Source organism: Ambystoma mexicanum, chromosome 1p, assembly GCF_040938575.1.
Source record: "Ambystoma mexicanum isolate Mex_15411 chromosome 1p, UKY_AmexF1_1, whole genome shotgun sequence".
NCBI lineage: Eukaryota > Metazoa > Chordata > Amphibia > Caudata > Ambystomatidae > Ambystoma > Ambystoma mexicanum.
This window is the reverse complement of record NC_090921.1, coordinates 6,113,399-6,255,560: the sequence shown is the minus strand read 5'-3', so window position 1 is coordinate 6,255,560 and position 142,162 is coordinate 6,113,399. Positions and strand designations below refer to the sequence as shown.

At 49.9% G+C, this 142,162-nt stretch overlaps 19 non-coding genes across 19 annotated transcripts; all 19 read right to left on the bottom strand.

Annotated features, from left to right (window-relative positions):
- Positions 1 to 4,032: 4,032 nt before the first annotated feature.
- TRNAC-GCA (transfer RNA cysteine (anticodon GCA)) lies at positions 4,033 to 4,104 on the bottom strand. Its single transcript has one exon. It is a non-coding gene; the product is annotated as a tRNA-Cys (tRNA).
- A 6,818-nt stretch (positions 4,105 to 10,922) lies between these two features.
- Positions 10,923 to 10,994, bottom strand: TRNAC-GCA (transfer RNA cysteine (anticodon GCA)). The gene has a single exon. It is a non-coding gene; the product is annotated as a tRNA-Cys (tRNA).
- A 13,706-nt stretch (positions 10,995 to 24,700) lies between these two features.
- On the bottom strand, positions 24,701 to 24,772 carry TRNAC-GCA (transfer RNA cysteine (anticodon GCA)). Its single transcript has one exon. It is a non-coding gene; the product is annotated as a tRNA-Cys (tRNA).
- A 6,821-nt stretch (positions 24,773 to 31,593) lies between these two features.
- On the bottom strand, positions 31,594 to 31,664 carry TRNAC-GCA (transfer RNA cysteine (anticodon GCA)). The gene has a single exon. It is a non-coding gene; the product is annotated as a tRNA-Cys (tRNA).
- Positions 31,665 to 38,480: 6,816 nt separating this feature from the next.
- TRNAC-GCA (transfer RNA cysteine (anticodon GCA)) lies at positions 38,481 to 38,552 on the bottom strand. Its single transcript has one exon. It is a non-coding gene; the product is annotated as a tRNA-Cys (tRNA).
- Positions 38,553 to 45,372: 6,820 nt separating this feature from the next.
- TRNAC-GCA (transfer RNA cysteine (anticodon GCA)) lies at positions 45,373 to 45,444 on the bottom strand. The gene has a single exon. It is a non-coding gene; the product is annotated as a tRNA-Cys (tRNA).
- Positions 45,445 to 59,151: 13,707 nt separating this feature from the next.
- Positions 59,152 to 59,223, bottom strand: TRNAC-GCA (transfer RNA cysteine (anticodon GCA)). Its single transcript has one exon. It is a non-coding gene; the product is annotated as a tRNA-Cys (tRNA).
- A 6,807-nt stretch (positions 59,224 to 66,030) lies between these two features.
- Positions 66,031 to 66,102, bottom strand: TRNAC-GCA (transfer RNA cysteine (anticodon GCA)). Its single transcript has one exon. It is a non-coding gene; the product is annotated as a tRNA-Cys (tRNA).
- A 6,820-nt stretch (positions 66,103 to 72,922) lies between these two features.
- TRNAC-GCA (transfer RNA cysteine (anticodon GCA)) lies at positions 72,923 to 72,994 on the bottom strand. The gene has a single exon. It is a non-coding gene; the product is annotated as a tRNA-Cys (tRNA).
- Positions 72,995 to 79,815: 6,821 nt separating this feature from the next.
- Positions 79,816 to 79,886, bottom strand: TRNAC-GCA (transfer RNA cysteine (anticodon GCA)). The gene has a single exon. It is a non-coding gene; the product is annotated as a tRNA-Cys (tRNA).
- Positions 79,887 to 86,707: 6,821 nt separating this feature from the next.
- TRNAC-GCA (transfer RNA cysteine (anticodon GCA)) lies at positions 86,708 to 86,779 on the bottom strand. Its single transcript has one exon. It is a non-coding gene; the product is annotated as a tRNA-Cys (tRNA).
- A 6,820-nt stretch (positions 86,780 to 93,599) lies between these two features.
- On the bottom strand, positions 93,600 to 93,671 carry TRNAC-GCA (transfer RNA cysteine (anticodon GCA)). The gene has a single exon. It is a non-coding gene; the product is annotated as a tRNA-Cys (tRNA).
- Positions 93,672 to 100,492: 6,821 nt separating this feature from the next.
- TRNAC-GCA (transfer RNA cysteine (anticodon GCA)) lies at positions 100,493 to 100,564 on the bottom strand. The gene has a single exon. It is a non-coding gene; the product is annotated as a tRNA-Cys (tRNA).
- Positions 100,565 to 107,384: 6,820 nt separating this feature from the next.
- TRNAC-GCA (transfer RNA cysteine (anticodon GCA)) lies at positions 107,385 to 107,456 on the bottom strand. Its single transcript has one exon. It is a non-coding gene; the product is annotated as a tRNA-Cys (tRNA).
- A 6,821-nt stretch (positions 107,457 to 114,277) lies between these two features.
- Positions 114,278 to 114,349, bottom strand: TRNAC-GCA (transfer RNA cysteine (anticodon GCA)). Its single transcript has one exon. It is a non-coding gene; the product is annotated as a tRNA-Cys (tRNA).
- Positions 114,350 to 121,171: 6,822 nt separating this feature from the next.
- TRNAC-GCA (transfer RNA cysteine (anticodon GCA)) lies at positions 121,172 to 121,243 on the bottom strand. Its single transcript has one exon. It is a non-coding gene; the product is annotated as a tRNA-Cys (tRNA).
- Positions 121,244 to 128,072: 6,829 nt separating this feature from the next.
- TRNAC-GCA (transfer RNA cysteine (anticodon GCA)) lies at positions 128,073 to 128,144 on the bottom strand. The gene has a single exon. It is a non-coding gene; the product is annotated as a tRNA-Cys (tRNA).
- A 6,821-nt stretch (positions 128,145 to 134,965) lies between these two features.
- TRNAC-GCA (transfer RNA cysteine (anticodon GCA)) lies at positions 134,966 to 135,036 on the bottom strand. The gene has a single exon. It is a non-coding gene; the product is annotated as a tRNA-Cys (tRNA).
- A 6,823-nt stretch (positions 135,037 to 141,859) lies between these two features.
- On the bottom strand, positions 141,860 to 141,931 carry TRNAC-GCA (transfer RNA cysteine (anticodon GCA)). The gene has a single exon. It is a non-coding gene; the product is annotated as a tRNA-Cys (tRNA).
- Positions 141,932 to 142,162: the final 231 nt, after the last annotated feature.

Sequence of the window (142,162 nt, the reverse complement as noted above, 5' to 3'; positions counted from 1 at the left end):
ACGGGCCATTTTAGTATAAGAATCAACGATGACCCAGATGGTATCATACCCCTGTCTGCGGGGTAAGTCTGTGATAAGGTCCATAGAGACCGTGTGCCATGGTTTGGGGGGAATGGGTAGAGGTTGGAGCAAACCCAAAGGACGTCCCCTGCGTGATTTACATTGGGCACAGATCGCACAGGTGTTTACATAGTTCGCTACATCCCTTCCCATTGACGGCCACCAACACCAACATCGTAATAACTCCAAGGTACGTTGTTGCCCTGGATGTCCGTTGATGGCAGCATCATGAGACCAGGCAAGTGCCTGATTGCATACATCGCTAGTGGGGAGGAATAATTTCCCTTGAATGAATGGCAGTCCCTCCTGAAGTGTAATGTCCCATTCAGTGAGTATGTGCCGGTGTTGGCAGGTCCAATCTTTAATCGTGGTAAGCATGGTTGGGGTCGGTGTACATAGGCAGATGACATGGCCCTTTCCCAATAATGTGTCCGGAAATGTGGAAAGCAATACTCCCCCAGGAGAACGTGAAAGTGCATCCGCTTTACCATGAGCGAATGCTGGCCTATGCTTTACCACAAAATCGAATGCGGCGAAGAATAAATGCCAATGCACCTGCCTACTGTTCACACATTTCAGAGAGGCAAGATCCTGCAGGTTTTTATGATCTGTGTACACCACCGTTTGATGCTTTGCCCCCATTAGATGGTGACGCCAGGTTTGAAGTGCATCCTTAATGGCTAACAGTTCCTTTTCTGTTACGGTATAATGGGACTCGGCTGTCGAGAATTTCCGTGAATGATAAGCTATAGGATGCAAAAGCCCAGTAGTAGAACAAGGTTGAGAAAGTATGGCACCTAACTCGAAAGAGGAGGCATCCGCCTCTACAACAAACGGAATCTCCGGGTAAGGGTGTTGTAGCAAAGGGGCAGAAACAAACCTGGACTTGAGTGCCTCTAAGGCCCCTTGGTGGTCAGGTGTCCAGATGAAGGGGACATGAGGGCTGGTGAGGACGGTCAGGGGAGAAACGATGGCAGAAAAGCCGGCGATGAATCGCCTGTAAAAGTTGGCAAAGCCGAGAAACGATTGGAGTTGTTTGAGTTTGACGGGGGTAGGCCACTCCGTGATTGCACGCACTTTTGTCTGATTCATGGTCAACCCACCGGGTGTAATGTGAAAACCCAGGAACTCTACTTCTTGAGAATGAAACAAACACTTTTCGGGTTTGGCGAACAAGGCGTTTCTTTTGAGGCGAGAGAGGACTTCTCTTACATGCCCGATATGGTCATCCAGAGAGGATGAGAAGATCAAGATATCATCTAAATAGACCACCACGAATACATCAAGAATGTCAGATAATACATCATTGATGAAGCGTTGGAATGTGGCAGGAGCGTTACAGAGCCCAAAGGGCATCACGGTGTACTCAAACAACCCCTGTCGAGAACAAAAGGCCGTTTTCCACTCGTCCCCACGCCGCATGCGGATCAGATTGTACGCCCCTCTCAAGTCCAAACTTGGTAAAGATAGAGGCGGCCGTTAACTTATCTAACAGCGTAGAAATGAGTGGAATAGGATACCTGTTTTTGATGGTGATGGCATTCAACCGTCTATAGTCCACGCACGGGCGTAGATCACCTTCCTTCTTTGGCACAAAGAAAATGGGGCTAGCAGCTGGGGAACAGGAGGGACAGATATGACCTAGACGCAGAGCCTGCTGTATGTAATCCTTCAGGGCTTGTTCCTCGGAAGGTGACAACGAGTAGATCCTCCCCTTTGGTATGGGGGCATCTGGAATGAGATCAATAGGACAATTGTAGGCCCTATGCGGGGGCAAACCCTCCGTGGATGCCTTATCGAAAACCATGTGGAAATCTTGGTATTCAACAGGGATGCTAACCGAGATGGCCCCTACGGTATGTAATGTGGTAGCCTCTGCTGTGTCATCAGTGAGTCAGGAGGAGGCCATGGCGCCAAGAATTGTGGCAGGAGAAACAAGGGAGTCTGGTTCTATCAGGCAAAATGTTGACATAACTCTGACTCAAACGATACATGTCCTGTTCCCCAATTGATCAAAGGGTTATGTTGCCTCAACCAGGGGATACCTACAACGATACCGAACTGCGGTGTAGTGATGAGATCGAATGACAGGGTCTCTTTATGTGTGCCTTGTATTACCACCTCAAGAGGGGCCGTTTGATGTCTGATCGGGCCAGAAGTCAGGGACGTGCCATTGACTGCTTGTACGGGCTCAGGATGCTCCTTTTTGATTAAGTTAAGACTATGGGCTAAAGCGATGTCCATGAAGCAGCCAGTGGCCCCTGAATCGATCACAGGATAGACAGTGTGTGTGATCTCCCTGGTTGTTTTTAATAAGGCCTGCACTACTATGGGTCTGATTGGACCAAAGGTGGGTTCAGTGGGGGTCAATGAAGGGCTCGCTGGTGCCCCCTCTCTCATGGGCGAGCCTTCTGAAAAAACGGAGTCTTGTTTCTGGGACGTCGAGGGCATTCTTTCACATAGTGCCCGTTGAGTCCGCAATAAAAGCAGGTGTTATCTGTCCTCCGACGTTCCCTTTCAGTCGGTGTTATTGGACTGCGGATCCCGCCTATTTGCATGGGTTCGGGACTGGTAGATGGAGGTGCCGGGGAAGAGTGATTAGCAAATGTCGCTTCTGCCTTCTGCTCGGATCTGCGGGCGTCTAACTGCAGTGTGAGATCAACTAGATCCGAAAAAACAGAAGTCAGAGCAGGAACCACCGACAGAGCATCTTTCATGGCATTGGACAAGCCCCGGTAGAAAACGATCGCCTTTTTTTCCTCTGGCCAGGAAGTTTCTGCGGCCAATTGGTTAAAACGGGTGATATATTCTATCAATGTTTGCCTACCCTGTGTGAGATCAAGTAATTCCAGGTCCCGTGCCTGGGCCTTGTAACGGGTATTGAATACCTTTGCCATTTCTGCGACCAGCAGATCGAAATCGTATAAGGCAGGGTGATCGTTTTCCAACAATGGATTTGCCCAAGTGGCAGCTACCCCGGACAAATGAGACAGAAGGAAAGCGGCCTTAGTGACAGAGTCGGGAAAAGCTTGAGGTTTGCATAAGAAATGTAATTTACACTGATTTATGAAGGTGCGATATTTCCGGGGTTCACCCTGGAAGCGTTCTGGAGCAGCAAGAGTGGGAGTCAACGGGAGCAACACTGGAGTGGGAACGGGGGCTGAAGTCGGGGCAGGCTGGGCTGGAGAGGCAGGACCGGGTTCGTCATCATCACCGGGCAAGGGTAAACGTGTACTCTGCAGGGCATCAAGGCTGTGGTGAATGGCAGTCGTGGCAGTGGCCATGTCGGTCCTAAGGGCCTCTAGGGCCTGCATTAACGCGGTCACAGGGTCCCCGGCGGTGGGATTCATAGTCTGAACGAACCGGGAAGGCTTCACAGTCTGTTACAAAGTTGCCGGTCGTGCAGATATGAATATCTCCGTCCCCTAGTACCACACAGGCGATTATATGTGCTACAAGTGTCGCCTCCCCCCTACCGCCGCGTCCTACCAGTGAGTTGGGAAAGTAGGAACACCTGTGCTTTCAGTTTCCAAATGTATAGCTTAAACGAGACTGTGGGCACTGACGCTACTCTTTTAAGGCATGCATATGAATGGCACTGCTGGTAGTGCAGTGCTCACGATCAGAGAACCACATCTGAGACTGGATTCTTTGTAATTTGAGTGATGAGTCCTAAAGAAGAAATCTGCATAGGTAGCACAGCAGGTTAAGTGACTTTTGCAGCGATGTTATGTGTTAAGAGCTCCGTGTAAATACTGACTTCAGAGCTAAAAACAAAAACATGGATGTGATGTGTTCTTCTTTCGAGTTTTCAACCGTAGAGATATTTCAATTTAGAAAATCTAAGAAAGTATTTTAAAGTTCCACATTTCAGAGCAGCGACTGTTCACGGATGTCAGCTTTGCACAGAAAAGAAAGGCAATTCTTAATGAACTGAGAAAGTAAGTTTTAGAATAATAAATGATAAAATGAAGGGGACACCCGGATTTGAATCGGGGACCTCTTGATCTGCAGTCAAATGCTCTACCACTGAGCTATATCCCCAGATGACAGAGGTGCGCCTCTGCTTCTTCTTAACCATTGTTTGTGCATGAAGTCAGCACAGGAGATTGTGCAAGAAAGGGCAGCAGCACGAGTATGAGAGTGACCAGAGAGATGCTTTCCCTCCTGATGGTTTTGCACTCTACTGACCAGGGAGAGGGGGCTTTGGTTGTTTGTTTATTCAATTTGTAGAGCGCACCTGACCCGAAGGTAGCAGGGCGCAGCAAGGAAATGCAAAGCTTACAAAGTTACAGAATGGTAAACAGTATACATTGACAAATGAGATACACAAGTTAGAGCTCAGAATGTGTCGTTACAACATTTTAGCCAAATTATTTACATTGGGTTGTCGATAGTAAAGGGTAGAGAAGGGGAAAGAGGCAAGAGGTGCTATATAGGTCTATTAGGAAATGTGAGCGTAAGGAGACACGCGCTATGGGGCACTCAATATAAGGTGGGGAACAGCAGCTGTATTACTTTCTTTTCCTTCCACCATGTCCCGCTTCCTTTCCCAGTCCCTTCTCCCCCTACCCACTGGTTTGGTTTGTCCCTCTGTGATGTCACTTCTCCCCAGGGGCCCCTGTCCCATAAAGGCGCAACAGAAGGCAAATGTGTTATGTTGGTTGGCGGTATAGTGCCATTACCTCCACGTCCCGCTTCCTTGTCTCAGTACTTACCTTTGAGAGGATCTCCCTCTGCCCAGAGCCCTTTCTAAGCTCTTCTTTGTTGGCTCTGCCCCTTCTCTGGAGGTATAACCGGCCCTTATGCAGGAGGCCTCAGTTTTTCTTCGTACCACCTGGAACATGATGAGCTTCCTGGCCATGCACAGCACAAAGGGTTAAGGTTGGTAGCCCTTTGTTACAAAGTTGCCGGTCGTGCAGATATGAATACCTCCGCCCCCAAGTACCACACAGGCGATTATATGAACACTGCCTGTGCAATCCTTGAGGCCACAGGTGTGGTAGTTCGTCGAGTCTGGAGTCAGGAACTGCCGGAAGGACCCTTTGAGCGCTGTAAGGCAAGGAGGGATTAGTACAAGGCGAAATGCAATTTTACAGAGTATCTAGGAATAGAAACTAAACGTTCTTACCTATGTGTACTGTATGTGTACTGTAGGACCACCCGGAAAGGAAGGAGAGTGATTGGACCTGAGCTCGGGTTCGGATAGGTTTCCACAACCTCTGGTATGATGATGGTAAGCACTGGAGTTTGAAGTGCTTGATCAGGCGAACGCCTAGTGAGAGGTCATAGGCCCAGGTTCCAAAAATCGTGGTTCGTGGAGAAAATCCGTTAATCAGGCCGTGGTCGAGTAAACCAAGAGTTCCAGAGCTAATCAAGGCAAGTTCAGGGTTCAGAGAAAGCAATCCTTTAGGCAGACCGCTGTCGAGTGACCAAAAGTTCCTGGTAAATTCGAAGCGTAGCAATGTCCAAGAGAAAGACCAGCTGTGAAGCAACGTTTCGGTGTTTCTGAATGCATTTAAACCATTGGAGAAAATCACGTGATGCTCAACAAGGAAACGTTGAGGCGTGGGGGTCGTCACGTGATACCGATTGCGTTTGGTCTCCTCACGTGACGATCAGGTCCACACGAGCAACGGTGATTGCGGCCAAATGGGAACCTCCAATTACATTGCCAACGGAGAGAAGGGCGATAGACACCAAGCCTGCCATGGACCCCCCTGACATGACGAGTGCAATGGTGCCGCCTTGTCTGCGCACCCAGAGGTAAGCATCGGGGGCTACGTAATGTGGGTGTGTCGAAACGTGAGTCTGTGGGAAACATAGGAGTTCGTAAGGTAGAGGACGTGGAAGATGTAACAGAGTCCCCCCTCAAAGGCCCACGACCTTGTGGGCAGGAGGGATGGTCCTTATGGAAGCGCGCAACAAGAAGCGGGGCCTGGACGCCCCGAGATGGAACCCAAGAGCGCTCCTCCGGACCGTAGCCCAACCAGTCCACGAGGTATTGGAGCCGACCTCTGTGCAGACGGGAACCCAAAATGGCACTGACCTCAAAGACATCGGGTGTGGAGACTGAAACAGGAGCAGGTGGAGTATGGACCCGGGTAGGGGCAAGGTATGGTTTAAGGAGGGAAGTATGAAAAACCGGGTGTATACGCCAAGCAGATGGAATAGCAAGGCGCAAGGCTACAGGGTTCAGGACTTTAGCAATTCTGTAGGGGCCGACAAAGCGGGGCAGAAGTTTGCGACAGCCAGGGATGTGTACATGGCGAGTTGACAACCAAACACGGTCCCCTACATGATACACAGGTGCTACTGCTCGTTTCCTGTCTGCCTTCTTCTTCATAGCTGTCTGTGCCTCACGGAGATGGATCATGGTTTGGGCATGAACCTCAGTTAGATCGCGGGCACAAGCAGTAGCAGCAGGGGTGGCAGAAGGAAAGTCCGGAAGTAGAAGGGTGCGTGGGTGTTGGCCATACATGGAATTGAAAGGAGAAAAGCCGGTGGCCGAGTGCCATGCATTATTGTAGGCAAATTCAGCGAGATGGAGCAGATCGAACCAGGAGTCTTGATACTGAAGGGTCAGGCAGCGCAAAAACTGTTCTAGAGCCTGATTCACCCTTTCCGTCTGTCCATTACTTTCCGGGTGATAGGCCGAGGAGAAGCGGGCATCAATACCCAGGAGCTTGGTCAGAGAACGCCAAAAACAGGACGTGAATTGTGCTCCACGGTCTGATATGATGACTTGTGGGAGGCCGAAAAGACAAAAGACAGACCTAAAAAACAAACGGGCCAAGGTCGGGGCTGATGGCACGCCAGTGCAGGGAATGAAACGGGCCATTTTAGTATAAGAATCAACGATGACCCAGATGGTATCATACCCCTGTCTGCGGGGTAAGTCTGTGATAAGGTCCATAGAGACCGTGTGCCATGGTTTGGGGGGAATGGGTAGAGGTTGGAGCAAACCCAAAGGACGTCCCCTGCGTGATTTACATTGGGCACAGATCGCACAGGTGTTTACATAGTTCGCTACATCCCTTCCCATTGACGGCCACCAACACCAACGTCGTAATAACTCCAAGGTACGTTGTTGCCCTGGATGTCCGTTGATGGCAGCATCATGAGACCAGGCAAGTGCCTGATTGCATACATCGCTAGTGGGGAGGAATAATTTCCCTTGAATGAATGGCAGTCCCTCCTGAAGTGTAATGTCCCATTCAGTGAGTATGTGCCGGTGTTGGCAGGTCCAATCTTTAATCGTGGTAAGCATGGTTGGGGTCGGTGTACATAGGCAGATGACATGGCCCTTTCCCAATAATGTGTCCGGAAATGTGGAAAGCAATACTCCCCCAGGAGAACGTGAAAGTGCATCCGCTTTACCATGAGCGAATGCTGGCCTATGCTTTACCACAAAATCGAATGCGGCGAAGAATAAATGCCAACGCACCTGCCTACTGTTCACACATTTCAGAGAGGCAAGATCCTGCAGGTTTTTATGATCTGTGTACACCACCGTTTGATGCTTTGCCCCCATTAGATGGTGACGCCAGGTTTGAAGTGCATCCTTAATGGCTAACAGTTCCTTTTCTGTTACGGTATAATGGGACTCGGCTGTCGAGAATTTCCGTGAATGATAAGCTATAGGATGCAAAAGCCCAGTAGCAGAACAAGGTTGAGAAAGTATGGCACCTAACGCGAAAGAGGAGGCATCCGCCTCTACAACAAACGGAATCTCCGGGTAAGGGTGTTGTAGCACAGGGGCAGAAACAAACCTGGACTTGAGTGCCTCTAAGGCCCCTTGGTGGTCAGGTGTCCAGATGAAGGGGACATGAGGGCTGGTGAGGGCAGTCAGGGGAGAAACGATGGCAGAAAAGCCGGCGATGAATCGCCTGTAAAAGTTGGCAAAGCCGAGAAACGATTGGAGTTGTTTGAGTTTGACGGGGGTAGGCCACTCCGTGATTGCACGCACTTTTGTCTGATTCATGGTCAACCCACCGGGTGTAATGTGAAAACCCAGGAACTCTACTTCTTGAGAATGAAACAAACACTTTTCGGGTTTGGCGAACAAGGCGTTTCTTTTGAGGCGAGAGAGGACTTCTCTTACATGCCCGATATGGTCATCCAGAGAGGATGAGAAGATCAAGATATCATCTAAATAGACCACCACGAATACATCAAGAATGTCAGATAATACATCATTGATGAAGCGTTGGAATGTGGCAGGAGCGTTACAGAGCCCAAAGGGCATCACGGTGTACTCAAACAACCCCTGTCGAGAACAAAAGGCCGTTTTCCACTCGTCCCCACGCCGCATGCGGATCAGATTGTACGCCCCTCTCAAGTCCAAACTTGGTAAAGATAGAGGCGGCCGTTAACTTATCTAACAGCGTAGAAATGAGTGGAATAGGATACCTGTTTTTGATGGAGATGGCATTCAACCGTCTATAGTCCACGCACGGGCTATCACCTTCCTTCTTTGGCACAAAGAAAATGGGGCTAGCAGCTGGGGAACAGGAGGGACAGATATGACCTAGACGCAGAGCCTGCTGTATGTAATCCTTCAGGGCTTGTTCCTCGGAAGGTGACAACGAGTAGATCCTCCCCTTTGGTATGGGGGCATCTGGAATGAGATCAATAGGACAATTGTAGGCCCTATGCGGGGGCAAACCCTCCGTGGATGCCTTATCGAAAACCATGTGGAAATCTTGGTATTCAACAGGGATGCTAACCGAGATGGCCCCTACGGTATGTAATGTGGTAGCCTCTGCTGTGTCATCAGTGAGTCGGGAGGAGGCCATGGCGCCAAGAATTGTGGCAGGAGAAACAAGGGAGTCTGGTTCTATCAGGCAAAAATGTTGACATAACTCTGACTCAAACGATACATGTCCTGTTCCCCAATTGATCAAAGGGTTATGTTGCCTCAACCAGGGGATACCTACAACGATACCGAACTGCGGTGTAGTGATGAGATCGAATGACAGGGTCTCTTTATGTGTGCCTTGTATTACCACCTCAAGAGGGGCCGTTTGATGTCTGATCAGGCCAGAAGTCAGGGACGTGCCATTGACTGCTTGTACGGGCTCAGGATGCTCCTTTTTGATTAAGTTAAGACTATGGGCTAAAGCGATGTCCATGAAGCAGCCAGTGGCCCCTGAATCGATCACAGGATAGACAGTGTGTGTGATCTCCCTGGTTGGTTTTAATAAGGCCTGCACTACTATGGGTCTGATTGGACCAAAGGCGGGTTCAGTGGGGGTCAATGAAGGGCTCGCTGGTGCCCCCTCTCTCATGGGCGAGCCTTCTGAAAAAACGGAGTCTTGTTTCTGGGACGTCGAGGGCATTCTTTCACATAGTGCCCGTTGAGTCCGCAATAAAAGCAGGTGTTATCTGTCCTCCGATGTTCCCTTTCAGTCGGTGTTATTGGACTGCGGATCCCGCCTATTTGCATGGGTTCGGGACTGGTAGATGGAGGTGCCGGGGAAGAGTGACTAGCAAATGTCGCTTCTGCCTTCTGCTCGGATCTGCGGGCGTCTAACTGCAGTGTGAGATCAACTAGATCCGAAAAAACAGAAGTCAGAGCAGGAACCACCGACAGAGCATCTTTCATGGCATTGGACAAGCCCCGGTAGAAAACGATCGCCTTTTTTTCCTCTGGCCAGGAAGTTTCTGTGGCCAATTGGTTAAAACGGGTGATATATTCTATCAATGTTTGCCTACCCTGTGTGAGATCAAGTAATTCCAGGTCCCGTGCCTGGGCCTTGTAACGGGTATTGAATACCTTTGCCATTTCTGCGACCAGCAGATCGAAATCGTATAAGGCAGGGTGATCGTTTTCCAACAATGGATTTGCCCAAGTGGCAGCTACCCCGGACAAATGAGACAGAAGGAAAGCGGCCTTAGTGACAGAGTCGGGAAAAGCTTGAGGTTTGCATAAGAAATGTAATTTACACTGATTTATGAAGGTGCGATATTTCCGGGGTTCACCCTGGAAGCGTTCTGGAGCAGCAAGAGGGGGAGTCAACGGGAGCAACACTGGAGTGGGAACGGGGGCTGAAGTCGGGGCAGGCTGGGCTGGAGAGGCAGGACCGGGTTCGTCATCATCACCGGGCAAGGGAAAACGTGTACTCTGGAGGGCATCAAGGCGGTGGTGAATGGCAGTCGTGGCAGTGGCCATGTCGGTCCTAAGGGCCTCTAGGGCCTGCATTAACGCGGTCACAGGGTCCCCGGCGGAGGGATTCATAGTCTGAACGAACCGGGAAGGCTTCACAGTCTGTTACAAAGTTGCCGGTCGTGCAGATATGAATATCTCCGTCCCCTAGTACCACACAGGCGATTATATGTGCTACAAGTGTCGCCTCCCCCCTACCGCCGCGTCCTACCAGTGAGTTGGGAAAGTAGGAACACCTGTGCTTTCAGTTTCCAAATGTATAGCTTAAACGAGACTGTGGGCACTGACGCTACTCTTTTAAGGCATGCATATGAATGGCACTGCTGGTAGTGCAGTGCTCACGATCAGAGAACCACATCTGAGACTGGATTCTTTGTAATTTGAGTGATGAGTCCTAAAGAAGAAATCTGCATAGGTAGCACAGCAGGTTAAGTGACTTTTGCAGCGATGTTATGTGTTAAGAGCTCCGTGTAAATACTGACTTCAGAGCTAAAAACAAACACATGGATGTGATGTGTTCTTCTTTCGAGTTTTCAACCGTAGAGATATTTCAATTTAGAAAATTTAAGAAATTATTTTAAAGTTCCACATTTCAGAGCAGCGACTGTTCACGGATGTCAGCTTTGCACAGAAAAGAAAGGCAATTCTTAATGAACTGAGAAAGTAAGTTTTAGAATAATAAATGATAAAAAGAAGGGGACACCCGGATTTGAACCGGGGACCTCTTGATCTGCAGTCAAATGCTCTACCACTGAGCTATATCCCCAGACGACAGAGGTGCGCCTCTGCTTCTTCCTAACCATTGTTTGTGCATGAAGTCAGCACAGGAGATTGTGCAAGAAAGGGCAGCAGCACGAGTATGAGAGTGACCAGAGAGATGCTTTCCCTCCTGATGGTTTTGCACTCTACTGACCAGGGAGAGGGGGCTTTGGTTGTTTGTTTATTCAATTTGTAGAGCGCACCTGACCCGAAGGTAGCAGGGCGCAGCAAGGAAATGCAAAGCTTACAAAGTTACAGAATGGTAAACAGTATACATTGACAAATGAGATACACAAGTTAGAGCTCAGAATGTGTCGTTACAACATTTTAGCCAAATTATTTACATTGGGTTGTCGATAGTAAAGGGTAGAGAAGGGGAAAGAGGCAAGAGGTGCTATATAGGTCTATTAGGAAATGTGAGCGTAAGGAGACACGCGCTATGGGGCACTCAATATAAGGTGGGGAACAGCAGCTGTATTACTTTCTTTTCCTTCCACCATGTCCCGCTTCCTTTCCCAGTCCCTTCTCCCCCTACCCACTGGTTTGGTTTGTCCCTCTGTGATGTCACTTCCCCCCAGGGGCCCCTGTCCCATAAAGGCGCAACAGAAGGCAAATGTGTTATGTTGGTTGGCGGTATAGTGCCATTACCTCCACGTCCCGCTTCCTTGTCTCAGTACTTACCTTTGAGAGGATCTCTCTCTGCCCAGAGCCCTTTCTAAGCTCTTCTTTGTTGGCTCTGCCCCTTCTCTGGAGGTATAACCGGCCCTTATGCAGGAGGCCTCAGTTTTTCTTCGTACCACCTGGAACATGATGAGCTTCCTGGCCATGCACAGCACAAAGGGTTAAGGTTGGTAGCCCTTTGTTACAAAGTTGCCGGTCGTGCAGATATGAATACCTCCGTCCCCAAGTACCACACAGGCGATTATATGAACACTGCCTGTGCAATCCTTGAGGCCACAGGTGTGGTAGTTCGTCGAGTCTGGAGTCAGGAACTGCCGGAAGGACCCTTTGAGCGCTGTAAGGCAAGGAGGGATTAGTACAAGGCGAAATGCAATTTTACAGAGTATCTAGGAATAGAAACTAAACGTTCTTACCTATGTGTACTGTATGTGTACTGTAGGACCACCCGGAAAGGAAGGAGAGTGATTGGACCTGAGCTCGGGTTCGGATAGGTTTCCACAACCTCTGGTATGATGATGGTAAGCACTGGAGTTTGAAGTGCTTGATCAGGCGAACGCCTAGTGAGAGGTCATAGGCCCAGGTTCCAAAAATCGTGGTTCGTGGAGAAAATCCATTAATCAGGCCGTGGTCGAGTAAACCAAGAGTTCCAGAGCTAATCAAGGCAAGTTCAGGGTTCAGAGAAAGCAATCCTTTAGGCAGACCGCTGTCGAGTGACCAAAAGTTCCTGGTAAATTCGAAGCGTAGCAATGTCCAAGAGAAAGACCAGCTGTGAAGCAACGTTTCGGTGTTTCTGAATGCATTTAAACCATTGGAGAAAATCACGTGATGCTCAACAAGGAAACGTTGAGGCGTGGGGGTCGTCACGTGATACCGATTGCGTTTGGTCTCCTCACGTGACGATCAGGTCCACACGAGCAACGGTGATTGCGGCCAAATGGGAACCTCCAATTACATTGCCAACGGAGAGAAGGGCGATAGACACCAAGCCTGCCATGGACCCCCCTGACATGACGAGTGCAATGGTGCCGCCTTGTCTGCGCACCCAGAGGTAAGCATCGGGGGCTACGTAATGTGGGTGTGTCGAAACGTGAGTCTGTGGGAAACATAGGAGTTCGTAAGGTAGAGGACGTGGAAGATGTAACAGAGTCCCCCCTCAAAGGCCCACGACCTTGTGGGCAGGAGGGATGGTCCTTATGGAAGCGCGCAACAAGAAGCGGGGCCTGGACGCCCCGAGATGGAACCCAAGAGCGCTCCTCCGGACCGTAGCCCAACCAGTCCACGAGGTATTGGAGCCGACCTCTGTGCAGACGGGAACCCAAAATGGCACTGACCTCAAAGACATCGGGTGTGGAGACTGAAACAGGAGCAGGTGGAGTATGGACCCGGGTAGGGGCAAGGTATGGTTTAAGGAGGGAAGTATGAAAAACCGGGTGTATACGCCAAGCAGATGGAATAGCAAGGCGCAAGGCTACAGGGTTCAGGACTTTAGCAATTCTGTAGGGGCCGACAAAGCGGGGCAGAAGTTTGCGACAGCCAGGGATGTGTACATGGCGAGTTGACAACCAAACACGGTCCCCTACATGATACACAGGTGCTACTGCTCGTTTCCTGTCTGCCTTCTTCTTCATAGCTGTCTGTGCCTCACGGAGATGGATCATGGTTTGGGCATGAACCTCAGTTAGATCGCGGGCACAAGCAGTAGCAGCAGGGGTGGCAGAAGGAAAGTCCGGAAGTAGAAGGGTGCGTGGGTGTTGGCCATACATGGAATAGAAAGGAGAAAAGCCGGTGGCCGAGTGCCATGCATTATTGTAGGCAAATTCAGCGAGATGGAGCAGATCGAACCAGGAGTCTTGATACTGAAGGGTCAGGCAGCGCAAAAACTGTTCTAGAGCCTGATTCACCCTTTCCGTCTGTCCATTACTTTCCGGGTGATAGGCCGAGGAGAAGCGGGCATCAATACCCAGGAGCTTGGTCAGAGAACGCCAAAAACAGGACGTGAATTGTGCTCCACGGTCTGATATGATGACTTGTGGGAGGCCGAAAAGACAAAAGACAGACCTAAAAAACAAACGGGCCAAGGTCGGGCTGATGGCACGCCAGTGCAGGGAATGAAACGGGCCATTTTAGTATAAGAATCAACGATGACCCAGATGGTATCATACCCCTGTCTGCGGGGTAAGTCTGTGATAAGGTCCATAGAGACCGTGTGCCATGGTTTGGGGGGAATGGGTAGAGGTTGGAGCAAACCCAAAGGACGTCCCCTGCGTGATTTACATTGGGCACAGATCGCACAGGTGTTTACATAGTTCGCTACATCCCTTCCCATTGACGGCCACCAACACCAACGTCGTAATAACTCCAAGGTACGTTGTTGCCCTGGATGTCCGTTGATGGCAGCATCATGAGACCAGGCAAGTGCCTGATTGCATACATCGCTAGTGGGGAGGAATAATTTCCCTTGAATGAATGGCAGTCCCTCCTGAAGTGTAATGTCCCATTCAGTGAGTATGTGCCGGTGTTGGCAGGTCCAATCTTTAATCGTGGTAAGCATGGTTGGGGTCGGTGTACATAGGCAGATGACATGGCCCTTTCCCAATAATGTGTCCGGAAATGTGGAAAGCAATACTCCCCCAGGAGAACGTGAAAGTGCATCCGCTTTACCATGAGCGAATGCTGGCCTATGCTTTACCACAAAATCGAATGCGGCGAAGAATAAATGCCAACGCACCTGCCTACTGTTCACACATTTCAGAGAGGCAAGATCCTGCAGGTTTTTATGATCTGTGTACACCACCGTTTGATGCTTTGCCCCCATTAGATGGTGACGCCAGGTTTGAAGTGCATCCTTAATGGCTAACAGTTCCTTTTCTGTTACGGTATAATGGGACTCGGCTGTCGAGAATTTCCGTGAATGATAAGCTATAGGATGCAAAAGCCCAGTAGCAGAACAAGGTTGAGAAAGTATGGCACCTAACGCGAAAGAGGAGGCATCCGCCTCTACAACAAACGGAATCTCCGGGTAAGGGTGTTGTAGCACAGGGGCAGAAACAAACCTGGAATTGAGTGCCTCTAAGGCCCCTTGGTGGTCAGGTGTCCAGATGAAGGGGACATGAGGGCTGGTGAGGGCGGTCAGGGGAGAAACGATGGCAGAAAAGCCGGCGATGAATCGCCTGTAAAAGTTGGCAAAGCCGAGAAACGATTGGAGTTGTTTGAGTTTGACGGGGGTAGGCCACTCCGTGATTGCACGCACTTTTGTCTGATTCATGGTCAACCCACCGGGTGTAATGTGAAAACCCAGGAACTCTACTTCTTGAGAATGAAACAAACACTTTTCGGGTTTGGCGAACAAGGCGTTTCTTTTGAGGCGAGAGAGGACTTCTCTTACATGCCCGATATGGTCATCCAGAGAGGATGAGAAGATCAAGATATCATCTAAATAGACCACCACGAATACATCAAGAATGTCAGATAATACATCATTGATGAAGCGTTGGAATGTGGCAGGAGCGTTACAGAGCCCAAAGGGCATCACGGTGTACTCAAACAACCCCTGTCGAGAACAAAAGGCCGTTTTCCACTCGTCCCCACGCCGCATGCGGATCAGATTGTACGCCCCTCTCAAGTCCAAACTTGGTAAAGATAGAGGCGGCCGTTAACTTATCTAACAGCGTAGAAATGAGTGGAATAGGATACCTGTTTTTGATGGTGATGGCATTCAACCGTCTATAGTCCACGCACGGGCGTAGATCACCTTCCTTCTTTGGCACAAAGAAAATGGGGCTAGCAGCTGGGGAACAGGAGGGACAGATATGACCTAGACGCAGAGCCTGCTGTATGTAATCCTTCAGGGCTTGTTCCTCGGAAGGTGACAACGAGTAGATCCTCCCCTTTGGTATGGGGCATCTGGAATGAGATCAATAGGACAATTGTAGGCCCTATGCGGGGGCAAACCCTCCGTGGATGCCTTATCGAAAACCATGTGGAAATCTTGGTATTCAACAGGGATGCTAACCGAGATGGCCCCTACGGTATGTAATGTGGTAGCCTCTGCTGTGTCATCAGTGAGTCGGGAGGAGGCCATGGCGCCAAGAATTGTGGCAGGAGAAACAAGGGAGTCTGGTTCTATCAGGCAAAAATGTTGACATAACTCTGACTCAAACGATACATGTCCTGTTCCCCAATTGATCAAAGGGTTATGTTGCCTCAACCAGGGGATACCTACAACGATACCGAACTGCGGTGTAGTGATGAGATCGAATGACAGGGTCTCTTTATGTGTGCCTTGTATTACCACCTCAAGAGGGGCCGTTTGATGTCTGATCGGGCCAGAAGTCAGGGACGTGCCATTGACTGCTTGTACGGGCTCAGGATGCTCCTTTTTGATTAAGTTAAGACTATGGGCTAAAGCGATGTCCATGAAGCAGCCAGTGGCCCCTGAATCGATCACAGGATAGACAGTGTGTGTGATCTCCCTGGTTGGTTTTAATAAGGCCTGCACTACTATGGGTCTGATTGGACCAAAGGCGGGTTCAGTGGGGGTCAATGAAGGGCTCGCTGGTGCCCCCTCTCTCATGGGCGAGCCTTCTGAAAAAACGGAGTCTTGTTTCTGGGACGTCGAGGGCATTCTTTCACATAGTGCCCGTTGAGTCCGCAATAAAAGCAGGTGTTATCTGTCCTCCGACGTTCCCTTTCAGTCGGTATTATTGGACTGCGGATCCCGCCTATTTGCATGGGTTCGGGACTGGTAGATGGAGGTGCCGGGGAAGAGTGACTAGCAAATGTCGCTTCTGCCTTCTGCTCGGATCTGCGGGCGTCTAACTGCAGTGTGAGATCAACTAGATCCGAAAAAACAGAAGTCAGAGCAGGAACCACCGACAGAGCATCTTTCATGGCATTGGACAAGCCCCGGTAGAAAACGATCGCCTTTTTTTCCTCTGGCCAGGAAGTTTCTGCGGCCAATTGGTTAAAACGGGTGATATATTCTATCAATGTTTGCCTACCCTGTGTGAGATCAAGTAATTCCAGGTCCCGTGCCTGGGCCTTGTAACGGCTATTGAATACCTTTGCCATTTCTGCGACCAGCAGATCGAAATCGTATAAGGCAGGGTGATCGTTTTCCAACAATGGATTTGCCCAAGTGGCAGCTACCCCGGACAAATGAGACAGAAGGAAAGCGGCCTTAGTGACAGAGTCGGGAAAAGCTTGAGGTTTGCATAAGAAATGTAATTTACACTGATTTATGAAGGTGCGATATTTCCGGGGTTCACCCTGGAAGCGTTCTGGAGCAGCAAGAGGGGAAGTCAACGGGAGCAACACTGGAGTGGGAACGGGGGCTGAAGTCGGGGCAGGCTGGGCTGGAGAGGCAGGACCGGGTTCGTCATCATCACCGGGCAAGGGAAAACGTGTACTCTGGAGGGCATCAAGGCGGTGGTGAATGGCAGTCGTGGCAGTGGCCATGTCGGTCCTAAGGGCCTCTAGGGCCTGCATTAACGCGGTCACAGGGTCCCCGGCGGAGGGATTCATAGTATGAACGAACCGGGAAGGCTTCACAGTCTGTTACAAAGTTGCCGGTCGTGCAGATATGAATATCTACGTCCCCTAGTACCACACAGGCGATTATATGTGCTACAAGTGTCGCCTCCCCCCTACCGCCGCGTCCTACCAGTGAGTTGGGAAAGTCGGAACACCTGTGCTTTCAGTTTCCAAATGTATAGCTTAAACGAGACTGTGGGCACTGACGCTACTCTTTTAAGGCATGCATATGAATGGCACTGCTGGTAGTGCAGTGCTCACGATCAGAGAACCACATCTGAGACTGGATTCTTTGTAATTTGAGTGATGAGTCCTAAAGAAGAAATCTGCATAGGTAGCACAGCAGGTTAAGTGACCTTTGCAGCGATGTTATGTGTTAAGAGCTCCGTGTAAATACTGACTTCAGAGCTAAAAACAAAAACATGGATGTGATGTGTTCTTCTTTCAAGTTTTCAACCATAGAGATATTTCAATTTAGAAAATTTAAGAAAGTATTTTAAAGTTCCACATTTCAGAGCAGCGACTGTTCACGGATGTCAGCTTTGCACAGAAAAGAAAGGCAATTCTTAATGAACTGAGAAAGTAAGTTTTAGAATAATAAATGATAAAAAGAAGGGGACACCCGGATTTGAACCCGGGACTTCTTGATCTGCAGTCAAATGCTCTACCACTGAGCTATATCCCCAGATGACAGAGGTGGGCCTCTGCTTTTTCTTAACCATTGTTTGTGCATGAAGTCAGCACAGGAGATTGTGCAAGAAAGGGCAGCAGCACGAGTATGAGAGTGACCAGAGAGATGCTTTCCCTCCTGATGGTTTTGCACTCTACTGACCAGGGAGAGGGGGCTTTGGTTGTTTGTTTATTCAATTTGTAGAGCGCACCTGACCCGAAGGTAGCAGGGCGCAGCAAGGAAATGCAAAGCTTACAAAGTTACAGAATGGTAAACAGTATACATTGACAAATGAGATACACAAAGTTAGAGCTCAGAATGTGTCGTTACAACATTTTAGCCAAATTATTTACATTGGGTTGTCGATAGTAAAGGGTAGAGAAGGGGAAAGAGGCAAGAGGTGCTATATAGGTCTATTAGGAAATGTGAGCGTAAGGAGACACGCGCTATGGGGCACTCAATATAAGGTGGGGAACAGCAGCTGTATTACTTTCTTTTCCTTCCACCATGTCCCGCTTCCTTTCCCAGTCCCTTCTCCCCCTACCCACTGGTTTGGTTTGTCCCTCTGTGATGTCACTTCCCCCCAGGGGCCCCTGTCCCATAAAGGCGCAACAGAAGTCAAATGTGTTATGTTGATTGGCGGTATAGTGCCATTACCTCCACGTCCCGCTTCCTTGTCTCAGTACTTACCTTTGAGAGGATCTCCCTCTGCCCAGAGCCCTTTCTAAGCTCTTCTTTGTTGGCTCTGCCCCTTCTCTGGAGGTATAACTGGCCCTTATGCAGGAGGCCTCAGTTTTTCTTCGTACCACCTGGAACATGATGAGCTTCCTGGCCATGCACAGCACAAAGGGTTAAGGTTGGTAGCCCTTTGTTACAAAGTTGCCGGTCGTGCAGATATGAATACCTCCGCCCCCAAGTACCACACAGGCGATTATATGAACACTGCCTGTGCAATCCTTGAGGCCACAGGTGTGGTAGTTCGTCGAGTCTGGAACTGCCGGAAGGACCCTTTGAGCGCTGTAAGGCAAGGAGGGATTAGTACAAGGCGAAATGCAATTTTACAGAGTATCTAGGAATAGAAACTAAACGTTCTTACCTATGTGTACTGTATGTGTACTGTAGGACCACCCGGAAAGGAAGGAGAGTGATTGGACCTGAGCTCGGGTTCGGATAGGTTTCCACAACCTCTGGTATGATGATGGTAAGCACTGGAGTTTGAAGTGCTTGATCAGGCGAACGCCTAGTGAGAGGTCATAGGCCCAGGTTCCAAAAATCGTGGTTCGTGGAGAAAATCCGTTAATCAGGCCGTGGTCGAGTAATCCAAGAGTTCCAGAGCTAATCAAGGCAAGTTCAGGGTTCAGAGAAAGCAATCCTTTAGGCAGACCGCTGTCGAGTGACCAAAAGTTCCTGGTAAATTCGAAGCGTAGCAATGTCCAAGAGAAAGACCAGCTGTGAAGCAACGTTTCGGTGTTTCTGAATGCATTTAAACCATTGGAGAAAATCACGTGATGCTCAACAAGGAAACGTTGAGGCGTGGGGGTCGTCACGTGATACCGATTGCGTTTGGTCTCCTCACGTGACGATCAGGTCCACACGAGCAACGGTGATTGCGGCCAAATGGGAACCTCCAATTACATTGCCAACGGAGAGAAGGGCGATAGACACCAAGCCTGCCATGGACCCCCCTGACATGACGAGTGCAATGGTGCCGCCTTGTCTGCGCACCCAGAGGTAAGCATCGGGGGCTACGTAATGTGGGTGTGTCGAAACGTGAGTCTGTGGGAAACATAGGAGTTCGTAAGGTAGAGGACGTGGAAGATGTAACAGAGTCCCCCCTCAAAGGCCCACGACCTTGTGGGCAGGAGGGATGGTCCTTATGGAAGCGCGCAACAAGAAGCGGGGCCTGGACGCCCCGAGATGGAACCCAAGAGCGCTCCTCCGGACCGTAGCCCAACCAGTCCACGAGGTATTGGAGCCGACCTCTGTGCAGACGGGAACCCAAAATGGCACTGACCTCAAAGACATCGGGTGTGGAGACTGAAACAGGAGCAGGTGGAGTATGGACCCGGGTAGGGGCAAGGTATGGTTTAAGGAGGGAAGTATGAAAAACCGGGTGTATACGCCAAGCAGATGGAATAGCAAGGCGCAAGGCTACAGGGTTCAGGACTTTAGCAATTCTGTAGGGGCCGACAAAGCGGGGCAGAAGTTTGCGACAGCCAGGGATGTGTACATGGCGAGTTGACAACCAAACACGGTCCCCTACATGATACACAGGTGCTACTGCTCGTTTCCTGTCTGCCTTCTTCTTCATAGCTGTCTGTGCCTCACGGAGATGGATCATGGTTTGGGCATGAACCTCAGTTAGATCGCGGGCACAAGCAGTAGCAGCAGGGGTGGCAGAAGGAAAGTCCGGAAGTAGAAGGGTGCGTGGGTGTTGGCCATACATGGAATAGAAAGGAGAAAAGCCGGTGGCCGAGTGCCATGCATTATTGTAGGCAAATTCAGCGAGATGGAGCAGATCGAACCAGGAGTCTTGATACTGAAGGGTCAGGCAGCGCAAAAACTGTTCTAGAGCCTGATTCACCCTTTCCGTCTGTCCATTACTTTCCGGGTGATAGGCTGAGGAGAAGCGGGCATCAATACCCAGGAGCTTGGTCAGAGAACGCCAAAAACAGGACGTGAATTGTGCTCCACGGTCTGATATGATGACTTGTGGGAGGCCGAAAAGACAAAAGACAGACCTAAAAAACAAACAGGCCAAGGTCGGGGCTGATGGCACGCCAGTGCAGGGAATGAAACGGGCCATTTTAGTATAAGAATCAACGATGACCCAGATGGTATCATACCCCTGTCTGCGGGGTAAGTCTGTGATAAGGTCCATAGAGACCGTGTGCCATGGTTTGGGGGGAATGGGTAGAGGTTGGAGCAAACCCAAAGGACGTCCCCTGCGTGATTTACATTGGGCACAGATCGCACAGGTGTTTACATAGTTCGCTACATCCCTTCCCATTGACGGCCACCAACACCAACGTCGTAATAACTCCAAGGTACGTTGTTGCCCTGGATGTCCGTTGATGGCAGCATCATGAGACCAGGCAAGTGCCTGATTGCATACATCGCTAGTGGGGAGGAATAATTTCCCTTGAATGAATGGCAGTCCCTCCTGAAGTGTAATGTCCCATTCAGTGAGTATGTGCCGGTGTTGGCAGGTCCAATCTTTAATCGTGGTAAGCATGGTTGGGGTCGGTGTACATAGGCAGATGACATGGCCCTTTCCCAATAATGTGTCCGGAAATGTGGAAAGCAATACTCCCCCAGGAGAACGTGAAAGTGCATCCGCTTTACCATGAGCGAATGCTGGCCTATGCTTTACCACAAAATCGAATGCGGCGAAGAATAAATGCCAACGCACCTGCCTACTGTTCACACATTTCAGAGAGGCAAGATCCTGCAGGTTTTTATGATCTGTGTACACCACCGTTTGATGCTTTGCCCCCATTAGATGGTGACGCCAGGTTTGAAGTGCATCCTTAATGGCTAACAGTTCCTTTTCTGTTACGGTATAATGGGACTCGGCTGGCGAGAATTTCCGTGAATGATAAGCTATAGGATGCAAAAGCCCAGTAGCAGAACAAGGTTGAGAAAGTATGGCACCTAACGCGAAAGAGGAGGCATCCGCCTCTACAACAAACGGAATCTCCGGGTAAGGGTGTTGTAGCACAGGGGCAGAAACAAACCTGGACTTGAGTGCCTCTAAGGCCCCTTGGTGGTCAGGTGTCCAGATGAAGGGGACATGAGGGCTGGTGAGGGCGGTCAGGGGAGAAACGATGGCAGAAAAGCCGGCGATGAATCGCCTGTAAAAGTTGGCAAAGCCGAGAAACGATTGGAGTTGTTTGAGTTTGACGGGGGTAGGCCACTCCGTGATTGCACGCACTTTTGTCTGATTCATGGTCAACCCACCGGGTGTAATGTGAAAACCCAGGAACTCTACTTCTTGAGAATGAAACAAACACTTTTCGGGTTTGGCGAACAAGGCGTTTCTTTTGAGGCGAGAGAGGACTTCTCTTACATGCCCGATATGGTCATCCAGAGAGGATGAGAAGATCAAGATATCATCTAAATAGACCACCACGAATACATCAAGAATGTCAGATAATACATCATTGATGAAGCGTTGGAATGTGGCAGGAGCGTTACAGAGCCCAAAGGGCATCACGGTGTACTCAAACAACCCCTGTCGAGAACAAAAGGCCGTTTTCCACTCGTCCCCACGCCGCATGCGGATCAGATTGTACGCCCCTCTCAAGTCCAAACTTGGTAAAGATAGAGGCGGCCGTTAACTTATCTAACAGCGTAGAAATGAGTGGAATAGGATACCTGTTTTTGATGGTGATGGCATTCAACCGTCTATAGTCCACGCACAGGCGTAGATCACCTTCCTTCTTTGGCACAAAGAAAATGGGGCTAGCAGCTGGGGAACAGGAGGGACAGATATGACCTAGACGCAGAGCCTGCTGTATGTAATCCTTCAGGGCTTGTTCCTCGGAAGGTGACAACGAGTAGATCCTCCCCTTTGGTATGGGGGCATCTGGAATGAGATCAATAGGACAATTGTAGGCCCTATGCGGGGGCAAACCCTCCGTGGATGCCTTATCGAAAACCATGTGGAAATCTTGGTATTCAACAGGGATGCTAACCGAGATGGCCCCTACGGTATGTAATGTGGTAGCCTCTGCTGTGTCATCAGTGAGTCGGGAGGAGGCCATGGCGCCAAGAATTGTGGCAGGAGAAACAAGGGAGTCTGGTTCTATCAGGCAAAAATGTTGACATAACTCTGACTCAAACGATACATGTCCTGTTCCCCAATTGATCAAAGGGTTATGTTGCCTCAACCAGGGGATACCTACAACGATACCGAACTGCGGTGTAGTGATGAGATCGAATGACAGGGTCTCTTTATGTGTGCCTTGTATTACCACCTCAAGAGGGGCCGTTTGATGTCTGATCGGGCCAGAAGTCAGGGACGTGCCATTGACTGCTTGTACGGGCTCAGGATGCTCCTTTTTGATTAAGTTAAGACTATGGGCTAAAGCGATGTCCATGAAGCAGCCAGTGGCCCCTGAATCGATCACAGGATAGACAGTGTGTGTGATCTCCCTGGTTGGTTTTAATAAGGCCTGCACTACTATGGGTCTGATTGGACCAAAGGCGGGTTCAGTGGGGGTCAATGAAGGGCTCGCTGGTGCCCCCTCTCTCATGGGCGAGCCTTCTGAAAAAACGGAGTCTTGTTTCTGGGACGTCGAGGGCATTCTTTCACATAGTGCCCGTTGAGTCCGCAATAAAAGCAGGTGTTATCTGTCCTCCGACGTTCCCTTTCAGTCGGTGTTATTGGACTGCGGATCCCGCCTATTTGCATGGGTTTGGGACTGGTAGATGGAGGTGCCGGGGAAGAGTGACTAGCAAATGTCGCTTCTGCCTTCTGCTCGGATCTGCGGGCGTCTAACTGCAGTGTGAGATCAACTAGATCCGAAAAAACAGAAGTCAGAGCAGGAACCACCGACAGAGCATCTTTCATGGCATTGGACAAGCCCCGGTAGAAAACGATCGCCTTTTTTTCCTCTGGCCAGGAAGTTTCTGCGGCCAATTGGTTAAAACGGGTGATATATTCTATCAATGTTTGCTTACCCTGTGTGAGATCAAGTAATTCCAGGTCCCGTGCCTGGGCCTTGTAACGGCTATTGAATACCTTTGCCATTTCTGCGACCAGCAGATCGAAATCGTATAAGGCAGGGTGATCGTTTTCCAACAATGGATTTGCCCAAGTGGCAGCTACCCCGGACAAATGAGACAGAAGGAAAGCGGCCTTAGTGACAGAGTCGGGAAAAGCCTGAGGTTTGCATAAGAAATGTAATTTACACTGATTTATGAAGGTGCGATATTTCCGGGGTTCACCCTGGAAGCGTTCTGGAGCAGCAAGAGGGGGAGTCAACGGGAGCAACACTGGAGTGGGAACGGGGGCTGAAGTCGGGGCAGGCTGGGCTGGAGAGGCAGGACCGGGTTCGTCATCATCACCGGGCAAGGGAAAACGTGTACTCTGGAGGGCATCAAGGCGGTGGTGAATGGCAGTCGTGGCAGTGGCCATGTCGGTCCTAAGGGCCTCTAGGGCCTGCATTAACGCGGTCACAGGGTCCCCGGCGGAGGGATTCATAGTCTGAACGAACCGGGAAGGCTTCACAGTCTGTCACAAAGTTGCCGGTCGTGCAGATATGAATATCTCCGTCCCCTAGTACCACACAGGCGATTATATGTGCTACAAGTGTCGCCTCCCCCCTACCGCCGCGTCCTACCAGTGAGTTGGGAAAGTAGGAACACCTGTGCTTTCAGTTTCCAAATGTATAGCTTAAACGAGACTGTGGGCACTGACGCTACTCTTTTAAGGCATGCATATGAATGGCACTGCTGGTAGTGCAGTGCTCACGATCAGAGAACCACATCTGAGACTGGATTCTTTGTAATTTGAGTGATGAGTCCTAAAGAAGAAATCTGCATAGGTAGCTCAGCAGGTTAAGTGACCTTTGCAGCGATGTTATGTGTTAAGTGCTCCGTGTAAATACTGACTTCAGAGCTAAAAACAAAAACATGGATGTGATGTGTTCTTCTTTCGAGTTTTCAACCGTAGAGATATTTCAATTTAGAAAATTTAAGAAAGTATTTTAAAGTTCCACATTTCAGAGCAGCGACTGTTCACGGATGTCAGCTTTGCGCAGAAAAGAAAGGCAATTCTTAATGAACTGAGAAAGTAAGTTTTAGAATAATAAATGATAAAAAGAAGGGGACACCCGGTTTTGAACCGGGGACCTCTTGATCTGCAGTCAAATGCTCTACCACTGAGCTATATCCCCAGATGACAGAGGTGGGCCTCTGCTTTTTCTTAACCATTGTTTGTGCATGAAGTCAGCACAGGAGATTGTGCAAGAAAGGGCAGCAGCACGAGTATGAGAGTGACCAGAGAGATGCTTTCCCTCCTGATGGTTTTGCACTCTACTGACCAGGGAGAAGGGGCTTTGGTTGTTTGTTTATTCAATTTGTAGAGCGCACCTGACCCGAAGGTAGCAGGGCGCAGCAAGGAAATGCAAAGCTTACAAAGTTACAGAATGGTAAACAGTATACATTGACAAATGAGATACACAAAGTTAGAGCTCAGAATGTGTCGTTACAACATTTTAGCCAAATTATTTACATTGGGTTGTCGATAGTAAAGGGTAGAGAAGGGGAAAGAGGCAAGAGGTGCTATATAGGTCTATTAGGAAATGTGAGCGTAAGGAGACACGCGCTATGGGGCACTCAATATAAGGTGGGGAACAGCAGCTGTATTACTTTCTTTTCCTTCCACCATGTCCCGCTTCCTTTCCCAGTCCCTTCTCCCCCTACCCACTGGTTTGGTTTGTCCCTCTGTGATGTCACTTCCCCCCAGGGGCCCCTGTCCCATAAAGGCGCAACAGAAGGCAAATGTGTTATGTTGGTTGGCGGTATAGTGCCATTACCTCTACGTCCCGCTTCCTTGTCTCAGTACTTACCTTTGAGAAGATCTCCCTCTGCCCAGAGCCCTTTCTAAGCTCTTCTTTGTTGGCTCTGCCCCTTCGCTGGAGGTATAACCGGCCCTTATGCAGGAGGCCTCAGTTTTTCTTCGTACCACCTGGAACATGATGAGCTTCCTGGCCAGGCACAGCACAAAGGGTTAAGGTTGGTAGCCCTTTGTTACAAAGTTGCCGGTCGTGCAGATATGAATACCTCCGCCCCCAAGTACCACACAGGCGATTATATGAACACTGCCTGTGCAATCCTTGAGGCCACAGGTGTGGTAGTTCGTCGAGTCTGGAGTCAGGAACTGCCGGAAGGACCCTTTGAGCGCTGTAAGGCAAGGAGGGATTAGTACAAGGCGAAATGCAATTTTACAGAGTATCTAGGAATAGAAACTAAACGTTCTTACCTATGTGTACTGTATGTGTACTGTAGGACCACCCGGAAAGGAAGGAGAGTGATTGGACCTGAGCTTGGGTTCGGATAGGTTTCCACAACCTCTGGTATGATGATGGTAAGCACTGGAGTTTGAAGTGCTTGATCAGGCGAACGCCTAGTGAGAGGTCATAGGCCCAGGTTCCAAAAATCGTGGTTCGTGGAGAAAATCCGTTAATCAGGCCGTGGTCGAGTAAACCAAGAGTTCCAGAGCTAATCAAGGCAAGTTCAGGGTTCAGAGAAAGCAATCCTTTAGGCAGACCGCTGTCGAGTGACCAAAAGTTCCTGGTAAATTCGAAGCGTAGCAATGTCCAAGAGAAAGACCAGCTGTGAAGCAACGTTTCGGTGTTTCTGAATGCATTTAAACCATTGGAGAAAATCACGTGATGCTCAACAAGGAAACGTTGAGGCGTGGGGGTCGTCACGTGATACCGATTGCGTTTGGTCTCCTCACGTGACGATCAGGTCCACACGAGCAACGGTGATTGCGGCCAAATGGGAACCTCCAATTACATTGCCAACGGAGAGAAGGGCGATAGACACCAAGCCTGCCATGGACCCCCCTGACATGACGAGTGCAATGGTGCCGCCTTGTCTGCGCACCCAGAGGTAAGCATCGGGGGCTACGTAATGTGGGTGTGTCGAAACGTGAGTCTGTGGGAAACATAGGAGTTCGTAAGGTAGAGGACGTGGAAGATGTAACAGAGTCCCCCCTCAAAGGCCCACGACCTTGTGGGCAGGAGGGATGGTCCTTATGGAAGCGCGCAACAAGAAGCGGGGCCTGGACGCCCCGAGATGGAACCCAAGAGCGCTCCTCCGGACCGTAGCCCAACCAGTCCACGAGGTATTGGAGCCGACCTCTGTGCAGACGGGAACCCAAAATGGCACTGACCTCAAAGACATCGGGTGTGGAGACTGAAACAGGAGCAGGTGGAGTATGGACCCGGGTAGGGGCAAGGTATGGTTTAAGGAGGGAAGTATGAAAAACCGGGTGTATACGCCAAGCAGATGGAATAGCAAGGCGCAAGGCTACAGGGTTCAGGACTTTAGCAATTCTGTAGGGGCCGACAAAGCGGGTCAGAAGTTTGCGACAGCCAGGGATGTGTACATGGCGAGTTGACAACCAAACACGGTCCCCTACATGATACACAGGTGCTACTGCTCGTTTCCTGTCTGCCTTCTTCTTCATAGCTGTCTGTGCCTCACGGAGATGGATCATGGTTTGGGCATGAACCTCAGTTAGATCGCGGGCACAAGCAGTAGCAGCAGGGGTGGCAGAAGGAAAGTCCGGAAGTAGAAGGGTGCGTGGGTGTTGGCCATACATGGAATAGAAAGGAGAAAAGCCGGTGGCCGAGTGCCATGCATTATTGTAGGCAAATTCAGCGAGATGGAGCAGATCGAACCAGGAGTCTTGATACTGAAGGGTCAGGCAGCGCAAAAACTGTTCTAGAGCCTGATTCACCCTTTCCGTCTGTCCATTACTTTCCGGGTGATAGGCCGAGGAGAAGCAGGCATCAATACCCAGGAGCTTGGTCAGAGAACGCCAAAAACAGGACGTGAATTGTGCTCCACGGTCTGATATGATGACTTGTGGGAGGCCGAAAAGACAAAAGACAGACCTAAAAAACAAACGGGCCAAGGTCGGGGCTGATGGCACGCCAGTGCAGGGAATGAAACGGGCCATTTTAGTATAAGAATCAATGATGACCCAGATGGTATCATACCCCTGTCTGCGGGGTAAGTCTGTGATAAGGTCCATAGAGACCGTGTGCCATGGTTTGGGGGGAATGGGTAGAGGTTGGAGCAAACCCAAAGGACGTCCCCTGCGTGATTTACATTGGGCACAGATCGCACAGGTGTTTACATAGTTCGCTACATCCCTTCCCATTGACGGCCACCAACACCAATGTCGTAATAACTCCAAGGTACGTTGTTGCCCTGGATGTCCGTTGATGGCAGCATCATGAGACCAGGCAAGTGCCTGATTGCATACATCGCTAGTGGGGAGGAATAATTTCCCTTGAATGAATGGCAGTCCCTCCTGAAGTGTAATGTCCCATTCAGTGAGTATGTGCCGGTGTTGGCAGGTCCAATCTTTAATCGTGGTAAGCATGGTTGGGGTCGGTGTACATAGGCAGATGACATGGCCCTTTCCCAATAATGTGTCCGGAAATGTGGAAAGCAATACTCCCCCAGGAGAACGTGAAAGTGCATCCGCTTTACCATGAGCGAATGCTGGCCTATGCTTTACCACAAAATCGAATGCGGCGAAGAATAAATGCCAACGCACCTGCCTACTGTTCACACATTTCAGAGAGGCAAGATCCTGCAGGTTTTTATGATCTGTGTACACCACCGTTTGATGCTTTGCCCCCATTAGATGGTGACGCCAGGTTTGAAGTGCATCCTTAATGGCTAACAGTTCCTTTTCTGTTACGGTATAATGGGACTCGGCTGTCGAGAATTTCCGTGAATGATAAGCTATAGGATGCAAAAGCCCAGTAGCAGAACAAGGTTGAGAAAGTATGGCACCTAACGCGAAAGAGGAGGCATCCGCCTCTACAACAAACGGAATCTCCGGGTAAGGGTGTTGTAGCACAGGGGCAGAAACAAACCTGGACTTGAGTGCCTCTAAGGCCCCTTGGTGGTCAGGTGTCCAGATGAAGGGGACATGAGGGCTGGTGAGGGCGGTCAGGGGAGAAACGATGGCAGAAAAGCCGGCGATGAATCGCCTGTAAAAGTTGGCAAAGCCGAGAAACGATTGGAGTTGTTTGAGTTTGACGGGGGTAGGCCACTCCGTGATTGCACGCACTTTTGTCTGATTCATGGTCAACCCACCGGGTGTAATGTGAAAACCCAGGAACTCTACTTCTTGAGAATGAAACAAACACTTTTCGGGTTTGGCGAACAAGGCGTTTCTTTTGAGGCGAGAGAGGACTTCTCTTACATGCCCGATATGGTCATCCAGAGAGGATGAGAAGATCAAGATATCATCTAAATAGACCACCACGAATACATCAAGAATGTCAGATAATACATCATTGATGAAGCGTTGGAATGTGGCAGGAGCGTTACAGAGCCCAAAGGGCATCACGGTGTACTCAAACAACCCCTGTCGAGAACAAAAGGCCGTTTTCCACTCGTCCCCACGCCGCATGCGGATCAGATTGTACGCCCCTCTCAAGTCCAAACTTGGTAAAGATAGAGGCGGCCGTTAACTTATCTAACAGCGTAGAAATGAGTGGAATAGGATACCTGTTTTTGATGGTGATGGCATTCAACCGTCTATAGTCCACGCACGGGCGTAGATCACCTTCCTTCTTTGGCACAAAGAAAATGGGGCTAGCAGCTGGGGAACAGGAGGGACAGATATGACCTAGACGCAGAGCCTGCTGTATGTAATCCTTCAGGGCTTGTTCCTCGGAAGGTGACAACGAGTAGATCCTCCCCTTTGGTATGGGGGCATCTGGAATGAGATCAATAGGACAATTGTAGGCCCTGTGCGGGGGCAAACCCTCCGTGGATGCCTTATCGAAAACCATGTGGAAATCTTGGTATTCAACAGGGATGCTAACCGAGATGGCCCCTACGGTATGTAATGTGGTAGCCTCTGCTGTGTCATCAGTGAGTCGGGAGGAGGCCATGGCGCCAAGAATTGTGGCAGGAGAAACAAGGGAGTCTGGTTCTAGCAGGCAAAAATGTTGACATAACTCTGACTCAAACGATACATGTCCTGTTCCCCAATTGATCAAAGGGTATGTTGCATCAACCAGGGGATACCTACAACGATACCGAACTGCGGTGTAGTGATGAGATCGAATGACAGGGTCTCTTTATGTGTGCCTTGTATTACCACCTCAAGAGGGGCCGTTTGATGTCTGATCGGGCCAGAAGTTAGGGACGTGCCATTGACTGCTTGTACGGGCTCAGGATGCTCCTTTTTGATTAAGTTAAGACTATGGGCTAAAGCGATGTCCATGAAGCAGCCAGTGGCCCCTGAATCGATCACAGGATAGACAGTGTGTGTGATCTCCCTGGTTGGTTTTAATAAGGCCTGCACTACTATGGGTCTGATTGGACCAAAGGCGGGTTCAGTGGGGGTCAATGAAGGGCTCGCTGGTGCCCCCTCTCTCATGGGCGAGCCTTCTGAAAAAACGGAGTCTTGTTTCTGGGACGTCGAGGGCATTCTTTCACATAGTGCCCGTTGAGTCCGCAATAAAAGCAGGTGTTATCTGTCCTCCGACGTTCCCTTTCAGTCGGTGTTATTGGACTGCGGATCCCGCCTATTTGCATGGGTTCGGGACTGGTAGATGGAGGTGCCGGGGAAGAGTGACTAGCAAATGTCGCTTCTGCCTTCTGCTCGGATCTGCGGGCGTCTAACTGCAGTGTGAGATAAACTAGATCCGAAAAAACATAAGTCAGAGCAGGAACCACCGATAGAGCATCTTTCATGGCATTGGACAAGCCCCGGTAGAAAACGATCGCCTTTTTTTCCTCTGGCCAGGAAGTTTCTGCGGCCAATTGGTTAAAACGGGTGATATATTCTATCAATGTTTGCCTACCCTGTGTGAGATCAAGTAATTCCAGGTCCCGTGCCTGGGCCTTGTAACGGGTATTGAATACCTTTGCCATTTCTGCGACCAGCAGATCGAAATCGTATAAGGCAGGGTGATCGTTTTCCAACAATGGATTTGCCCAAGTGGCAGCTACCCCGGACAAATGAGACAGAAGGAAAGCGGCCTTAGTGACAGAGTCGGGAAAAGCTTGAGGTTTGCATAAGAAATGTAATTTACACTGATTTATGAAGGTGCGATATTTCCGGGGTTCACCCTGGAAGCGTTCTGGAGCAGCAAGAGGGGGAGTCAACGGGAGCAACACTGGAGTGGGAACGGGGGCTGAAGTCGGGGCAGGCTGGGCTGGAGAGGCAGGACCGGGTTCGTCATCATCACCGGGCAAGGGAAAACGTGTACTCTGGAGGGCATCAAGGCGGTGGTGAATGGCAGTCGTGGCAGTGGCCATGTCGGTCCTAAGGGCCTCTAGGGCCTGCATTAACGCGGTCACAGGGTCCCCGGCGGAGGGATTCATAGTCTGAACGAACCGGGAAGGCTTCACAGTCTGTTACAAAGTTGCCGGTCGTGCAGATATGAATATCTCCGTCCCCTAGTACCACACAGGCGATTATATGTGCTACAAGTGTCGCCTCCCCCCTACCGCCGCGTCCTACCAGTGAGTTGGGAAAGTCGGAACACCTGTGCTTTCAGTTTCCAAATGTATAGCTTAAACGAGACTGTGGGCACTGACGCTACTCTTTTAAGGCATGCATATGAATGGCACTGCTGGTAGTGCAGTGCTCACGATCAGAGAACCACATCTGAGACTGGATTCTTTGTAATTTGAGTGATGAGTCCTAAAGAAGAAATCTGCATAGGTAGCACAGCAGGTTAAGTGACCTTTGCAGCGATGTTATGTGTTAAGAGCGCCGTGTAAATACTGACTTCAGAGTTAAAAACGAAAACATGGATGTGATGTGTTCTTCTTTCGAGTTTTCAACCGTAGAGATATTTCAATTTAGAAAATTTAAGAAAGTATTTTAAAGTTCCACATTTCAGAGCAGCGACTGTTCACGGATGTCAGCTTTGCACAGAAAAGAAAGGCAATTCTTAATGAACTGAGAAAGTAAGTTTTAGAATAATAAATGATAAAAAGAAGGGGACACCCGGATTTGAACCGGGACCTCTTGATCTGCAGTCAAATGCTCTACCACTGAGCTATATCCCCAGATGACAGCGGTGGGCCTCTGCTTTTTCTTAACCATTGTTTGTGCATGAAGTCAGCACAGGAGATTGTGCAAGAAAGGGCAGCAGCACGAGTATGAGAGTGACCAGAGAGATGCTTTCCCTCCTGATGGTTTTGCACTCTACTGACCAGGGAGAGGGGGCTTTGGTTGTTTGTTTATTCAATTTGTAGAGCGCACCTGACCCGAAGGTAGCAGGGCGCAGCAAGGAAATGCAAAGCTTACAAAGTTACAGAATGGTAAACAGTATACATTGACAAATGAGATACACAAAGTTAGAGCTCAGAATGTGTCGTTACAACATTTTAGCCAAATTATTTACATTGGGTTGTCGATAGTAAAGGGTAGAGAAGGGGAAAGAGGCAAGAGGTGCTATATAGGTCTATTAGGAAATGTGAGCGTAAGGAGACACGCGCTATGGGGCACTCAATATAAGGTGGGGAACAGCAGCTGTATTACTTTCTTTTCCTTCCACCATGTCCCGCTTCCTTTCCCAGTCCCTTCTCCCCCTACCCACTGGTTTGGTTTGTCCCTCTGTGATGTCACTTCCCCCCGGGGCCCCTGTCCCATAAAGGCGCAACAGAAGGCAAATGTGTTATGTTGGTTGGCGGTATAGTGCCATTACCTCCACGTCCCGCTTCCTTGTCTCAGTACTTACCTTTGAGAGGATCTCCCTCTGCCCAGAGCCCTTTCTAAGCTCTTCTTTGTTGGCTCTGCCCCTTCTCTGGAGGTATAACCGGCCCTTATGCAGGAGGCCTCAGTTTTTCTTCGTACCACCTGGAACATGATGAGCTTCCTGGCCATGCACAGCACAAAGGGTTAAGGTTGGTAGCCCTTTGTTACAAAGTTGCCGGTCGTGCAGATATGAATACCTCCGCCCCCAAGTACCACACAGGCGATTATATGAACACTGCCTGTGCAATCCTTGAGGCCACAGGTGTGGTAGTTCGTCGAGTCTGGAGTCAGGAACTGCCGGAAGGACCCTTTGAGCGCTGTAAGGCAAGGAGGGATTAGTACAAGGCGAAATGCAATTTTACAGAGTATCTAGGAATAGAAACTAAACGTTCTTACCTATGTGTACTGTATGTGTACTGTAGGACCACCCGGAAAGGAAGGAGAGTGATTGGACCTGAGCTCGGGTTCGGATAGGTTTCCACAACCTCTGGTATGATGATGGTAAGCACTGGAGTTTGAAGTGCTTGATCAGGCGAACGCCTAGTGAGAGGTCATAGGCCCAGGTTCCAAAAATCGTGGTTCGTGGAGAAAATCCGTTAATCAGGCCGTGGTCGAGTAAACCAAGAGTTCCAGAGCTAATCAAGGCAAGTTCAGGGTTCAGAGAAAGCAATCCTTTAGGCAGACCGCTGTCGAGTGACCAAAAGTTCCTGGTAAATTCGAAGCGTAGCAATGTCCAAGAGAAAGACCAGCTGTGAAGCAACGTTTCGGTGTTTCTGAATGCATTTAAACCATTGGAGAAAATCACGTGATGCTCAACAAGGAAACGTTGAGGCGTGGGGGTCGTCACGTGATACCGATTGCGTTTGGTCTCCTCACGTGACGATCAGGTCCACACGAGCAACGGTGATTGCGGCCAAATGGGAACCTCCAATTACATTGCCAACGGAGAGAAGGGCGATAGACACCAAGCCTGCCATGGACCCCCCTGACATGACGAGTGCAATGGTGCCGCCTTGTCTGCGCACCCAGAGGTAAGCATTGGGGGCTACGTAATGTGGGTGTGTCGAAACGTGAGTCTGTGGGAAACATAGGAGTTCGTAAGGTAGAGGACGTGGAAGATGTAACAGAGTCCCCCCTCAAAGGCCCACGACCTTGTGGGCGGGAGGGATGGTCCTTATGGAAGCGCGCAACAAGAAGCGGGGCCTGGACGCCCCGAGATGGAACCCAAGAGCGCTCCTCCGGACCGTAGCCCAACCAGTCCACGAGGTTTTGGAGCCGACCTCTGTGCAGACGGGAACCCAAAATGGCACTGACCTCAAAGACATCGGGTGTGGAGACTGAAACAGGAGCAGGTGGAGTATGGACCCGGGTAGGGGCAAGGTATGGTTTAAGGAGGGAAGTATGAAAAACCGGGTGTATACGCCAAGCAGATGGAATAGCAAGGTGCAAGGCTACAGGGTTCAGGACTTTAGCAATTCTGTAGGGGCCGACAAAGCGGGGCAGAAGTTTGCGACAGCCAGGGATGTGTACATGGCGAGTTGACAACCAAACACGGTCCCCTACATGATACACAGGTGCTACTGCTCGTTTCCTGTCTGCCTTCTTCTTCATAGCTGTCTGTGCCTCACGGAGATGGATCATGGTTTGGGCATGAACCTCAGTTAGATCGCGGGCACAAGCAGTAGCAGCAGGGGTGGCAGAAGGAAAGTCCGGAAGTAGAAGGGTGCGTGGATGTTGGCCATACATGGAATAGAAAGGAGAAAAGCCGGTGGCCGAGTGCCATGCATTATTGTAGGCAAATTCAGCGAGATGGAGCAGATCGAACCAGGAGTCTTGATACTGAAGGGTCAGGCAGCGTAAAAACTGTTCTAGAGCCTGATTCACCCTTTCCGTCTGTCCATTACTTTCCGGGTGATAGGCCGAGGAGAAGCGGGCATCAATACCCAGGAGCTTGGTCAGAGAACGCCAAAAACAGGACGTGAATTGTGCTCCACGGTCTGATATGATGACTTGTGGGAGGCCGAAAAGACAAAAGACAGACCTAAAAAACAAACGGGCCAAGGTCGGGGCTGATGGCACGCCAGTGCAGGGAATGAAACGGGCCATTTTAGTATAAGAATCAACGATGACCCAGATGGTATCATACCCCTGTCTGCGGGGTAAGTCTGTGATAAGGTCCATAGAGACCGTGTGCCATGGTTTGGGGGGAATGGGTAGAGGTTGGAGCAAACCCAAAGGACATCCCCTGCGTGATTTACATTGGGCACAGATCGCACAGGTGTTTACATAGTTCGCTACATCCCTTCCCATTGACGGCCACCAACACCAACGTCGTAATAACTCCAAGGTACGTTGTTGCCCTGGATGTCAGTTGATGGCAGCATCATGAGACCAGGCAAGTGCCTGATTGCATACATCGCTAGTGGGGAGGAATAATTTCCCTTGAATGAATGGCAGTCCCTCCTGAAGTGTAATGTCCCATTCAGTGAGTATGTGCCGGTGTTGGCAGGTCCAATCTTTAATCGTGGTAAGCATGGTTGGGGTCGGTGTACATAGGCAGATGACATGGCCCTTTCCCAATAATGTGTCCGGAAATGTGGAAAGCAATACTCCCCCAGGAGAACGTGAAAGTGCATCCGCTTTACCATGAGCGAATGCTGGCCTATGCTTTACCACAAAAACGAATGCGGCGAAGAATAAATGCCAACGCACCTGCCTACTGTTCACACATTTCAGAGAGGCAAGATCCTGCAGGTTTTTATGATCTGTGTACACCACCGTTTGATGCTTTGCCCCCATTAGATGGTGACGCCAGGTTTGAAGTGCATCCTTAATGGCTAACAGTTCCTTTTCTGTTACGGTATAATGGGACTCGGCTGTCGAGAATTTCCGTGAATGATAAGCTATAGGATGCAAAAGCCCAGTAGCAGAACAAGGTTGAGAAAGTATGGCACCTAACGCGAAAGAGGAGGCATCCGCCTCTACAACAAACGGAATCTCCGGGTAAGGGTGTTGTAGCACAGGGGCAGAAACAAACCTGGACTTGAGTGCCTCTAAGGCCCCTTGGTGGTCAGGTGTCCAGATGAAGGGGACATGAGGGCTGGTGAGGGCGGTCAGGGGAGAAACGATGGCAGAAAAGCCGGCGATGAATCGCCTGTAAAAGTTGGCAAAGCCGAGAAACGATTGGAGTTGTTTGAGTTTGACGGGGGTAGGCCACTCCGTGATTGCACGCACTTTTGTCTGATTCATGGTCAACCCACCGGGTGTAATGTGAAAACCCAGGAACTCTACTTCTTGAGAATGAAACAAACACTTTTCGGGTTTGGCGAACAAGGCGTTTCTTTTGAGGCGAGAGAGGACTTCTCTTACATGCCCGATATGGTCATCCAGAGAGGATGAGAAGATCAAGATATCATCTAAATAGACCACCACGAATACATCAAGAATGTCAGATAATACATCATTGATGAAGCGTTGGAATGTGGCAGGAGCGTTACAGAGCCCAAAGGGCATCACGGTGTACTCAAACAACCCCTGTCGAGAACAAAAGGCCGTTTTCCACTCGTCCCCACGCCGCATGCGGATCAGATTGTACTTGGTAAAGATAGAACTTGGTAAAGATAGAAGCGGCCGTTAACTTATCTAACAGCGTAGAAATTAGTGGAATAGGATACCTGTTTTTGATGGTGATGGCATTCAACCGTCTATAGTCCACGCACGGGCGTAGATCACCTTCCTTCTTTGGCACAAAGAAAATGGGGCTAGCAGCTGGGGAACAGGAGGGACAGATATGACCTAGACGCAGAGCCTGCTGTATGTAATCCTTCAGGGCTTGTTCCTCGGAAGGTGACAACGAGTAGATCCTCCCCTTTGGTATGGGGGCATCTGGAATGAGATCAATAGGACAATTGTAGGCCCTATGCGGGGGCAAACCCTCCGTGGATGCCTTATCGAAAACCATGTGGAAATCTTGATATTCAACAGGGATGCTAACCGAGATGGCCCCTACGGTATGTAATGTGGTAGCCTCTGCTGTGTCATCAGTGAGTCGGGAGGAGGCCATGGCGCCAAGAATTGTGGCAGGAGAAACAAGGGAGTCTGGTTCTATCAGGCAAAAATGTTGACATAACTCTGACTCAAACGATACATGTCCTGTTCCCCAATTGATCAAAGGGTTATGTCGCCTCAACCAGGGGATACCTACAACGATACCGAACTGCGGTGTAGTGATGAGATCGAATGACAGGGTCTCTTTATGTGTGCCTTGTATTACCACCTCAAGAGGGGCCGTTTGATGTCTGATCGGGCCAGAAGTCAGGGACGTGCCATTGACTGCTTGTACGGGCTCAGGATGCTCCTTTTTGATTAAGTTAAGACTATGGGCTAAAGCGATGTCCATGAAGCAGCCAGTGGCCCCTGAATCGATCACAGGATAGACAGTGTGTGTGATCTCCCTGGTTGGTTTTAATAAGGCCTGCACTACTATGGGTCTGATTGGACCAAAGGCGGGTTCAGTGGGGGTCAATGAAGGGCTCGCTGGTGCCCCCTCTCTTTGGCGAGCCTTCTGAAAAAACGGAGTCTTGTTTCTGGGACGTCGAGGGCATTCTTTCACATAGTGCCCGTTGAGTCCGCAATAAAAGCAGGTGTTATCTGTCCTCCGACGTTCCCTTTCAGTCGGTGTTATTGGACTGCGGATCCCGCCTATTTGCATGGGTTCGGGACTGGTAGATGGAGGTGCCGGGGAAGAGTAACTAGCAAATGTCGCTTCTGCCTTCTGCTCGGATCTGCGGGCGTCTAACTGCAGTGTGAGATCAACTAGATCCGAAAAAACAGAAGTCAGAGCAGGAACCACCGACAGAGCATCTTTCATGGCATTGGACAAGCCCCGGTAGAAAACGATCGCCTTTTTTTCCTCTGGCCAGGAAGTTTCTGCGGCCAATTGGTTAAAACGGGTGATATATTCTATCAATGTTTGCCTACCCTGTGTGAGATCAAGTAATTCCAGGTCCCGTGCCTGGGCCTTGTAACGGGTATTGAATACCTTTGCCATTTCTGCGACCAGCAGATCGAAATCGTATAAGGCAGGGTGATCGTTTTCCAACAATGGATTTGCCCAAGTGGCAGCTACCCCGGACAAATGAGACAGAAGGAAAGCGGCCTTAGTGACAGAGTCGGGAAAAGCTTGAGGTTTGCATAAGAAATGTAATTTACACTGATTTATGAAGGTGCGATATTTCCGGGGTTCACCCTGGAAGCGTTCTGGAGCAGCAAGAGGGGGAGTCAACGGGAGCAACACTGGAGTGGGAACGGGGGCTGAAGTCGGGGCAGGCTGGGCTGGAGAGGCAGGACCGGGTTCGTCATCATCACCGGGCAAGGGAAAACGTGTACTCTGGAGGGCATCAAGGCGGTGGTGAATGGCAGTCGTGGCAGTGGCCATGTCGGTCCTAAGGGCCTCTAGGGCCTGCATTAACGCGGTCACAGGGTCCCCGGCGGAGGGATTCATAGTCTGAACGAACCGGGAAGGCTTCACAGTCTGTTACAAAGTTGCCGGTCGTGCAGATATGAATATCTCCGTCCCCTAGTACCACACAGGCGATTATATGTGCTACAAGTGTCGCCTCCCCCCTACCGCCGCGTCCTACCAGTGAGTTGGGAAAGTAGGAACACCTGTGCTTTCAGTTTCCAAATGTATAGCTTAAACGAGACTGTGGGCACTGACGCTACTCTTTTAAGGCATGCATATGAATGGCACTGCTGGTAGTGCAGTGCTCACGATCAGAGAACCACATCTGAGACTGGATTCTTTGTAATTTGAGTGATGAGTCCTAAAGAAGAAATCTGCATAGGTAGCACAGCAGGTTAAGTGACCTTTGCAGCGATGTTATGTGTTAAGAGCTCCGTGTAAATACTGACTTCAGAGCTAAAAACAAAAACATGGATGTGATGTGTTCTTCTTTCGAGTTTTCAACCGTAGAGATATTTCAATTTAGAAAATTTAAGAAAGTATTTTAAAGTTCCACATTTCAGAGCAGCGACTGTTCACGGATGTCAGCTTTGCACAGAAAAGAAAGGCAATTCTTAATGAACTGAGAAAGTAAGTTTTAGAATAATAAATGATAAAAAGAAGGGGACACCCGGAATTGAACCGGGGACCTCTTGATCTGCAGTCAAATGCTCTACCACTGAGCTATATCCCCAGATGACAGAGGTGGGCCTCTGCTTTTTCTTAACCATTGTTTGTGCATGAAGTCAGCACAGGAGATTGTGCAAGAAAGGGCAGCAGCACGAGTATGAGAGTGACCAGAGAGATGCTTTCCCTCCTGATGGTTTTGCACTCTACTGACCAGGGAGAGGGGGCTTTGGTTGTTTGTTTATTCAATTTGTAGAGCGCACCTGACCCGAAGGTAGCAGGGCGCAGCAAGGAAATGCAAAGCTTACAAAGTTACAGAATGGTAAACAGTATACATTGACAAATGAGATACACAAAGTTAGAGCTCAGAATGTGTCGTTACAACATTTTAGCCAAATTATTTACATTGGGTTGTCGATAGTAAAGGGTAGAGAAGGGGAAAGAGGCAAGAGGTGCTATATAGGTCTATTAGGAAATGTGAGCGTAAGGAGACACGCGCTATGGGGCACTCAATATAAGGTGGGGAACAGCAGATGTATTACTTTCTTTTCCTTCCACCATGTCCCGCTTCCTTTCCCAGTCCCTTCTCCCCCTACCCACTCGTTTGGTTTGTCCCTCTGTGATGTCACTTCCCCCCAGGGGCCCCTGTCCCATAAAGGCGCAACAGAAGGCAAATGTGTTATGTTGGTTGGCGGTATAGTGCCATTACCTCCACATCCCGCTTCCTTGTCTCAGTACTTACCTTTGAGAGGATCTCCCTCTGCCCAGAGCCCTTTCTAAGCTCTTCTTTGTTGGCTCTGCCCCTTCTCTGGAGGTATAACCGGCCCTTATGCAGGAGGCCTCAGTTTTTCTTCGTACCACCTGGAACATGATGAGCTTCCTGGCCATGCACAGCACAAAGGGTTAAGGTTGGTAGCCCTTTGTTACAAAGTTGCCGGTCGTGCAGATATGAATACCTCCGCCCCCAAGTACCACACAGGCGATTATATGAACACTGCCTGTGCAATCCTTGAGGCCACAGGTGTGGTAGTTCGTCGAGTCTGGAGTCAGGAACTGCCGGAAGGACCCTTTGAGCGCTGTAAGGCAAGGAGGGATTAGTACAAGGCGAAATGCAATTTTACAGAGTATCTAGGAATAGAAACTAAACGTTCTTACCTATGTGTACTGTATGTGTACTGTAGGACCACCCGGAAAGGAAGGAGAGTGATTGGACCTGAGCTCGGGTTCGGATAGGTTTCCACAACCTCTGGTATGATGATGGTAAGCACTGGAGTTTGAAGTGCTTGATCAGGCGAACGCCTAGTGAGAGGTCATAGGCCCAGGTTCCAAAAATCGTGGTTCGTGGAGAAAATCCGTTAATCAGGCCGTGGTCGAGTAAACCAAGAGTTCCAGAGCTAATCAAGGCAAGTTCAGGGTTCAGAGAAAGCAATCCTTTAGGCAGACCGCTGTCGAGTGACCAAAAGTTCCTGGTAAATTCGAAGCGTAGCAATGTCCAAGAGAAAGACCGGCTGTGAAGCAACGTTTCGGTGTTTCTGAATGCATTTAAACCATTGGAGAAAATCACGTGATGCTCAACAAGGAAACGTTGAGGCGTGGGGGTCGTCACGTGATACCGATTGCGTTTGGTCTCCTCACGTGACGATCAGGTCCACACGAGCAACGGTGATTGCGGCCAAATGGGAACCTCCAATTACATTGCCAACGGAGAGAAGGGCGATAGACACCAAGCCTGCCATGGACCCCCCTGACATGACGAGTGCAATGGTGCCGCCTTGTCTGCGCACCCAGAGGTAAGCATCGGGGGCTACGTAATGTGGGTGTGTCGAAACGTGAGTCTGTGGGAAACATAGGAGTTCGTAAGGTAGAGGACGTGGAAGATGTAACAGAGTCCCCCCTCAAAGGCCCACGACCTTGTGGGCAGGAGGGATGGTCCTTATGGAAGCGCGCAACAAGAAGCGGGGCCTGGACGCCCCGAGATGGAACCCAAGAGCGCTCCTCCGGACCGTAGCCCAACCAGTCCACGAGGTATTGGAGCCGACCTCTGTGCAGACGGGAACCCAAAATGGCACTGACCTCAAAGACATCGGGTGTGGAGACTGAAACAGGAGCAGGTGGAGTATGGACCCGGGTAGGGGCAAGGTATGGTTTAAGGAGGGAAGTATGAAAAACCGGGTGTATACGCCAAGCAGATGGAATAGCAAGGCGCAAGGCTACAGGGTTCAGGACTTTAGCAATTCTGTAGGGGCCGACAAAGCGGGGCAGAAGTTTGCGACAGCCAGGGATGTGTACATGGCGAGTTGACAACCAAACACGGTCCCCTACATGATACACAGGTGCTACTGCTCGTTTCCTGTCTGCCTTCTTCTTCATAGCTGTCTGTGCCTCACGGAGATGGATCATGGTTTGGGCATGAACCTCAGTTAGATCGCGGGCACAAGCAGTAGCAGCAGGGGTGGCAGAAGGAAAGTCCGGAAGTAGAAGGGTGCGTGGATGTTGGCCATACATGGAATAGAAAGGAGAAAAGCCGGTGGCCGAGTGCCATGCATTATTGTAGGCAAATTCAGCGAGATGGAGCAGATCGAACCAGGAGTCTTGATACTGAAGGGTCAGGCAGCGTAAAAACTGTTCTAGAGCCTGATTCACCCTTTCCGTCTGTCCATTACTTTCCCGGTGATAGGCCGAGGAGAAGCGGGCATCAATACCCAGGAGCTTGGTCAGAGAACGCCAAAAACAGGACGTGAATTGTGCTCCACGGTCTGATATGATGACTTGTGGGAGGCCGAAAAGACAAAAGACAGACCTAAAAAACAAACGGGCCAAGGTCGGGGCTGATGGCACGCCAGTGCAGGGAATGAAACGGGCCATTTTAGTATAAGAATCAACGATGACCCAGATAGTATCATACCCCTGTCTGCGGGGTAAGTCTGTGATAAGGTCCATAGAGACCGTGTGCCATGGTTTGGGGGGAATGGGTAGAGGTTGGAGCAAACCCAAAGGACGTCCCCTGCGTGATTTACATTGGGCACAGATCGCACAGGTGTTTACATAGTTCGCTACATCCCTTCCCATTGACGGCCACCAACACCAACGTCGTAATAACTCCAAGGTACGTTGTTGCCCTGGATGTCCGTTGATGGCAGCATCATGAGACCAGGCAAGTGCCTGATTGCATACATCGCTAGTGGGGAGGAATAATTTCCCTTGAATGAATGGCAGTCCCTCCTGAAGTGTAATGTCCCATTCAGTGAGTATGTGCCGGTGTTGGCAGGTCCAATCTTTAATCGTGGTAAGCATGGTTGGGGTCGGTGTACATAGGCAGATGACATGGCCCTTTCCCAATAATGTGTCCGGAAATGTGGAAAGCAATACTCCCCCAGGAGAACGTGAAAGTGCATCCGCTTTACCATGAGCGAATGCTGGCCTATGCTTTACCACAAAATCGAATGCGGCGAAGAATAAATGCCAACGCACCTGCCTACTGTTCACACATTTCAGAGAGGCAAGATCCTGCAGGTTTTTATGATCTGTGTACACCACCGTTTGATGCTTTGCCCCCATTAGATGGTGACGCCAGGTTTGAAGTGCATCCTTAATGGCTAACAGTTCCTTTTCTGTTACGGTATAATGGGACTCGGCTGTCGAGAATTTCCGTGAATGATAAGCTATAGGATGCAAAAGCCCAGTAGCAGAACAAGGTTGAGAAAGTATGGCACCTAACGCGAAAGGGGAGGCATCCGCCTCTACAACAAACGGAATCTCCGGGTAAGGGTGTTGTAGCACAGGGGCAGAAACAAACCTGGACTTGAGTGCCTCTAAGGCCCCTTGGTGGTCAGGTGTCCAGATGAAGGGGACATGAGGGCTGGTGAGGGCGGTCAGGGGAGAAACGATGGCAGAAAAGCCGGCGATGAATCGCCTGTAAAAGTTGGCAAAGCCGAGAAACGATTGGAGTTGTTTGAGTTTGACGGGGGTAGGCCACTCCGTGATTGCACGCACTTTTGTCTGATTCATGGTCAACCCACCGGGTGTAATGTGAAAACCCAGGAACTCTACTTCTTGAGAATGAAACAAACACTTTTCGGGTTTGGCGAACAAGGCGTTTCTTTTGAGGCGAGAGAGGACTTCTCTTACATGCCCGATATGGTCATCCAGAGAGGATGAGAAGATCAAGATATCATCTAAATAGACCACCACGAATACATCAAGAATGTCAGATAATACATCATTGATGAAGCGTTGGAATGTGGCAGGAGCGTTACAGAGCCCAAAGGGCATCACGGTGTACTCAAACAACCCCTGTCGCGAACAAAAGGCCGTTTTCCACTCGTCCCCACGCCGCATGCGGATCAGATTGTACGCCCCTCTCAAGTCCAAACTTGGTAAAGATAGAAGCGGCCGTTAACTTATCTAACAGCGTAGAAATGAGTGGAATAGGATACCTGTTTTTGATGGTGATGGCATTCAACCGTCTATAGTCCACGCACGGGCGTAGATCACCTTCCTTCTTTGGCACAAAGAAAATGGGGCTAGCAGCTGGGGAACAGGAGGGACAGATATGACCTAGACGCAGAGCCTGCTGTATGTAATCCTTCAGGGCTTGTTCCTCGGAAGGTGACAACGAGTAGATCCTCCCCTTTGGTATGGGGACATCTGGAATGAGATCAATAGGACAATTGTAGGCCCTATGCGGGGGCAAACCCTCCGTGGATGCCTTATCGAAAACCATGTGGAAATCTTGGTATTCAACAGGGATGCTAACCGAGATGGCCCCTACGGTATGTAATGTGGTAGCCTCTGCTGTGTCATCAGTGAGTCGGGAGGAGGCCATGGCGCCAAGAATTGTGGCAGGAGAAACAAGGGAGTCTGGTTCTATCAGGCAAAAATGTTGACATAACTCTGACTCAAACGATACATGTCCTGTTCCCCAATTGATCAAAGGGTTATGTCGCCTCAACCAGGGGATACCTACAACGATACCGAACTGCGGTGTAGTGATGAGATCGAATGACAGGGTCTCTTTATGTGTGCCTTGTATTACCACCTCAAGAGGGGCCGTTTGATGTCTGATCGGGCCAGAAGTCAGGGACGTGCCATTGACTGCTTGTACGGGCTCAGGATGCTCCTTTTTGATTAAGTTAAGACTATGGGCTAAAGCGATGTCCATGAAGCAGCCAGTGGCCCCTGAATCGATCACAGGATAGACAGTGTGTGTGATCTCCCTGGTTGGTTTTAATAAGGCCTGCACTACTATGGGTCTGATTGGACCAAAGGCGGGTTCAGTGGGGGTCAATGAAGGGCTCGCTGGTGCCCCCTCTCTTTGGCGAGCCTTCTGAAAAAACGGAGTCTTGTTTCTGGGACGTCGAGGGCATTCTTTCACATAGTGCCCGTTGAGTCCGCAATAAAAGCAGGTGTTATCTGTCCTCCGACGTTCCCTTTCAGTCGGTGTTATTGGACTGCGGATCCCGCCTATTTGCATGGGTTCGGGACTGGTAGATGGAGGTGCCGGGGAAGAGTAACTAGCAAATGTCGCTTCTGCCTTCTGCTCGGATCTGCGGGCGTCTAACTGCAGTGTGAGATCAACTAGATCCGAAAAAACAGAAGTCAGAGCAGGAACCACCGACAGAGCATCTTTCATGGCATTGGACAAGCCCCGGTAGAAAACGATCGCCTTTTTTTCCTCTGGCCAGGAAGTTTCTGCGGCCAATTGGTTAAAACGGGTGATATATTCTATCAATGTTTGCCTACCCTGTGTGAGATCAAGTAATTCCAGGTCCCGTGCCTGGGCCTTGTAACGGGTATTGAATACCTTTGCCATTTCTGCGACCAGCAGATCGAAATCGTATAAGGCAGGGTGATCGTTTTCCAACAATGGATTTGCCCAAGTGGCAGCTACCCCGGACAAATGAGACAGAAGGAAAGCGGCCTTAGTGACAGAGTCGGGAAAAGCTTGAGGTTTGCATAAGAAATGTAATTTACACTGATTTATGAAGGTGCGATATTTCCGGGGTTCACCCTGGAAGCGTTCTGGAGCAGCAAGAGGGGGAGTCAACGGGAGCAACACTGGAGTGGGAACGGGGGCTGAAGTCGGGGCAGGCTGGGCTGGAGAGGCAGGACCGGGTTCGTCATCATCACCGGGCAAGGGAAAACGTGTACTCTGGAGGGCATCAAGGCGGTGGTGAATGGCAGTCGTGGCAGTGGCCATGTCGGTCCTAAGGGCCTCTAGGGCCTGCATTAACGCGGTCACAGGGTCCCCGGCGGAGGGATTCATAGTCTGAACGAACCGGGAAGGCTTCACAGTCTGTTACAAAGTTGCCGGTCGTGCAGATATGAATATCTCCGTCCCCTAGTACCACACAGGCGATTATATGTGCTACAAGTGTCGCCTCCCCCCTACCGCCGCGTCCTACCAGTGAGTTGGGAAAGTAGGAACACCTGTGCTTTCAGTTTCCAAATGTATAGCTTAAACGAGACTGTGGGCACTGACGCTACTCTTTTAAGGCATGCATATGAATGGCACTGCTGGTAGTGCAGTGCTCACGATCAGAGAACCACATCTGAGACTGGATTCTTTGTAATTTGAGTGATGAGTCCTAAAGAAGAAATCTGCATAGGTAGCACAGCAGGTTAAGTGACCTTTGCAGCGATGTTATGTGTTAAGAGCTCCGTGTAAATACTGACTTCAGAGCTAAAAACAAAAACATGGATGTGATGTGTTCTTCTTTCGAGTTTTCAACCGTAGAGATATTTCAATTTAGAAAATTTAAGAAAGTATTTTAAAGTTCCACATTTCAGAGCAGCGACTGTTCACGGATGTCAGCTTTGCACAGAAAAGAAAGGCAATTCTTAATGAACTGAGAAAGTAAGTTTTAGAATAATAAATGATAAAAAGAAGGGGACACCCGGATTTGAACCGGGGACCTCTTGATCTGCAGTCAAATGCTCTACCACTGAGCTATATCCCCAGATGACAGAGGTGGGCCTCTGCTTTTTCTTAACCATTGTTTGTGCATGAAGTCAGCACAGGAGATTGTGCAAGAAAGGGCAGCAGCACGAGTATGAGAGTGACCAGAGAGATGCTTTCCCTCCTGATGGTTTTGCACTCTACTGACCAGGGAGAGGGGGCTTTGGTTGTTTGTTTATTCAATTTGTAGAGCGCACCTGACCCGAAGGTAGCAGGGCGCAGCAAGGAAATGCAAAGCTTACAAAGTTACAGAATGGTAAACAGTATACATTGACAAATGAGATACACAAAGTTAGAGCTCAGAATGTGTCGTTACAACATTTTAGCCAAATTATTTACATTGGGTTGTCGATAGTAAAGGGTAGAGAAGGGGAAAGAGGCAAGAGGTGCTATATAGGTCTATTAGGAAATGTGAGCGTAAGGAGACACGCGCTATGGGGCACTCAATATAAGGTGGGGAACAGCAGCTGTATTACTTTCTTTTCCTTCCACCATGTCCCGCTTCCTTTCCCAGTCCCTTCTCCCCCTACCCACTGGTTTGGTTTGTCCCTCTGTGATGTCACTTCCCCCCAGGGGCCCCTGTCCCATAAAGGCGCAACAGAAGGCAAATGTGTTATGTTGGTTGGCGGTATAGTGCCATTACCTCCACGTCCCGCTTCCTTGTCTCAGTACTTACCTTTGAGAGGATCTCCCTCTGCCCAGAGCCCTTTCTAAGCTCTTCTTTGTTGGCTCTGCCCCTTCTCTGGAGGTATAACCGGCCCTTATGCAGGAGGCCTCAGTTTTTCTTCGTACCACCTGGAACATGATGAGCTTCCTGGCCATGCACAGCACAAAGGGTTAAGGTTGGTAGCCCTTTGTTACAAAGTTGCCGGTCGTGCAGATATGAATACCTCCGCCCCCAAGTACCACACAGGCGATTATATGAACACTGCCTGTGCAATCCTTGAGGCCACAGGTGTGGTAGTTCGTCGAGTCTGGAGTCAGGAACTGCCAGAAGGACCCTTTGAGCGCTGTAAGGCAAGGAGGGATTAGTACAAGGCGAAATGCAATTTTACAGAGTATCTAGGAATAGAAACTAAACGTTCTTACCTATGTGTACTGTATGTGTACTGTAGGACCACCCGGAAAGGAAGGAGAGTGATTGGACCTGAGCTCGGGTTCGGATAGGTTTCCACAACCTCTGGTATGATGATGGTAAGCACTGGAGTTTGAAGTGCTTGATCAGGCGAACGCCTAGTGAGAGGTCATAGGCCCAGGTTCCAAAAATCGTGGTTCGTGGAGAAAATCCGTTAATCAGGCCGTGGTCGAGTAAACCAAGAGTTCCAGAGCTAATCAAGGCAAGTTCAGGGTTCAGAGAAAGCAATCCTTTAGGCAGACCGCTGTCAAGTGACCAAAAGTTCCTGGTAAATTCGAAGCGTAGCAATGTCCAAGAGAAAGACCAGCTGTGAAGCAAGGTTTCGGTGTTTCTGAATGCATTTAAACCATTGGAGAAAATCACGTGATGCTCAACAAGGAAACGTTGAGGCGTGGGGGTCGTCACGTGATACTGATTGCGTTTGGTCTCCTCACGTGACGATGAGGTCCACACGAGCAACGGTGATTGTGGCCAAATGGGAACCTCCAATTACATTGCCAACGGAGAGAAGGGCGATAGACACCAAGCCTGCCATGGACCCCCCTGACATGACGAGTGCAATGGTGCCGCCTTGTCTGCGCACCCAGAGGTAAGCATCGGGGGCTACGTAATGTGGGTGTGTCGAAACGCGAGTCTGTGGGAAACATAGGAGTTCGAAAGGTAGGGGACGTGGAAGATGTAACAGAGTCCCCCCTCAAAGGCCCACGACCTTGTGGGCAGGAGGGATGGTCCTTATGGAAGCGCGCAACAAGAAGCGGGGCCTGGACGCCCCGAGATGGAACCCAAGAGCGCTCCTCCGGACCGTAGCCCAACCAGTCCACGAGGTATTGGAGCCGACCTCTGTGCAGACGGGAACCCAAAATGGCACTGACCTCAAAGACATCGGGTGTGGAGACTGAAACAGGAGCAGGTGGAGTAGGGACCCGGGTAGGGGCAAGGTATGGTTTAAGGAGGGAAGTATGAAAAACTGAGTGTATACGCCAAGCAGATGGAATAGCAAGGCGCAAGGCTACAGGGTTCAGGACTTTAGCAATTCTGTAGGGGCCGACAAAGCGGGGCAGAAGTTTGCGACAGCCAGGGATGTGTACATGGCGAGTTGACAACCAAACACGGTCCCCTACATGATACACAGGTGCTACTGCTCGTTTCCTGTCTGCCTTCTTCTTCATAGCTGTCTCTGCCTCACGGAGATGGATCATGGTTTGGGCATGAACCTCAGTTAGATCGCGGGCACAAGCAGTAGCAGCAGGGGTGGCAGAAGGAAAGTCCGGAATTAGAAGGGTGCGTGGGTGTTGGCCATACATGGAATAGAAAGGAGAAAAGCCGGTGGCCGAGTGCCATGCATTATTGTAGGCAAATTCAGCGAGATGGAGCAGATCTAACCAGGAGTCTTGATACTGAAGGGTCAGGCAGCGCAAAAACTGTTCTAGAGCCTGATTCACCCTTTCCGTCTGTCCATTACTTTCCGGGTGATAGGCCGAGGAGAAGCGGGCATCAATACCCAGGAGCTTGGTCAGAGAACGCCAAAAACAGGACGTGAATTGTGCTCCACGGTCTGATATGATGACTTGTGGGAGGCCAAAAAGACAAAAGACAGACCTAAAAAACAAACGGGCCAAGGTCGGGGCTGATGGCACGCCAGTGCAGGGAATGAAACGGGCCATTTTAGTATAAGAATCAACGATGACCCAGATGGTATCATACCCCTGTCTGCGGGGTAAGTCTGTGATAAGGTCCATAGAGACCGTGTGCCATGGTTTGGGGGGAATGGGTAGAGGTTGGAGCAAACCCAAAGGACGTCCCCTGCGTGATTTACATTGGGCACAGATCGCACAGGTGTTTACATAGTTCGCTACATCCCTTCCCATTGACGGCCACCAACACCAACATCGTAATAACTCCAAGGTACGTTGTTGCCCTGGATGTCCGTTGATGGCAGCATCATGAGACCAGGCAAGTGCCTGATTGCATACATCGCTAGTGGGGAGGAATAATTTCCCTTGAATGAATGGCAGTCCCTCCTGAAGTGTAATGTCCCATTCAGTGAGTATGTGCCGGTGTTGGCAGGTCCAATCTTTAATCGTGGTAAGCATGGTTGGGGTCGGTGTACATAGGCAGATGACATGGCCCTTTCCCAATAATGTGTCCGGAAATGTGGAAAGCAATACTCCCCCAGGAGAACGTGAAAGTGCATCCGCTTTACCATGAGCGAATGCTGGCCTATGCTTTACCACAAAATCGAATGCGGCGAAGAATAAATGCCAACGCACCTGCCTACTGTTCACACATTTCAGAGAGGCAAGATCCTGCAGGTTTTTATGATCTGTGTACACCACCGTTTGATGCTTTGCCCCCATTAGATGGTGACGCCAGGTTTGAAGTGCATCCTTAATGGCTAACAGTTCCTTTTCTGTTACGGTATAATGGGACTCGGCTGTCGAGAATTTCCGTGAATGATAAGCTATAGGATGCAAAAGCCCAGTAGTAGAACAAGGTTGAGAAAGTATGGCACCTAACTCGAAAGAGGAGGCATCCGCCTCTACAACAAACGGAATCTCCGGGTAAGGGTGTTGTAGCAAAGGGGCAGAAACAAACCTGGACTTGAGTGCCTCTAAGGCCCCTTGGTGGTCAGGTGTCCAGATGAAGGGGACATGAGGGCTGGTGAGGACGGTCAGGGGAGAAACGATGGCAGAAAAGCCGGCGATGAATCGCCTGTAAAAGTTGGCAAAGCCGAGAAACGATTGGAGTTGTTTGAGTTTGACGGGGGTAGGCCACTCCGTGATTGCACGCACTTTTGTCTGATTCATGGTCAACCCACCGGGTGTAATGTGAAAACCCAGGAACTCTACTTCTTGAGAATGAAACAAACACTTTTCGGGTTTGGCGAACAAGGCGTTTCTTTTGAGGCGAGAGAGGACTTCTCTTACATGCCCGATATGGTCATCCAGAGAGGATGAGAAGATCAAGATATCATCTAAATAGACCACCACGAATACATCAAGAATGTCAGATAATACATCATTGATGAAGCGTTGGAATGTGGCAGGAGCGTTACAGAGCCCAAAGGGCATCACGGTGTACTCAAACAACCCCTGTCGAGAACAAAAGGCCGTTTTCCACTCGTCCCCACGCCGCATGCGGATCAGATTGTACGCCCCTCTCAAGTCCAAACTTGGTAAAGATAGAGGCGGCCGTTAACTTATCTAACAGCGTAGAAATGAGTGGAATAGGATACCTGTTTTTGATGGTGATGGCATTCAACCGTCTATAGTCCACGCACGGGCGTAGATCACCTTCCTTCTTTGGCACAAAGAAAATGGGGCTAGCAGCTGGGGAACAGGAGGGACAGATATGACCTAGACGCAGAGCCTGCTGTATGTAATCCTTCAGGGCTTGTTCCTCGGAAGGTGACAACGAGTAGATCCTCCCCTTTGGTATGGGGGCATCTGGAATGAGATCAATAGGACAATTGTAGGCCCTATGCGGGGGCAAACCCTCCGTGGATGCCTTATCGAAAACCATGTGGAAATCTTGGTATTCAACAGGGATGCTAACCGAGATGGCCCCTACGGTATGTAATGTGGTAGCCTCTGCTGTGTCATCAGTGAGTCAGGAGGAGGCCATGGCGCCAAGAATTGTGGCAGGAGAAACAAGGGAGTCTGGTTCTATCAGGCAAAATGTTGACATAACTCTGACTCAAACGATACATGTCCTGTTCCCCAATTGATCAAAGGGTTATGTTGCCTCAACCAGGGGATACCTACAACGATACCGAACTGCGGTGTAGTGATGAGATCGAATGACAGGGTCTCTTTATGTGTGCCTTGTATTACCACCTCAAGAGGGGCCGTTTGATGTCTGATCGGGCCAGAAGTCAGGGACGTGCCATTGACTGCTTGTACGGGCTCAGGATGCTCCTTTTTGATTAAGTTAAGACTATGGGCTAAAGCGATGTCCATGAAGCAGCCAGTGGCCCCTGAATCGATCACAGGATAGACAGTGTGTGTGATCTCCCTGGTTGTTTTTAATAAGGCCTGCACTACTATGGGTCTGATTGGACCCTTCAGTGGGGGGTCAATGAAGGGCTCGCTGGTGCCCCCTCTCTCATGGGCGAGCCTTCTGAAAAAACGGAGTCTTGTTTCTGGGACGTCGAGGGCATTCTTTCACATAGTGCCCGTTGAGTCCGCAATAAAAGCAGGTGTTATCTGTCCTCCGACGTTCCCTTTCAGTCGGTGTTATTGGACTGCGGATCCCGCCTATTTGCATGGGTTCGGGACTGGTAGATGGAGGTGCCGGGGAAGAGTGACTAGCAAATGTCGCTTCTGCCTTCTGCTCGGATCTGCGGGCGTCTAACTGCAGTGTGAGATCAACTAGATCCGAAAAAACAGAAGTCAGAGCAGGAACCACCGACAGAGCATCTTTCATGGCATTGGACAAGCCCCGGTAGAAAACGATCGCCTTTTTTTCCTCTGGCCAGGAAGTTTCTGCGGCCAATTGGTTAAAACGGGTGATATATTCTATCAATGTTTGCCTACCCTGTGTGAGATCAAGTAATTCCAGGTCCCGTGCCTGGGCCTTGTAACGGGTATTGAATACCTTTGCCATTTCTGCGACCAGCAGATCGAAATCGTATAAGGCAGGGTGATCGTTTTCCAACAATGGATTTGCCCAAGTGGCAGCTACCCCGGACAAATGAGACAGAAGGAAAGCGGCCTTAGTGACAGAGTCGGGAAAAGCTTGAGGTTTGCATAAGAAATGTAATTTACACTGATTTATGAAGGTGCGATATTTCCGGGGTTCACCCTGGAAGCGTTCTGGAGCAGCAAGAGTGGGAGTCAACGGGAGCAACACTGGAGTGGGAACGGGGGCTGAAGTCGGGGCAGGCTGGGCTGGAGAGGCAGGACCGGGTTCGTCATCATCACCGGGCAAGGGAAAACGTGTACTCTGGAGGGCATCAAGGCGGTGGTGAATGGCAGTCGTGGCAGTGGCCATGTCGGTCCTAAGGGCCTCTAGGGCCTGCATTAACGCGGTCACAGGGTCCCCGGCGGTGGGATTCATAGTCTGAACGAACCGGGAAGGCTTCACAGTCTGTTACAAAGTTGCCGGTCGTGCAGATATGAATATCTCCGTCCCCTAGTACCACACAGGCGATTATATGTGCTACAAGTGTCGCCTCCCCCCTACCGCCGCGTCCTACCAGTGAGTTGGGAAAGTAGGAACACCTGTGCTTTCAGTTTCCAAATGTATAGCTTAAACGAGACTGTGGGCACTGACGCTACTCTTTTAAGGCATGCATATGAATGGCACTGCTGGTAGTGCAGTGCTCACGATCAGAGAACCACATCTGAGACTGGATTCTTTGTAATTTGAGTGATGAGTCCTAAAGAAGAAATCTGCATAGGTAGCACAGCAGGTTAAGTGACTTTTGCAGCGATGTTATGTGTTAAGAGCTCCGTGTAAATACTGACTTCAGAGCTAAAAACAAAAACATGGATGTGATGTGTTCTTCTTTCGAGTTTTCAACCGTAGAGATATTTCAATTTAGAAAATTTAAGAAAGTATTTTAAAGTTCCACATTTCAGAGCAGCGACTGTTCACGGATGTCAGCTTTGCACAGAAAAGAAAGGCAATTCTTAATGAACTGAGAAAGTAAGTTTTAGAATAATAAATGATAAAAAGAAGGGGACACCCGGATTTGAATCGGGGACCTCTTGATCTGCAGTCAAATGCTCTACCACAGAGCTATATCCCCAGATGACAGAGGTTCGCCTCTGCTTCTTCTTAACCATTGTTTGTGCATGAAGTCAGCACAGGAGATTGTGCAAGAAAGGGCAGCAGCACGAGTATGAGAGTGACCAGAGAGATGCTTTCCCTCCTGATGGTTTTGCACTCTACTGACCAGGGAGAGGGGGCTTTGGTTGTTTGTTTATTCAATTTGTAGAGCGCACCTGACCCGAAGGTAGCAGGGCGCAGCAAGGAAATGCAAAGCTTACAAAGTTACAGAATGGTAAACAGTATACATTGACAAATGAGATACACAAGTTAGAGCTCAGAATGTGTCGTTACAACATTTTAGCCAAATTATTTACATTGGGTTGTCGATAGTAAAGGGTAGAGAAGGGGAAAGAGGCAAGAGGTGCTATATAGGTCTATTAGGAAATGTGAGCGTAAGGAGACACGCGCTATGGGGCACTCAATATAAGGTGGGGAACAGCAGCTGTATTACTTTCTTTTCCTTCCACCATGTCCCGCTTCCTTTCCCAGTCCCTTCTCCCCCTACCCACTGGTTTGGTTTGTCCCTCTGTGATGTCACTTCTCCCCAGGGGCCCCTGTCCCATAAAGGTGCAACAGAAGGCAAATGTGTTATGTTGGTTGGCGGTATAGTGCCATTACCTCCACGTCCCGCTTCCTTGTCTCAGTACTTACCTTTGAGAGGATCTCCCTCTGCCCAGAGCCCTTTCTAAGCTCTTCTTTGTTGGCTCTGCCCCTTCTTTGGAGGTATAACCGGCCCTTATGCAGGAGGCCTCAGTTTTTCTTCGTACCACCTGGAACATGATGAGCTTCCTGGCCATGCACAGCACAAAGGGTTAAGGTTGGTAGCCCTTTGTTACAAAGTTGCCGGTCGTGCAGATATGAATACCTCCGCCCCCAAGTACCACACAGGCGATTATATGAACACTGCCTGTGCAATCCTTGAGGCCACAGGTGTGGTAGTTCGTCGAGTCTGGAGTCAGGAACTGCCGGAAGGACCCTTTGAGCGCTGTAAGGCAAGGAGGGATTAGTACAAGGCGAAATGCAATTTTACAGAGTATCTAGGAATAGAAACTAAACGTTCTTACCTATGTGTACTGTATGTGTACTGTAGGACCACCCGGAAAGGAAGGAGAGTGATTGGACCTGAGCTCGGGTTCGGATAGGTTTCCACAACCTCTGGTATGATGATGGTAAGCACTGGAGTTTGAAGTGCTTGATCAGGCGAACGCCTAGTGAGAGGTCATAGGCCCAGGTTCCAAAAATCGTGGTTCGTGGAGAAAATCCGTTAATCAGGCCGTGGTCGAGTAAACCAAGAGTTCCAGAGCTAATCAAGGCAAGTTCAGGGTTCAGAGAAAGCAATCCTTTAGGCAGACCGCTGTCGAGTGACCAAAAGTTCCTGGTAAATTCGAAGCGTAGCAATGTCCAAGAGAAAGACCAGCTGTGAAGCAACGTTTCGGTGTTTCTGAATGCATTTAAACCATTGGAGAAAATCACGTGATGCTCAACAAGGAAACGTTGAGGCGTGGGGGTCGTCACGTGATACCGATTGCGTTTGGTCTCCTCACGTGACGATCAGGTCCACACGAGCAACGGTGATTGCGGCCAAATGGGAACCTCCAATTACATTGCCAACGGAGAGAAGGGCGATAGACACCAAGCCTGCCATGGACCCCCCTGACATGACGAGTGCAATGGTGCCGCCTTGTCTGCGCACACAGAGGTAAGCATCGGGGGCTACGTAATGTGGGTGTGTCGAAACGTGAGTCTGTGGGAAACATAGGAGTTCGTAAGGTAGAGGACGTGGAAGATGTAACAGAGTCCCCCCTCAAAGGCCCACGACCTTGTGGGCAGGAGGGATGGTCCTTATGGAAGCGCGCAACAAGAAGCGGGGCCTGGACGCCCCGAGATGGAACCCAAGAGCGCTCCTCCGGACCGTAGCCCAACCAGTCCACGAGGTATTGGAGCCGACCTCTGTGCAGACGGGAACCCAAAATGGCACTGACCTCAAAGACATCGGGTGTGGAGACTGAAACAGGAGCAGGTGGAGTATGGACCCGGGTAGGGGCAAGGTATGGTTTAAGGAGGGAAGTATGAAAAACCGGGTGTATACGCCAAGCAGATGGAATAGCAAGGCGCAAGGCTACAGGGTTCAGGACTTTAGCAATTCTGTAGGGGCCGACAAAGCGGGGCAGAAGTTTGCGACAGCCAGGGATGTGTACATGGCGAGTTGACAACCAAACACGGTCCCCTACATGATACACAGGTGCTACTGCTCGTTTCCTGTCTGCCTTCTTCTTCATAGCTGTCTGTGCCTCACGGAGATGGATCATGGTTTGGGCATGAACCTCAGTTAGATCGAGGGCACAAGCAGTAGCAGCAGGGGTGGCAGAAGGAAAGTTCGGAAGTAGAAGGGTGCGTGGGTGTTGGCCATACATGGAATAGAAAGGAGAAAAGCCGGTGGCCGAGTGCCATGCATTATTGTAGGCAAATTCAGCGAGATGTAGCAGATCGAACCAGGAGTCTTGATACTGAAGGGTCAGGCAGCGCAAAAACTGTTCTAGAGCCTGATTCACCCTTTCCGTCTGTCCATTACTTTCCGGGTGATAGGCCGAGGAGAAGCGGGCATCAATACCCAGGAGCTTGGTCAGAGAACGCCAAAAACAGGACGTGAATTGTGCTCCACGGTCTGATATGATGACTTGTGGGAGGCCGAAAAGACAAAAGACAGACCTAAAAAACAAACGGGCCAAGGTCGGGGCTGATGGCACGCCAGTGCAGGGAATGAAACGGGCCATTTTAGTATAAGAATCAACGATGACCCAGATGGTATCATACCCCTGTCTGCGGGGTAAGTCTGTGATAAGGTCCATAGAGATCGTGTGCCATGGTTTGGGGGGAATGGGTAGAGGTTGGAGCAAACCCAAAGGACGTCCCCTGCGTGATTTACATTGGGCACAGATCGCACAGGTGTTTACATAGTTCGCTACATCCCTTCCCATTGACGGCCACCAACACCAACGTCGTAATAACTCCAAGGTACGTTGTTGCCCTGGATGTCCGTTGATGGCAGCATCATGAGACCAGGCAAGTGCCTGATTGCATACATCGCTAGTGGGGAGGAATAATTTCCCTTGAATGAATGGCAGTCCCTCCTGAAGTGTAATGTCCCATTCAGTGAGTATGTGCCGGTGTTGGCAGGTCCAATCTTTAATCGTGGTAAGCATGGTTGGGGTCGGTGTACATAGGCAGATGACATGGCCCTTTCCCAATAATGTGTCCGGAAATGTGGAAAGCAATACTCCCCCAGGAGAACGTGAAAGTGCATCCGCTTTACCATGAGCGAATGCTGGCCTATGCTTTACCACAAAATCGAATGCGGCGAAGAATAAATGCCAACGCACCTGCCTACTGTTCACACATTTCAGAGAGGCAAGATCCTGCAGGTTTTTATGATCTGTGTACACCACCGTTTGATGCTTTGCCCCCATTAGATGGTGACGCCAGGTTTGAAGTGCATCCTTAATGGCTAACAGTTCCTTTTCTGTTACGGTATAATGGGACTCGGCTGTCGAGAATTTCCGTGAATGATAAGCTATAGGATGCAAAAGCCCAGTAGCAGAACAAGGTTGAGAAAGTATGGCACCTAACGCGAAAGAGGAGGCATCCGCCTCTACAACAAACGGAATCTCCGGGTAAGGGTGTTGTAGCACAGGGGCAGAAACAAACCTGGACTTGAGTGCCTCTAAGGCCCCTTGGTGGTCAGGTGTCCAGATGAAGGGGACATGAGGGCTGGTGAGGGCGGTCAGGGGAGAAACGATGGCAGAAAAGCCGGCGATGAATCGCCTGTAAAAGTTGGCAAAGCCGAGAAACGATTGGAGTTGTTTGAGTTTGACGGGGGTAGGCCACTCCGTGATTGCACGCACTTTTGTCTGATTCATGGTCAACCCACCGGGTGTAATGTGAAAACCCAGGAACTCTACTTCTTGAGAATGAAACAAACACTTTTCGGGTTTGGCGAACAAGGCGTTTCTTTTGAGGCGAGAGAGGACTTCTCTTACATGCCCGATATGGTCATCCAGAGAGGATGAGAAGATCAAGATATCATCTAAATAGACCACCACGAATACATCAAGAATGTCAGATAATACATCATTGATGAAGCGTTGGAATGTGGCAGGAGCGTTACAGAGCCCAAAGGGCATCACGGTGTACTCAAACAACCCCTGTCGAGAACAAAAGGCCGTTTTCCACTCGTCCCCACGCCGCATGCGGATCAGATTGTACGCCCCTCTCAAGTCCAAACTTGGTAAAGATAGAGGCGGCCGTTAACTTATCTAACAGCGTAGAAATGAGTGGAATAGGATACCTGTTTTTGATGGAGATGGCATTCAACCGTCTATAGTCCACGCACGGGCATAGATCACCTTCCTTCTTTGGCACAAAGAAAATGGGGCTAGCAGCTGGGGAACAGGAGGGACAGATATGACCTAGACGCAGAGCCTGCTGTATGTAATCCTTCAGGGCTTGTTCCTCGGAAGGTGACAACGAGTAGATCCTCCCCTTTGGTATGGGGGCATCTGGAATGAGATCAATAGGACAATTGTAGGCCCTATGCGGGGGCAAACCCTCCGTGGATGCCTTATCGAAAACCATGTGGAAATCTTGGTATTCAACAGGGATGCTAACCGAGATGGCCCCTACGATATGTAATGTGGTAGCCTCTGCTGTGTCATCAGTGAGTCGGGAGGAGGCCATGGCGCCAAGAATTGTGGCAGGAGAAACAAGGGAGTCTGGTTCTATCAGGCAAAAATGTTGACATAACTCTGACTCAAACGATACATGTCCTGTTCCCCAATTGATCAAAGGGTTATGTTGCCTCAACCAGGGGATACCTACAACGATACCGAACTGCGGTGTAGTGATGAGATCGAATGACAGGGTCTCTTTATGTGTGCCTTGTATTACCACCTCAAGAGGGGCCGTTTGATGTCTGATCGGGCCAGAAGTCAGGGACGTGCCATTGACTGCTTGTACGGGCTCAGGATGCTCCTTTTTGATTAAGTTAAGACTATGGGCTAAAGCGATGTCCATGAAGCAGCCAGTGGCCCCTGAATCGATCACAGGATAGACAGTGTGTGTGATCTCCCTGGTTGGTTTTAATAAGGCCTGCACTACTATGGGTCTGATTGGACCAAAGGCGGGTTCAGTGGGGGTCAATGAAGGGCTCGCTGGTGCCCCCTCTCTCATGGGCGAGCCTTCCGAAAAAACGGAGTCTTGTTTCTGGGACGTCGAGGGCATTCTTTCACATAGTGCCCGTTGAGTCCGCAATAAAAGCAGGTGTTATCTGTCCTCCGACGTTCCCTTTCAGTCGGTGTTATTGGACTGCGGATCCCGCCTATTTGCATGGGTTCGGGACTGGTAGATGGAGGTGCCGGGGAAGAGTGACTAGCAAATGTCGCTTCTGCCTTCTGCTCGGATCTGCGGGCGTCTAACTGCAGTGTGAGATCAACTAGATCCGAAAAAACAGAAGTCAGAGCAGGAACCACCGACAGAGCATCTTTCATGGCATTGGACAAGCCCCGGTAGAAAACGATCGCCTTTTTTTCCTCTGGCCAGGAAGTTTCTGTGGCCAGTTGGTTAAAACGGGTGATATATTCTATCAATGTTTGCCTACCCTGTGTGAGATCAAGTAATTCCAGGTCCCGTGCCTGGGCCTTGTAACGGGTATTGAATACCTTTGCCATTTCTGCGACCAGCAGATCGAAATCGTGTAAGGCAGGGTGATCGTTTTCCAACAATGGATTTGCCCAAGTGGCAGCTACCCCGGACAAATGAGACAGAAGGAAAGCGGCCTTAGTGACAGAGTCGGGAAAAGCTTGAGGTTTGCATAAGAAATGTAATTTACACTGATTTATGAAGGTGCGATATTTCCGGGGTTCACCCTGGAAGCGTTCTGGAGCAGCAAGAGGGGGAGTCAACGGGAGCAACACTGGAGTGGGAACGGGGGCTGAAGTCGGGGCAGGCTGGGCTGGAGAGGCAGGACCGGGTTCGTCATCATCACCGGGCAAGGGAAAACGTGTACTCTGGAGGGCATCAAGGCGGTGGTGAATGGCAGTCGTGGCAGTGGCCATGTCGGTCCTAAGGGCCTCTAGGGCCTGCATTAACGCAGTCACAGGGTCCCCGGCGGAGGGATTCATAGTCTGAACGAACCGGGAAGGCTTCACAGTCTGTTACAAAGTTGCCGGTCGTGCAGATATGAATATCTCCGTCCCCTAGTACCACACAGGCGATTATATGTGCTACAAGTGTCGCCTCCCCCCTACCGCCGCGTCCTACCAGTGAGTTGGGAAAGTAGGAACACCTGTGCTTTCAGTTTCCAAATGTATAGCTTAAACGAGACTGTGGGCACTGACGCTACTCTTTTAAGGCATGCATATGAATGGCACTGCTGGTAGTGCAGTGCTCACGATCAGAGAACCACATCTGAGACTGGATTCTTTGTAATTTGAGTGATGAGTCCTAAAGAAGAAATCTGCATAGGTAGCACAGCAGGTTAAGTGACTTTTGCAGCGATGTTATGTGTTAAGAGCTCCGTGTAAATACTGACTTCAGCTCTAAAAACAAAAACATGGATGTGATGTGTTCTTCTTTCGAGTTTTCAACCGTAGAGATATTTCAATTTAGAAAATTTAAGAAATTATTTTAAAGTTCCACATTTCAGAGCAGCGACTGTTCACGGATGTCAGCTTTGCACAGAAAAGAAAGGCAATTCTTAATGAACTGAGAAAGTAAGTTTTAGAATAATAAATGATAAAAAGAAGGGGACACCCGGATTTGAACCGGGGACCTCTTGATCTGCAGTCAAATGCTCTACCACTGAGCTATATCCCCAGATGACAGAGGTGCGCCTCTGCTTCTTCTTAACCATTGTTTGTGCATGAAGTCAGCACAGGAGATTGTGCAAGAAAGGGCAGCAGCACGAGTATGAGAGTGACCAGAGAGATGCTTTCCCTCCTGATGGTTTTGCACTCTACTGGCCAGGGAGAGGGGGCTTTTGGTTGTTTGTTTATTCAATTTGTAGAGCGCACCTGACCCGAAGGTAGCAGGGCGCAGCAAGGAAATGCAAAGCTTACAAAGTTACAGAATGGTAAACAGTATACATTGACAAATGAGATACACAAGTTAGAGCTCAGAATGTGTCGTTACAACATTTTAGCCAAATTATTTACATTGGGATGTCGATAGTAAAGGGTAGAGAAGGGGAAAGAGGCAAGAGGTGCTATATAGGTCTATTAGGAAATGTGAGCGTAAGGAGACACGCGCTATGGGGCACTCAATATAAGGTGGGGAACAGCAGCTGTATTACTTTCTTTTCCTTCCACCATGTCCCGCTTCCTTTCCCAGTCCCTTCTCCCCCTACCCACTGGTTTGGTTTGTCCCTCTGTGATGTCACTTCCCCCCAGGGGCCCCTGTCCCATAAAGGCGCAACAGAAGGCAAATGTGTTATGTTGGTTGGCGGTATAGTGCCATTACCTCCACGTCCCGCTTCCTTGTCTCAGTACTTACCTTTGAGAGGATCTCCCTCTGCCCAGAGCCCTTTCTAAGCTCTTCTTTGTTGGCTCTGCCCCTTCTCTGGAGGTATAACCGGCCCTTATGCAGGAGGCCTCAGTTTTTCTTCGTACCACCTGGAACATGATGAGCTTCCTGGCCATGCACAGCACAAAGGGTTAAGGTTGGTAGCCCTTTGTTACAAAGTTGCCGGTCGTGCAGATATGAATACCTCCGCCCCCAAGTACCACACAGGCGATTATATGAACACTGCCTGTGCAATCCTTGAGGCCACAGGTGTGGTAGTTCGTCGAGTCTGGAGTCAGGAACTGCCGGAAGGACCCTTTGAGCGCTGTAAGGCAAGGAGGGATTAGTACAAGGCGAAATGCAATTTTACAGAGTATCTAGGAATAGAAACTAAACGTTCTTACCTATGTGTACTGTATGTGTACTGTAGGACCACCCGGAAAGGAAGGAGAGTGATTGGACCTGAGCTCGGGTTCGGATAGGTTTCCACAACCTCTGGTATGATGATGGTAAGCACTGGAGTTTGAAGTGCTTGATCAGGCGAACGCCTAGTGAGAGGTCATAGGCCCAGGTTCCAAAAATCGTGGTTCGTGGAGAAAATCCGTTAATCAGGCCGTGGTCGAGTAAACCAAGAGTTCCAGAGCTAATCAAGGCAAGTTCAGGGTTCAGAGAAAGCAATCCTTTAGGCAGACCGCTGTCGAGTGACCAAAAGTTCCTGGTAAATTCGAAGCGTAGCAATGTCCAAGAGAAAGACCAGCTGTGAAGCAACGTTTCGGTGTTTCTGAATGCATTTAAACCATTGGAGAAAATCACGTGATGCTCAACAAGGAAACGTTGAGGCGTGGGGGTCGTCACGTGATACCGATTGCGTTTGGTCTCCTCACGTGACGATCAGGTCCACACGAGCAACGGTGATTGCGGCCAAATGGGAACCTCCAATTACATTGCCAACGGAGAGAAGGGCGATAGACACCAAGCCTGCCATGGACCCCCCTGACATGACGAGTGCAATGGTGCCGCCTTGTCTGCGCACCCAGAGGTAAGCATCGGGGGCTACGTAATGTGGGTGTGTCGAAACGTGAGTCTGTGGGAAACATAGGAGTTCGTAAGGTAGAGGACGTGGAAGATGTAACAGAGTCCCCCCTCAAAGGCCCACGACCTTGTGGGCAGGAGGGATGGTCCTTATGGAAGCGCGCAACAAGAAGCGGGGCCTGGACGCCCCGAGATGGAACCCAAGAGCGCTCCTCCGGACCGTAGCCCAACCAGTCCACGAGGTATTGGAGCCGACCTCTGTGCAGACGGGAACCCAAAATGGCACTGACCTCAAAGACATCGGGTGTGGAGACTGAAACAGGAGCAGGTGGAGTATGGACCCGGGTAGGGGCAAGGTATGGTTTAAGGAGGGAAGTATGAAAAACCGGGTGTATACGCCAAGCAGATGGAATAGCAAGGCGCAAGGCTACAGGGTTCAGGACTTTAGCAATTCTGTAGGGGCCGACAAAGCGGGGCAGAAGTTTGCGACAGCCAGGGATGTGTACATGGCGAGTTGACAACCAAACACGGTCCCCTACATGATACACAGGTGCTACTGCTCGTTTCCTGTCTGCCTTCTTCTTCATAGCTGTCTGTGCCTCACGGAGATGGATCATGGTTTGGGCATGAACCTCAGTTAGATCGCGGGCACAAGCAGTAGCAGCAGGGGTGGCAGAAGGAAAGTCCGGAAGTAGAAGGGTGCGTGGGTGTTGGCCATACATGGAATAGAAAGGAGAAAAGCCGGTGGCCGAGTGCCATGCATTATTGTAGGCAAATTCAGCGAGATGGAGCAGATCGAACCAGGAGTCTTGATACTGAAGGGTCAGGCAGCGCAAAAACTGTTCTAGAGCCTGATTCACCCTTTCCGTCTGTCCATTACTTTCCGGGTGATAGGCCGAGGAGAAGCGGGCATCAATACCCAGGAGCTTGGTCAGAGAACGCCAAAAACAGGACGTGAATTGTGCTCCACGTCTGATATGATGACTTGTGGGAGGCCGAAAAGACAAAAGACAGACCTAAAAAACAAACGGGCCAAGGTCGGGGCTGATGGCACGCCAGTGCAGGGAATGAAACGGGCCATTTTAGTATAAGAATCAACGATGACCCAGATGGTATCATACCCCTGTCTGCGGGGTAAGTCTGTGATAAGGTCCATAGAGACCGTGTGCCATGGTTTGGGGGGAATGGGTAGAGGTTGGAGCAAACCCAAAGGACGTCCCCTGCGTGATTTACATTGGGCACAGATCGCACAGGTGTTTACATAGTTTGCTACATCCCTTCCCATTGACGGCCACCAACACCAACGTCGTAATAACTCCAAGGTACGTTGTTGCCCTGGATGTCCGTTGATGGCAGCATCATGAGACCAGGCAAGTGCCTGATTGCATACATCGCTAGTGGGGAGGAATAATTTCCCTTGAATGAATGGCAGTCCCTCCTGAAGTGTAATGTCCCATTCAGTGAGTATGTGCCGGTGTTGGCAGGTCCAATCTTTAATCGTGGTAAGCATGGTTGGGGTCGGTGTACATAGGCAGATGACATGGCCCTTTCCCAATAATGTGTCCGGAAATGTGGAAAGCAATACTCCCCCAGGAGAACGTGAAAGTGCATCCGCTTTACCATGAGCGAATGCTGGCCTATGCTTTACCACAAAATCGAATGCGGCGAAGAATAAATGCCAACGCACCTGCCTACTGTTCACACATTTCAGAGAGGCAAGATCCTGCAGGTTTTTATGATCTGTGTACACCACCGTTTGATGCTTTGCCCCCATTAGATGGTGACGCCAGGTTTGAAGTGCATCCTCAATGGCTAACAGTTCCTTTTCTGTTACGGTATAATGGGACTCGGCTGTCGAGAATTTCCGTGAATGATAAGCTATAGGATGCAAAAGCCCAGTAGCAGAACAAGGTTGAGAAAGTATGGCACCTAACGCGAAAGAGGAGGCATCCGCCTCTACAACAAACGGAATCTCCGGGTAAGGGTGTTGTAGCACAGGGGCAGAAACAAACCTGGACTTGAGTGCCTCTAAGGCCCCTTGGTGGTCAGGTGTCCAGATGAAGGGGACATGAGGGCTGGTGAGGGCGGTCAGGGGAGAAACGATGGCAGAAAAGCCGGCGATGAATCGCCTGTAAAAGTTGGCAAAGCCGAGAAACGATTGGAGTTGTTTGAGTTTGACGGGGGTAGGCCACTCCGTGATTGCACGCACTTTTGTCTGATTCATGGTCAACCCACCGGGTGTAATGTGAAAACCCAGGAACTCTACTTCTTGAGAATGAAACAAACACTTTTCGGGTTTGGCGAACAAGGCGTTTCTTTTGAGGCGAGAGAGGACTTCTCTTACATGCCCGATATGGTCATCCAGAGAGGATGAGAAGATCAAGATATCATCTAAATAGACCACCACGAATACATCAAGAATGTCAGATAATACATCATTGATGAAGCGTTGGAATGTGGCAGGAGCGTTACAGAGCCCAAAGGGCATCACGGTGTACTCAAACAACCCCTGTCGAGAACAAAAGGCCGTTTTCCACTCGTCCCCACGCCGCATGCGGATCAGATTGTACGCCCCTCTCAAGTCCAAACTTGGTAAAGATAGAGGCGGCCGTTAACTTATCTAACAGCGTAGAAATGAGTGGAATAGGATACCTGTTTTTGATGGAGATGGCATTCAACCGTCTATAGTCCACGCACGGGCGTAGATCACCTTCCTTCTTTGGCACAAAGAAAATGGGGCTAGCAGCTGGGGAACAGGAGGGACAGATATGACCTAGACGCAGAGCCTGCTGTATGTAATCCTTCAGGGCTTGTTCCTCGGAAGGTGACAACGAGTAGATCCTCCCCTTTGGTATGGGGGCATCTGGAATGAGATCAATAGGACAATTGTAGGCCCTATGCGGGGGCAAACCCTCCGTGGATGCCTTATCGAAAACCATGTGGAAATCTTGGTATTCAACAGGGAGGCTAACCGAGATGGCCCCTACGGTATGTAATGTGGTAGCCTCTGCTGTGTCATCAGTGAGTCGGGAGGAGGCCATGGCGCCAAGAATTGTGGCAGGAGAAACAAGGGAGTCTGGTTCTATCAGGCAAAAATGTTGACATAACTCTGACTCAAACGATACATGTCCTGTTCCCCAATTGATCAAAGGGTTATGTTGCCTCAACCAGGGGATACCTACAACGATACCGAACTGCGGTGTAGTGATGAGATCGAATGACAGGGTCTCTTTATGTGTGCCTTGTATTACCACCTCAAGAGGGGCCGTTTGATGTCTGATCAGGCCAGAAGTCAGGGACGTGCCATTGACTGTTTGTACGGGCTCAGGATGCTCCTTTTTGATTAAGTTAAGACTATGGGCTAAAGCGATGTCCATGAAGCAGCCAGTGGCCCCTGAATCGATCACAGGATAGACAGTGTGGGTGATCTCCCTGGTTGGTTTTAATAAGGCCTGCACTACTATGGGTCTGATTGGACCAAAGGCGGGTTCAGTGGGGGTCAATGAAGGGCTCGCTGGTGCCCCCTCTCTCATGGGCGAGCCTTCTGAAAAAACGGAGTCTTGTTTCTGGGACGTCGAGGGCATTCTTTCACATAGTGCCCGTTGAGTCCGCAATAAAAGCAGGTGTTATCTGTCCTCCGATGTTCCCTTTCAGTCGGTGTTATTGGACTGCGGATCCCGCCTATTTGCATGGGTTCAGGACTGGTAGATGGAGGTGCCGGGGAAGAGTGACTAGCAAATGTCGCTTCTGCCTTCTGCTCGGATCTGCGGGCGTCTAACTGCAGTGTGAGATCAACTAGATCCGAAAAAACAGAAGTCAGAGCAGGAACCACCGACAGAGCATCTTTCATGGCATTGGACAAGCCCCGGTAGAAAACGATCGCCTTTTTTTCCTCTGGCCAGGAAGTTTCTGTGGCCAATTGGTTAAAACGGGTGATATATTCTATCAATGTTTGCCTACCCTGTGTGAGATCAAGTAATTCCAGGTCCCGTGCCTGGGCCTTGTAACGGGTATTGAATACCTTTGCCATTTCTGCGACCAGCAGATCGAAATCGTATAAGGCAGGGTGATCGTTTTCCAACAATGGATTTGCCCAAGTGGCAGCTACCCCGGACAAATGAGACAGAAGGAAAGCGGCCTTAGTGACAGAGTCGGGAAAAGCTTGAGGTTTGCATAAGAAATGTAATTTACACTGATTTATGAAGGTGCGATATTTCCGGGGTTCACCCTGGAAGCGTTCTGGAGCAGCAAGAGGGGGAGTCAACGGGAGCAACACTGGAGTGGGAACGGGGGCTGAAGTCGGGGCAGGCTGGGCTGGAGAGGCAGGACCGGGTTCGTCATCATCACCGGGCAAGGGAAAACGTGTACTCTGGAGGGCATCAAGGCGGTGGTGAATGGCAGTCGTGGCAGTGGCCATGTCGGTCCTAAGGGCCTCTAGGGCCTGCATTAACGCGGTCACAGGGTCCCCGGCGGAGGGATTCATAGTCTGAACGAACCGGGAAGGCTTCACAGTCTGTTACAAAGTTGCCGGTCGTGCAGATATGAATATCTCCGTCCCCTAGTACCATGTGCTACAAGTGTCGCCTCCCCCCTACCGCCGCGTCCTACCAGTGAGTTGGGAAAGTAGGAACACCTGTGCTTTCAGTTTCCAAATGTATAGCTTAAACGAGACTGTGGGCACTGACGCTACTCTTTTAAGGCATGCATATGAATGGCACTGCTGGTAGTGCAGTGCTCACGATCAGAGAACCACATCTGAGACTGGATTCTTTGTAATTTGAGTGATGAGTCCTAAAGAAGAAATCTGCATAGGTAGCACAGCAGGTTAAGTGACTTTTGCAGCGATGTTATGTGTTAAGAGCTCCGTGTAAATACTGACTTCAGAGCTAAAAACAAAAACATGGATGTGATGTGTTCTTCTTTCGAGTTTTCAACCGTAGAGATATTTCAATTTAGAAAATTTAAGAAATTATTTTAAAGTTCCACATTTCAGAGCAGCGACTGTTCACGGATGTCAGCTTTGCACAGAAAAGAAAGGCAATTCTTAATGAACTGAGAAAGTAAGTTTTAGAATAATAAATGATAAAAAGAAGGGGACACCCGGATTTGAACCGGGGACCTCTTGATCTGCAGTCAAATGCTCTACCACTGACCTATATCCCCAGATGACAGAGGTGCGCCTCTGCTTCTTCCTAACCATTGTTTGTGCATGAAGTCAGCACAGGAGATTGTGCAAGAAAGGGCAGCAGCACGAGTATGAGAGTGACCAGAGAGATGCTTTCCCTCCTGATGGTTTTGCACTCTACTGACCAGGGAGAGGGGGCTTTGGTTGTTTGTTTATTCAATTTGTAGAGCGCACCTGACCCGAAGGTAGCAGGGCGCAGCAAGGAAATGCAAAGCTTACAAAGTTACAGAATGGTAAACAGTATACATTGACAAATGAGATACACAAGTTAGAGCTCAGAATGTGTCGTTACAACATTTTAGCCAAATTATTTACATTGGGTTGTCGATAGTAAAGGGTAGAGAAGGGGAAAGAGGCAAGAGGTGCTATATAGGTCTATTAGGAAATGTGAGCGTAAGGAGACACGCGCTATGGGGCACTCAATATAAGGTGGGGAACAGCAGCTGTATTACTTTCTTTTCCTTCCACCATGTCCCGCTTCCTTTCCCAGTCCCTTCTCCCCCTACCCACTGGTTTGGTTTGTCCCTCTGTGATGTCACTTCCCCCCAGGGGCCCCTGTCCCATAAAGGCGCAACAGAAGGCAAATGTGTTATGTTGGTTGGCGGTATAGTGCCATTACCTCCACGTCCCGCTTCCTTGTCTCAGTACTTACCTTTGAGAGGATCTCCCTCTGCCCAGAGCCCTTTCTAAGCTCTTCTTTGTTGGCTCTGCCCCTTCTCTGGAGGTATAACCGGCCCTTATGCAGGAGGCCTCAGTTTTTCTTCGTACCACCTGGAACATGATGAGCTTCCTGGCCATGCACAGCACAAAGGGTTAAGGTTGGTAGCCCTTTGTTACAAAGTTGCCGGTCGTGCAGATATGAATACCTCCGTCCCCAAGTACCACACAGGCGATTATATGAACACTGCCTGTGCAATCCTTGAGGCCACAGGTGTGGTAGTTCGTCGAGTCTGGAGTCAGGAACTGCCGGAAGGACCCTTTGAGCGCTGTAAGGCAAGGAGGGATTAGTACAAGGCGAAATGCAATTTTACAGAGTATCTAGGAATAGAAACTAAACGTTCTTACCTATGTGTACTGTATGTGTACTGTAGGACCACCCGGAAAGGAAGGAGAGTGATTGGACCTGAGCTCGGGTTCGGATAGGTTGCCACAACCTCTGGTATGATGATGGTAAGCACTGGAGTTTGAAGTGCTTGATCAGGCGAACGCCTAGTGAGAGGTCATAGGCCCAGGTTCCAAAAATCGTGGTTCGTGGAGAAAATCCGTTAATCAGGCCGTGGTCGAGTAAACCAAGAGTTCCAGAGCTAATCAAGGCAAGTTCAGGGTTCAGAGAAAGCAATCCTTTAGGCAGACCGCTGTCGAGTGACCAAAAGTTCCTGGTAAATTCGAAGCGTAGCAATGTCCAAGAGAAAGACCAGCTGTGAAGCAACGTTTCGGTGTTTCTGAATGCATTTAAACCATTGGAGAAAATCACGTGATGCTCAACAAGGAAACGTTGAGGCGTGGGGGTCGTCACGTGATACCGATTGCGTTTGGTCTCCTCACGTGACGATCAGGTCCACACGAGCAACGGTGATTGCGGCCAAATGGGAACCTCCAATTACATTGCCAACGGAGAGAAGGGCGATAGACACCAAGCCTGCCATGGACCCCCCTGACATGACGAGTGCAATGGTGCCGCCTTGTCTGCGCACCCAGAGGTAAGCATCGGGGGCTACGTAATGTGGGTGTGTCGAAACGTGAGTCTGTGGGAAACATAGGAGTTCGTAAGGTAGAGGACGTGGAAGATGTAACAGAGTCCCCCCCCAAAGGCCCACGACCTTGTGGGCAGGAGGGATGGTCCTTATGGAAGCGCGCAACAAGAAGCGGGGCCTGGACGCCCCGAGATGGAACCCAAGAGCGCTCCTCCGGACCGTAGCCCAACCAGTCCACGAGGTATTGGAGCCGACCTCTGTGCAGACGGGAACCCAAAATGGCACTGACCTCAAAGACATCGGGTGTGGAGACTGAAACAGGAGCAGGTGGAGTATGGACCCGGGTAGGGGCAAGGTATGGTTTAAGGAGGGAAGTATGAAAAACCGGGTGTATACGCCAAGCAGATGGAATAGCAAGGCGCAAGGCTACAGGGTTCAGGACTTTAGCAATTCTGTAGGGGCCGACAAAGCGGGGCAGAAGTTTGCGACAGCCAGGGATGTGTACATGGCGAGTTGACAACCAAACACGGTCCCCTACATGATACACAGGTGCTACTGCTCGTTTCCTGTCTGCCTTCTTCTTCATAGCTGTCTGTGCCTCACGGAGATGGATCATGGTTTGGGCATGAACCTCAGTTAGATCGCGGGCACAAGCAGTAGCAGCAGGGGTGGCAGAAGGAAAGTCCGGAAGTAGAAGGGTGCGTGGGTGTTGGCCATACATGGAATAGAAAGGAGAAAAGCCGGTGGCCGAGTGCCATGCATTATTGTAGGCAAATTCAGCGAGATGGAGCAGATCGAACCAGGAGTCTTGATACTGAAGGGTCAGGCAGCGCAAAAACTGTTCTAGAGCCTGATTCACCCTTTCCGTCTGTCCATTACTTTCCGGGTGATAGGCCGAGGAGAAGCGGGCATCAATACCCAGGAGCTTGGTCAGAGAACGCCAAAAACAGGACGTGAATTGTGCTCCACGGTCTGATATGATGACTTGTGGGAGGCCGAAAAGACAAAAGACAGACCTAAAAAACAAACGGGCCAAGGTCGGGGCTGATGGCACGCCAGTGCAGGGAATGAAACGGGCCATTTTAGTATAAGAATCAACGATGACCCAGATGGTATCATACCCCTGTCTGCGGGGTAAGTCTGTGATAAGGTCCATAGAGACCGTGTGCCATGGTTTGGGGGGAATGGGTAGAGGTTGGAGCAAACCCAAAGGACGTCCCCTGCGTGATTTACATTGGGCACAGATCGCACAGGTGTTTACATAGTTCGCTACATCCCTTCCCATTGACGGCCACCAACACCAACGTCGTAATAACTCCAAGGTACGTTGTTGCCCTGGATGTCCGTTGATGGCAGCATCATGAGACCAGGCAAGTGCCTGATTGCATACATCGCTAGTGGGGAGGAATAATTTCCCTTGAATGAATGGCAGTCCCTCCTGAAGTGTAATGTCCCATTCAGTGAGTATGTACCGGTGTTGGCAGGTCCAATCTTTAATCGTGGTAAGCATGGTTGGGGTCGGTGTACATAGGCAGATGACATGGCCCTTTCCCAATAATGTGTCCGGAAATGTGGAAAGCAATACTCCCCCAGGAGAACGTGAAAGTGCATCCGCTTTACCATGAGCGAATGCTGGCCTATGCTTTACCACAAAATCGAATGCGGCGAAGAATAAATGCCAACGCACCTGCCTACTGTTCACACATTTCAGAGAGGCAAGATCCTGCAGGTTTTTATGATCTGTGTACACCACCGTTTGATGCTTTGCCCCCATTAGATGGTGACGCCAGGTTTGAAGTGCATCCTTAATGGCTAACAGTTCCTTTTCTGTTACGGTATAATGGGACTCGGCTGTCGAGAATTTCCGTGAATGATAAGCTATAGGATGCAAAAGCCCAGTAGCAGAACAAGGTTGAGAAAGTATGGCACCTAACGGGAAAGAGGAGGCATCCGCCTCTACAACAAACGGAATCTCCGGGTAAGGGTGTTGTAGCACAGGGGCAGAAACAAACCTGGACTTGAGTGCCTCTAAGGCCCCTTGGTGGTCAGGTGTCCAGATGAAGGGGACATGAGGGCTGGTGAGGGCGGTCAGGGGAGAAACGATGGCAGAAAAGCCGGCGATGAATCGCCTGTAAAAGTTGGCAAAGCCGAGAAACGATTGGAGTTGTTTGAGTTTGACGGGGGTAGGCCACTCCGTGATTGCACGCACTTTTGTCTGATTCATGGTCAACCCACCGGGTGTAATGTGAAAACCCAGGAACTCTACTTCTTGAGAATGAAACAAACACTTTTCGGGTTTGGCGAACAAGGCGTTTCTTTTGAGGCGAGAGAGGACTTCTCTTACATGCCCAATATGGTCATCCAGAGAGGATGAGAAGATCAAGATATCATCTAAATAGACCACCACGAATACATCAAGAATGTCAGATAATACATCATTGATGAAGCGTTGGAATGTGGCAGGAGCGTTACAGAGCCCAAAGGGCATCACGGTGTACTCAAACAACCCCTGTCGAGAACAAAAGGCCGTTTTCCACTCGTCCCCACGCCGCATGCGGATCAGATTGTACGCCCCTCTCAAGTCCAAACTTGGTAAAGATAGAGGCGGCCGTTAACTTATCTAACAGCGTAGAAATGAGTGGAATAGGATACCTGTTTTTGATGGTGATGGCATTCAACCGTCTATAGTCCACGCACGGGCGTAGATCACCTTCCTTCTTTGGCACAAAGAAAATGGGGCTAGCAGCTGGGGAACAGGAGGGACAGATATGACCTAGACGCAGAGCCTGCTGTATGTAATCCTTCAGGGCTTGTTCCTCGGAAGGTGACAACGAGTAGATCCTCCCCTTTGGTATGGGGGCATCTGGAATGAGATCAATAGGACAATTGTAGGCCCTATGCGGGGGCAAACCCTCCGTGGATGCCTTATCGAAAACCATGTGGAAATCTTGGTATTCAACAGGGATGCTAACCGAGATGGCCCCTACGGTATGTAATGTGGTAGCCTCTGCTGTGTCATCAGTGAGTCGGGAGGAGGCCATGGCGCCAAGAATTGTGGCAGGAGAAACAAGGGAGTCTGGTTCTATCAGGCAAAAATGTTGACATAACTCTGACTCAAACGATACATGTCCTGTTCCCCAATTGATCAAAGGGTTATGTTGCCTCAACCAGGGGATACCTACAACGATACCGAACTGCGGTGTAGTGATGAGATCGAATGACAGGGTCTCTTTATGTGTGCCTTGTATTACCACCTCAAGAGGGGCCGTTTGATGTCTGATCGGGCCAGAAGTCAGGGACGTGCCATTGACTGCTTGTACGGGCTCAGGATGCTCCTTTTTGATTAAGTTAAGACTATGGGCTAAAGCGATGTCCATGAAGCAGCCAGTGGCCCCTGAATCGATCACAGGATAGACAGTGTGTGTGATCTCCCTGGTTGGTTTTAATAAGGCCTGCACTACTATGGGTCTGATTGGACCAAAGGCGGGTTCAGTGGGGGTCAATGAAGGGCTCGCTGGTGCCCCCTCTCTCATGGGCGAGCCTTCTGAAAAAACGGAGTCTTGTTTCTGGGACGTCGAGGGCATTCTTTCACATAGTGCCCGTTGAGTCCGCAATAAAAGCAGGTGTTATCTGTCCTCCGACGTTCCCTTTCAGTCGGTGTTATTGGACTGCGGATCCGCCTATTTGCATGGGTTCGGGACTGGTAGATGGAGGTGCCGGGGAAGAGTGACTAGCAAATGTCGCTTCTGCCTTCTGCTCGGATCTGCGGGCGTCTAACTGCAGTGTGAGATCAACTAGATCCGAAAAAACAGAAGTCAGAGCAGGAACCACCGACAGAGCATCTTTCATGGAATTGGACAAGCCCCGGTAGAAAACGATCGCCTTTTTTTCCTCTGGCCAGGAAGTTTCTGCGGCCAATTGGTTAAAACGGGTGATATATTCTATCAATGTTTGCCTACCCTGTGTGAGATCAAGTAATTCCAGGTCCCGTGCCTGGGCCTTGTAACGGGTATTGAATACCTTTGCCATTTCTGCGACCAGCAGATCGAAATCGTATAAGGCAGGGTGATCGTTTTCCAACAATGGATTTGCCCAAGTGGCAGCTACCCCGGACAAATGAGACAGAAGGAAAGCGGCCTTAGTGACAGAGTCGGGAAAAGCCTGAGGTTTGCATAAGAAATGTAATTTACACTGATTTATGAAGGTGCGATATTTCCGGGGTTCACCCTGGAAGCGTTCTGGAGCAGCAAGAGGGGGAGTCAACGGGAGCAACACTGGAGTGGGAACGGGGGCTGAAGTCGGGGCAGGCTGGGCTGGAGAGGCAGGACCGGGTTCGTCATCATCACCGGGCAAGGGACAACGTGTACTCTGGAGGGCATCAAGGCGGTGGTGAATGGCAGTCGTGGCAGTGGCCATGTCGGTCCTAAGGGCCTCTAGGGCCTGCATTAACGCGGTCACAGGGTCCCCGGCGGAGGGATTCATAGTCTGAACGAACCGGGAAGGCTTCACAGTCTGTCACAAAGTTGCCGGTCGTGCAGATATGAATATCTCCGTCCCCTAGTACCACACAGGCGATTATATGTGCTACAAGTGTCGCCTCCCCCCTACCGCCGCGTCCTACCAGTGAGTTGGGAAAGTAGGAACACCTGTGCTTTCAGTTTCCAAATGTATAGCTTAAACGAGACTGTGGGCACTGACGCTACTCTTTTAAGGCATGCATATGAATGGCACTGCTGGTAGTGCAGTGCTCACGATCAGAGAACCACATCTGAGACTGGATTCTTTGTAATTTGAGTGATGAGTCCTAAAGAAGAAATCTGCATAGGTAGCTCAGCAGGTTAAGTGACCTTTGCAGCGATGTTATGTGTTAAGTGCTCCGTGTAAATACTGACTTCAGAGCTAAAAACAAAAACATGGATGTGATGTGTTCTTCTTTCGAGTTTTCAACCGTAGAGATATTTCAATTTAGAAAATTTAAGAAAGTATTTTAAAGTTCCACATTTCAGAGCAGCGACTGTTCACGGATGTCAGCTTTGCACAGAAAAGAAAGGCAATTCTTAATGAACTGAGAAAGTAAGTTTTAGAATAATAAATGATAAAAAGAAGGGGACACCCGGTTTTGAACCGGGGACCTCTTGATCTGCAGTCAAATGCTCTACCACTGAGCTATATCCCCAGATGACAGAGGTGGGCCTCTGCTTTTTCTTAACCATTGTTTGTGCATGAAGTCAGCACAGGAGATTGTGCAAGAAAGGGCAGCAGCACGAGTATGAGAGTGACCAGAGAGATGCTTTCCCTCCTGATGGTTTTGCACTCTACTGACCAGGGAGAAGGGGCTTTGGTTGTTTGTTTATTCAATTTGTAGAGCGCACCTGACCCGAAGGTAGCAGGGCGCAGCAAGGAAATGCAAAGCTTACAAAGTTACAGAATGGTAAACAGTATACATTGACAAATGAGATACACAAAGTTAGAGCTCAGAATGTGTCGTTACAACATTTTAGCCAAATTATTTACATTGGGTTGTCGATAGTAAAGGGTAGAGAAGGGGAAAGAGGCAAGAGGTGCTAGATAGGTCTATTAGGAAATGTGAGCGTAAGGAGACACGCGCTATGGGGCACTCAATATAAGGTGGGGAACAGCAGCTGTATTACTTTCTTTTCCTTCCACCATGTCCCGCTTCCTTTCCCAGTCCCTTCTCCCCCTACCCACTGGTTTGGTTTGTCCCTCTGTGATGTCACTTCCCCCCAGGGGCCCCTGTCCCATAAAGGCGCAACAGAAGGCAAATGTGTTATGTTGGTTGGCGGTATAGTGCCATTACCTCTACGTCCCGCTTCCTTGTCTCAGTACTTACCTTTGAGAAGATCTCCCTCTGCCCAGAGCCCTTTCTAAGCTCTTCTTTGTTGGCTCTGCCCCTTCTCTGGAGGTATAACCGGCCCTTATGCAGGAGGCCTCAGTTTTTCTTCGTACCACCTGGAACATGATGAGCTTCCTGGCCAGGCACAGCACAAAGGGTTAAGGTTGGTAGCCCTTTGTTACAAAGTTGCCGGTCGTGCAGATATGAATACCTCCGCCCCCAAGTACCACACAGGCGATTATATGAACACTGCCTGTGCAATCCTTGAGGCCACAGGTGTGGTAGTTCGTCGAGTCTGGAGTCAGGAACTGCCGGAAGGACCCTTTGAGCGCTGTAAGGCAAGGAGGGATTAGTACAAGGCGAAATGCAATTTTACAGAGTATCTAGGAATAGAAACTAAACGTTCTTACCTATGTGTACTGTATGTGTACTGTAGGACCACCCGGAAAGGAAGGAGAGTGATTGGACCTGAGCTTGGGTTCGGATAGGTTTCCACAACCTCTGGTATGATGATGGTAAGCACTGGAGTTTGAAGTGCTTGATCAGGCGAACGCCTAGTGAGAGGTCATAGGCCCAGGTTCCAAAAATCGTGGTTCGTGGAGAAAATCCGTTAATCAGGCCGTGGTCGAGTAAACCAAGAGTTCCAGAGCTAATCAAGGCAAGTTCAGGGTTCAGAGAAAGCAATCCTTTAGGCAGACCGCTGTCGAGTGACCAAAAGTTCCTGGTAAATTCGAAGCGTAGCAATGTCCAAGAGAAAGACCAGCTGTGAAGCAACGTTTCGGTGTTTCTGAATGCATTTAAACCATTGGAGAAAATCACGTGATGCTCAACAAGGAAACGTTGAGGCGTGGGGGTCGTCACGTGATACCGATTGCGTTTGGTCTCCTCACGTGACGATCAGGTCCACACGAGCAACGGTGATTGCGGCCAAATGGGAACCTCCAATTACATTGCCAACGGAGAGAAGGGCGATAGACACCAAGCCTGCCATGGACCCCCCTGACATGACGAGTGCAATGGTGCCGCCTTGTCTGCGCACCCAGAGGTAAGCATCGGGGGCTACGTAATGTGGGTGTGTCGAAACGTGAGTCTGTGGGAAACATAGGAGTTCGTAAGGTAGAGGACGTGGAAGATGTAACAGAGTCCCCCCTCAAAGGCCCACGACCTTGTGGGCAGGAGGGATGGTCCTTATGGAAGCGCGCAACAAGAAGCGGGGCCTGGACGCCCCGAGATGGAACCCAAGAGCGCTCCTCCGGACCGTAGCCCAACCAGTCCACGAGGTATTGGAGCCGACCTCTGTGCAGACGGGAACCCAAAATGGCACTGACCTCAAAGACATCGGGTGTGGAGACTGAAACAGGAGCAGGTGGAGTATGGACCCGGGTAGGGGCAAGGTATGGTTTAAGGAGGGAAGTATGAAAAACCGGGTGTATACGCCAAGCAGATGGAATAGCAAGGCGCAAGGCTACAGGGTTCAGGACTTTAGCAATTCTGTAGGGGCCGACAAAGCGGGTCAGAAGTTTGCGACAGCCAGGGATGTGTACATGGCGAGTTGACAACCAAACACGGTCCCCTACATGATACACAGGTGCTACTGCTCGTTTCCTGTCTGCCTTCTTCTTCATAGCTGTCTGTGCCTCACGGAGATGGATCATGGTTTGGGCATGAACCTCAGTTAGATCGCGGGCACAAGCAGTAGCAGCAGGGGTGGCAGAAGGAAAGTCCGGAAGTAGAAGGGTGCGTGGGTGTTGGCCATACATGGAATAGAAAGGAGAAAAGCCGGTGGCCGAGTGCCATGCATTATTGTAGGCAAATTCAGCGAGATGGAGCAGATCGAACCAGGAGTCTTGATACTGAAGGGTCAGGCAGCGCAAAAACTGTTCTAGAGCCTGATTCACCCTTTCCGTCTGTCCATTACTTTCCGGGTGATAGGCCGAGGAGAAGCGGGCATCAATACCCAGGAGCTTGGTCAGAGAACGCCAAAAACAGGACGTGAATTGTGCTCCACGGTCTGATATGATGACTTGTGGGAGGCCGAAAAGACAAAAGACAGACCTAAAAAACAAACGGGCCAAGGTCGGGGCTGATGGCACGCCAGTGCAGGGAATGAAACGGGCCATTTTAGTATAAGAATCAATGATGACCCAGATGGTATCATACCCCTGTCTGCGGGGTAAGTCTGTGATAAGGTCCATAGAGACCGTGTGCCATGGTTTGGGGGGAATGGGTAGAGGTTGGAGCAAACCCAAAGGACGTCCCCTGCGTGATTTACATTGGGCACAGATCGCACAGGTGTTTACATAGTTCGCTACATCCCTTCCCATTGACGGCCACCAACACCAACGTCGTAATAACTCCAAGGTACGTTGTTGCCCTGGATGTCCGTTGATGGCAGCATCATGAGACCAGGCAAGTGCCTGATTGCATACATCGCTAGTGGGGAGGAATAATTTCCCTTGAATGAATGGCAGTCCCTCCTGAAGTGTAATGTCCCATTCAGTGAGTATGTGCCGGTGTTGGCAGGTCCAATCTTTAATCGTGGTAAGCATGGTTGGGGTCGGTGTACATAGGCAGATGACATGGCCCTTTCCCAATAATGTGTCCGGAAATGTGGAAAGCAATACTCCCCCAGGAGAACGTGAAAGTGCATCCGCTTTACCATGAGCGAATGCTGGCCTATGCTTTACCACAAAATCGAATGCGGCGAAGAATAAATGCCAACGCACCTGCCTACTGTTCACACATTTCAGAGAGGCAAGATCCTGCAGGTTTTTATGATCTGTGTACACCACCGTTTGATGCTTTGCCCCCATTAGATGGTGACGCCAGGTTTGAAGTGCATCCTTAATGGCTAACAGTTCCTTTTCTGTTACGGTATAATGGGACTCGGCTGTCGAGAATTTCCGTGAATGATAAGCTATAGGATGCAAAAGCCTAGTAGCAGAACAAGGTTGAGAAAGTATGGCACCTAACGCGAAAGAGGAGGCATCCGCCTCTACAACAAACGGAATCTCCGGGTAAGGGTGTTGTAGCACAGGGGCAGAAACAAACCTGGACTTGAGTGCCTCTAAGGCCCCTTGGTGGTCAGGTGTCCAGATGAAGGGGACATGAGGGCTGGTGAGGGCGGTCAGGGGAGAAACGATGGCAGAAAAGCCGGCGATGAATCGCCTGTAAAAGTTGGCAAAGCCGAGAAACGATTGGAGTTGTTTGAGTTTGACGGGGGTAGGCCACTCCGTGATTGCACGCACTTTTGTCTGATTCATGGTCAACCCACCGGGTGTAATGTGAAAACCCAGGAACTCTACTTCTTGAGAATGAAACAAACACTTTTCGGGTTTGGCGAACAAGGCGTTTCTTTTGAGGCGAGAGAGGACTTCTCTTACATGCCCGATATGGTCATCCAGAGAGGATGAGAAGATCAAGATATCATCTAAATAGACCACCACGAATACATCAAGAATGTCAGATAATACATCATTGATGAAGCGTTGGAATGTGGCAGGAGCGTTACAGAGCCCAAAGGGCATCACGGTGTACTCAAACAACCCCTGTCGAGAACAAAAGGCCGTTTTCCACTCGTCCCCACGCCGCATGCGGATCAGATTGTACGCCCCTCTCAAGTCCAAACTTGGTAAAGATAGAGGCGGCCGTTAACTTATCTAACAGCGTAGAAATGAGTGGAATAGGATACCTGTTTTTGATGGTGATGGCATTCAACCGTCTATAGTCCACGCATGGGCGTAGATCACCTTCCTTCTTTGGCACAAAGAAAATGGGGCTAGCAGCTGGGGAACAGGAGGGACAGATATGACCTAGACGCAGAGCCTGCTGTATGTAATCCTTCAGGGCTTGTTCCTCGGAAGGTGACAACGAGTAGATCCTCCCCTTTGGTATGGGGGCATCTGGAATGAGATCAATAGGACAATTGTAGGCCCTATGCGGGGGCAAACCCTCCGTGGATGCCTTATCGAAAACCATGTGGAAATCTTGGTATTCAACAGGGATGCTAACCGAGATGGCCCCTACGGTATGTAATGTGGTAGCCTCTGCTGTGTCATCAGTGAGTCGGGAGGAGGCCATGGCGCCAAGAATTGTGGCAGGAGAAACAAGGGAGTCTGGTTCTATCAGGCAAAAATGTTGACATAACTCTGACTCAAACGATACATGTCCTGTTCCCCAATTGATCAAAGGGTATGTTGCATCAACCAGGGGATACCTACAACGATACCGAACTGCGGTGTAGTGATGAGATCGAATGACAGGGTCTCTTTATGTGTGCCTTGTATTACCACCTCAAGAGGGGCCGTTTGATGTCTGATCGGGCCAGAAGTTAGGGACGTGCCATTGACTGCTTGTACGGGCTCAGGATGCTCCTTTTTGATTAAGTTAAGACTATGGGCTAAAGCGATGTCCATGAAGCAGCCAGTGGCCCCTGAATCGATCACAGGATAGACAGTGTGTGTGATCTCCCTGGTTGGTTTTAATAAGGCCTGCACTACTATGGGTCTGATTGGACCAAAGGCGGGTTCAGTGGGGGTCAATGAAGGGCTCGCTGGTGCCCCCTCTCTCATGGGCGAGCCTTCTGAAAAAACGGAGTCTTGTTTCTGGGACGTCGAGGGCATTCTTTCACATAGTGCCCGTTGAGTCCGCAATAAAAGCAGGTGTTATCTGTCCTCCGACGTTCCCTTTCAGTCGGTGTTATTGGACTGCGGATCCCGCCTATTTGCATGGGTTCGGGACTGGTAGATGGAGGTGCCGGGGAAGAGTGACTAGCAAATGTCGCTTCTGCCTTCTGCTCGGATCTGCGGGCGTCTAACTGCAGTGTGAGATCAACTAGATCCGAAAAAACAGAAGTCAGAGCAGGAACCACCGACAGAGCATCTTTCATGGCATTGGACAAGCCCCGGTAGAAAACGATCGCCTTTTTTTCCTCTGGCCAGGAAGTTTCTGCGGCCAATTGGTTAAAACGGGTGATATATTCTATCAATGTTTGCCTACCCTGTGTGAGATCAAGTAATTCCAGGTCCCGTGCCTGGGCCTTGTAACGGGTATTGAATACCTTTGCCATTTCTGCGACCAGCAGATCGAAATCGTATAAGGCAGGGTGATCGTTTTCCAACAATGGATTTGCCCAAGTGGCAGCTACCCCGGACAAATGAGACAGAAGGAAAGCGGCCTTAGTGACAGAGTCGGGAAAAGCTTGAGGTTTGCATAAGAAATGTAATTTACACTGATTTATGAAGGTGCGATATTTCCGGGGTTCACCCTGGAAGCGTTCTGGAGCAGCAAGAGGGGGAGTCAACGGGAGCAACACTGGAGTGGGAACGGGGGCTGAAGTCGGGGCAGGCTGGGCTGGAGAGGCAGGACCGGGTTCGTCATCATCACCGGGCAAGGGAAAACGTGTACTCTGGAGGGCATCAAGGCGGTGGTGAATGGCAGTCGTGGCAGTGGCCATGTCGGTCCTAAGGGCCTCTAGGGCCTGCATTAACGCGGTCACAGGGTCCCCGGCGGAGGGATTCATAGTCTGAACGAACCGGGAAGGCTTCACAGTCTGTTACAAAGTTGCCGGTCGTGCAGATATGAATATCTCCGTCCCCTAGTACCACACAGGCGATTATATGTGCTACAAGTGTCGCCTCCCCCCTACCGCCGCGTCCTACCAGTGAGTTGGGAAAGTAGGAACACCTGTGCTTTCAGTTTCCAAATGTATAGCTTAAACGAGACTGTGGGCACTGACGCTACTCTTTTAAGGCATGCATATGAATGGCACTGCTGGTAGTGCAGTGCTCACGATCAGAGAACCACATCTGAGACTGGATTCTTTGTAATTTGAGTGATGAGTCCTAAAGAAGAAATCTGCATAGGTAGCACAGCAGGTTAAGTGACCTTTGCAGCGATGTTATGTGTTAAGAGCGCCGTGTAAATACTGACTTCAGAGCTAAAAACGAAAACATGGATGTGATGTGTTCTTCTTTCGAGTTTTCAACCGTAGAGATATTTCAATTTAGAAAATTTAAGAAAGTATTTTAAAGTTCCACATTTCAGAGCAGCGACTGTTCACGGATGTCAGCTTTGCACAGAAAAGAAAGGCAATTCTTAATGAACTGAGAAAGTAAGTTTTAGAATAATAAATGATAAAAAGAAGGGGACACCCGGATTTGAACCGGGACCTCTTGATCTGCAGTCAAATGCTCTACCACTGAGCTATATCCCCAGATGACAGCGGTGGGCCTCTGCTTTTTCTTAACCATTGTTTGTGCATGAAGTCAGCACAGGAGATTGTGCAAGAAAGGGCAGCAGCACGAGTATGAGAGTGACCAGAGAGATGCTTTCCCTCCTGATGGTTTTGCACTCTACTGACCAGGGAGAGGGGGCTTTGGTTGTTTGTTTATTCAATTTGTAGAGCGCACCTGACCCGAAGGTAGCAGGGCGCAGCAAGGAAATGCAAAGCTTACAAAGTTACAGAATGGTAAACAGTATACATTGACAAATGAGATACACAAAGTTAGAGCTCAGAATGTGTCGTTACAACATTTTAGCCAAATTATTTACATTGGGTTGTCCATAGTAAAGGGTAGAGAAGGGGAAAGAGGCAAGAGGTGCTATATAGGTCTATTAGGAAATGTGAGCGTAAGGAGACACGCGCTATGGGGCACTCAATATAAGGTGGGGAACAGCAGCTGTATTACTTTCTTTTCCTTCCACCATGTCCCGCTTCCTTTCCCAGTCCCTTCTCCCCCTACCCACTGGTTTGGTTTGTCCCTCTGTGATGTCACTTCCCCCCGGGGCCCCTGTCCCATAAAGGCGCAACAGAAGGCAAATGTGTTATGTTGGTTGGCGGTATAGTGCCATTACCTCCACGTCCCGCTTCCTTGTCTCAGTACTTACCTTTGAGAGGATCTCCCTCTGCCCAGAGCCCTTTCTAAGCTCTTCTTTGTTGGCTCTGCCCCTTCTCTGGAGGTATAACCGGCCCTTATGCAGGAGGCCTCAGTTTTTCTTCGTACCACCTGGAACATGATGAGCTTCCTGGCCATGCACAGCACAAAGGGTTAAGGTTGGTAGCCCTTTGTTACAAAGTTGCCGGTCGTGCAGATATGAATACCTCCGCCCCCAAGTACCACACAGGCGATTATATGAACACTGCCTGTGCAATCCTTGAGGCCACAGGTGTGGTAGTTCGTCGAGTCTGGAGTCAGGAACTGCCGGAAGGACCCTTTGAGCGCTGTAAGGCAAGGAGGGATTAGTACAAGGCGAAATGCAATTTTACAGAGTATCTAGGAATAGAAACTAAACGTTCTTACCTATGTGTACTGTATGTGTACTGTAGGACCACCCGGAAAGGAAGGAGAGTGATTGGACCTGAGCTCGGGTTCGGATAGGTTTCCACAACCTCTGGTATGATGATGGTAAGCACTGGAGTTTGAAGTGCTTGATCAGGCGAACGCCTAGTGAGAGGTCATAGGCCCAGGTTCCAAAAATCGTGGTTCGTGGAGAAAATCCGTTAATCAGGCCGTGGTCGAGTAAACCAAGAGTTCCAGAGCTAATCAAGGCAAGTTCAGGGTTCAGAGAAAGCAATCCTTTAGGCAGACCGCTGTCGAGTGACCAAAAGTTCCTGGTAAATTCGAAGCGTAGCAATGTCCAAGAGAAAGACCAGCTGTGAAGCAACGTTTCGGTGTTTCTGAATGCATTTAAACCATTGGAGAAAATCATGTGATGCTCAACAAGGAAACGTTGAGGCGTGGGGGTCGTCACGTGATACCGATTGCGTTTGGTCTCCTCACGTGACGATCAGGTCCACACGAGCAACGGTGATTGCGGCCAAATGGGAACCTCCAATTACATTGCCAACGGAGAGAAGGGCGATAGACACCAAGCCTGCCATGGACCCCCCTGACATGACGAGTGCAATGGTGCCGCCTTGTCTGCGCACCCAGAGGTAAGCATTGGGGGCTACGTAATGTGGGTGTGTCGAAACGTGAGTCTGTGGGAAACATAGGAGTTCGTAAGGTAGAGGACGTGGAAGATGTAACAGAGTCCCCCCTCAAAGGCCCACGACCTTGTGGGCGGGAGGGATGGTCCTTATGGAAGCGCGCAACAAGAAGCGGGGCCTGGACGCCCCGAGATGGAACCCAAGAGCGCTCCTCCGGACCGTAGCCCAACCAGTCCACGAGGTTTTGGAGCCGACCTCTGTGCAGACGGGAACCCAAAATGGCACTGACCTCAAAGACATCGGGTGTGGAGACTGAAACAGGAGCAGGTGGAGTATGGACCCAGGTAGGGGCAAGGTATGGTTTAAGGAGGGAAGTATGAAAAACCGGGTGTATACGCCAAGCAGATGGAATAGCAAGGTGCAAGGCTACAGGGTTCAGGACTTTAGCAATTCTGTAGGGGCCGACAAAGCGGGGCAGAAGTTTGCGACAGCCAGGGATGTGTACATGGCGAGTTGACAACCAAACACGGTCCCCTACATGATACACAGGTGCTACTGCTCTTTTCCTGTCTGCCTTCTTCTTCATAGCTGTCTGTGCCTCACGGAGATGGATCATGGTTTGGGCATGAACCTCAGTTAGATCGCGGGCACAAGCAGTAGCAGCAGGGGTGGCAGAAGGAAAGTCCGGAAGTAGAAGGGTGCGTGGGTGTTGGCCATACATGGAATAGAAAGGAGAAAAGCCGGTGGCCGAGTGCCATGCATTATTGTAGGCAAATTCAGCGAGATCGAGCAGATCGAACCAGGAGTCTTGATACTGAAGGGTCAGGCAGCGCAAAAACTGTTCTAGAGCCTGATTCACCCTTTCCGTCTGTCCATTACTTTCCGGGTGATAGGCCGAGGAGAAGCGGGCATCAATACCCAGGAGCTTGGTCAGAGAACGCCAAAAACAGGACGTGAATTGTGCTCCACGGTCTGATATGATGACTTGTGGGAGGCCGAAAAGACAAAAGACAGACCTAAAAAACAAACGGGCCAAGGTCGGGGCTGATGGCACGCCAGTGCAGGGAATGAAACGGGCCATTTTAGTATAAGAATCAACGATGACCCAGATGGTATCATACCCCTGTCTGCGGGGTAAGTCTGTGATAAGGTCCATAGAGACCGTGTGCCATGGTTTGGGGGGAATGGGTAGAGGTTGGAGCAAACCCAAAGGACGTCCCCTGCGTGATTTACATTGGGCACAGATCGCACAGGTGTTTACATAGTTCGCTACATCCCTTCCCATTGACGGCCACCAACACCAACGTCGTAATAACTCCAAGGTACGTTGTTGCCCTGGATGTCCGTTGATGGCAGCATCATGAGACCAGGCAAGTGCCTGATTGCATACATCGCTAGTGGGGAGGAATAATTTCCCTTGAATGAATGGCAGTCCCTCCTGAAGTGTAATGTCCCATTCAGTGAGTATGTGCCGGTGTTGGCAGGTCCAATCTTTAATCGTGGTAAGCATGGTTGGGGTCGGTGTACATAGGCAGATGACATGGCCCTTTCCCAATAATGTGTCCGGAAATGTGGAAAGCAATACTCCCCCAGGAGAACGTGAAAGTGCATCCGCTTTACCATGAGCGAATGCTGGCCTATGCTTTACCACAAAATCGAATGTGGCGAAGAATAAATGCCAACGCACCTGCCTACTGTTCACACATTTCAGAGAGGCAAGATCCTGCAGGTTTTTATGATCTGTGTACACCACCGTTTGATGCTTTGCCCCCATTAGATGGTGACGCCAGGTTTGAAGTGCATCCTTAATGGCTAACAGTTCCTTTTCTGTTACGGTATAATGGGACTCGGCTGTCGAGAATTTCCGTGAATGATAAGCTATAGGATGCAAAAGCCCAGTAGCAGAACAAGGTTGAGAAAGTATGGCACCTAACGCGAAAGAGGAGGCATCCGCCTCTACAACAAACGGAATCTCCGGGTAAGGGTGTTGTAGCACAGGGGCAGAAACAAACCTGGACTTGAGTGCCTCTAAGGCCCCTTGGTGGTCAGGTGTCCAGATGAAGGGGACATGAGGGCTGGTGAGGGCGGTCAGGGGAGAAACGATGGCAGAAAAGCCGGCGATGAATCGCCTGTAAAAGTTGGCAAAGCCGAGAAACGATTGGAGTTGTTTGAGTTTGACGGGGGTAGGCCACTCCGTGATTGCACGCACTTTTGTCTGATTCATGGTCAACCCACCGGGTGTAATGTGAAAACCCAGGAACTCTACTTCTTGAGAATGAAACAAACACTTTTCGGGTTTGGCGAACAAGGCGTTTCTTTTGAGGCGAGAGAGGACTTCTCTTACATGCCCGATATGGTCATCCAGAGAGGATGAGAAGATCAAGATATCATCTAAATAGACCACCACGAATACATCAAGAATGTCAGATAATACATCATTGATGAAGCGTTGGAATGTGGCAGGAGCGTTACAGAGCCCAAAGGGCATCACGGTGTACTCAAACAACCCCTGTCGAGAACAAAAGGCCGTTTTCCACTCGTCCCCACGCCGCATGCGGATCAGATTGTACGCCCCTCTCAAGTCCAAACTTGGTAAAGATAGAGGCGGCCGTTAACTTATCTAACAGCGTAGAAATGAGTGGAATAGGATACCTGTTTTTGATGGTGATGGCATTCAACCGTCTATAGTCCACGCACGGGCGTAGATCACCTTCCTTCTTTGGCACAAAGAAAATGGGGCTAGCAGCTGGGGAACAGGAGGGACAGATATGACCTAGACGCAGAGCCTGCTGTATGTAATCCTTCAGGGCTTGTTCCTCGGAAGGTGACAACGAGTAGATCCTCCCCTTTGGTATGGGGGCATCTGGAATGAGATCAATAGGACAATTGTAGGCCCTATGCGGGGGCAAACCCTCCGTGGATGCCTTATCGAAAACCATGTGGAAATCTTGGTATTCAACAGGGATGCTAACCGAGATGGCCCCTACGGTATGTAATGTGGTAGCCTCTGCTGTGTCATCAGTGAGTCAGGAGGAGGCCATGGCGCCAAGAATTGTGGCAGGAGAAACAAGGGAGTCTGGTTCTATCAGGCAAAAATGTTGACATAACTCTGACTCAAACGATACATGTCCTGTTCCCCAATTGATCAAAGGGTTATGTTGCCTCAACCAGGGGATACCTACAACGATACCGAACTGCGGTGTAGTGATGAGATCGAATGACAGGGTCTCTTTATGTGTGCCTTGTATTACCACCTCAAGAGGGGCCGTTTGATGTCTGATCGGGCCAGAAGTCAGGGACGTGCCATTGACTGCTTGTACGGGCTCAGGATGCTCCTTTTTGATTAAGTTAAGACTATGGGCTAAAGCGATGTCCATGAAGCAGCCAGTGGCCCCTGAATCGATCACAGGATAGACAGTGTGTGTGATCTCCCTGGTTGGTTTTAATAAGGCCTGCACTACTATGGGTCTGATTGGACCAAAGGCGGGTTCAGTGGGGGTCAATGAAGGGCTCGCTGGTGCCCCCTCTCTCATGGGCGAGCCTTCTGAAAAAACGGAGTCTTGTTTCTGGGACGTCGAGGGCATTCTTTCACATAGTGCCCGTTGAGTCCGCAATAAAAGCAGGTGTTATCTGTCCTCCGACGTTCCCTTTCAGTCGGTGTTATTGGACTGCGGATCCCGCCTATTTGCATGGGTTCGGGACTGGTAGATGGAGGTGCCGGGGAAGAGTGACTAGCAAATGTCGCTTCTGCCTTCTGCTCGGATCTACGGGCGTCTAACTGCAGTGTGAGATCAACTAGATCCGAAAAAACAGAAGTCAGAGCAGGAACCACCGACAGAGCATCTTTCATGGCATTGGACAAGCCCCGGTAGAAAACGATCGCCTTTTTTTCCTCTGGCCAGGAAGTTTCTGCGGCCAATTGGTTAAAACGGGTGATATATTCTATCAATGTTTGCTTACCCTGTGTGAGATCAAGTAATTCCAGGTCCCGTGCCTGGGCCTTGTAACGGCTATTGAATACCTTTGCCATTTCTGCGACCAGCAGATCGAAATCGTATAAGGCAGGGTGATCATTTTCCAACAATGGATTTGCCCAAGTGGCAGCTACCCCGGACAAATGAGACAGAAGGAAAGCGGCCTTAGTGACAGAGTCGGGAAAAGCCTGAGGTTTGCATAAGAAATGTAATTTACACTGATTTATGAAGGTGCGATATTTCCGGGGTTCACCCTGGAAGCGTTCTGGAGCAGCAAGAGGGGGAGTCAACGGGAGCAACACTGGAGTGGGAACGGGGGCTGAAGTCGGGGCAGGCTGGGCTGGAGAGGCAGGACCGGGTTCGTCATCATCACCGGGCAAGGGAAAACGTGTACTCTGGAGGGCATCAAGGCGGTGGTGAATGGCAGTCGTGGCAGTGGCCATGTCGGTCCTAAGGGCCTCTAGGGCCTGCATTAACGCGGTCACAGGGTCCCCGGCGGAGGGATTCATAGTCTGAACGAACCGGGAAGGCTTCACAGTCTGTCACAAAGTTGCCGGTCGTGCAGATATGAATATCTCCGTCCCCTAGTACCACACAGGCGATTATATGTGCTACAAGTGTCGCCTCCCCCCTACCGCCGCGTCCTACCAGTGAGTTGGGAAAGTAGGAACACCTGTGCTTTCAGTTTCCAAATGTATAGCTTAAACGAGACTGTGGGCACTGACGCTACTCTTTTAAGGCATGCATATGAATGGCACTGCTGGTAGTGCAGTGCTCACGATCAGAGAACCACATCTGAGACTGGATTCTTTGTAATTTGAGTGATGAGTCCTAAAGAAGAAATCTGCATAGGTAGCACAGCAGGTTAAGTGACCTTTGCAGCGATGTTATGTGTTAAGAGCTCCGTGTAAATACTGACTTCAGAGCTAAAAACAAAAACATGGATGTGATGTGTTCTTCTTTCGAGTTTTCAACCGTAGAGATATTTAAATTTAGAAAATTTAAGAAAGTATTTTAAAGTTCCACATTTCAGAGCAGCGACTGTTCACGGATGTCAGCTTTGCACAGAAAAGAAAGGCAATTCTTAATGAACTGAGAAAGTAAGTTTTAGAATAATAAATGATAAAAAGAAGGGGACACCCGGATTTGAACCGGGGACCTCTTGATCTGCAGTCAAATGCTCTACCACTGAGCTATATCCCCAGATGACAGAGGTGGGCCTCTGCTTTTTCTTAACCATTGTTTGTGCATGAAGTCAGAACAGGAGATTGTGCAAGAAAGGGCAGCAGCACGAGTATGAGAGTGACCAGAGAGATGCTTTCCCTCCTGATGGTTTTGCACTCTACTGACCAGGGAGAAGGGGCTTTGGTTGTTTGTTTATTCAATTTGTAGAGCGCACCTGACCCGAAGGTAGCAGGGCGCAGCAAGGAAATGCAAAGCTTACAAAGTTACAGAATGGTAAACAGTATACATTGACAAATGAGATACACAAAGTTAGAGCTCAGAATGTGTCGTTACAACATTTTAGCCAAATTATTTACATTGGGTTGTCGATAGTAAAGGGTAGAGAAGGGGAAAGAGGCAAGAGGTGCTATATAGGTCTATTAGGAAATGTGAGCGTAAGGAGACACGCGCTATGGGGCACTCAATATAAGGTGGGGAACAGCAGCTGTATTACTTTCTTTTCCTTCCACCATGTCCCGCTTCCTTTCCCAGTCCCTTCTCCCCCTACCCACTGGTTTGGTTTGTCCCTCTGTGATGTCACTTCCCCCCAGGGGCCCCTGTCCCATAAAGGCGCAACAGAAGGCAAATGTGTTATGTTGGTTGGCGGTATAGTGCCATTACCTCTACGTCCCGCTTCCTTGTCTCAGTACTTACCTTTGAGAGGATCTCCCTCTGCCCAGAGCCCTTTCTAAGCTCTTCTTTGTTGGCTCTGCCCCTTCTCTGGAGGTATAACCGGCCCTTATGCAGGAGTCCTCAGTATTTCTTCGTACCACCTGGAACATGATGAGCTTCCTGGCCATGCACAGCACAAAGGGTTAAGGTTGGTAGCCCTTTGTTACAAAGTTGCCGGTCGTGCAGATATGAATACCTCCGCCCCCAAGTACCACACAGGCGATTATATGAACACTGCCTGTGCAATCCTTGAGGCCACAGGTGTGGTAGTTCGTCGAGTCTGGAGTCAGGAACTGCCGGAAGGACCCTTTGAGCGCTGTAAGGCAAGGAGGGATTAGTACAAGGCGAAATGCAATTTTACAGAGTATCTAGGAATAGAAACTAAACGTTCTTACCTATGTGTACTGTATGTGTACTGTAGGACCACCCGGAAAGGAAGGAGAGTGATTGGACCTGAGCTCGGGTTCGGATAGGTTTTCACAACCTCTGGTATGATGATGGTAAGCACTGGAGTTTGAAGTGCTTGATCAGGCGAACGCCTAGTGAGAGGTCATAGGCCCAGGTTCCAAAAATCGTGGTTCGTGGAGAAAATCCGTTAATCAGGCCGTGGTCGAGTAAACCAAGAGTTCCAGAGCTAATCAAGGCAAGTTCAGGGTTCAGAGAAAGCAATCCTTTAGGCAGACCGCTGTCGAGTGACCAAAAGTTCCTGGTAAATTCGAAGCGTAGCAATGTCCAAGAGAAAGACCAGCTGTGAAGCAAGGTTTCGGTGTTTCTGAATGCATTTAAACCATTGGAGAAAATCACGTGATGCTCAACAAGGAAACGTTGAGGCGTGGGGGTCGTCACGTGATACCGATTGCGTTTGGTCTCCTCACGTGACGATCAGGTCCACACGAGCAACGGTGATTGCGGCCAAATGGGAACCTCCAATTACATTGCCAACGGAGAGAAGGGCGATAGACACCAAGCCTGCCATGGACCCCCCTGACAGGACGAGTGCAATGGTGCCGCCTTGTCTGCGCACCCAGAGGTAAGCATCGGGGGCTACGTAATGTGGGTGTGTCGAAACGTGAGTCTGTGGGAAACATAGGAGTTCGTAAGGTAGAGGACGTGGAAGATGTAACAGAGTCCCCCCTCAAAGGCCCACGACCTTGTGGGCAGGAGGGATGGTCCTTATGGAAGCACGCAACAAGAAGCGGGCCTGGACGCCCCGAGATGGAACCCAAGAGCGCTCCTCCGGACCGTAGCCCAACCAGTCCACGAGGTATTGGAGCCGACCTCTGTGCAGACGGGAACCCAAAATGGCACTGACCTCAAAGACATCGGGTGTGGAGACTGAAACAGGAGCAGGTGGAGTATGGACCCGGGTAGGGGCAAGGTATGGTTTAAGGAGGGAAGTATGAAAAACCGGGTGTATACGCCAAGCAGATGGAATAGCAAGGCGCAAGGCTACAGGATTCAGGACCTTAGCAATTCTGTAGGGGCCGACAAAGCGAGGCAGAAGTTTGCGACAGCCAGGGATGTGTACATGGCGAGTTGACAACCAAACACGGTCCCCTACATGATACACAGGTGCTACTGCTCGTTTCCTGTCTGCCTTCTTCTTCATAGCTGTCTGTGCCTCACGGAGATGGATCATGGTTTGGGCATGAACCTCAGTTAGATCGCGGGCACAAGCAGTAGCAGCAGGGGTGGCAGAAGGAAAGTCCGGAATTAGAAGGGTGCGTGGGTGTTGGCCATACATGGAATAGAAAGGAGAAAAGCCGGTGGCCGAGTGCCATGCATTATTGTAGGCAAATTCAGCGAGATGGAGCAGATCTAACCAGGAGTCTTGATACTGAAGGGTCAGGCAGCGCAAAAACTGTTCTAGAGCCTGATTCACCCTTTCCGTCTGTCCATTACTTTCCGGGTGATAGGCCGAGGAGAAGCGAGCATCAATACCCAGGAGCTTGGTCAGAGAACGCCAAAAACAGGACGTGAATTGTGCTCCACGGTCTGATATGATGACTTGTGGGAGGCCGAAAAGACAAAAGACAGACCTAAAAAACAAACGGGCCAAGGTCGGGGCTGATGGCACGCCAGTGCAGGGAATGAAACGGGCCATTTTAGTATAAGAATCAACGATGACCCAGATGGTATCATACCCCTGTCTGCGGGGTAAGTCTGTGATAAGGTCCATAGAGACCGTGTGCCATGGTTTGGGGGGAATGGGTAGAGGTTGGAGCAAACCCAAAGGACGTCCCCTGCGTGATTTGCATTGGGCACAGATCGCACAGGTGTTTACATAGTTCGCTACATCCCTTCCCATTGACGGCCACCAACACCAACGTCGTAATAACTCCAAGGTACGTTGTTGCCCTGGATGTCCGTTGATGGCAGCATCATGAGACCAGGCAAGTGCCTGATTGCATACATCGCTAGTGGGGAGGAATAATTTCCCTTGAATGAATGGCAGTCCCTCCCGAAGTGTAATGTCCCATTCAGTGAGTATGTGCCGGTGTTGGCAGGTCCAATCTTTAATCGTGGTAAGCATGGTTGGGGTCGGTGTACATAGGCAGATGACATGGCCCTTTCCCAATAATGTGTCCGGAAATGTGGAAAGCAATACTCCCCCAGGAGAACGTGAAAGTGCATCCGCTTTACCATGAGCGAATGCTGGCCTATGCTTTACCACAAAATCGAATGCGGCGAAGAATAAATGCCAACGCACCTGCCTACTGTTCAAACATTTCAGAGAGGCAAGATCCTGCAGGTTTTTATGATCTGTGTACACCACCGTTTGATGCTTTGCCCCCATTAGATGGTGACGCCAGGTTTGAAGTGCATCCTTAATGGCTAACAGTTCCTTTTCTGTTACGGTATAATGGGACTCGGCTGTCGAGAATTTCCGTGAATGATAAGCTATAGGATGCAAAAGCCCAGTAGTAGAACAAGGTTGAGAAAGTATGGCACCTAATGCGAAAGAGGAGGCATCAGCCTCTACAACAAACGGAATCTCCGGGTAAGGGTGTTGTAGCACAGGGGCAGAAACAAACCTGGACTTGAGTGCCTCTAAGGCCCCTTGGTGGTCAGGTGTCCAGATGAAGGGGACATGAGGGCTGGTGAGGGCGGTCAGGGGAGAAACGATGGCAGAAAAGCCGGCGATAAATCGCCTGTAAAAGTTGGCAAAGCCGAGAAACGATTGGAGTTGTTTGAGTTTGACGGGGGTAGGCCACTCCGTGATTGCACGCACTTTTGTCTGATTCATGGTCAACCCACCGGGTGTAATGTGAAAACCCAGGAACTCTACTTCTTGAGAATGAAACAAACACTTTTCGGGTTTGGCGAACAAGGCGTTTCTTTTGAGGCGAGAGAGGACTTCTCTTACATGCCCGATATGGTCATCCAGAGAGGATGAGAAGATCAAGATATCATCTAAATAGACCACCACGAATACATCAAGAATGTCAGATAATACATCATTGATGAAGCGTTGGAATGTGGCAGGAGCGTTACAGAGCCCAAAGGGCATCACGGTGTACTCAAACAACCCCTGTCGAGAACAAAAGGCCGTTTTCCACTCGTCCCCACGCCGCATGCGGATCAGATTGTACGCCCCTCTCAAGTCCAAACTTGGTAAAGATAGAGGCGGCCGTTAACTTATCTAACAGCGTAGAAATGAGTGGAATAGGATACCTGTTTTTGATGGTGATGGCATTCAACCGTCTATAGTCCACGCACGGGCGTAGATCACCTTCCTTCTTTGGCACAAAGAAAATGGGGCTAGCAGCTGGGGAACAGGAGGGACAGATATGACCTAGACGCAGAGCCTGCTGTATGTAATCCTTCAGGGCTTGTTCCTCGGAAGGTGACAACGAGTAGATCCTCCCCTTTGGTATGGGGGCATCTGGAATGAGATCAATAGGACAATTGTAGGCCCTATGCGGGGGCAAACCCTCCGTGGATGCCTTATCGAAAACCATGTGGAAATCTTGGTATTCAACAGGGATGCTAACCGAGATGGCCCCTACGGTATGTAATGTGGTAGCCTCTGCTGTGTCATCAGTGAGTCGGGAGGAGGCCATGGCGCCAAGAATTGTGGCAGGAGAAACAAGGGAGTCTGGTTCTATCAGGCAAAAATGTTGACATAACTCTGACTCAAACGATACATGTCCTGTTCCCCAATTGATCAAAGGGTTATGTTGCCTCAACCAGGGGATACCTACAACGATACCGAACTGCGGTGTAGTGATGAGATCGAATGACAGGGTCTCTTTATGTGTGCCTTGTATTACCACCTCAAGAGGGGCCGTTTGATGTCTGATCGGGCCAGAAGTCAGGGACGTGCCATTGACTGCTTGTACGGGCTCAGGATGCTCCTTTTTGATTAAGTTAAGACTATGGGCTAAAGCGATGTCCATGAAGCAGCCAGTGGCCCCTGAATCGATCACAGGATAGACAGTGTGTGTGATCTCCCTGGTTGGTTTTAATAAGGCCTGCACTACTATGGGTCTGATTGGACCAAAGGCGGGTTCAGTGGGGGTCAATGAAGGGCTCGCTGGTGCCCCCTCTCTCATGGGCGAGCCTTCTGAAAAAACGGAGTCTTGTTTCTGGGATGTCGAGGGCATTCTTTCACATAGTGCCCGTTGAGTCCGCAATAAAAGCAGGTGTTATCTGTCCTCCGACGTTCCCTTTCAGTCGGTGTTATTGGACTGCGGATCCGCCTATTTGCATGGGTTCGGGACTGGTAGATGGAGGTGCCGGGGAAGAGTGACTAGCAAATGTCGCTTCTGCCTTCTGCTCGGATCTGCGGGCGTCTAACTGCAGTGTGAGATCAACTAGATCCGAAAAAACAGAAGTCAGAGCAGGAACCACCGACAGAGCATCTTTCATGGAATTGGACAAGCCCCGGTAGAAAACGATCGCCTTTTTTTCCTCTGGCCAGGAAGTTTCTGCGGCCAATTGGTTAAAACGGGTGATATATTCTATCAATGTTTGCCTACCCTGTGTGAGATCAAGTAATTCCAGGTCCCGTGCCTGGGCCTTGTAACGGGTATTGAATACCTTTGCCATTTCTGCGACCAGCAGATCGAAATCGTATAAGGCAGGGTGATCGTTTTCCAACAATGGATTTGCCCAAGTGGCAGCTACCCCGGACAAATGAGACAGAAGGAAAGCGGCCTTAGTGACAGAGTCGGGAAAAGCTTGAGGTTTGCATAAGTAATGTAATTTACACTGATTTATGAAGGTGCGATATTTCCGGGGTTCACCCTGGAAGCGTTCTGGAGCAGCAAGAGGGGGAGTCAACGGGAGCAACACTGGAGTGGGAACGGGGGCTGAAGTCGGGGCAGGCTGGGCTGGAGAGGCAGGACCGGGTTCGTCATCATCACCGGGCAAGGGAAAACGTGTACTCTGGAGGGCATCAAGGCGGTGGTGAATGGCAGTCGTGGCAGTGGCCATGTCGGTCCTAAAGGCCTCTAGGGCCTGCATTAACACGGTCACAGGGTCCCCGGCGGAGGGATTCATAGTCTGAACGAACCGGGAAGGCTTCACAGTCTGTTACAAAGTTGCCGGTCGTGCAGATATGAATATCTCCGTCCCCTAGTACCACACAGGCGATTATATGTGCTACAAGTGTCGCCTCCCCCCTACCGCCGCGTCCTACCAGTGAGTTGGGAAAGTAGGAACACCTGTGCTTTCAGTTTCCAAATGTATAGCTTAAACGAGACTGTGGGCACTGACGCTACTCTTTTAAGGCATGCATATGAATGGCACTGCTGGTAGTGCAGTGCTCACGATCAGAGAACCACATCTGAGACTGGATTCTTTGTAATTTGAGTGATGAGTCCTAAAGAAGAAATCTGCATAGGTAGCACAGCAGGTTAAGTGACCTTTGCAGCGATGTTATGTGTTAAGAGCTCCGTGTAAATACTGACTTCAGAGCTAAAAACAAAAGCATGGATGTGATGTGTTCTTCTTTCGAGTTTTCAACCGTAGAGATATTTCAATTTAGAAAATTTAAGAAAGTATTTTAAAGTTCCACATTTCAGAGCAGCGACTGTTCACGGATGTCAGCTTTGCACAGAAAAGAAAGGCAATTCTTAATGAACTGAGAAAGTAAGTTTTAGAATAATAAATGATAAAAAGAAGGGGACACCCGGATTTGAACCGGGGACCTCTTGATCTGCAGTCAAATGCTCTACCACTGAGCTATATCCCCAGATGACCGAGGTGGGCCTCTGCTTTTTCTTAACCATTGTTTGTGCATGAAGTCAGCACAGGAGATTGTGCAAGAAAGGGCAGCAGCACGAGTATGAGAGTGACCAGAGAGATGCTTTCCCTCCTGATAGTTTTGCACTCTACTGACCAGGGAGAGGGGGCTTTGGTTGTTTGTTTATTCAATTTGTAGAGCGCACCTGACCCGAAGGTAGCAGGGCGCAGCAAGGAAATGCAAAGCTTACAAAGTTACAGAATGGTAAACAGTATACATTGACAAATGAGATACACAAAGTTAGAGCTCAGAATGTGTCGTTACAACATTTTAGCCAAATTATTTACATTGGGTTGTCGATAGTAAAGGGTAGAGAAGGGGAAAGAGGCAAGAGGTGCTATATAGGTCTATTAGGAAATGTGAGCGTAAGGAGACACGCGCTATGGGGCACTCAATATAAGGTGGGGAACAGCAGCTGTATTACTTTCTTTTCCTTCCACCATGTCCCGCTTCCTTTCCCAGTCCCTTCTCCCCCTACCCACTGGTTTGGTTTGTCCCTCTGTGATGTCACTTCCCCCCAGGGGCCCCTGTCCCATAAAGGCGCAACAGAAGGCAAATGTGTTATGTTGGTTGGCGGTATAGTGCCATTACCTCCACGTCCCGCTTCCTTGTCTCAGTACTTACCTTTGAGAGGATCTCCCTCTGCCCAGAGCCCTTTCTAAGCTCTTCTTTGTTGGCTCTGCCCCTTCTCTGGAGGTATAACCGGCCCTTATGCAGGAGGCCTCAGTTTTTCTTCGTACCACCTGGAACATGATGAGCTTCCTGGCCATGCACAGCACAAAGGGTTAAGGTTGGTAGCCCTTTGTTACAAAGTTGCCGGTCGTGCAGATATGAATACCTCCGCCCCCAAGTACCACACAGGCGATTATATGAACACTGCCTGTGCAATCCTTGAGGCCACAGGTGTGGTAGTTCGTCGAGTCTGGAGTCAGGAACTGCCGGAAGGACCCTTTGAGCGCTGTAAGGCAAGGAGGGATTAGTACAAGGCGAAATGCAATTTTACAGAGTATCTAGGAATAGAAACTAAACGTTCTTACCTATGTGTACTGTATGTGTACTGTAGGACCACCCGGAAAGGAAGGAGAGTGATTGGACCTGAGCTCGGGTTCGGATAGGTTTCCACAACCTCTGGTATGATGATGGTAAGCACTGGAGTTTGAAGTGCTTGATCAGGCGAACGCCTAGTGAGAGGTCATAGGCCCAGGTTCCAAAAATCGTGGTTCGTGGAGAAAATCCGTTAATCAGGCCGTGGTCGAGTAAACCAAGTGTTCCAGAGCTAATCAAGGCAAGTTCAGGGTTCAGAGAAAGCAATCCTTTAGGCAGATCGCTGTCGAGTGACCAAAAGTTCCTGGTAAATTCGAAGCGTAGCAATGTCCAAGAGAAAGACCAGCTGTGAAGCAAGGTTTCGGTGTTTCTGAATGCATTTAAACCATTGGAGAAAATCACGTGATGCTCAACAAGGAAACGTTGAGGCGTGGGGGTCGTCACGTGATACCGATTGCGTTTGGTCTCCTCACGTGCGATCAGGACCACACGAGCAACGGTGATTGCGGCCAAATGGGAACCTCCAATTACATTGCCAACGGAGAGAAGGGCGATAGACACCAAGCCTGCCATGGACCCCCCTGACATGACGAGTGCAATGGTGCCGCCTTGTCTGCGCACCCAGAGGTAAGCATCGGGGGCTACGTAATGTGGGTGTGTCGAAACGTGAGTCTGTGGGAAACATAGGAGTTCGTAAGGTAGAGGACGTGGAAGATGTAACAGAGTCCCCCCTCAAAGGCCCACGACCTTGTGGGCAGGAGGGATGGTCCTTATGGAAGCGCGCAACAAGAAGCGGGGCCTGGACGCCCCGAGATGGAACCCAAGAGCGCTCCTCCGGACCGTAGCCCAACCAGTCCACGAGGTATTGGAGCCGACCTCTGTGCAGACGGGAACCCAAAATGGCACTGACCTCAAAGACATCGGGTGTGGAGACTGAAACAGGAGCAGGTGGAGTATGGACCCGGGTAGGGGCAAGGTATGGTTTAAGGAGGGAAGTATGAAAAACCGGGTGTATACACCAAGCAGATGGAATAGCAAGGCGCAAGGCTACAGGGTTCAGGACTTTAGCAATTCTGTAGGGGCCGACAAAGCGGGGCAGAAGTTTGCGACAGCCAGGGATGTGTACATGGCGAGTTGACAACCAAACACGGTCCCCTACATGATACACAGGTGCTACTGCTCGTTTCCTGTCTGCCTTCTTCTTCATAGCTGTCTGTGCCTCACGGAGATGGATCATGGTTTGGGCATGAACCTCAGTTAGATCGCGGGCACAAGCAGTAGCAGCAGGGGTGGCAGAAGGAAAGTCCGGAATTAGAAGGGTGCGTGGGTGTTGGCCATACATGGAATAGAAAGGAGAAAAGCCGGTGGCCGAGTGCCATGCATTATTGTAGGCAAATTCAGCGAGATGGAGCAGATCTAACCAGGAGTCTTGATACTGAAGGGTCAGGCAGCGCAAAAACTGTTCTAGTGCCTGATTCACCCTTTCCGTCTGTCCATTACTTTCCGGGTGATAGGCCGAGGAGAAGCGAGCATCAATACCCAGGAGCTTGGTCAGAGAACGCCAAAAACAGGACGTGAATTGTGCTCCACGGTCTGATGTGATGACTTGTGGGAGGCCGAAAAGACAAAAGACAGACTTAAAAAACAAACGGGCCAAGGTCGGGGCTGATGGCACGCCAGTGCAGGGAATGAAACGGGCCATTTTAGTATAAGAATCAACGATGACCCAGATGGTATCATACCCCTGTCTGCGGGGTAAGTCTGTGATAAGGTCCATAGAGACCGTGTGCCATGGTTTGGGGGGAATGGGTAGAGGTTGGAGCAAACCCAAAGGACGTCCCCTGCGTGATTTACATTGGGCACAGATCGCACAGGTGTTTACATAGTTCGCTACATCCCTTCCCATTGACGGCCACCAACACCAACGTCGTAATAACTCCAAGGTACGTTGTTGCCCTGGATGTCCGTTGATGGCAGCATCATGAGACCAGGCAAGTGCCTGATTGCATACATCGCTAGTGGGGAGGAATAATTTCCCTTGAATGAATGGCAGTCCCTCCTGAAGTGTAATGTCCCATTCAGTGAGTATGTGCCGGTGTTGGCAGGTCCAATCTTTAATCGTGGTAAGCATGGTTGGGGTCGGTGTACATAGGCAGATGACATGGCCCTTTCCCAATAATGTGTCCGGAAATGTGGAAAGCAATACTCCCCCAGGAGAACGTGAAAGTGCATCCGCTTTACCATGAGCGAATGCTGGCCTATGCTTTACCACAAAATCGAATGCGGCGAAGAATAAATGCCAACGCACCTGCCTACTGTTCACACATTTCAGAGAGGCAAGATCCTGCAGGTTTTTATGATCTGTGTACACCACCGTTTGATGCTTTGCCCCCATTAGATGGTGACGCCAGGTTTGAAGTGCATCCTTAATGGCTAACAGTTCCTTTTCTGTTACGGTATAATGGGACTCGGCTGTCGAGAATTTCCGTGAATGATAAGCTATAGGATGCAAAAGCCCAGTAGTAGAACAAGGTTGAGAAAGTATGGCACCTAACGCGAAAGAGGAGGCATCCGCCTCTACAACAAACGGAATCTCCGGGTAAGGGTGTTGTAGCACAGGGGCAGAAACAAACCTGGACTTGAGTGCCTCTAAGGCCCCTTGGTGGTCAGGTGTCCAGATGAAGGGGACATGAGGGCTGGTGAGGGCGGTCAGGGGAGAAACGATGGCAGAAAAGCCGGCGATGAATCGCCTGTAAAAGTTGGCAAAGCCGAGAAACGATTGGAGTTGTTTGAGTTTGACGGGGGTAGGCCACTCCGTGATTGCACGCACTTTTGTCTGATTCATGGTCAACCCACCGGGTGTGATGTGAAAACCCAGGAACTCTACTTCTTGAGAATGAAACAAACACTTTTCGGATTTGGCGAACAAGGCGTTTCTTTTGAGGCGAGAGAGGACTTCTCTTACATGCCCGATATGGTCATCCAGAGAGGATGAGAAGATCAAGATATCATCTAAATAGACCACCACGAATACATCAAGAATGTCAGATAATACATCATTGATGAAGCGTTGGAATGTGGCAGGAGCGTTACAGAGCCCAAAGGGCATCACGGTGTACTCAAACAACCCCTGTCGAGAACAAAAGGCCGTTTTCCACTCGTCCCCACGCCGCATGCGGATCAGATTGTACGCCCCTCTCAAGTCCAAACTTGGTAAAGATAGAGGCGGCCATTAACTTATCTAACAGCGTAGAAATGAGTGGAATAGGATACCTGTTTTTGATGGTGATGGCATTCAACCGTCTATAGTCCACGCACGGGCGTAGATCACCTTCCTTCTTTGGCACAAAGAAAATGGGGCTAGCAGCTGGGGAACAGGAGGGACAGATATGACCTAGACGCAGAGCCTGCTGTATGTAATCCTTCAGGGCTTGTTCCTCGGAAGGTGACAACGAGTAGATCCTCCCCTTTGGTATGGGGGCATCTGGAATGAGATCAATAGGACAATTGTAGGCCCTATGCTGGGGCAAACCCTCCGTGGATGCCTTATCGAAAACCATGTGGAAATCTTGGTATTCAACAGGGATGCTAACCGAGATGGCCCCTACGGTATGTAATGTGGTAGCCTCTGCTGTGTCATCAGTGAGTCGGGAGGAGGCCATGGCGCCAAGAATTGTGGCAGGAGAAACAAGGGAGTCTGGTTCTATCAGGCAAAAATGTTGACATAACTCTGACTCAAACGATACATGTCCTGTTCCCCAATTGATCAAAGGGTTATGTTGCCTCAACCAGGGGATACCTACAACGATACCGAACTGCGGTGTAGTGATGAGATCGAATGACAGGGTCTCTTTATGTGTGCCTTGTATTACCACCTCAAGAGGGGCCGTTTGATGTCTGATCGGGCCAGAAGTCAGGGACGTGCCATTGACTGCTTGTACGGGCTCAGGATGCTCCTTTTTGATTAAGTTAAGACTATGGGCTAAAGCGATGTCCATGAAGCAGCCAGTGGCCCCTGAATCGATCACAGGATAGACAGTGTGTGTGATCTCCCTGGTTGGTTTTAATAAGGCCTGCACTACTATGGGTCTGATTGGACGAAAGGCGGGTTCAGTGGGGGTCAATGAAGGGCTCGCTGGTGCCCCCTCTCTCATGGGCGAGCCTTCTGAAAAAACGGAGTCTTGTTTCTGGGACGTCGAGGGCATTCTTTCACATAGTGCCCGTTGAGTCCGCAATAAAAGCAGGTGTTATCTGTCCTCCGACGTTCCCTTTCAGTCGGTGTTATTGGACTGCGGATCCCGCCTATTTGCATGGGTTCGGGACTGGTAGATGGAGGTGCCGGGGAAGAGTGACTAGCAAATGTCGCTTCTGCCTTCTGCTCGGATCTACGGGCGTCTAACTGCAGTGTGAGATCAACTAGATCCGAAAAAACAGAAGTCAGAGCAGGAACCACCGACAGAGCATCTTTCATGGCATTGGACAAGCCCCGGTAGAAAACGATCGCCTTTTTTTCCTCTGGCCAGGAAGTTTCTGCGGCCAATTGGTTAAAACGGGTGATATATTCTATCAATGTTTGCTTACCCTGTGTGAGATCAAGTAATTCCAGGTCCCGTGCCTGGGCCTTGTAACGGCTATTGAATACCTTTGCCATTTCTGCGACCAGCAGATCGAAATCGTATAAGGCAGGGTGATCGTTTTCCAACAATGGATTTGCCCAAGTGGCAGCTACCCCGGACAAATGAGACAGAAGGAAAGCGGCCTTAGTGACAGAGTCGGGAAAAGCCTGAGGTTTGCATAAGAAATGTAATTTACACTGATTTATGAAGGTGCGATATTTCCGGGGTTCACCCTGGAAGCGTTCTGGAGCAGCAAGAGGGGGAGTCAACGGGAGCAACACTGGAGTGGGAACGGGGGCTGAAGTCGGGGCAGGCTGGGCTGGAGAGGCAGGACCGGGTTCGTCATCATCACCGGGCAAGGGAAAACGTGTACTCTGGAGGGCATCAAGGCGGTGGTGAATGGCAGTCGTGGCAGTGGCCATGTCGGTCCTAAGGGCCTCTAGGGCCTGCATTAACGCGGTCACAGGGTCCCCGGCGGAGGGATTCATAGTCTGAACGAACCGGGAAGGCTTCACAGTCTGTCACAAAGTTGCCGGTCGTGCAGATATGAATATCTCCGTCCCCTAGTACCACACAGGCGATTATATGTGCTACAAGTGTCGCCTCCCCCCTACCGCCGCGTCCTACCAGTGAGTTGGGAAAGTAGGAACACCTGTGCTTTCAGTTTCCAAATGTATAGCTTAAACGAGACTGTGGGCACTGACGCTACTCTTTTAAGGCATGCATATGAATGGCACTGCTGGTAGTGCAGTGCTCACGATCAGAGAACCACATCTGAGACTGGATTCTTTGTAATTTGAGTGATGAGTCCTAAAGAAGAAATCTGCATAGGTAGCACAGCAGGTTAAGTGACCTTTGCAGCGATGTTATGTGTTAAGAGCTCCGTGTAAATACTGACTTCAGAGCTAAAAACAAAAACATGGATGTGATGTGTTCTTCTTTCGAGTTTTCAACCGTAGAGATATTTAAATTTAGAAAATTTAAGAAAGTATTTTAAAGTTCCACATTTCAGAGCAGCGACTGTTCACGGATGTCAGCTTTGCACAGAAAAGAAAGGCAATTCTTAATGAACTGAGAAAGTAAGTTTTAGAATAATAAATGATAAAAAGAAGGGGACACCCGGATTTGAACCGGGGACCTCTTGATCTGCAGTCAAATGCTCTACCACTGAGCTATATCCCCAGATGACAGAGGTGGGCCTCTGCTTTTTCTTAACCATTGTTTGTGCATGAAGTCAGAACAGGAGATTGTGCAAGAAAGGGCAGCAGCACGAGTATGAGAGTGACCAGAGAGATGCTTTCCCTCCTGATGGTTTTGCACTCTACTGACCAGGGAGAAGGGGCTTTGGTTGTTTGTTTATTCAATTTGTAGAGCGCACCTGACCCGAAGGTAGCAGGGCGCAGCAAGGAAATGCAAAGCTTACAAAGTTACAGAATGGTAAACAGTATACATTGACAAATGAGATACACAAAGTTAGAGCTCAGAATGTGTCGTTACAACATTTTAGCCAAATTATTTACATTGGGTTGTCGATAGTAAAGGGTAGAGAAGGGGAAAGAGGCAAGAGGTGCTATATAGGTCTATTAGGAAATGTGAGCGTAAGGAGACACGCGCTATGGGGCACTCAATATAAGGTGGGGAACAGCAGCTGTATTACTTTCTTTTCCTTCCACCATGTCCCGCTTCCTTTCCCAGTCCCTTCTCCCCCTACCCACTGGTTTGGTTTGTCCCTCTGTGATGTCACTTCCCCCCAGGGGCCCCTGTCCCATAAAGGCGCAACAGAAGGCAAATGTGTTATGTTGGTTGGCGGTATAGTGCCATTACCTCCACGTCCCGCTTCCTTGTCTCAGTACTTACCTTTGAGAGGATCTCCCTCTGCCCAGAGCCCTTTCTAAGCTCTTCTTTGTTGGCTCTGCCCCTTCTCTGGAGGTATAACCGGCCCTTATGCAGGAGGCCTCAGTTTTTCTTCGTACCACCTGGAACATGATGAGCTTCCTGGCCATGCACAGCACAAAGGGTTAAGGTTGGTAGCCCTTTGTTACAAAGTTGCCGGTCGTGCAGATATGAATACCTCCGCCCCCAAGTACCACACAGGCGATTATATGAACACTGCCTGTGCAATCCTTGAGGCCACAGGTGTGGTAGTTCGTCGAGTCTGGAGTCAGGAACTGCCGGAAGGACCCTTTGAGCGCTGTAAGGCAAGGAGGGATTAGTACAAGGCGAAATGCAATTTTACAGAGTATCTAGGAATAGAAACTAAACGTTCTTACCTATGTGTACTGTATGTGTACTGTAGGACCACCCGGAAAGGAAGGAGAGTGATTGGACCTGAGCTCGGGTTCGGATAGGTTTCCACAACCTCTGGTATGATGATGGTAAGCACTGGAGTTTGAAGTGCTTGATCAGGCGAACGCCTAGTGAGAGGTCATAGGCCCAGGTTCCAAAAATCGTGGTTCGTGGAGAAAATCCGTTAATCAGGCCGTGGTCGAGTAAACCAAGAGTTCCAGAGCTAATCAAGGCAAGTTCAGGGTTCAGAGAAAGCAATCCTTTAGGCAGATCGCTGTCGAGTGACCAAAAGTTCCTGGTAAATTCGAAGCGTAGCAATGTCCAAGAGAAAGACCAGCTGTGAAGCAAGGTTTCGGTGTTTCTGAATGCATTTAAACCATTGGAGAAAATCACGTGATGCTCAACAAGGAAACGTTGAGGCGTGGGGGTCGTCACGTGATACCGATTGCGTTTGGTCTCCTCACGTGCGATCAGGACCACACGAGCAACGGTGATTGCGGCCAAATGGGAACCTCCAATTACATTGCCAACGGAGAGAAGGGCGATAGACACCAAGCCTGCCATGGACCCCCCTGACATGACGAGTGCAATGGTGCCGCCTTGTCTGCGCACCCAGAGGTAAGCATCGGGGGCTACGTAATGTGGGTGTGTCGAAACGTGAGTCTGTGGGAAACATAGGAGTTCGTAAGGTAGAGGACGTGGAAGATGTAACAGAGTCCCCCCTCAAAGGCCCACGACCTTGTGGGCAGGAGGGATGGTCCTTATGGAAGCGCGCAACAAGAAGCGGGGCCTGGACGCCCCGAGATGGAACCCAAGAGCGCTCCTCCGGACCGTAGCCCAACCAGTCCACGAGGTATTGGAGCCGACCTCTGTGCAGACGGGAACCCAAAATGGCACTGACCTCAAAGACATCGGGTGTGGAGACTGAAACAGGAGCAGGTGGAGTATGGACCCGGGTAGGGGCAAGGTATGGTTTAAGGAGGGAAGTATGAAAAACCGGGTGTATACGCCAAGCAGATGGAATAGCAAGGCGCAAGGCTACAGGATTCAGGACCTTAGCAATTCTGTAGGGGCCGACAAAGCGGGGCAGAAGTTTGCGACAGCCAGGGATGTGTACATGGCGAGTTGACAACCAAACACGGTCCCCTACATGATACACAGGTGCTACTGCTCGTTTCCTGTCTGCCTTCTTCTTCATAGCTGTCTGTGCCTCACGGAGATGGATCATGGTTTGGGCATGAACCTCAGTTAGATCGCGGGCACAAGCAGTAGCAGCAGGGGTGGCAGAAGGAAAGTCCGGAATTAGAAGGGTGCGTGGGTGTTGGCCATACATGGAATAGAAAGGAGAAAAGCCGGTGGCCGAGTGCCATGCATTATTGTAGGCAAATTCAGCGAGATGGAGCAGATCTAACCAGGAGTCTTGATACTGAAGGGTCAGGCAGCGCAAAAACTGTTCTAGTGCCTGATTCACCCTTTCCGTCTGTCCATTACTTTCCGGGTGATAGGCCGAGGAGAAGCGAGCATCAATACCCAGGAGCTTGGTCAGAGAACGCCAAAAACAGGACGTGAATTGTGCTCCACGGTCTGATGTGATGACTTGTGGGAGGCCGAAAAGACAAAAGACAGACTTAAAAAACAAACGGGCCAAGGTCGGGGCTGATGGCACGCCAGTGCAGGGAATGAAACGGGCCATTTTAGTATAAGAATCAACGATGACCCAGATGGTATCATACCCCTGTCTGCGGGGTAAGTCTGTGATAAGGTCCATAGAGACCGTGTGCCATGGTTTGGGGGGAATGGGTAGAGGTTGGAGCAAACCCAAAGGACGTCCCCTGCGTGATTTGCATTGGGCACAGATCGCACAGGTGTTTACATAGTTCGCTACATCCCTTCCCATTGACGGCCACCAACACCAACGTCGTAATAACTCCAAGGTACGTTGTTGCCCTGGATGTCCGTTGATGGCAGCATCATGAGACCAGGCAAGTGCCTGATTGCATACATCGCTAGTGGGGAGGAATAATTTCCCTTGAATGAATGGCAGTCCCTCCCGAAGTGTAATGTCCCATTCAGTGAGTATGTGCCGGTGTTGGCAGGTCCAATCTTTAATCGTGGTAAGCATGGTTGGGGTCGGTGTACATAGGCAGATGACATGGCCCTTTCCCAATAATGTGTCCGGAAATGTGGAAAGCAATACTCCCCCAGGAGAACGTGAAAGTGCATCCGCTTTACCATGAGCGAATGCTGGCCTATGCTTTACCACAAAATCGAATGCGGCGAAGAATAAATGCCAACGCACCTGCCTACTGTTCACACATTTCAGAGAGGCAAGATCCTGCAGGTTTTTATGATCTGTGTACACCACCGTTTGATGCTTTGCCCCCATTAGATGGTGACGCCAGGTTTGAAGTGCATCCTTAATGGCTAACAGTTCCTTTTCTGTTACGGTATAATGGGACTCGGCTGTCGAGAATTTCCGTGAATGATAAGCTATAGGATGCAAAAGCCCAGTAGCAGAACAAGGTTGAGAAAGTATGGCACCTAACGCGAAAGAGGAGGCATCCGCCTCTACAACAAACGGAATCTCCGGGTAAGGGTGTTGTAGCACAGGGGCAGAAACAAACCTGGACTTGAGTGCCTCTAAGGCCCCTTGGTGGTCAGGTGTCCAGATGAAGGGGACATGAGGGCTGGTGAGGGCGGTCAGGGGAGAAACGATGGCAGAAAAGCCGGCGATGAATCGCCTGTAAAAGTTAGCAAAGCCGAGAAACGATTGGAGTTGTTTGAGTTTGACGGGGGTAGGCCACTCCGTGATTGCACGCACTTTTGTCTGATTCATGGTCAACCCACCGGGTGTAATGTGAAAACCCAGGAACTCTACTTCTTGAGAATGAAACAAACACTTTTCGGGTTTGGCGAACAAGGCGTTTCTTTTGAGGCGAGAGAGGACTTCTCTTAAATGCCCGATATGGTCATCCAGAGAGGATGAGAAGATCAAGATATCATCTAAACAGACCACCACGAATTCATCAAGAATGTCAGATAATACATCATTGATGAAGCGTTGGAATGTGGCAGGAGCGTTACAGAGCCCAAAGGGCATCACGGTGTACTCAAACAACCCCTGTCGAGAACAAAAGGCCGTTTTCCACTCGTCCCCACGCCGCATGCGGATCAGATTGTACGCCCCTCTCAAGTCCAAACTTGGTAAAGATAGAGGCGGCCGTTAACTTATCTAACAGCGTAGAAATGAGTGGAATAGGATACCTGTTTTTGATGGTGATGGCATTCAACCGTCTATCGTCCACGCACGGGTGTAGATCACCTTCCTTCTTTGGCACAAAGAAAATGGGGCTAGCAGCTGGGGAACAGGAGGGACAGATATGACCTAGACGCAGAGCCTGCTGTATGTAATCCTTCAGGGCTTGTTCCTCGGAAGGTGACAACGAGTAGATCCTCCCCTTTGGTATGGGGGCATCTGGAATGAGATCAATAGGACAATTGTAGGCCCTATGCGGGGGCAAACCCTCCGTGGATGCCTTATCGAAAACCATGTGGAAATCTTGGTATTCAACAGGGATGCTAACCGAGATGGCCCCTACGGTATGTAATGTGGTAGCCTCTGCTGTGTCATCAGTGAGTCGGGAGGAGGCCATGGCGCCAAGAATTGTGGCAGGAGAAACAAGGGAGTCTGGTTCTATCAGGCAAAAATGTTGACATAACTCTGACTCAAACGATACATGTCCTGTTCCCCAATTGATCAAAGGGTTATGTTGCCTCAACCAGGGGATACCTACAACGATACCGAACTGCGGTGTAGTGATGAGATCGAATGACAGGGTCTCTTTATGTGTGCCTTGTATTACCACCTCAAGAGGGGCCGTTTGATGTCTGATCGGGCCAGAAGTCAGGGACGTGCCATTGACTGCTTGTACGGGCTCAGGATGCTCCTTTTTGATTAAGTTAAGACTATGGGCTAAAGCGATGTCCATGAAGCAGCCAGTGGCCCCTGAATCGATCACAGGATAGACAGTGTGTGTGATCTCCCTGGTTGGTTTTAATAAGGCCTGCACTACTATGGGTCTGATTGGACCAAAGGCGGGTTCAGTGGGGGTCAATGAAGGGCTCGCTGGTGCCCCCTCTCTCATGGGCGAGCCTTCTGAAAAAACGGAGTCTTGTTTCTGGGACGTCGAGGGCATTCTTTCACATAGTGCCCGTTGAGTCCGCAATAAAAGCAGGTGTTATCTGTCCTCCGACGTTCCCTTTCAGTCGGTGTTATTGGACTGCGGATCCCGCCTATTTGCATGGGTTCGGGACTGGTAGATGGAGGTGCCGGGGAAGAGTGACTAGCAAATGTCGCTTCTGCCTTCTGCTCGGATCTGCGGGCGTCTAACTGCAGTGTGAGATCAACTAGATCCGAAAAAACAGAAGTCAGAGCAGGAACCACCGACAGAGCATCTTTCATGGCCTTGGACAAGCCCCGGTAGAAAACTAACGCCTTTTTTTCCTCTGGCCAGGAAGTTTCTGCGGCCAATTGGTTAAAACGGGTGATATATTCTATCAATGTTTGCCTACCCTGTGTGAGATCAAGTAATTCCAGGTCCCGTGCCTGGGCCTTGTAACGGGTATTGAATACCTTTGCCATTTCTGCGACCAGCAGATCGAAATCGTATAAGGCAGGGTGATCGTTTTCCAACAATGGATTTGCCCAAGTGGCAGCTACCCCGGACAAATGAGACAGAAGGAAAGCGGCCTTAGTGACAGAGTCGGGAAAAGCTTGAGGTTTGCATAAGAAATGTAATTTACACTGATTTATGAAGGTGCGATATTTCCGGGGTTCACCCTGGAAGCGTTCTGGAGCAGCAAGAGGGGGAGTCAACGGGAGCAACACTGGAGTGGGAACGGGGGCTGAAGTCGGGGCAGGCTGGGCTGGAGAGGCAGGACCGGGTTCGTCATCATCACCGGGCAAGGGAAAACGTGTACTCTGGAGGGCATCAAGGCGGTGGTGAATGGCAGTCGTGGCAGTGGCCATGTCGGTCCTAAAGGCCTCTAGGGCCTGCATTAACGCGGTCACAGGGTCCCCGGCGGAGGGATTCATAGTCTGAACGAACCGGCAAGGCTTCACAGTCTGTTACAAAGTTGTCGGTCGTGCAGATATGAATATCTCCGTCCCTAGTACCACACAGGCGATTATATGTGCTACAAGTGTCGCCTCCCCCCTACCGCCGCGTCCTACCAGTGAGTTGGGAAAGTAGGAACACCTGTGCTTTCAGTTTCCAAATGTATAGCTTAAACGAGACTGTGGGCACTGACGCTACTCTTTTAAGGCATGCATATGAATGGCACTGCTGGTAGTGCAGTGCTCACGATCAGAGAACCACATCTGAGACTGGATTCTTTGTAATTTGAGTGATGAGTCCTAAAGAAGAAATCTGCATAGGTAGCACAGCAGGTTAAGTGACCTTTGCAGCGATGTTATGTGTTAAGAGCTCCGTGTAAATACTGACTTCAGAGCTAAAAACAAAAGCATGGATGTGATGTGTTCTTCTTTCGAGTTTTCAACCGTAGAGATATTTCAATTTAGAAAATTTAAGAAAGTATTTTAAAGTTCCACATTTCAGAGCAGCGACTGTTCACGGATGTCAGCTTTGCACAGAAAAGAAAGGCAATTCTTAATGAACTGAGAAAGTAAGTTTTAGAATATTAAATGATAAAAAGAAGGGGATACCCGGATTTGAACCGGGGACCTCTTGATCTGCAGTCAAATGCTCTACCACTGAGCTATATCCCCAGATGACAGAGGTGCGCCTCTGCTTCTCCTTAACCATTGTTTGTGCATGAAGTCAGCACAGGAGATTGTGCAAGAAAGGGCAGCAGCACGAGTATGAGAGTGACCAGAGAGATGCTTTCCCTCCTGAAGGTTTTGCACTCTACTGACCAGGGAGAGGGGGCTTTGTTTGTTTGTTTATTCAATTTGTAGAGTGCACCTGACCCGAAGGTAGCAGGGCGCAGCAAGGAAATGCAAAGCTTACAAAGTTACATAATGGTAAACAGTATACATTGACAAATGAGATACACAAAGTTAGAGCTCAGAATGTGTTGTTACAAGATTTTAGCCAAATTATTTACATTGGGTTGTCGATAGTAAAGGGTAGAGAAGGGGAAAGAGGCAAGAGGTGCTATATAGGTCTATTAGGAAATGTGAGCGTAAGGAGACACGCGCTATGGGGCACTCAATATAAGGTGGGGAACAGCAGCTGTATTACTTTCTTTTCCTTCCACCATGTCCCGCTTCCTTTCCCAGTCCCTTCTCCCCCTACCCACTGGTTTGGTTTGTCCCTCTGTGATGTCACTTCCCCCCAGGGGCCCCTGTCCCATAAAGGCGCAACAGAAGGCAAATGTGTTATGTTGGTTGGCGGTATAGTGCCATTACCTCCACGTCCCGCTTCCTTGTCTCAGTACTTACCTTTGAGAGGATCTCCCTCTGCCCAGAGCCCTTTCTAAGCTCTTCTTTGTTGGCTCTGCCCCTTCTCTGGAGGTATAACCGGCCCTTATGCAGGAGGCCTCAGTTTTTCTTCGTACCACCTGGAACATGATGAGCTTCCTGGCCATGCACAGCACAAAGGGTTAAGGTTGGTAGCCCTTTGTTACAAAGTTGCCGGTCGTGCAGATATGAATACCTCCGCCCCCAAGTACCACACAGGCGATTATATGAACACTGCCTGTGCAATCCTTGAGGCCACAGGTGTGGTAGTTCGTCGAGTCTGGAGTCAGGAACTGCCGGAAGGACCCTTTGAGCGCTGTAAGCAAGGAGGGATTAGTACAAGGCGAAATGCAATTTTACAGAGTATCTAGGAATAGAAACTAAACGTTCTTACCTATGTGTACTGTATGTGTACTGTAGGACCACCCGGAAAGGAAGGAGAGTGATTGGACCTGAGGTTGGGTTCGGATAGGTTTCCACGACCTCTGGTATGATGATGGTAAGCACTGGAGTTTGAAGTGCTTGATCAGGCGAACGCCTAGTGAGAGGTCATAGGCCCAGGTTCCAAAAATCGTGGTTCGTGGAGAAAATCCGTTAATCAGGCCGTGGTCGAGTAAACCAAGAGTTCCAGAGCTAATCAAGGCAAGTTCAGGGTTCAGAGAAAGCAATCCTTTAGGCAGACCGCTGTCGAGTGACCAAAAGTTCCTGGTAAATTCGAAGCGTAGCAATGTCCAAGAGAAAGACCAGCTGTGAAGCAAGGTTTCGGTGTTTCTGAATGCATTTAAACCCTTGGAGAAAATCACGTGATGCTCAACAAGGAAACGTTGAGGCGTGGGGGTCGTCACGTGATACCGATTGCGTTTGGTCTCCTCACGTGACGATCAGGTCCACACGAGCAACGGTGATTGCGGCCAAATGGGAACCTCCAATTACATTGCCAACGGAGAGAAGGGCGATAGACACCAAGCCTGCCATGGACCCCCCTGACATGACGAGTGCAATGGTGCCGCCTTGTCTGCGCACCCAGAGGTAAGCATCGGGGGCTACGTAATGTGGGTGTGTCGAAACGTGAGTCTGTGGGAAACATAGGAGTTCGTAAGGTAGAGGACGTGGAAGATGTAACAGAGTCCCCCCTCAAAGGCCCACGACCTTGTGGGCAGGAGGGATGGTCCTTATGGAAGCGCGCAACAAGAAGCGGGGCCTGGACGCCCCGAGATGGAACCCAAGAGCGCTCCTCCGGACCGTAGCCCAACCAGTCCACGAGGTATTGGAGCCGACCTCTGTGCAGACGGGAACCCAAAATGGCACTGACCTCAAAGACATCGGGTGTGGAGACTGAAACAGGAGCAGGTGGAGTATGGACCCGGGTAGGGGCAAGGTATGGTTTAAGGAGGGAAGTATGAAAAACCGGGTGTATACGCCAAGCAGATGGAATAGCAAGGCGCAAGGCTACAGGGTTCAGGACTTTAGCAATTCTGTAGGGGCCGACAAAGTGGGGCAGAAGTTTGCGACAGCCAGGGATGTGTACATGGCGAGTTGACAACCAAACACGGTCCCCTACATGATACACAGGTGCTACTGCTCGTTTCCTGTCTGCCTTCTTCTTCATAGCTGTCTGTGCCTCACGGAGATGGATCATGGTTTGGGCATGAACCTCAGTTAGATCGCGGGCACAAGCAGTAGCAGCAGGGGTGGCAGAAGGAAAGTCCGGAAGTAGAAGGGTGCGTGGGTGTTGGCCATACATGGAATAGAAAGGAGAAAAGCCGGTGGCCGAGTGCCATGCATTATTGTAGGCAAATTCAGCGAGATGGAGCAGATCGAACCAGGAGTCTTGATACTGAAGGGTCAGGCAGCGCAAAAACTGTTCTAGAGCCTGATTCACCCTTTCCGTCTGTCCATTACTTTCCGGGTGATAGGCCGAGGAGAAGCGGGCATCAATACCCAGGAGCTTGGTCAGAGAACGCCAAAAACAGGACGTGAATTGTGCTCCACGGTCTGATATGATGACTTGTGGGAGGCCGAAAAGACAAAAGACAGACCTAAAAAACAAACGGGCCAAGGTCGGGGCTGATGGCACGCCAGTGCAGGGAATGAAACGGGCCATTTTAGTATAAGAATCAACGATGACCCAGATGGTATCATACCCCTTTCTGCGGGGTAAGTCTGTGATAAGGTCCATAGAGACCGTGTGCCATGGTTTGGGGGGAATGGGTAGAGGTTGGAGCAAACCCAAAGGACATCCCCTGCGTGATTTACATTGGGCACAGATCGCACAGGTGTTTACATAGTTCGCTACATCCCTTCCCATTGACGGCCACCAACACCAACGTCGTAATAACTCCAAGGTACGTTGTTGCCCTGGATGTCCGTTGATGGCAGCATCATGAGACCAGGCAAGTGCCTGATTGCATACATCGCTAGTGGGGAGGAATAATTTCCCTTGAATGAATGGCAGTCCCTCCTGAAGTGTAATGTCCCATTCAGTGAGTATGTGCCGGTGTTGGCAGGTCCAATCTTTAATCGTGGTAAGCATGGTTGGGGTCGGTGTACATAGGCAGATGACATGGCCCTTTCCCAATAATGTGTCCGGAAATGTGGAAAGCAATACTCCCCCAGGAGAACGTGAAAGTGCATCCGCTTTACCATGAGCGAATGCTGGCCTATGCTTTACCACAAAATCGAATGCGGCGAAGAATAAATGCCAACGCACCTGCCTACTGTTCACACATTTCAGAGAGGCAAGATCCTGCAGGTTTTTATGATCTGTGTACACCACCGTTTGATGCTTTGCCCCCATTAGATGGTGACGCCAGGTTTGAAGTGCATCCTTAATGGCTAACAGTTCCTTTTCTGTTACGGTATAATGGGACTCGGCTGTCGAGAATTTCCGTGAATGATAAGCTATAGGATGCAAAAGCCCAGTAGCAGAACAAGGTTGAGAAAGTATGGCACCTAACGCGAAAGAGGAGGCATCCGCCTCTACAACAAACGGAATCTCCGGGTAAGGGTGTTGTAGCACAGGGGCAGAAACAAACCTGGACTTGAGTGCCTCTAAGGCCCCTTGGTGGTCAGGTGTCCAGATGAAGGGGACATGAGGGCTGGTGAGGGCGGTCAGGGGAGAAACGATGGCAGAAAAGCCGGCGATGAATCGCCTGTAAAAGTTGGCAAAGCCGAGAAACGATTGGAGTTGTTTGAGTTTGACGGGGGTAGGCCACTCCGTGATTGCACGCACTTTTGTCTGATTCATGGTCAAACCACCGGGTGTAATGTGAAAACCCAGGAACTCTACTTCTTGAGAATGAAACAAACACTTTTCGGGTTTGGCGAACAAGGCGTTTCTTTTGAGGCGAGAGAGGACTTCTCTTACATGCCCGATATGGTCATCCAGAGAGGATGAGAAGATCAAGATATCATCTAAATAGACCACCACGAATACATCAAGAATGTCAGATAATACATCATTGATGAAGCGTTGGAATGTGGCAGGAGCGTTACAGAGCCCAAAGGGCATCACGGTGTACTCAAACAACCCCTGTCGAGAACAAAAGGCCGTTTTCCACTCGTCCCCACGCCGCATGCGGATCAGATTGTACGCCCCTCTCAAGTCCAAACTTGGTAAAGATAGAGGCGGCCGTTAACTTATCTAACAGCGTAGAAATGAGTGGAATAGGATACCTGTTTTTGATGGTGATGGCATTCAACCGTCTATAGTCCACGCACGGGCGTAGATCACCTTCCTTCTTTGGCACAAAGAAAATGGGGCTAGCAGCTGGGGAACAGGAGGGACAGATATGACCTAGACGCAGAGCCTGCTGTATGTAATCCTTCAGGGCTTGTTCCTCGGAAGGTGACAACGAGTAGATCCTCCCCTTTGGTATGGGGGCATCTGGAATGAGATCAATAGGACAATTGTAGGCCCTATGCGGGGGCAAACCCTCCGTGGATGCCTTATCGAAAACCATGTGGAAATCTTGGTATTCAACAGGGATGCTAACCGAGATGGCCCCTACGGTATGTAATGTGGTAGCCTCTGCTGTGTCATCAGTGAGTCGGGAGGAGGCCATGGCGCCAAGAATTGTGGCAGGAGAAACAAGGGAGTCTGGTTCTATCAGGCAAAAATGTTGACATAACTCTGACTCAAACGATACATGTCCTGTTCCCCAATTGATCAAAGGGTTATGTTGCCTCAACCAGGGGATACCTACAATGATACCGAACTGCGGTGTAGTGATGAGATCGAATGACAGGGTCTCTTTATGTGTGCCTTGTATTACCACCTCAAGAGGGGCCGTTTGATGTCTGATCGGGCCAGAAGTCAGGGACGTGCCATTGACTGCTTGTACGGGCTCAGGATGCTCCTTTTTGATTAAGTTAAGACTATGGGCTAAAGCGATGTCCATGAAGCAGCCAGTGGCCCCTGAATCGATCACAGGATAGACAGTGTGTGTGATCTCCCTGGTTGGTTTTAATAAGGCCTGCACTACTATGGGTCTGATTGGACCAAAGGCGGGTTCAGTGGGGGTCAATGAAGGGCTCGCTGGTGCCCCCTCTCTCATGGGCGAGCCTTCTGAAAAAACGGAGTCTTGTTTCTGGGACGTCGAGGGCATTCTTTCACATAGTGCCCGTTGAGTCCGCAATAAAAGCAGGTGTTATCTGTCCTCCGACGTTCCCTTTCAGTCGGTGTTATTGGACTGCGGATCCCGCCTATTTGCATGGGTTCGGGACTGGTAGATGGAGGTGCCGGGGAAGAGTGACTAGCAAATGTCGCTTCTGCCTTCTGCTCGGATCTGCGGGCGTCTAACTGCAGTGTGAGATCAACTAGATCCGAAAAAACAGAAGTCAGAGCAGGAACCACCGACAGAGCATCTTTCATGGCATTGGACAAGCCCCGGTAGAAAACGATCGCCTTTTTTTCCTCTGGCCAGGAAGTTTCTGCGGCCAATTGGTTAAAACGGGTGATATATTCTATCAATGTTTGCCTACCCTGTGTGAGATCAAGTAATTCCAGGTCCCGTGCCTGGGCCTTGTAACGGGTATTGAATACCTTAGCCATTTCTGCGACCAGCAGATCGAAATCGTATAAGGCAGGGTGATCGTTTTCCAACAATGGATTTGCCCAAGTGGCAGCTACCCCGGACAAATGAGACAGAAGGAAAGCGGCCTTAGTGACAGAGTCGGGAAAAGCTTGAGGTTTGCATAAGAAATGTAATTTACACTGATTTATGAAGGTGCGATATTTCCGGGGTTCACCCTGGAAGCGTTCTGGAGCAGCAAGAGGGGGAGTCAACGGGAGCAACACTGGAGTGGGAACGGGGGCTGAAGTCGGGGCAGGCTGGGCTGGAGAGGCAGGACCGGGTTCGTCATCATCACCGGGCAAGGGAAAACGTGTACTCTGGAGGGCATCAAGGCGGTGGTGAATGGCAGTCGTGGCAGTGGCCATGTCGGTCCTAAAGGCCTCTAGGGCCTGCATTAACGCGGTCACAGGGTCCCCGGCGGAGGGATTCATAGTCTGAACGAACCGGGAAGGCTTCACAGTCTGTTACAAAGTTGCCGGTCGTGCAGATATGAATATCTCCGTCCCCTAGTACCACACAGGCGATTATATGTGCTACAAGTGTCGCCTCCCCCCTACCGCCGCGTCCTACCAGTGAGTTGGGAAAGTAGGAACACCTGTGCTTTCAGTTTCCAAATGTATAGCTTAAACGAGACTGTGGGCACTGACGCTACTCTTTTAAGGCATGCATATGAATGGCACTGCTGGTAGTGCAGTGCTCACGATCAGAGAACCACATCTGAGACTGGATTCTTTGTAATTTGAGTGATGAGTCCTAAAGAAGAAATCTGCATAGGTAGCACAGCAGGTTAAGTGACCTTTGCAGCGATGTTATGTGTTAAGAGCTCCGTGTAAATACTGACTTCAGAGCTAAAAACAAAAACATGGATGTGATGTGTTCTTCTTTCGAGTTTTCAACCGTAGAGATATTTCAATTTAGAAAATTTAAGAAAGTATTTTAAAGTTCCACATTTCAGAGCAGCGACTGTTCACGGATGTCAGCTTTGCACAGAAAAGAAAGGCAATTCTTAATGAACTGAGAAAGTAAGTTTTAGAATAATAAATGATAAAAAGAAGGGGACACCCGGATTTGAACAAGGGACCTCTTGATCTGCAGTCAAATGCTCTACCACTGAGCTATATCCCCAGATGACAGAGGTGGGCCTCTGCTTTTTCTTAACCATTGTTTGTGCATGAAGTCAGCACAGGAGATTGTGCAAGAAAGGGCAGCAGCACGAGTATGAGAGTGACCAGAGAGATGCTTTCCCTCCTGATGGTTTTGCACTCTACTGACCAGGGAGAGGGGACTTTGGTTGTTTGTTTATTCAATTTGTAGAGCGCACCTGACCCGAAGGTAGCAGGGCGCAGCAAGGAAATGCAAAGCTTACAAAGTTACAGAATGATAAACAGTATACATTGACAAATGAGATACACAAAGTTAGAGCTCAGAATGTGTCGTTACAACATTTTAGCCAAATTATTTACATTGGGTTGTCGATAGTAAAGGGTAGAGAAGGGGAAAGAGGCAAGAGGTGCTATATAGGTCTATTAGGAAATGTGAGCGTAAGGAGACACGCGCTATGGGGCACTCAATATAAGGTGGGGAACAGCAGCTGTATTACTTTCTTTTCCTTCCACCATGTCCCGCTTCCTTTCCCAGTCCCTTCTCCCCCTACCCACTGGTTTGGTTTGTCCCTCTGTGATGTCACTTCCCCCCAGGGGCCCCTGTCCCATAAAGGCGCAACAGAAGGCAAATGTGTTATGTTGGTTGGCGGTATAGTGCCATTACCTCCACGTCCCGCTTCCTTGTCTCAGTACTTACCTTTGAGAGGATCTCCCTCTGCCCAGAGCCCTTTCTAAGCTCTTCTTTGTTGGCTCTGCCCCTTCTCTGGAGGTATAACCGGCCCTTATGCAGGAGGCCTCAGTTTTTCTTCGTACCACCTGGAACATGATGAGCTTCCTGGCCATGCACAGCACAAAGGGTTAAGGTTGGTAGCCCTTTGTTACAAAGTTGCCGGTCGTGCAGATATGAATACCTCCGCCCCCAAGTACCACACAGGCGATTATATGAACACTGCCTGTGCAATCCTTGAGGCCACAGGTGTGGTAGTTCGTCGAGTCTGGAGTCAGGAACTGCCGGAAGGACCCTTTGAGCGCTGTAAGGCAAGGAGGGATTAGTACAAGGCGAAATGCAATTTTACAGAGTATCTAGGAATAGAAACTAAACGTTCTTACCTATGTGTACTGTATGTGTACTGTAGGACCACCCGGAAAGGAAGGAGAGTGATTGGACCTGAGCTCGGGTTCGGATAGGTTTCCACAACCTCTGGTATGATGATGGTAAGCACTGGAGTTTGAAGTGCTTGATCAGGCGAACGCCTAGTGAGAGGTCATAGGCCCAGGTTCCAAAAATCGTGGTTCGTGGAGAAAATCCGTTAATCGGGCCGTGGTCGAGTAAACCAAGAGTTCCAGAGCTAATCAAGGCAAGTTCAGGGTTCAGAGAAAGCAATCCTTTAGGCAGACCGCTGTCGAGTGACCAAAAGTTCCTGGTAAATTCGAAGCGTAGCAATGTCCAAGAGAAAGACCAGCTGTGAAGCAAGGTTTCGGTGTTTCTGAATGCATTTAAACCATTGGAGAAAATCACGTGATGCTCAACAAGGAAACGTTGAGGCGTGGGGGTCGTCACGTGATACCGATTGCGTTTGGTCTCCTCACGTGACGATCAGGTCCACACGAGCAACGGTGATTGCGGCCAAATGGGAACCTCCAATTACATTGCCAACGGAGAGAAGGGCGATAGACACCAAGCCTGCCATGGACCCCCCTGACATGACGAGTGCAATGGTGCCGCCTTGTCTGCGCACCCAGAGGTAAGCATCGGGGGCTATGTAATGTGGGTGTGTCGAAACGTGAGTCTGTGGGAAACATAGGAGTTCGTAAGGTAGAGGACGTGGAAGATGTAACAGAGTCCCCCCTCAAAGGCCCACGACCTTGTGGGCAGGAGGGATGGTCCTTATGGAAGCGCGCAACAAGAAGCGGGGCCTGGACGCCCCGAGATGGAACCCAAGAGCGCTCCTCCGGACCGTAGCCCAACCAGTCCACGAGGTATTGGAGCCGACCTCTGTGCAGACGGGAACCCAAAATGGCACTGACCTCAAAGACATCGGGTGTGGAGACTGAAATAGGAGCAGGTGGAGTATGGACCCGGGTAGGGGCAAGGTATGGTTTAAGGAGGGAAGTATGAAAAACCGGGTGTATACGCCAAGCAGATGGAATAGCAAGGCGCAAGGCTACAGGGTTCAGGACTTTAGCAATTCTGTAGGGGCCGACAAAGCGGGGCAGAAGTTTGCGACAGCCAGGGATGTGTACATGGCGAGTTGACAACCAAACACGGTCCCCTACATGATACACAGGTGCTACTGCTCGTTTCCTGTCTGCCTTCTTCTTCATAGCTGTCTGTGCCTCACAGAGATGGATCATGGTTTGGGCATGAACCTCAGTTAGATCGCGGGCACAAGCAGTAGCAGCAGGGGTGGCAGAAGGAAAGTCCGGAAGTAGAAGGGTGCGTGGGTGTTGGCCATACATGGAATAGAAAGGAGAAAAGCCGGTGGCCGAGTGCCATGCATTATTGTAGGCAAATTCAGCGAGATGGAGCAGATCGAACCAGGAGTCTTGATACTGAAGGGTCAGGCAGCGCAAAAACTGTTCTAGAGCCTGATTCACCCTTTCCGTCTGTCCATTACTTTCCGGGTGATAGGCCGAGGAGAAGCGGGCATCAATACCCAGGAGCTTGGTCAGAGAACGCCAAAAACAGGACGTGAATTGTGCTCCACGGTCTGATATGATGACTTGTGGGAGGCCGAAAAGACAAAAGACAGACCTAAAAAACAAACGGGCCAAGGTCGGGGATGATGGCACGCCAGTGCAGGGAATGAAACGGGCCATTTTAGTATAAGAATCAACGATGACCCAGATGGTATCATACCCCTGTCTGCGGGGGAAGTCTGTGATAAGGTCCATAGAGACCGTGTGCCATGGTTTGGGAGGAATGGGTAGAGGTTGGAGCAAACCCAAAGGACGTCCCCTGCGTGATTTACATTGGGCACAGATCGCACAGGTGTTTACATAGTTCGCTACATCCCTTCCCATTGACGGCCACCAACACCAACGTCGTAATAACTCCAAGGTACGTTGTTGCCCTGGATGTCCGTTGATGGCAGCATCATGAGACCAGGCAAGTGCCTGATTGCATACATCGCTAGTGGGGAGGAATAATTTCCCTTGAATGAATGGCAGTCCCTCCTGAAGTGTAATGTCCCATTCAGTGAGTATGTGCCGGTGTTGGCAGGTCCAATCTTTAATCGTGGTAAGCATGGTTGGGGTCGGTGTACATAGGCAGATGACATGGCCCTTTCCCAATAATGTGTCCGGAAATGTGGAAAGCAATACTCCCCCAGGAGAACGTGAAAGTGCATCCGCTTTACCATGAGCGAATGCTGGCCTATGCTTTACCACAAAATCGAATGCGGCGAAGAATAAATGCCAACGCACTGGCCTACTGTTCACACATTTCAGAGAGGCAAGATCCTGCAGGTTTTTATGATCTGTGTACACCACCGTTTGATGCTTTGCCCCCATTAGATGGTGACGCCAGGTTTGAAGTGCATCCTTAATGGCTAACAGTTCCTTTTCTGTTACGGTATAATGGGACTCGGCTGTCGAGAATTTCCGTGAATGATAAGCTATAGGATGCAAAAGCCCAGTAGCAGAACAAGGTTGAGAAAGTATGGCACCTAACGCGAAAGAGGAGGCATCCGCCTCTACAACAAACGGAATCTCCGGGTAAGGGTGTTGTAGCACAGGGGCAGAAACAAACCTGGACTTGAGTGCCTCTAAGGCCCCTTGGTGGTCAGGTGTCCAGATGAAGGGGACATGAGGGCTGGTGAGGGCGGTCAGGGGAGAAACGATGGCAGAAAAGCCGGCGATGAATCGCCTGTAAAAGTTGGCAAAGCCGAGAAACGATTGGAGTTGTTTGAGTTTGACGGAGGTAGGCCACTCCGTGATTGCACGCACTTTTGTCTGATTCATGGTCAACCCACCGGGTGTAATGTGAAAACCCAGGAACTCTACTTCTTGAGAATGAAACAAACACTTTTCGGGTTTGGCGAACAAGGCGTTTCTTTTGAGGCGAGAGAGGACTTCTCTTACATGCCCGATATGGTCATCCAGAGAGGATGAGAAGATCAAGATATCATCTAAATAGACCACCACGAATACATCAAGAATGTCAGATAATACATCATTGATGAAGCGTTGGAATGTGGCAGGAGCGTTACAGAGCCCAAAGGGCATCACGGTGTACTCAAACAACCCCTGTCGAGAACAAAAGGCCGTTTTCCACTCGTCCCCACGCCGCATGCGGATCAGATTGTACGCCCCTCTCAAGTCCAAACTTGGTAAAGATAGAGGCGGCCGTTAACTTATCTAACAGCGTAGAAATGAGTGGAATAGGATACCTGTTTTTGATGGTGATGGCATTCAACCGTCTATAGTCCACGCACGGGCGTAGATCACCTTCCTTCTTTGGCACAAAGAAAATGGGGCTAGCAGCTGGGGAACAGGAGGGACAGATATGACCTAGACGCAGAGCCTGCTGTATGTAATCCTTCAGGGCTTGTTCCTCGGAAGGTGACAACGAGTAGATCCTCCCCTTTGGTATGGGGGCATCTGGAATGAGATCAATAGGACAATTGTAGGCCCTATGCGGGGGCAAACCCTCCGTGGATGCCTTATCGAAAACCATGTGGAAATCTTGGTATTCAACAGGGATGCTAACCGAGATGGCCCCTACGGTATGTAATGTGGTAGCCTCTGCTGTGTCATCAGTGAGTCGGGAGGAGGCCATGGCGCCAAGAATTGTGGCAGGAGAAACAAGGGAGTCTGGTTCTATCAGGCAAAAATGTTGACATAACTCTGACTCAAACGATACATGTCCTGTTCCCCAATTGATCAAAGGGTTATGTTGCCTCAACCAGGGGATACCTACAACGATACCGAACTGCGGTGTAGTGATGAGATCGAATGACAGGGTCTCTTTATGTGTGCCTTGTATTACCACCTCAAGAGGGGCCGTTTGATGTCTGATCGGGCCAGAAGTCAGGGACGTGCCATTGACTGCTTGTACGGGCTCAGGATGCTCCTTTTTGATTAAGTTAAGACTATGGGCTAAAGCGATGTCCATGAAGCAGCCAGTGGCCCCTGAATCGATCACAGGATAGACAGTGTGTGTGATCTCCCTGGTTGGTTTTAATAAGGCCTGCACTACTATGGGTCTGATTGGACCAAAGGCGGGTTCAGTGGGGGTCAATGAAGGGCTCGCTGGTGCCCCCTCTCTCATGGGCGAGCCTTCTGAAAAAACGGAGTCTTGTTTCTGGGACGTCGAGGGCATTCTTTCACATAGTGCCCGTTGAGTCCGCAATAAAAGCAGGTGTTATCTGTCCTCCGACGTTCCCTTTCAGTCGGTGTTATTGGACTGCGGATCCCGCCTATTTGCATGGGTTCGGGACTGGTAGATGGAGGTGCCGGGGAAGAGTGACTAGCAAATGTCGCTTCTGCCTTCTGCTCGGATCTGCGGGCGTCTAACTGCAGTGTGAGATCAACTAGATCCGAAAAAACAGAAGTCAGAGCAGGAACCACCGACAGAGCATCTTTCATGGCATTGGACAAGCCCCGGTAGAAAACGATCGCCTTTTTTTCCTCTGGCCAGGAAGTTTCTGCGGCCAATTGGTTAAAACGGGTGATATATTCTGTCAATGTTTGCCTACCCTGTGTGAGATCAAGTAATTCCAGGTCCCGTGCCTGGGCCTTGTAACGGGTATTGAATACCTTTGCCATTTCTGCGACCAGCAGATCGAAATCGTATAAGGCAGGGTGATCGTTTTCCAACAATGGATTTGCCCAAGTGGCAGCTACCCCGGACAAATGAGACAGAAGGAAAGCGGCCTTAGTGACAGAGTCGGGAAAAGCTTGAGGTTTGCATAAGAAATGTAATTTACACTGATTTATGAAGGTGCGATATTTCCGGGGTTCACCCTGGAAGCGTTCTGGAGCAGCAAGAGGGGGAGTCAATGGGAGCAACACTGGAGTGGGAACGGGGGCTGAAGTCGGGGCAGGCTGGGCTGGAGAGGCAGGACCGGGTTCGTCATCATCACCGGGCAAGGGAAAACGTGTACTCTGGAGGGCATCAAGGCGGTGGTGAATGGCAGTCGTGGCAGTGGCCATGTCGGTCCTAAGGGCCTCTAGGGCCTGCATTAACGCGGTCACAGGGTCCCCGGCGGAGGGATTCATAGTCTGAACGAACCGGGAAGGCTTCACAGTCTGTTACAAAGTTGCCGGTCGTGCAGATATGAATATCTCCGTCCCCTAGTACCACACAGGCGATTATATGTGCTACAAGTGTCGCCTCCCCCCTACCGCCACGTCCTACCAGTGAGTTGGGAAAGTAGGAACACCTGTGCTTTCAGTTTCCAAATGTATAGCTTAAACGAGACTGTGGGCACTGACGCTAATCTTTTAAGGCATGCATATGAATGGCACTGCTGGTAGTGCAGTGCTCACGATCAGAGAACCACATCTGAGACTGGATTCTTTGTAATTTGAGTGATGAGTCCTAAAGAAGAAATCTGCATAGGTAGCACAGCAGGTTAAGTGACCTTTGCAGCGATGTTATGTGTTAAGAGCTCCGTGTAAATACTGACTTCAGAGCTAAAAACAAAAACATGGATGTGATGTGTTCTTCTTTCGAGTTTTCAACCGTAGAGATATTTCAATTTAGAAAATTTAAGAAAGTATTTTAAAGTTCCACATTTCAGAGCAGCGACTGTTCACGGATGTCAGCTTTGCACAGAAAAGAAAGGCAATTCTTAATGAACTGAGAAAGTAAGTTTTAGAATAATAAATGATAAAAAGAAGGGGACACCCGGATTTGAACCGGGGACCTCTTGATCTGCAGTCAAATGCTCTACCACTGACCTATATCCCCAGATGACAGAGGTGGGCCTCTGCTTTTTCTTAACCATTGTTTCTGCATGAAGTCAGCACAGGAGATTGTGCAAGAAAGGGCAGCAGCACGAGTATGAGAGTGACCAGAGAGATGCTTTCCCTCCTGATGGTTTTGCACTCTACTGACCAGGGAGAGGGGGCTTTGGTTGTTTGTTTATTCAATTTGTAGAGCGCACCTGACCCGAAGGTAGCAGGGCGCAGCAAGGAAATGCAAAGCTTACAAAGTTACAGAATGGTAAACAGTATACATTGACAAATGAGATACACAAAGTTAGAGCTCAGAATGTGTCGTTACAACATTTTAGCCAAATTATTTACATTGGGTTGTCGATAGTAAAGGGTAGAGAAGGGGAAAGAGGCAAGAGGTGCTATATAGGTCTATTAGGAAATGTGAGCGTAAGGAGACACGCGCTATGGGGCACTCAATATAAGGTGGGGAACAGCAGCTGTATTACTTTCTTTTCCTTCCACCATGTCCCGCTTCCTTTCCCAGTCCCTTCTCCCCCTACCCACTGGTTTGGTTTGTCCCTCTGTGATGTCACTTCCCCCCAGGGGCCCCTGTCCCATAAAGGCGCAACAGAAGGCAAATGTGTTATGTTGGTTGGCGGTATAGTGCCATTACCTCCACTTCCCGCTTCCTTGTCTCAGTACTTACCTTTGAGAGGATCTCCTTCTGCCCAGAGCCCTTTCTAAGCTCTTCTTTGTTGGCTCTGCCCCTTCTCTGGAGGTATAACCGGCCCTTATGCAGGAGGCCTCAGTTTTTCTTCGTACCACCTGGAACATGATGAGCTTCCTGGCCATGCACAGCACAAAGGGTTAAGGTTGGTAGCCCTTTGTTACAAAGTTGCCGGTCGTGCAGATATGAATACCTCCGCCCCCAAGTACCACACAGGCGATTATATGAACACTGCCTGTGCAATCCTTGAGGCCACAGGTGTGGTAGTTCGTCGAGTCTGGAGTCAGGAACTGCCGGAAGGACCCTTTGAGCGCTGTAAGGCAAGGAGGGATTAGTACAAGGCGAAATGCAATTTTACAGAGTATCTAGGAATAGAAACTAAACGTTCTTACCTATGTGTACTGTGTGTGTACTGTAGGACCACCCGGAAAGGAAGGAGAGTGATTGGACCTGAGCTCGGGTTCGGATAGGTTTCCACAACCTCTGGTATGATGATGGTAAGCACTGGAGTTTGAAGTGCTTGATCAGGCGAACGCCTAGTGAGAGGTCATAGGCCCAGGTTCCAAAAATCGTGGTTCGTGGAGAAAATCCATTAATCAGGCCGTGGTCGAGTAAACCAAGAGTTCCAGAGCTAATCAAGGCAAGTTCAGGGTTCAGAGAAAGCAATCCTTTAGGCAGACCGCTGTCGAGTGACCAAAAGTTCCTGGTAAATTCGAAGCGTAGCAATGTCCAAGAGAAAGACCAGCTGTGAAGCAAGGTTTCGGTGTTTCTGAATGCATTTAAACCATTGGAGAAAATCACGTGATGCTCAACAAGGAAACGTTGAGGCGTGGGGGTCGTCACGTGATACCGATTGCGTTTGGTCTCCTCATGTGACGATCAGGTCCACACGAGCAACGGTGATTGCGGCCAAATGGGAACCTCCAATTACATTGCCAACGGAGAGAAGGGCGATAGACACCAAGCCTGCCATGGACCCCCCTGACATGACGAGTGCAATGGTGCCGCCTTGTCTGCGCACCCAGAGGTAAGCATCGGGGGCTACGTAATGTGGGTGTGTCGAAACGTGAGTCTGTGGGAAACATAGGAGTTCGTAAGGTAGAGGACGTGGAAGATGTAACAGAGTCCCCCCTCAAAGGCCCACGACCTTGTGGGCAGGAGGGATGGTCCTTATGGAAGCGCGCAACAAGAAACAAGAAGCGGGGCCTGGACGCCCCGAGATGGAACCCAAGAGCGCTCCTCCGGACCGTAGCCCAACCAGTCCACGAGGTATTGGAGCCGACCTCTGTGCAGACGGGAACCCAAAATGGCACTGACCTCAAAGACATCGGGTGTGGAGACTGAAACAGGAGCAGGTGGAGTATGGACCCGGGTAGGGGCAAGGTATGGTTTAAGGAGGGAAGTATGAAAAACCGGGTGTATACGCCAAGCAGATGGAATAGCAAGGCGCAAGGCTACAGGGTTCAGGACTTTAGCAATTCTGTAGGGGCCGACAAAGCGGGGCAGAAGTTTGCGACAGCCAGGGATGTGTACATGGCGAGTTGACAACCAAACACGGTCCCCTACATGATACACAGGTGCTACTGCTCGTTTCCTGTCTGCCTTCTTCTTCATAGCTGTCTGTGCCTCACAGAGATGGATCATGGTTTCGGCATGAACCTCAGTTAGATCGCGGGCACAAGCAGTAGCAGCAGGGGTGGCAGAAGGAAAGTCCGGAAGTAGAAGGGTGCGTGGGTGTTGGCCATACATGGAATAGAAAGGAGAAAAGCCGGTGGCCGAGTGCCATGCATTATTGTAGGCAAATTCAGCGAGATGGAGCAGATCGAACCAGGAGTCTTGATACTGAAGGGTCAGGCAGCGCAAAAACTGTTCTAGAGCCTGATTCACCCTTTCCGTCTGTCCATTACTTTCCGGGTGATAGGCCGAGGAGAAGCGGGCATCAATACCCAGGAGCTTGGTCAGAGAACGCCAAAAACAGGACGTGAATTGTGCTCCACGGTCTGATATGATGACTTGTGGGAGGCCGAAAAGACAAAAGACAGACCTAAAAAACAAACGGGCCAAGGTCGGGGCTGATGGCACGCCAGTGCAGGGAATGAAACGGGCCATTTTAGTATAAGAATCAACGATGACCCAGATGGTATCATACCCCTGTCTGCGGGGTAAGTCTGTGATAAGGTCCATAGAGACCGTGTGCCATGGTTTGGGGGGAATGGGTAGAGGTTGGAGCAAACCCAAAGGACGTCCCCTGCGTGATTTACATTGGGCACAGATCGCACAGGTGTTTACATAGTTCGCTACATCCCTTCCCATTGACGGCCACCAACACCAACGTCGTAATAACTCGAAGGTACGTTGTTGCCCTGGATGTCCGTTGATGGCAGCATCATGAGACCAGGCAAGTGCCTGATTGCATACATCGCTAGTGGGGAGGAATAATTTCCCTTGAATGAATGGCAGTCCCTCCTGAAGTGTAATGTCCCATTCAGTGAGTATGTGCCGGTGTTGGCAGGTCCAATCTTTAATCGTGGTAAGCATGGTTGGGGTCGGTGTACATAGGCAGATGACATGGCCCTTTCCCAATAATGTGTCCGGAAATGTGGAAAGCAATACTCCCCCAGGAGAACGTGAAAGTGCATCCGCTTTACCATGAGCGAATGCTGGCCTATGCTTTACCACAAAATCGAATGCGGCGAAGAATAAATGCCAACGCACCTGCCTACTGTTCACACATTTCAGAGAGGCAAGATCCTGCAGGTTTTTATGATCTGTGTACACCACCGTTTGATGCTTTGCCCCCATTAGATGGTGACGCCAGGTTTGAAGTGCATCCTTAATGGCTAACAGTTCCTTTTCTGTTACGGTATAATGGGACTCGGCTGTCGAGAATTTCCGTGAATGATAAGCTATAGGATGCAAAAGCCCAGTAGCAGAACAAGGTTGAGAAAGTATGGCACCTAACGCGAAAGAGGAGGCATCCGCCTCTACAACAAACGGAATCTCCGGGTAAGGGTGTTGTAGCACAGGGGCAGAAACAAACCTGGACTTGAGTGCCTCTAAGGCCCCTTGGTGGTCAGGTGTCCAGATGAAGGGGACATGAGGGCTGGTGAGGGCGGTCAGGGGAGAAACGATGGCAGAAAAGCCGGCGATGAATCGCCTGTAAAAGTTGGCAAAGCCGAGAAACGATTGGAGTTGTTTGAGTTTGACGGGGGTAGGCCACTCCGTGATTGCACGCACTTTTGTCTGATTCATAGTCAACCCACCGGGTGTAATGTGAAAACCCAGGAACTCTACTTCTTGAGAATGAAACAAACACTTTTCGGGTTTGGCGAACAAGGCGTTTCTTTTGAGGCGAGAGAGGACTTCTCTTACATGCCCGATATGGTCATCCAGAGAGGATGAGAAGATCAAGATATCATCTAAATAGACCACCACGAATACATCAAGAATGTCAGATAATACATCATTGATGAAGCGTTGGAATGTGGCAGGAGCGTTACAGAGCCCAAAGGGCATCACGGTGTACTCAAACAACCCCTGTCGAGAACAAAAGGCCGTTTTCCACTCGTCCCCACGCCGCATGCGGATCAGATTGTACGCCCCTCTCAAGTCCAAACTTGGTAAAGATAGAGGCGGCCGTTAACTTATCTAACAGCGTAGAAATGAGTGGAATAGGATACCTGTTTTTGATGGTGATGGCATTCAACCGTCTATAGTCCACGCACGGGCGTAGATCACCTTCCTTCTTTGGCACAAAGAAAATGGGGCTAGCAGCTGGGGAACAGGAGGGACAGATATGACCTAGACGCAGAGCCTGCTGTATGTAATCCTTCAGGGCTTGTTCCTCGGAAGGTGACAACGAGTAGATCCTCCCCTTTGGTATGGGGGCATCTGGAATGAGATCAATAGGACAATTGTAGGCCCTATGCGGGGGCAAACCCTCCGTGGATGCCTTATCGAAAACCATGTGGAAATCTTGGTATTCAACAGGGATGCTAACCGAGATGGCCCCTACGGTATGTAATGTGGTAGCCTCTGCTGTGTCATCAGTGAGTCGGGAGGAGGCCATGGCGCCAAGAATTGTGGCAGGAGAAACAAGGGAGTCTGGTTCTATCAGGCAAAAATGTTGACATAACTCTGACTCAAACGATACATGTCCTGTTCCCCAATTGATCAAAGGGTTATGTTGCCTCAACCAGGGGATACCTACAATGATACCGAACTGCGGTGTAGTGATGAGATCGAATGACAGGGTCTCTTTATGTGTGCCTTGTATTACCACCTCAAGAGGGGCCGTTTGATGTCTGATCGGGCCAGAAGTCAGGGACGTGCCATTGACTGCTTGTACGGGCTCAGGATGCTCCTTTTTGATTAAGTTAAGACTATGGGCTAAAGCGATGTCCATGAAGCAGCCAGTGGCCCCTGAATCGATCACAGGATAGACAGTGTGTGTGATCTCCCTGGTTGGTTTTAATAAGGCCTGCACTACTATGGGTCTGATTGGACCAAAGGCGGGTTCAGTGGGGGTCAATGAAGGGCTCGCTGGTGCCCCCTCTCTCATGGGCGAGCCTTCTGAAAAAACGGAGTCTTGTTTCTGGGACGTCGAGGGCATTCTTTCACATAGTGCCCGTTGAGTCCGCAATAAAAGCAGGTGTTATCTGTCCTCCGACGTTCCCTTTCAGTCGGTGTTATTGGACTGCGGATCCCGCCTATTTGCATGGGTTCGGGACTGGTAGATGGAGGTGCCGGGGAAGAGTGACTAGCAAATGTCGCTTCTGCCTTCTGCTCGGATCTGCGGGCGTCTAACTGCAGTGTGAGATCAACTAGATCCGAAAAAACACAAGTCAGAGCAGGAACCACCGACAGAGCATCTTTCATGGCATTGGACAAGCCCCGGTAGAAAACGATCGCCTTTTTTTCCTCTGGCCAGGAAGTTTCTGCGGCCAATTGGTTAAAACGGGTGATATATTCTATCAATGTTTGCCTACCCTGTGTGAGATCAAGTAATTCCAGGTCCCGTGCCTGGGCCTTGTAACGGGTATTGAATACCTTTGCCATTTCTGCGACCAGCAGATCGAAATCGTATAAGGCAGGGTGATCGTTTTCCAACAATGGATTTGCCCAAGTGGCAGCTACCCCGGACAAATGAGACAGAAGGAAAGCGGCCTTAGTGACAGAGTCGGGAAAAGCCTGAGGTTTGCATAAGAAATGTAATTTACACTGATTTATGAAGGTGCGATATTTCCGGGGTTCACCCTGGAAGCGTTCTGGAGCAGCAAGAGGGGGAGTCAACGGGAGCAACACTGGAGTGGGAACGGGGGCTGAAGTCGGGGCAGGCTGGGCTGGAGAGGCAGGACCGGGTTCGTCATCATCACCGGGCAAGGGAAAACGTGTACTCTGGAGGGCATCAAGGCGGTGGTGAATGGCAGTCGTGGCAGTGGCCATGTCGGTCCTAAGGGCCTCTAGGGCCTGCATTAACGCGGTCACAGGGTCCCCGGCGGAGGGATTCATAGTCTGAACGAACCGGGAAGGCTTCACAGTCTGTTACAAAGTTGCCGGTCGTGCAGATATGAATATCTCCGTCCCCTAGTACCACACAGGCGATTATATGTGCTACAAGTGTCGCCTCCCCCCTACCGCCGCGTCCTACCAGTGAGTTGGGAAAGTAGGAACACCTGTGCTTTCAGTTTCCAAATGTATAGCTTAAACGAGACTGTGGGCACTGACGCTACTCTTTTAAGGCATGCATATGAATGGCACTGCTGGTAGTGCAGTGCTCACGATCAGAGAACCACATCTGAGACTGGATTCTTTATAATTTGAGTGATGAGTCCTAAAGAAGAAATCTGCATAGGTAGCACAGCAGGTTAAGTGACCTTTGCAGCGATGTTATGTGTTAAGAGCTCCGTGTAAATACTGACTTCAGAGCTAAAAACAAAAGCATGGATGTGATGTGTTCTTCTTTCGAGTTTTCAACCGTAGAGATATTTCAATTTAGAAAATTTAAGAAAGTATTTTAAAGTTCCACATTTCAGAGCAGCGACTGTTCACAGATGTCAGCTTTGCACAGAAAAGAAAGGCAATTCTTAATGAACTGAGAAAGTAAGTTTTAGAATAATAAATGATAAAAAGAAGGGGACACCCGGATTTGAACCGGGGACCTCTTGATCTGCAGTCAAATGCTCTACCACTGAGCTATATCCCCAGATGACCGAGGTGGGCCTCTGCTTTTTCTTAACCATTGTTTGTGCATGAAGTCAGCACAGGAGATTGTGCAAGAAAGGGCAGCAGCACGAGTATGAGAGTGACCAGAGAGATGCTTTCCCTCCTGATGGTTTTGCACTCTACTGACCAGGGAGAGGGGGCTTTGGTTGTTTGTTTATTCAATTTGTAGAGCGCACCTGACCCGAAGGTAGCAGGGCGCAGCAAGGAAATGCAAAGCTTACAAAGTTACAGAATGGTAAACAGTATACATTGACAAATGAGATACACAAAGTTAGAGCTCAGAATGTGTCGTTACAACATTTTAGCCAAATTATTTACATTGGGTTGTCGATAGTAAAGGGTAGAGAAGCGGAAAGAGGCAAGAGGTGCTATATAGGTCTATTAGGAAATGTGAGCGTAAGGAGACACGCGCTATGGGGCACTCAATATAAGGTGGGGAACAGCAGCTGTATTACTTTCTTTTCCTTCCACCATGTCCCGCTTCCTTTCCCAGTCCCTTCTCCCCCTACCCACTGGTTTGGTTTGTCCCTCTGTGATGTCACTTCCCCCCAGGGGCCCCTGTCCCATAAAGGCGCAACAGAAGGCAAATGTGTTATGTTGGTTGGCGGTATAGTGCCATTACCTCCACGTCCCGCTTCCTTGTCTCAGTACTTACCTTTGAGAGGATCTCCCTCTGCCCAGAGCCCTTTCTAAGCTCTTCTTTGTTGGCTCTGCCCCTTCTCTGGAGGTATAACCGGCCCTTATGCAGGAGGCCTCAGTTTTTCTTCGTACCACCTGGAACATGATGAGCTTCCTGGCCATGCACAGCACAAAGGGTTAAGGTTGGTAGCCCTTTGTTACAAAGTTGCCGGTCGTGCAGATATGAATACCTCCGCCCCCAAGTACCACACAGGCGATTATATGAACACTGCCTGTGCAATCCTTGAGGCCACAGGTGTGGTAGTTCGTCGAGTCTGGAGTCAGGAACTGCCGGAAGGACCCTTTGAGCGCTGTAAGCAAGGAGGGATTAGTACAAGGCGAAATGCAATTTTACAGAGTATCTAGGAATAGAAACTAAACGTTCTTACCTATGTGTACTGTATGTGTACTGTAGGACCACCCGGAAAGGAAGGAGAGTGATTGGACCTGAGGTTGGGTTCGGATAGGTTTCCACAACCTCTGGTATGATGATGGTAAGCACTGGAGTTTGAAGTGCTTGATCAGGCGAACGCCTAGTGAGAGGTCATAGGCCCAGGTTCCAAAAATCGTGGTTCGTGGAGAAAATCCGTTAATCAGGCCGTGGTCGAGTAAACCAAGAGTTCTAGAGCTAATCAAGGCAAGTTCAGGGTTCAGAGAAAGCAATCCTTTAGGCAGACCGCTGTCGAGTGACCAAAAGTTCCTGGTAAATTCGAAGCGTAGCAATGCCCAAGAGAAAGACCAGCTGTGAAGCAAGGTTTCGGTGTTTCTGAATGCATTTAAACCATTGGAGAAAATCACGTGATGCTCAACAAGGAAACGTTGAGGCGTGGGGGTCGTCACGTGATACCGATTGCGTTTGGTCTCCTCACGTGACGATCAGGTCCACACGAGCAACGGTGATTGCGGCCAAATGGGAACCTCCAATTACATTGCCAACGGAGAGAAGGACGATAGACACCAAGCCTGCCATGGACCCCCCTGACATGACGAGTGCAATGGTGCCGCCTTGTCTGCGCACCCAGAGGTAAGCATCGGGGGCTACGTAATGTGGGTGTGTCGAAACGTGAGTCTGTGGGAAACATAGGAGTTCGTAAGGTAGAGGACGTGGAAGATGTAACAGAGTCCCCCCTCAAAGGCCCACGACCTTGTGGGCAGGAGGGATGGTCCTTATGGAAGCGCGCAACAAGAAGCGGGGCCTGGACGCCCCGAGATGGAACCCAAGAGCGCTCCTCTGGACCGTAGCCCAACCAGTCCACGAGGTATTGGAGCCGACCTCTGTGCAGACGGGAACCCAAAATGGCACTGACCTCAAAGACATCGGGTGTGGAGACTGAAACAGGAGCAGGTGGAGTATGGACCCGGGTAGGGGCAAGGTATGGTTTAAGGAGGGAAGTATGAAAAACCGGGTGTATACGCCAAGCAGATGGAATAGCAAGGCGCAAGGCTACAGGGTTCAGGACTTTAGCAATTCTGTAGGGGCCGACAAAGCGGGGCAGAAGTTTGCGACAGCCAGGGATGTGTACATGGCGAGTTGACAACCAAACACGGTCCCCTACATGATACACAGGTGCTACTGCTCGTTTCCTGTCTGCCTTCTTCTTCATAGCTGTCTGTGCCTCACGGAGATGGATCATGGTTTGGGCATGAACCTCAGTTAGATCGCGGGCACAAGCAGTAGCAGCAGGGGTGGCAGAAGGAAAGTCCGGAAGTAGAAGGGTGCGTGGGTGTTGGCCATACATGGAATAGAAAGGAGAAAAGCCGGTGGCCGAGTGCCATGCATTATTGTAGGCAAATTCAGCGAGATGGAGCAGATCGAACCAGGAGTCTTGATACTGAAGGGTCAGGCAGCGCAAAAACTGTTCTAGAGCCTGATTCACCCTTTCCGTCTGTCCATTACTTTCCGGGTGATAGGCCGAGGAGAAGCGGGCATCAATACCCAGGAGCTTGGTCAGAGAACGCCAAAAACAGGACGTGAATTGTGCTCCACGGTCTGATATGATGACTTGTGGGAGGCCGAAAAGACAAAAGACAGACCTAAAAAACAAACGGGCCAAGGTCGGGGCTGATGGCACGCCAGTGCAGGGAATGAAACGGGCCATTTTAGTATAAGAATCAACGATGACCCAGATGGTATCATACCCCTGTCTGCGGGGTAAGTCTGTGATAAGGTCCATAGAGACCGTGTGCCATGGTTTGGGGGGAATGGGTAGAGTTTGGAGCAAACCCAAAGGACGTCCCCTGCGTGATTTACATTGGGCACAGATCGCACAGGTGTTTACATAGTTCGCTACATCCCTTCCCATTGACGGCCACCAACACCAACGTCGTAATAACTCCAAGGTACGTTGTTGCCCTGGATGTCCGTTGATGGCAGCATCATGAGACCAGGCAAGTGCCTGATTGCATACATCGCTAGTGGGGAGGAATAATTTCCCTTGAATGAATGGCAGTCCCTCCTGAAGTGTAATGTCCCATTCAGTGAGTATGTGCCGGTGTTGGCAGGTCCAATCTTTAATCGTGGTAAGCATGGTTGGGGTCGGTGTACATAGGCAGATGACATGGCCCTTTCCCAATAATGTGTCCGGAAATGTGGAAAGCAATACTCCCCCAGGAGAACGTGAAAGTGCATCCGCTTTACCATGAGCGAATGCTGGCCTATGCTTTACCACAAAATCGAATGCGGCGAAGAATAAATGCCAACGCACCTACCTACTGTTCACACATTTCAGAGAGGCAAGATCCTGCAGGTTTTTATGATCTGTGTACACCACCGTTTGATGCTTTGCCCCCATTAGATGGTGACGCCAGGTTTGAAGTGCATCCTTAATGGCTAACAGTTCCTTTTCTGTTACGGTATAATGGGACTCGGCTGTCGAGAATTTCCGTGAATGATAAGCTATAGGATGCAAAAGCCCAGTAGCAGAACAAGGTTGAGAAAGTATGGCACCTAACGCGAAAGAGGAGGCATCCGCCTCTACAACAAACGGAATCTCCGGGTAAGGGTGTTGTAGCACAGGGGCAGAAACAAACCTGGACTTGAGTGCCTCTAAGGCCCCTTGGTGGTCAGGTGTCCAGATGAAGGGGACATGAGGGCTGGTGAGGGCGGTCAGGGGAGAAACGATGGCAGAAAAGCCGGCGATGAATCGCCTGTAAAAGTTAGCAAAGCCGAGAAACGATTGGAGTTGTTTGAGTTTGACGGGGGTAGGCCACTCCGTGATTGCACGCACTTTTGTCTGATTCATGGTCAACCCACCGGGTGTAATGTGAAAACCCAGGAACTCTACTTCTTGAGAATGAAACAAACACTTTTCGGGTTTGGCGAACAAGGCGTTTCTTTTGAGGCGAGAGAGGACTTCTCTTACATGCCCGATATGGTCATCCAGAGAGGATGAGAAGATCAAGATATCATCTAAACAGACCACCACGAATTCATCAAGAATGTCAGATAATACATCATTGATGAAGCGTTGGAATGTGGCAGGAGCGTTACAGAGCCCAAAGGGCATCACGGTGTACTCAAACAACCCCTGTCGAGAACAAAAGGCCGTTTTCCACTCGTCCCCACGCCGCATGCGGATCAGATTGTACGCCCCTCTCAAGTCCAAACTTGGTAAAGATAGAGGCGGCCGTTAACTAATCTAACAGCTTAGAAATGAGTGGAATAGGATACCTGTTTTTGATGGTGATGGCATTCAACCGTCTATCGTCCACGCACGGGTGTAGATCACCTTCCTTCTTTGGCACAAAGAAAATGGGGCTAGCAGCTGGGGAACAGGAGGGACAGATATGACCTAGACGCAGAGCCTGCTGTATGTAATCCTTCAGGGCTTGTTCCTCGGAAGGTGACAACGAGTAGATCCTCCCCTTTGGTATGGGGGCATCTGGAATGAGATCAATAGGACAATTGTAGGCCCTATGCGGGGGCAAACCCTCCGTGGATGCCTTATCGAAAACCATGTGGAAATCTTGGTATTCAACAGGGATGCTAACCGAGATGGCCCCTACGGTATGTAATGTGGTAGCCTCTGCTGTGTCATCAGTGAGTCGGGAGGAGGCCATGGCGCCAAGAATTGTGGCAGGAGAAACAAGGGAGTCTGGTTCTATCAGGCAAAAATGTTGACATAACTCTGACTCAAACGATACATGTCCTGTTCCCCAATTGATCAAAGGGTTATGTTGCCTCAACCAGGGGATACCTACAACGATACCGAACTGCGGTGTAGTGATGAGATCGAATGACAGGGTCTCTTTATGTGTGCCTTGTATTACCACCTCAAGAGGGGCCGTTTGATGTCTGATCGGGCCAGAAGTCAGGGACGTGCCATTGACTGCTTGTACGGGCTCAGGATGCTCCTTTTTGATTAAGTTAAGACTATGGGCTAAAGCGATGTCCATGAAGCAGCCAGTGGCCCCTGAATCGATCACAGGATAGACAGTGTGTGTGATCTCCCTGGTTGGTTTTAATAAGGCCTGCACTACTATGGGTCTGATTGGACCAAAGGCGGGTTCAGTGGGGGTCAATGAAGGGCTCGCTGGTGCCCCCTCTCTCATGGGCGAGCCTTCTGAAAAAACGGAGTCTTGTTTCTGGGACGTCGAGGGCATTCTTTCACATAGTGCCCGTTGAGTCCGCAATAAAAGCAGGTGTTATCTGTCCTCCGACGTTCCCTTTCAGTCGGTGTTATTGGACTGCGGATCCCGCCTATTTGCATGGGTTCGGGACTGGTAGATGGAGGTGCCGGGGAAGAGTGACTAGCAAATGTCGCTTCTGCCTTCTGCTCGGATCTGCGGGCGTCTAACTGCAGTGTGAGATCAACTAGATCCGAAAAAACAGAAGTCAGAGCAGGAACCACCGACAGAGCATCTTTCATGGCCTTGGACAAGCCCTGGTAGAAAACTAACGCCTTTTTTTCCTCTGGCCAGGAAGTTTCTGCGGCCAATTGGTTAAAACGGGTGATATATTCTATCAATGTTTGCCTACCCTGTGTGAGATCAAGTAATTCCAGGTCCCGTGCCTGGGCCTTGTAACGGGTATTGAATACCTTTGCCATTTCTGCGACCAGCAGATCGAAATCGTATAAGGCAGGGTGATCGTTTTCCAACAATGGATTTGCCCAAGTGGCAGCTACCCCGGACAAATGAGACAGAAGGAAAGCGGCCTTAGTGACAGAGTCGGGAAAAGCTTGAGGTTTGCATAAGAAATGTAATTTACACTGATTTATGAAGGTGCGATATTTCCGGGGTTCACCCTGGAAGCGTTCTGGAGCAGCAAGAGGGGGAGTCAACGGGAGCAACACTGGAGTGGGAACGGGGGCTGAAGTCGGGGCAGGCTGGGCTGGAGAGGCAGGACCGGGTTCGTCATCATCACCGGGCAAGGGAAAACGTGTACTCTGGAGGGCATCAAGGCGGTGGTGAATGGCAGTCGTGGCAGTGGCCATGTCGGTCCTAAGGGCCTCTAGGGCCTGCATTAACGCGGTCACAGGGTCCCCGGCGGAGGGATTCATAGTCTGAACGAACCGGGAAGGCTTCACAGTCTGTTACAAAGTTGCCGGTCGTGCAGATATGAATATCTCCGTCCCCTAGTACCACACAGGCGATTATATGTGCTACAAGTGTCGCCTCCCCCCTACCGCCGCGTCCTACCAGTGAGTTGGGAAAGTAGGAACACCTGTGCTTTCAGTTTCCAAATGTATAGCTTAAACGAGACTGTGGGCACTGACGCTACTCTTTTAAGGCATGCATATGAATGGCACTGCTGGTAGTGCAGTGCTCACGATCAGAGAACCACATCTGAGACTGGATTCTTTGTAATTTGAGTGATGAGTCCTAAAGAAGAAATCTGCATAGGTAGCACAGCAGGTTAAGTGACCTTTGCAGCGATGTTATGTGTTAAGAGCTCCGTGTAAATACTGACTTCAGAGCTAAAAACAAAAACATGGATGTGATGTGTTCTTCTTTCGAGTTTTCAACCGTAGAGATATTTCAATTTAGAAAATTTAAGAAAGTATTTTAAAGTTCCACATTTCAGAGCAGCGACTGTTCACGGATGTCAGCTTTGCACAGAAAAGAAAGGCAATTCTTAATGAACTGAGAAAGTAAGTTTTAGAATAATAAATGATAAAAAGAAGGGGACACCCGGATTTGAACCGGGACCTCTTGATCTGCAGTCAAATGCTCTACCACTGAGCTATATCCCCAGATGACAGAGGTGGGCCTCTGCTTTTTCTTAACCATTGTTTGTGCATGAAGTCAGCACAGGAGATTGTGCAAGAAAGGGCAGCAGCACGAGTATGAGAGTGACCAGAGAGATGCTTTCCCTCCTGATGGTTTTGCACTCTACTGACCAGGGAGAGGGGGCTTTGGTTGTTTGTTTATTCAATTTGTAGAGCGCACCTGACCCGAAGGTAGCAGGCGCAGCAAGGAAATGCAAAGCTTACAAAGTTACAGAATGGTAAACAGTATACATTGACAAATGAGATACACAAAGTTAGAGCTCAGAATGTGTCGTTACAACATTTTAGCCAAATTATTTACATTGGGTTGTCGATAGTAAAGGGTAGAGAAGGGGAAAGAGGCAAGAGGTGCTATATAGGTCTATTAGGAAATGTGAGCGTAAGGAGACACGCGCTATGGGGCACTCAATATAAGGTGGGGAACAGCAGCTGTATTACTTTCTTTTCCTTCCACCATGTCCCGCTTCCTTTCCCAGTCCCTTCTCCCCCTACCCACTGGTTTGGTTTGTCCCTCTGTGATGTCACTTCCCCCCAGGGGCCCCTGTCCCATAAAGGCGCAACAGAAGGCAAATGTGTTATGTTGGTTGGCGGTATAGTGCCATTACCTCCACGTCCCGCTTCCTTGTCTCAGTACTTACCTTTGAGAGGATCTCCCTCTGCCCAGAGCCCTTTCTAAGCTCTTCTTTGTTGGCTCTGCCCCTTCTCTGGAGGTATAACCGGCCCTTATGCAGGAGGCCTCAGTTTTTCTTCGTACCACCTGGAACATGATGAGCTTCCTGGCCATGCACAGCACAAAGGGTTAAGGTTGGTAGCCCTTTGTTACAAAGTTGCCGGTCGTGCAGATATGAATACCTCCGCCCCCAAGTACCACACAGGCGATTATATGAACACTGCCTGTGCAATCCTTGAGGCCACAGGTGTGTGGTAGTTCGTCGAGTCTGGAGTCAGGAACTGCCGGAAGGACCCTTTGAGCGCTGTAAGGCAAGGAGGGATTAGTACAAGGCGAAATGCAATTTTACAGAGTATCTAGGAATAGAAACTAAACGTTCTTACCTATGTGTACTGTATGTGTACTGTAGGACCACCCGGAAAGGAAGGAGAGTGATTGGACCTGAGCTCGGGTTCGGATAGGTTTCCACAACCTCTGGTATGATGATAGTAAGCACTGGAGTTTGAAGTGCTTGATCAGGCGAACGCCTAGTGAGGGGTCATAGGCCCAGGTTCCAAAAATCGTGGTTCGTGGAGAAAATCCGTTAATCAGGCCGTGGTCGAGTAAACCAAGAGTTCCAGAGCTAATCAAGGCAAGTTCAGGGTTCAGAGAAAGCAATCCTTTAGGCAGACCGCTGTCGAGTGACCAAAAGTTCCTGGTAAATTCGAAGCGTAGCAATGTCCAAGAGAAAGACCAGCTGTGAAGCAAGGTTTCGGTGTTTCTGAATGCATTTAAACCATTGGAGAAAATCACGTGATGCTCAACAAGGAAACGTTGAGGCGTGGGGGTCGTCACGTGATACCGATTGCGTTTGGTCTCCTCACGTGACGATCAGGTCCACACGAGCAACGGTGATTGCGGCCAAATGGGAACCTCCAATTACATTGCCAACGGAGAGAAGGGCGATAGACACCAAGCCTGCCATGGACCCCCCTGACATGACGAGTGCAATGGTGCCGCCTTGTCTGCGCACCCAGAGGTAAGCATCGGGGGCTACGTAATGTGGGTGTGTCGAAACGTGAGTCTGTGGGAAACATAGGAGTTCGTAAGGTAGAGGACGTGGAAGATGTAACAGAGTCCCCCCTCAAAGGCCCACGACCTTGTGGGCAGGAGGGATGGTCCTTATGGAAGCGCGCAACAAGAAGCGGGGCCTGGACGCCCCGAGATGGAACCCAAGAGCGCTCCTCCGGACCGTAGCCCAACCAGTCCACGAGGTATTGGAGCCGACCTCTGTGCAGACGGGAACCCAAAATGGCACTGACCTCAAAGACATCGGGTGTGGAGACTGAAACAGGAGCAGGTGGAGTATGGACCCGGGTAGGGGCAAGGTATGGTTTAAGGAGGGAAGTATGAAAAACCGGGTGTATACGCCAAGCAGATGGAATAGCAAGGCGCAAGGCTACAGGGTTCAGGACTTTAGCAATTCTGTAGGGGCCGACAAAGTGGGGCAGAAGTTTGCGACAGCCAGGGATGTGTACATGGCGAGTTGACAACCAAACACGGTCCCCTACATGATACACAGGTGCTACTGCTCGTTTCCTGTCTGCCTTCTTCTTCATAGCTGTCTGTGCCTCACGGAGATGGATCATGGTTTGGGCATGAACCTCAGTTAGATCGCGGGCACAAGCAGTAGCAGCAGGGGTGGCAGAAGGAAAGTCCGGAAGTAGAAGGGTGCGTGGGTGTTGGCCATACATGGAATAGAAAGGAGAAAAGCCGGTGGCCGAGTGCCATGCATTATTGTAGGCAAATTCAGCGAGATGGAGCAGATCGAACCAGGAGTCTTGATACTGAAGGGTCAGGCAGCGCAAAAACTGTTCTAGAGCCTGATTCACCCTTTCCGTCTGTCCATTACTTTCCGGGTGATAGGCCGAGGAGAAGCGGGCATCAATACCCAGGAGCTTGGTCAGAGAACGCCAAAAACAGGACGTGAATTGTGCTCCACGGTCTGATATGATGACTTGTGGGAGGCCGAAAAGACAAAAGACAGACCTAAAAAACAAACGGGCCAAGGTCGGGGCTGATGGCACGCCAGTGCAGGGAATGAAACGGGCCATTTTAGTATAAGAATCAACGATGACCCAGATGGTATCATACCCCTTTCTGCGGGGTAAGTCTGTGATAAGGTCCATAGAGACCGTGTGCCATGGTTTGGGGGGAATGGGTAGAGGTTGGAGCAAACCCAAAGGACATCCCCTGCGTGATTTACATTGGGCACAGATCGCACAGGTGTTTACATAGTTCGCTACATCCCTTCCCATTCACGGCCACCAACACCAACGTCGTAATAACTCCAAGGTACGTTGTTGCCCTGGATGTCCGTTGATGGCAGCATCATGAGACCAGGCAAGTGCCTGATTGCATACATCGCTAGTGGGGAGGAATAATTTCCCTTGAATGAATGGCAGTCCCTCCTGAAGTGTAATGTCCCATTCAGTGAGTATGTGCCGGTGTTGGCAGGTCCAATCTTTAATCGTGGTAAGCATGGTTGGGGTCGGTGTACATAGGCAGATGACATGGCCCTTTCCCAATAATGTGTCCGGAAATGTGGAAAGCAATACTCCCCCAGGAGAACGTGAAAGTGCATCCGCTTTACCATGAGCGAATGCTGGCCTATGCTTTACCACAAAATCGAATGCGGCGAAGAATAAATGCCAACGCACCTGCCTACTGTTCACACATTTCAGAGAGGCAAGATCCTGCAGGTTTTTATGATCTGTGTACACCACCGTTTGATGCTTTGCCCCCATTAGATGGTGACGCCAGGTTTGAAGTGCATCCTTAATGGCTAACAGTTCCTTTTCTGTTACGGTATAATGGGACTCGGCTGTCGAGAATTTCCGTGAATGATAAGCTATAGGATGCAAAAGCCCAGTAGCAGAACAAGGTTGAGAAAGTATGGCACCTAACGCGAAAGAGGAGGCATCCGCCTCTACAACAAACGGAATCTCCGGGTAAGGGTGTTGTAGCACAGGGGCAGAAACAAACCTGGACTTGAGTGCCTCTAAGGCCCCTTGGTGGTCAGGTGTCCAGATGAAGGGGACATGAGGGCTGGTGAGGGCGGTCAGGGGAGAAACGATGGCAGAAAAGCCGGCGATGAATCGCCTGTAAAAGTTGGCAAAGCCGAGAAACGATTGGAGTTGTTTGAGTTTGACGGGGGTAGGCCACTCCGTGATTGCACGCACTTTTGTCTGATTCATGGTCAACCCACCGGGTGTAATGTGAAAACCCAGGAACTCTACTTCTTGAGAATGAAACAAACACTTTTCGGGTTTGGCGAACAAGGCGTTTCTTTTGAGGCGAGAGAGGACTTCTCTTACATGCCCGATATGGTCATCCAGAGAGGATGAGAAGATCAAGATATCATCTAAATAGACCACCACGAATACATCAAGAATGTCAGATAATACATCATTGATGAAGCGTTGGAATGTGGCAGGAGCGTTACAGAGCCCAAAGGGCATCACGGTGTACTCAAACAACCCCTGTCGAGAACAAAAGGCCGTTTTCCACTCGTCCCCACGCCGCATGCGGATCAGATTGTACGCCCCTCTCAAGTCCAAACTTGGTAAAGATAGAGGCGGCCGTTAACTTATCTAACAGCGTAGAAATGAGTGGAATAGGATACCTGTTTTTGATGGTGATGGCATTCAACCGTCTATAGTCCACGCACGGGCGTAGATCACCTTCCTTCTTTGGCACAAAGAAAATGGGGCTAGCAGCTGGGGAACAGGAGGGACAGATATGACCTAGACGCAGAGCCTGCTGTATGTAATCCTTCAGGGCTTGTTCCTCGGAAGGTGACAACGAGTAGATCCTCCCCTTTGGTATGGGGGCATCTGGAATGAGATCAATAGGACAATTGTAGGCCCTATGCGGGGGCAAACCCTCCGTGGATGCCTTATCGAAAACCATGTGGAAATCTTGGTATTCAACAGGGATGCTAACCGAGATGGCCCCTACGGTATGTAATGTGGTAGCCTCTGCTGTGTCATCAGTGAGTCGGGAGGAGGCCATGGCGCCAAGAATTGTGGCAGGAGAAACAAGGGAGTCTGGTTCTATCAGGCAAAAATGTTGACATAACTCTGACTCAAACGATACATGTCCTGTTCCCCAATTGATCAAAGGGTTATGTTGCCTCAACCAGGGGATACCTACAATGATACCGAACTGCGGTGTAGTGATGAGATCGAATGACAGGGTCTCTTTATGTGTGCCTTGTATTACCACCTCAAGAGGGGCCGTTTGATGTCTGATCGGGCCAGAAGTCAGGGACGTGCCATTGACTGCTTGTACGGGCTCAGGATGCTCCTTTTTGATTAAGTTAAGACTATGGGCTAAAGCGATGTCCATGAAGCAGCCAGTGGCCCCTGAATCGATCACAGGATAGACAGTGTGTGTGATCTCCCTGGTTGGTTTTAATAAGGCCTGCACTACTATGGGTCTGATTGGACCAAAGGCGGGTTCAGTGGGGGTCAATGAAGGGCTCGCTGGTGCCCCCTCTCTCATGGGCGAGCCTTCTGAAAAAACGGAGTCTTGTTTCTGGGACGTCGAGGGCATTCTTTCACATAGTGCCCGTTGAGTCCGCAATAAAAGCAGGTGTTATCTGTCCTCCGACGTTCCCTTTCAGTCGGTGTTATTGGACTGCGGATCCCGCCTATTTGCATGGGTTCGGGACTGGTAGATGGAGGTGCCGGGGAAGAGTGACTAGCAAATGTCGCTTCTGCCTTCTGCTCGGATCTGCGGGCGTCTAACTGCAGTGTGAGATCAACTAGATCCGAAAAAACAGAAGTCAGAGCAGGAACCACCGACAGAGCATCTTTCATGGCATTGGACAAGCCCCGGTAGAAAACGATCGCCTTTTTTTCCTCTGGCCAGGAAGTTTCTGCGGCCAATTGGTTCAAACGGGTGATATATTCTATCAATGTTTGCCTACCCTGTGTGAGATCAAGTAATTCCAGGTCCCGTGCCTGGGCCTTGTAACGGGTATTGAATACCTTAGCCATTTCTGCGACCAGCAGATCGAAATCGTATAAGGCAGGGTGATCGTTTTCCAACAATGGATTTGCCCAAGTGGCAGCTACCCCGGACAAATGAGACAGAAGGAAAGCGGCCTTAGTGACAGAGTCGGGAAAAGCTTGAGGTTTGCATAAGAAATGTAATTTACACTGATTTATGAAGGTGCGATATTTCCGGGGTTCACCCTGGAAGCGTTCTGGAGCAGCAAGAGGGGGAGTCAACGGGAGCAACACTGGAGTGGGAACGGGGGCTGAAGTCGGGGCAGGCTGGGCTGGAGAGGCAGGACCGGGTTCGTCATCATCACCGGGCAAGGGAAAACGTGTACTCTGGAGGGCATCAAGGCGGTGGTGAATGGCAGTCGTGGCAGTGGCCATGTCGGTCCTAAAGGCCTCTAGGGCCTGCATTAACGCGGTCACAGGGTCCCCGGCGGAGGGATTCATAGTCTGAACGAACCGGGAAGGCTTCACAGTCTGTTACAAAGTTGCCGGTCGTGCAGATATGAATATCTCCGTCCCCTAGTACCACACAGGCGATTATATGTGCTACAAGTGTCGCCTCCCCCCTACCGCCGCGTCCTACCAGTGAGTTGGGAAAGTAGGAACACCTGTGCTTTCAGTTTCCAAATGTATAGCTTAAACGAGACTGTGGGCACTGACGCTACTCTTTTAAGGCATGCATATGAATGGCACTGCTGGTAGTGCAGTGCTCACGATCAGAGAACCACATCTGAGACTGGATTCTTTGTAATTTGAGTGATGAGTCCTAAAGAAGAAATCTGCATAGGTAGCACAGCAGGTTAAGTGACCTTTGCAGCGATGTTATGTGTTAAGAGCTCCGTGTAAATACTGACTTCAGAGCTAAAAACAAAAACATGGATGTGATGTGTTCTTCTTTCGAGTTTTCAACCGTAGAGATATTTCAATTTAGAAAATTTAAGAAAGTATTTTAAAGTTCCACATTTCAGAGCAGCGACTGTTCACGGATGTCAGCTTTGCACAGAAAAGAAAGGCAATTCTTAATGAACTGAGAAAGTAAGTTTTAGAATAATAAATGATAAAAAGAAGGGGACACCCGGATTTGAACAAGGGACCTCTTGATCTGCAGTCAAATGCTCTACCACTGAGCTATATCCCCAGATGACAGAGGTGGGCCTCTGCTTTTTCTTAACCATTGTTTGTGCATGAAGTCAGCACAGGAGATTGTGCAAGAAAGGGCAGCAGCACGAGTATGAGAGTGACCAGAGAGATGCTTTCCCTCCTGATGGTTTTGCACTCTACTGACCAGGGAGAGGGGACTTTGGTTGTTTGTTTATTCAATTTGTAGAGCGCACCTGACCCGAAGGTAGCAGGGCGCAGCAAGGAAATG